At 47.2% G+C, this 144179-nt stretch overlaps 2 protein-coding genes across 9 annotated transcripts; both read right to left on the bottom strand.

Annotated features, from left to right (window-relative positions):
• Positions 1–47816: 47816 nt before the first annotated feature.
• On the bottom strand, positions 47817–105756 carry LOC144174173 (apoptotic protease-activating factor 1-like). 3 transcript variants are annotated; one of them, XM_077702686.1, is made up of 21 exons: positions 105554–105756; positions 93347–93513; positions 91173–91346; positions 89787–90161; positions 88390–88633; positions 80986–81221; positions 80104–80271; positions 78125–78367; positions 77555–77742; positions 75248–75374; positions 74614–74803; positions 73781–73947; positions 73079–73256; positions 70188–70499; positions 69532–69734; positions 65008–65154; positions 63665–63784; positions 62992–63117; positions 56207–56341; positions 55308–55448; positions 47817–54825 (listed from the first exon to the last, which is right to left on the bottom strand). In XM_077702686.1, the coding sequence occupies exons 1-21, from the start codon at positions 105561–105563 to the stop codon at positions 54463–54465; spliced, it is 4014 nt and encodes a 1337-aa protein (XP_077558812.1). In that variant the 5' UTR covers positions 105564–105756; the 3' UTR covers positions 47817–54462. The 3 variants fall into 3 exon arrangements, with proteins under 3 accessions (XP_077558812.1, XP_077558813.1, XP_077558811.1); XM_077702687.1 differs by having other exon boundaries at positions 105445–105564; XM_077702685.1 differs by lacking the exon at positions 105554–105756 and adding an exon at positions 104330–104389.
• A 1852-nt stretch (positions 105757–107608) lies between these two features.
• On the bottom strand, positions 107609–143317 carry Stim (stromal interaction molecule). 6 transcript variants are annotated; one of them, XM_077702678.1, is made up of 14 exons: positions 142977–143317; positions 140319–140446; positions 137623–137737; positions 134908–135019; positions 134052–134167; positions 133774–133945; positions 132147–132225; positions 129353–129619; positions 128034–128134; positions 118641–118822; positions 118091–118168; positions 113209–113424; positions 112175–112427; positions 107609–111397 (listed from the first exon to the last, which is right to left on the bottom strand). In XM_077702678.1, the coding sequence occupies exons 1-14, from the start codon at positions 143131–143133 to the stop codon at positions 110992–110994; spliced, it is 2382 nt and encodes a 793-aa protein (XP_077558804.1). In that variant the 5' UTR covers positions 143134–143317; the 3' UTR covers positions 107609–110991. The 6 variants fall into 6 exon arrangements, with proteins under 6 accessions (XP_077558804.1, XP_077558805.1, XP_077558806.1 ...); XM_077702679.1 differs by having other exon boundaries at positions 112199–112427; XM_077702680.1 differs by having other exon boundaries at positions 118680–118822.
• Positions 143318–144179: the final 862 nt, after the last annotated feature.

The following is a 144179-nucleotide window of genomic DNA, read 5'->3' as shown; positions in this document are numbered from 1 at the left end:
CAAGATAGTACGTATACGGGCGCCCGTATCTGTTGTATCTTGTCTTCATCGAAGCATGTTTTTTTTTTGTTTTTTTTTTTTTGCATCAGCTACAAATTTTGCGGCGGCATATTACCCGCCCAGTCATACGTGCTTCGACTGCGGCATGACCAGCGTCAGGTACGGTCACGCACTGCCTGCTGTTTCACCGAACACGGCTACCACAGAACAGGGAGGATTTCGGCTTCCTCGTAGCTCGTAGACGTGTTAATGCATAGTGAAGAAATCAAATCCCCAAAAACCCCTTACGAATCCAGTTGTCATGCCAAGCCCAAGCCAAAAGTGGGGGTCTTCCCATAAACCCCCACCACGACTTGGATTACCAACCGCCATCCAACCGCAGTTTCCTCTCCAGTATACTTACTAAGAAACTCTATGCTGGTGGGCAACAAAAGGAGCGACAGGGCGCCAATGCCGCTGCTAAAGCGAGCAAACGTGACCAGTGACACTGTTCGAGCGCATGGAAGGCACGTTGTACGAGGGACGGGTGAGAAACGCCGCGTTGCGGACTTCTGAAGCGAACTCGTGGCTCGGCCCAATGCGCACGCATTGCTCCGAGCCACGAGTTCGCGAGTTCTTACGAGGGACGAGGTTCACACGTATGCTTTTAAAGACCCACCAGTGGGTCTTCAATTTCTCCTTTCTTTTTTCGTATTGGAAGTGCGACTGCTCATAGTTATTGAATACGTCATACCTGCTGAGATAAAACTTCCCGCGGCTAGTCGTTTAATCATGTCCAACGTCGTATAATTAGTTTCGGGGCAGTTTCCATAAAGGATGATGAGTAACAGCCATTTTCCGTAACCCCACTCCTCCCGTGTACAAAACTCATGTACTGACAGGAGACGGGAATTCCGAATTGCTTAAAATTCCAGGGTGAACTAGTTATTAAAAATCCCGGGCCATCTTCCACTAACGTGAATCCTGGGGAGGGTCGAAGCATGCAGTGTATAAGTGTATTCTTGGCACCTTGGCGTTTTTGCCGACGGAGATGAAACCGTTGGTGGGTAGAGGTGTACAGCTTTGCTGTAAAAGTCTCTTGTCTTCGAAGCACGAAGCTCTCCAGCGCGAGCCATAAAGGAGTGCCCCGGATTTTTTTGTTTTTAGCGCGCGTTTCGTTCTAGCACGAGGCTTTAGCGAGTTTCCCGGTGTTTTAGTACCATGACTACAAGATATGAATGGTTATTAAGACGACAATGACAGGATACGCTAGCAGCCCCAGCCCCTAAGGGGCTTCACCCCCTAAAAGTAAATGACACTTGGAGGGATTACATCGTCTTAGCACCCTATTTCAGTGTTATTTTTAAATATATATATCTAAGATGCTACAAGTTGGGATTGCCGCAAAGCGGATTTTACTGATGAACAACGACACAAAAAAAACCCTAGAATTGAGCTATATACAGTTTATCTGTAAAATATAGCTCTGATTGAAGCCAGTGTCGATGCCCGTCTTGAAGTATACAGACCTGACCGCAATGACGCGGTGGTGGATGATGACAGAAGAAATATGATCGCGCAGGAGACGATGATAATATCGGTTCAAACTTTAATCGAAAGTTTTTTTTTTTTAGAGATACATCGCGACATTTCGCGCCATCGCGACCGACTCTTCTCTCCTGCCTCCCTTCGCGCTGTTCGTTCAACACCTGATCGCACGTCTCATTGCATTATTCATCACTCTTCTTATCGCTCTCCTTTCATTTTTCCTCTCCTCATTTCTCGACAACCTCCTTGTCAAACTTGTAGCCACTCTTAACGACGCCATAAAACGTCACGACCGTCAACGCAATCCTCGCCCAAATGGCAAAAGCTTTACCATCCCCTCTTTAAGACAGTAGAGAGAAACGCGAAAGCTTTCTCACATAAAAATGCATCAAAAGTGCGTCAAAACCTTCGCTAGAAGGGCGTTCAACCTTCCCTGAAAGTGCGCCCGATCGATCGTCAAACCTTCATACACCTAAATAGCAAACGAAGAACAAACCAATGCGACGATATTTCGCGCACCAAGTTAACCCGTCTACGAACGATCTAAACGCATACCGATACGTACTTTACGAGACAAAAGTATACTATATAGGACTCCTTCGTCATGATCGATGCGTGTATTGTGTCGACTAGAACCTTTCCTTCTTCGCAATCTTCAAGTAACCGTTTTGACACAAAGTAATTCGCCCGGTTTCACGCACGCGCCGTGCCAATGGCCGTGCACGTGCCCAGAGATCTTATCAGAGCTTTTCGGTTGGCCAACTGGTCTATGGGGAAATGCATTAGTTTTTTTACAGGACGCCACCAGTCCCACTAACAAAGCTTCCGCTTTAAAAAGGTTTCATTTATGACCGACTAGAGATGCGTTCTGGGTTTTATTGCTTGTATTAACGCGCAGAGCTCCAGCATCTCATAATTAGCTGCAGTTCCAGCAACTTATAGTTACGATCAGGAAGAACCAAATTGTGTACGTTTAACGGTTTCTTGGCCCACCCCTTTGAAATTGATTGGGAAATAATTAGAACAGTTATAGTCGGCCAACCACTGATAGCGCATGCAGTACATTTACTCGTTACGTCCTTGACCAAAATAACTGCGAAAAAAATGCGCCGATAACTTCTGTATTAAAATTTTATTCACATCTCTTGTTCGGCCCCCCTGGTGAGAAGGTACGTTCTTGGGTTTTCTTATTTGGGAGATGCCCAAACCTTAAGAATAGCTTCTTGGTTCCGATACATCGCAAACTATTGCACTTGGGAACCACCAACAGGCACTGGCAGTCGCCACTCAACCCCTCTCGACCCCCGTTCCTCAGGCGAATTCTTTTAGGCCGCCCACTGCGCCTTATTTTATTCTCGGTCGTGCTTCTCTTTCTACAACTAGCATAGCGCACCTTTCCCTTATTGGCTTCTGTCGCCGCTCTCAATCCCAACCAAGTCCTGTCCAAGTGGCACGGGAAACGCAGCAAACGTCCCCCCTAGACGACCGTAAACAAATTGTATTACAGCGATCGCGGTTCACTGCGGCTACATCGCAAGGGAGGCGACTTCCAGAAAAGGCATTTGTACCTTATACGTTGGTGCCTAAGGAGCCATGCCATGTCGAGGCTCAGCGGCAAACGCTGTCATGCCAAACACTGCTGTCGAGAGCTCCTTTGCTTCACCTCCGCTCTCTTATTGCCGCAGAATTTCGATATTTGTGATCTCACCGGCTTCGCCGAATAGGGCTACGGTGACTGTTTTGTTTACATTTCGGCTTTTCGCTGTAACTTTACCAAAAGATGCTCCTGCCGAGCTGATTTAACTTGTCAAGCTATCGGAACAGCCCCGCGATAACGCGAGTATAGCCTTTAAGGGGCCACCCTGTCACGGAAGTTAGCCAAGTCTGTTTTACTTGCTTTGACACCAGGTGTGACTCAACGCGTCCACCGTTGAGCCGAAGAAAAGAAAACGTTTATCTCTGTAAAACTATTGGCGCTTGGAGTCTCAAATCTGGTACAAAGGTTCTCAGAGCTTTATCAAAGAGGAGTGCGAAAGGATTAGAACTTTAATGGCAGATTTCCTGTCGAAAATTCGCGCAGCTCCATCTAAACACGTCCGCCGGGACGAGAAGCTTCTCGAAGCTACGGTGGCTTTTTTTGTTTACATTTGGGATACTGGCTGTAACTTTACCAAAAAAGTGCCTAACGAGCTGATTTAACTTGTCAAACTATCCGAACAGTCCCGCGATAACGCGAGTATGGCCTTTATGGCCTTTTGCAAATGGCATTTTGCCTGTGCAAAATCGCAGAATAAGCCAGTAATTCACCCGGTGAGGTCTTTAAACAGGTGGAGTAGGCTCAAAAAACCCTTCCGCTGTTTTTTTTTTGTTTTTTTTTTTTAACAAGGAAAGGCCGTATAATAACAGCCCTAGTCGAAACGCGGCATAAACAACCCGCAGTAACCGCAAGTCTAACTGGTGCAGTCAGCGGGGTTTTATTTGAAAAAAAAATTATTTGCTAGGCAAAGGTGAATGATTGTTGGCAAAGCTAAATAAGACATTTCACAGTATCGGACACTAAATTACGAAGATAAAGAACTCTAAATAAGTTTAGCGCTACGCCAGAAACGGCGCGCTCATACCGGGCTAGGAATAGGACGACGGCCTATGATGACATGGGTAGCATCGCTGAAATTTGAACAACTCGACAACCCCTGGGCGCGCAGAAAAGTACAACTTGCCGTGACCGCCCGAGCAAGGGCTACCTAGATATGCAATCGTTTTTTTATGTAGAAAATACGGAAATTATATTTGCACAACTGTCGGGGTCGCAATGTTTCCGGAATTTAGAGAGCACAGAGTTGCCTAACTTTTACGCATCCCGACCAAAGGGTCACCGTTGTTGACGCAGCGCACGATAAACAGTTCTTCGGCTTAGAATAGTATTAAAAAGGAGTGGAAGGACTGTGTAGCAACATCACCGGCCTTTTTGGTCAGCTGAGCTTCAAACTACCCGTTCTTTTTGGTAGCTATACACTTGAGTATGACAGTGGCTTACCTTTCCAACGGCCAAACGTCAATGGATATCACCACTAATCCAGCGTCTCAGCTTGTTCCTTCAGGACCGCGCGTATAAAAAGCGCAACCGACAAAGGCTGGCTCAATATCACTGCAGGCATGCGCGGCAGCATCGCCCGCAGGAAACTCCCCTGGCTTTCTCTCTGTTTTTCGTCTGACTCTCTGTGAGCAGCCCATGCAGAGATGGAGTGCTGCTTGCTCCGTCAGTAACCATCAACCCTAGATACCTAAGGGGCTACACTAGGAACGTTCAACCATGCTAGGAAGGCTCTTAGGGACACAAACAGCACACCCTCACCAGAGAAGGATCTGGCCACTCTGGTGTAGTAGATGGCCGCCACCTCCCATGACGAACCAACTCAACTCTCGGTCCTCAGTCCCCAGAAGCTGTAGAGTACCTGTCCATGGCAGTGGTAAGAGCAGCGATACAGCAGAGGGTGCTGGGAATCTCTGGGTACGGACAGGCCACCATTTCAACTTGACCCTGGCAACGTTCAACGCACGCACCTTAATTGTCCAGTGAGGAAAGAGGAGCTCTCGGGCATTACGTGCGATATTAGGGTTAAGCGAAGTTATAAGGGCAGGAGAAGGCTTCATAGAGATCGCTAACAAGCATATTCTGTGCTACAGTGAACCTGAAGAGAAGAAAGAACACGGGGTGGGATTTTTAATCCACGGAGAAATAGCAGGAAAAGTGGAGGCGTTTTTCAGCATTAGAGAAAGAGAGTCGAGGCTGTTGTGACTAAGCTAAAGAAGCGATGCAGGTTAAAGAAGAAGGCAACAACGCATTTCACGATTGTGATGGGAGACTTAACGCAAAGGTGGTAAGAAGCAAATTGGAGAGAGGCCAGGGAGAAACTTCGGAATAGACAATCACAACCGTCGAAGAGATACGCTGGTAGAATCTGCAGTGAGAAAAAACCTGAGGTTGATGAACACATTCTTCTGCAAACGAAAGAATAGGAAATGGACGTAGAAAAGTCCCGATGGTACAACAAAAAACGAAATTGACTTCATATTAAGTAACAACCCAGGTATCGTGCTAGACGTAGAGGTGCTAAGTAACATTAGGAGCAGCGATCATAGGATGGTTAGATGCACGCTAAGGCTGAATCTCAGAAGAGAAAGAAGAAAACTCCTGAAAACTAAGAAACCCTGCATGGAGTCAGTCAGAGCCAGGTCGCAGGAGTTTAAAATAACTCTTCAAACTGACAGTCTCGCGCTTCTGAACGAGCAGAACGTGGTCAGTGAAGACAGGCTAAATGACAACCTAATATCGGCCTTCAGTGAATCAGTGGCAGATGGGGCAGAAACAGCATGTAGATAACAAACTGGAAAACTAAGAAAACGAAGGAACTAATTGTCAAACGTAAGAACATAAAAGTGTCAAGTACGGCGGACCGGACTGAATTAGTCGAGCTGCTGAAACTGAGTAACAGAAGTAAAACGAACGACATTCGTGCATAAAACATGGCAGTGATCGAGGAAACGCTGCGAACAGGGGGAAGCTTGAAAGCAACTAACAGAAAGCTAGCCGTCGGCAAAGACAGGATGTACGCACTCAGGGACCACCGGGGTAACATTACGCACAACTTAAACGAGATAATAAAGGTAGCACAACGATTCTACACCAGGCTGTATGCCAACGACGTTAGACCAGGGGAAACTACTGAGTACAAGCTCAACTTGCGGTGTCCCACTAGAAACTGTAGAGGAAGTTGAAAAGGCTCTCAAAGGCATGGAGACAGGAAAAGATGCAGGAGACGACGGCATAACCGTGGATAGTTTTACGTAGGGAGGAGATATTGTACTGGAAAAGCTTGCTGTACTATTTTCGGAATGATTGAAGACTCAAATATGGCCCGTAGCCTGGAAAAAACCCTAAAATTATTCTGATTCATAAAAATGAAGACCCCAAGGACCTCAATAACTACATACCCATCTGCCTACTTTCAGTTGTTTACAGGCTGTTTACCAAAGTTACAGTTAGCCGCATAGGGGAAGCCTGAATTCCCAACAACCCAGACAGCAGGCTGCAGGCTTAGGAAAGGGTACTCAACCATGGATCACATCCATGCCATCAATCAAGTGATAGAAAAATCCGCAGAGTACACTAAACCATTTTACGTGGCATGTATAGATTGTGATAAAGCGCCTGATTCCGTACTCGCTGCAGCCGTGATAGAAGCACGAAAAGACCAGGGAATATAGGAATCCTACATAAGGCTTCCAGAAGACATGCAAAAGGAATGCACGGGCAGGATAACCCTCCACAAGCAAAGCAATGACTTTCCGACCAGAAAGGATTATAAGACGGGGCAGCGACAAAACTATTCACAGAATGTCTGGAGGATGTATCTAGAACGTTTGACTGGGAAAACATAGGATTAAGGATAAATGGGAAATGCTTGAGCCATTTTAGATTTGCGGACGACTAGGTATTGCTGAGTGAGACTGCAGAACACAACCAAACAATGCTTGAGGAGCTACAATCAGAAAGCACGGATGTAAGGTTAAAAATAAACGTGAATAAATAAAAAATAATCAGGAATAAGCATGCCAATAACGCTGTGTTCAGTGTAGGAAAATAAACACTACAACGAGTAAAAGAATACAACTACCTCGGACAGATGGTTAGTGCTGACCTCAACCCGGCTTAGCTCGGCTGACATTGTTCTCTCTCTCTCTCTCTCTCTCTCTCTCTCTCTCTCTCTCTCTCTCTCTCTCTCTCTCTCTCTCTCTCTCTCTCTCTCTCTCTCTCTCTCTCTCTCTCTCTCTCTCTGTTCCCAATCACGAAGAGAGAAATCCGGCGCAGAATAGGTATGGGCTGGGGAACACTCGGCAAGCACTTCCAAATAATGAAAAGCAAGCTACCTCTGCCCCTCAAAAGAAGAATCTACAACCAGTGCATATATCTGCCAGTGATAAAGAAAAAGAAATGGACTTGGGCTGGCCATGTATTGAGACGACCCGACAACCGGTGGACAGTTAGGGTGACAAAGTGGATAGGAAGAGATGGGTTCAGAAAAAGGGCAAGGTCGTTAACCCGATGGAGGGATGAAATACGGAACTTCAGGGGTAAACTGTGGACTCGAGCAGCGCAGGGCAGGAGCGGTTGGAGGTCAATGGAGAGGACTTCGCCCTGCAGTGGACCTGAGCAGGCTAATGATAATGATGATGTAATCTCACCGTGTCGTTGCACGAAAAGGGGTGACCAATCGGACTTTGTCCAACTAACCTTCTTCTTTATCATGCATATTTCTCCACGCGACGCCTTGAATTCGTTCTCTCATAATGCTGAACCAATGTCCGGACTTGCTGCATCTGTTGCTGCCGTTATACTGGTCCTTGATCCTTGGATGAGGGCGAAGCCCCTTAGATGATCGGGCTGTCGGCGTTTCCTGTCGTCTCATGCAGTCACGGTACTAAAACACCGGGACACTCGTTTTCCAGCGCCTCGCGCTAGAACGTTTCATCTCCGTGGGCAAAAACGCGTAATAAAAGAACGCACCGGGACCCTCGTTTTCCAACGCCTCGCGCTAGAACGTTTCGTGATTCAATGACGCGAGGCTTTTAAAGCAAAGCTGTATATCTCTACCCCCAACGGTTTCATTCTCGTGAGCAAAAACGCCAAGAATACACCTATACACTACATGCTTCACCCCTCTCCCCAGGTTTCACGTTGGGAGAGATGGCCTGCTTTTTTTTTTTTTTTTTTTGTCCCCTCCGGATCGCCTTCCGCGAGCCCGCCCTCTCTGCCTCGACCGCGTGCCTTTGCGGCTTCCTTTCGCCCCTAGCCGAGCACGCGCGCCCAATTTTCGTTTGGCGGCCGCGATCAATATCGGCGCGGCACGGAGCAGCGGCCCAGCGGAAATGGGCCTCTTCCGATTGTTCGGTAACGCCTCCCGAGAACGCGGAAGACACAAGCGTAGGCGCACCAGCTCCACCCAGCCCCTCATAGATGGCGGGGGCCGCCGGCAAAAGCAAAGACCCTGGACAACGGACACCTGCACTGGCCCACGGTCTCACGTTGCGTCACTTGCCACGTCAGCCGTGTGTCGATTGGACACGTGTGCTATCTCGGAGCGCTAGAGGGAAACGGAGCAGTCTCACATACTTTAATTGCTATAGCGTTTGCAGTGTGTGCGATGGAAAACATATAAGCTCTCTCGCTTATGGCTACGAAGGGGAATAAAGCCGAGTTTATGCGCTACGTAAACAGCGCAGAACAACACAGTGCGTGCTTCCACGGCGGTCGATCAGCACTGTGTGCTAAACCATGCGGAGGTGGACCCCTCAGATCCTGTTCCGAATAATGCAGCCACTGTATGATGTGTGGAAAGATCCCCGCGGTGGTGGTGCGATTAATCATTTCGCAGCGAGAGAGCAGACATTCCTGGCATACGACTTTTCTTCTGGTACGCGTGCATGTATCAGAAGTAGCTGAACGCTGGGTAAATAAAATAAAATTTTGAATGCGAAAGCAATACAGTCCCGCTGTGGCACATGCAATAAACATTTTGGCAGACACGTAAGACTGAGGTAGTGTGAAAGCATTATAGAACTACGGATGAAACATCTCTTCGAATGATGTTTCTTCGTGTATTAAAGTTGTTTGTTTCCGGCCATTGTGGGGTCTGCTACGTTCCTCGGCGCCGAGAGAAGCAGCAACGGCCGAGTGCTGACAGGGAATGAGGCGCGCCGCGCTGAACACCCCGGGTCGCTGGTAACTACTGTGCCGCTGGGTGAAGCAAGCTCTGGAATTCGAATCATGGCTGCAGAAGCCGCCACCGCGTCAGACAGAAACCGCCTGCTGTGCCACGTGGTCTGCGCATGCCAGGCGTCGCCTTGCGACTGAAGCGCGCTCTTTTTAATGCGAAAGCATTAATTAAATGGCCGATTGTGCGAAAAAGCCAGCGTCCTGCGCCGGAGTTGGTGTCTGGGACAGGAAAACGGCTCCTAGAAGAGCGTTTTCTAGCACGGCGCAAGGCGTTCGTCGTAAAACAAAAGCACTTTCTTGATACAGTTAAGGATCGCATTGCTGTAGGCAAAAAAGAATAGTTGGGAAACCGAGAGTTGCAGCTGTGGCTGCGATTGCGGTGTTCGGCAGATTATCAAGAACACACTCCTTGACCTGGCACAGCGGCGCGACAGCCACCATTACTTGCAGCGCAAAACGGGACGGAGCACCCAGCGGTGCTAAAGCGGTCGTTAGATTCTTTTTTTTTTTTGCGAGAAATTGCGAGAAAATATTTTCATAAGTACAAGTTGCACCCGTAACGCGCAAAAAATTCAAGAGGCCGGTGCTGCGGACCCCCACATCCTGCGCTTTAGTGCTTTCGCATCAACAACTCGTAAGAAGTGCTTGGTGCCCTCGGATTTTTTAAAGCGAATGCTTCCTTAGTGAGACGAGAGGCATCCCGTCAAAAAAACTAATGCATTTTCCCAGAGACCGGTTGGCAGACCGAAGAGCTCTGATTAGATCTGCGGACACACGGCGCATGCGTGAAACCGGTCTTCCATTGGGTCAAAACGGTTACAATTGAAAATCGCTAAAAAGGAACGGTTGCAGATAAGACAATACGCGCATCGATAACGAAGAAGGAGCACAATAGCGTACCTTTATCTGATAAACCACGTATCGGCGGAATACATTCAGATCGTTCGTAGACGCGTTTACTGTGTGATCAAAAAATCGCCACATGGGTTCGTTCTTCGTCTGCGATTTGGGTCTTCGAATGTTTGACGACCGATTGGACGCACTTTTAGCGAAGATTTTGACGCACTTTTGACGCAGTGTTGATGTGAGGAGCTTCCGCGCTTCTCTCAGCTTTCTTCCGCAAGCGATGGTAAAGTTTTTTTTCTCTTTCTTTTTCTCTTTTCCGAGTCCCGGCGCGTCCTTGATAACGTACTCTTGCGACCATATTTCGGTTGCAATGTCGCCACTTTCTATCATAATAGGACGTATAAGGCTTTCGTCTTCAAAAACCTAACTTATTAGCGCTCTACAAAAGTGGCTAGCAGAAATGAGCGTCAAGATAGCACGGGATAAAATCGCAATACCCAATATCCTGCATTATCCAACGACATGCTTATCAGAAGTCTGCGACAACCAAGTTAATGTAAGTGGTGGGAAAAACACATTGGTATATGTTTGCGGCCTGTCTGCCGGATTTGTCGACCGACGGATAACTTACTTGCAGCTTACATCACCCTTTAGGCACGTGGCCGTCGCTTGCCCGAGCTTCCGTGGCCGCTTGGTAGCTCGACTCAGACCATTGATCAAGTCCACACACAGTGAGGATTTATCGGCTTCGTTTCGCTTCGTGCAAAAGACCGACGTTGCATGCGCACGGCGGTGCAGCTCTAGTTTCTTCTGCGTTATTTCTACTGACTGGACACTCATTTTCCGTTTCGTAAAGAAAAATGAGTGTCATGCTTGCGGCTTACGGTAGCATTGAGCACTAGGACGCGGGTGTTCGAGATTTCGGCGCACGATAAAGATCCCCAGTTGGTCGAAATATATCCGGAGCCCTTCACCACGGCGCGCCTCATCGCCTGTGAAGCATCGGCGCGTTAAACACCACAATCGATCAATCAATACACTGTCTCCTTCACTTCGACTGTCTGGTCGCAAACCCCTGACTGTTCTATTTTGTATGTATAAATTTCGCGTGATAGAGTTGACCTGTCAACCTACCGCACGTACAGTTATGCCCGCTCAGAAGTAATCGAGCAGCCGTGCAGCGGTGGCTTCGTTTTCTTGAGGCTTTGCGCTTCATGAATCTTCTTAGGGCTGGTTATCTTTCTCATTTGGAGCTTGCTGCAGTACTTGGAAGACATTGACACCGTCCTTGAGAAATTTGCAGCGTCGGATGCAAGGGGATTTCAGCGAAAACAGACAGCAGTAGAATGAAAGCGGGACTAAAGTTGACAACATGTAAAACGCTGACAGTTCGGTTACATTGTTGATGCGTGATAAAGTGACTATTCCTGGAACATCTGCCGACGTCTCCTCCATAAAAATGAAAATCGAATATCTTACGGACATCATGTACGGTCTCGGGAACAGAATAAGGCTGGTGACCTCATCATTGAGGCGTTGCAGAGGCACAGAATAAAATGCGGGATGACAAAGAAAGAACTGAACGCGACATATCTCACTCCTCCAGTTTTCGTTCCGGTGAAGCCGATTTACTCGGCGCCGCTCCGGAGCTCCTCCTCGCCACCACCGACCCTTCTTTCACAAAAGTTATCACAATAGTTATTCTCCTCGCCACCACCGATGCCTCTTTCACAAGTTGCGCCGTTGGCTGACAGCGGCCGTAGCGCCATTATTAGATGATTGGGGAGAATCAACAGCAGCTAGAACTGCCGTAAAAACACCGGAAAGCCGCCGCCAATGCCGCCGCCAAGAATTCAGCCGCGGACGTTGCCGCCTCAAATTCCACCTCGCCCACTAGCTGCAGGTCCCTGCCAGTGGGACGCAATTGGCCCCGTTGGAACGCCGGCTTGAGCACACAATTCTTCTTTAGCTTGAAAGCCATTCCGATCGACATTGTCGCGTCGGCGGCCCTCGTTGACCAGCTTCTTGTAGTTCTTCTGGCTGATAAATAATAATAGATCTTACTCTGGTCGCATGTAAAGTCTTTCTCTCTCCCTTCGCCGGTGTATATCACGCCTATTTATGCTCCCATCCTCGGTTGGCGGTTTAGGCGTGCACGAGTTGGGGTTGGATGGAGGGTACATGCACGCACAGGGCGTAATGCCGCTACCGATGACATACTTGTTGTGGTGTTGGGAGATTTAAAGGAGCCATGAAGAGAGAACACAAGTTTGGTTCATTCGAAAGATTGCCTCGTTAGAACCACAACGACACCACTTATAACGCAAACTTCGCTCAAATAAGCTACATAATTAGGAAAAAAGGAAATGACCATGCGACCCACCAGCTCATTTTCCGCTACAGAACCTATGATGTCACTGGGGAATGCTCTGCGATTGGCGGAGGCCGGCAAAAGCAAACACATGTTAGGCAGGGCTTACAGTTTGCATAGCGAGCTAAATGCCCGTGAAACATACTGCACATTCTTTTTATGACAAAGAACGGTGGAGTAAACGGTTGAAGTTCCGAACGAACACGCAAGCGTGTGCGCCAATGCGTACGAAACTACCGCCTGGCCGAGCTCGACATCTCGCCATCGCGCAGACGAATTTTCGGGTTCGAGGCGCTCTGACCTTGGGGGAAAAATGCCGTAAACACCGCGCATTGACGCTCGTATCTTTCTGGTCGAAGCAGAGAGCTCGCGCGAACGGCTTTCCATACACGACACCGGCCAACTGGCATAAGCGATACTGCTACTGAAGTTGAACTATTATTAACCGTAATAAAAATACGGCACATACGTACCAGTCTGTATTCGTCCGTCGCGACGGGGCTGACGAGGCAGCGGTGCCGACGGCAGGGCGTTCGTCTGTTGTGGCTATCGCGGAATGGTCGCTTTCCCGTCCACCGCGTATCCCACAACTCTTGCCGCTCGTGCACTTAGAAGCATTGAGCGTTCAAGTGGTGTGTGGTTGTTAAATGCAAGCCCTAGCTCCTCGGCGAGAGTTTTGTTCTGCGGATCAGGCGATTCCATGACTAGGGCTGCGGGTGCACTAGGTTTTACAAGTATTTTTAAAATGGCCGCCGTCTCGGTCGACTCCCGCGTGTGGGTGCTATACGGAGTCGACATACTAAGTATCTGTTTCATGGACCGGCCCATGTGACGCTGTTGCTCACGTCACCAAATGTGCAATTTTAGCGGGAGATTTAAAATTTTGGCTTAAATTGCCTTATTTCTCGGTGAATAAAGCATCATTTGCTTCCGGGAAAGCGCTTGGAGTACTATGAAACACCTAATCTTTCGAATAAAACAAACTTTTGTTTTCTCTTCATGGCTCCTTTAAACGTGGGAGTCTCATGGTTCAATGCCGCCCCGTCAGCTGTCCTCCGCAATCGAGCGGTGTGTGTATTGGTTGGTGTGTTGCACAGACAATAAGGTGCCCACGACTCGACTAGGCGGCGAAAGGGACACCCACGTGTGTGTCCTCTAGAATAAAGGTCGAGGCCTACGAGGTGCTAACTCGCTATGGGATGGGCGCATGTCGTTCGCTTAGAGGAAGAAGAGCGTAAACTGACGAAGCGTCAGCCCGAACAGAAGCGTGAATGGGTGCGAAAACAACGAAAAACCGCCACCGCCTCCGTTGGCGCCTCAAGTTCCAGCTGGTCGAGTAGTTGCGAATTCCTCCAGGATGAACAGCAACTGGCCCACTAGGAACGCCGACGTAGGCCAATATCACTTGTTCAGCTTAAAGGGCTTTCAGAGCGACATGTTCGGCAGTTTCTTTCACTTCTAGCACCCGCTCATGACCGGGTGCCGGTTTATTCGTGCACGGGTTATGAGTGGAGGGAGGGGAGGAGGGGCACGCGCAGCTAAAGGTTTCATGACTTTACTGATGACATGTCCGATGTGTTGGTGTGAGGTTTAAATGTGGCCGTCAAACAGCCCAATACGACCGGTCCGGTGTCCTCAGTGGTATAGAGGGGATTGAGTTGGCGTGTTACCCAAACAGTAATATGCCTACGACGCGAGAGGGAAGAAGACAGTTCTACGTTTGTCCGCTAGGATAAAGCTTTGGACTTTCCAAATTTCATTCAGGTAATCGGCTAGGAAGTATGCTCAGTCGTAAATTACAAACAAACGTGTTTTTTTGTGTGCACTCTGTGGAGGGCGCGCAGCTTCGCAGGTCATCCGTTTCGACATAGTGGAAGGGCACTAGTTTTTTCAATGAACTGTACTTGCAGGTCTAAAAATCACTTTCAGTAATAAACATGTTTGCTCTCTCGAAAATGTTAAAGCAGCGCACCGTATCGGACGCCCTAAACAGGGTTTCGGTAGACCAACCACTGTTCATTTTGCGAAGCAAGATACTTTCTTAAATGCCTATGAACTACAAAAGAACGCAAGGGCACAAAAGTATGGCTTGAAGGCGGTTATTTACGAACGGTGCGTGGAATTCAGAGGCAACTGTGGTCCTTCGGTAACGTGTTTCATCATGATGGGAAAAGAGAGTTTAGATTGGTTACCATGAACTTAGCGTATATTAACGTCCGCACTGTTACTTGGTTGCAGCTTTTGTTTGACGGGAAGGCCGAAGCCAATGAGGGGGTGGTTGGGGTTTTCAGGGAATGGGGACATATAAAATAGGATCAGTTTCACTTCTTAGTGTCACTTCGCAGTTTTTCAGTGACTGCGACGGACTATAGCATCGCCGTGCTCGACAACCCGCGCCATAACACTCTTAATTGCAAAGCTAGCGAGCTCTGAAAGAAGCCCACCGCAGTCTATGTAGTCTGCTATTTCAGAGAAGGTAAACGGGGTGTGAGTGTGACATGATAGAAGCTGTGTTCGATGCTCCTGGAAGTACACGCATGGCCAAATAAGATGGTGAGTCAGATTTGACGCCCAGATTGCAATAAGGGCAATGTTCCCGTCCTTCATGTCTGCGGTTCCGTTTCTGAATTATATGGCGAGTGTACGCAGCGTCAGCACAAAAATTAATTATGAATACTCCAGCCGCTCTCGGTTGCGTGCCAACGTTAAAGAGGTAACCTGTCGGGGAGGCCATCCGGTATTCCCGTTGTCTTGCCTTCTTAAGTCGGAGCAGCGGAAGATCTGTAGGACCAAAAGACTCACTCGATTCGTCACCCCACGCAGGATCTCTCTCCCACTTCCAGGGCTCAATAACTGTCCACTCAGCCAAAAAAAAAAACTTTACTATCCCTTCTCCAAGAAAGTTGAGAGAAGCGCGAAAGCTTTCTCACATCGAAAGTGTGTAAAAACATTCACTGAAAGTGCGTTCAACCTTCGCTGAAAGGGCAGCAAACCTGCAAACATCAGATATCGTCAAACCTGCGAAGACCCAAATCGCAAGCGAAAAACGAACCCATGCGACGATTTTTCGCGCACTAAATAAACGCATCTACGAACAATCCAAATATATACCCATGCGTGGTTTATGAGACTAAGGTAGTGCACTGCTCCTTCATGAACTACGCGTGTGTTGTCTTATCTAGAACCGTTCCTTTTTCGCGTTTTTCAGTAACCGCTTTGACACAACGGAAGTGCGGTTCCACGCACCCGCCGTGTTTCCAGAGATCTTATCAGAGCTTTTCGGTCGACCAACCGGTCTTTTTTTTTTTTTTTTACAGGACGCCATCGGCCCCATTAAGAAAGCTTTCGCTTAAAAAAATTGGCCTCGTATTTGCTCCTTTCGTTGAAAATGTCGTCAAAAGACGATAGTCTTTGTAGACATTTGCCAAGGAAATGCCCCTTTTGCTTTCCCGATCACCTCTCATGTTGTTCCTGTACCGCCGCGCTCATCCCAAGGTAAACACACCAAGGGTTTGCTCAAGGCGATTTGAATTTACCGCGTTCCACTGCTACAGGCCGGGTTATTCGATGCCAGCGCTGCAGTACGGCGGTGACGCGCGTAAATCGAGGCGGCCGACTTCAACGTTTATAGAACCGCGTGGCCGTGCTCCACGTGCGTTCCAAGCAGAACGTGGAACCTAGCTAGTGGAACAACCGATTTAGCCCTGGCCAATCCCCCCTTGTGGGTGCGTGCCAAAATCTTTGAGGACATCATCATCAACAGCAGGCGGCGGTTTTTTGGAGTAGATGTAGAATATCATTTGCTATCGGAAAACCAAGCATCAAGGAATTTTTTAATAACGGAACACTGTAAATATCCCTTGTGTTCTAATTTCCTGTCTTATATTTGCGTAATGCATTGTTCTTGTTCAACAAAGTTGACAAGTATGAACATATAAACCGGGCTTAGGCGTTTACCTTTGGCTGTGAGTATATAAGACAATTGCGCAATATCTACTTTGCTTTAGCCGGGAAGCTGAATCGAGTATGAAAACATTCTTTTTTAAGCTTCATTCGGGAACTCTTCTAGTCAAAACATGGATGGCTGAAAAAGGGTTGTTTGTGCCATGGACAACAGTATGTCTTTTGTGTAAAAAACCCGAAACAATAGACCACGTTTTCCTAGACTGCTGGGATGCCGTCTTTTTTTGGGACGTTCTTCAGCGTACCCTGAAAAAAGACTTGCCTGTGACACCACATGGAATCCGTTTCCTTCCCGTAGACAAACATGACAGTGTGCCGTATGACCTGATAATGCTTTTGGGCCTACACGCCATCTGGCTGAGTCGTATGGCGGTGCGCCACTCTGGTGCTGACGCGAAGACTGTCAGCAAGTACTTTGCTCAGAATGTCAGTATGCTGAAGGAAGTCATTAATATGCAGTGCCCGGAGCTTACGTGGCTACCCATTTTGGAGGAATTGTCTTCTTTCGATGTTTATAATAGTTTTCGCCAACCGAAGTTCGGTGAGCGGGTTTTAAACCGACACTGATGCGTTTTAGAACAGCATTGTAGACATTGTAGGGACTGTTTGTTCAATGTGCAATAAAGAAAAAAAAAAAAAAAAAGGAAGCTGAATCGAGTCACAGACAGACAGACCAAAATTTCTGGATTTAAGTAGCCCAAGGGAGACTATCGATAGACGTAGAGACAGACCAAGATTTTTGGGTTTAAGTAGCCGAAGTATCGTCTTTAAAAAACGTCAACCCCTCCGTCCTTTCCTAATTATTATGCTAATTTTTGCAGTAATGTACCGAAACAGGGCGAGTTTTTGTGCGCTCTTACCACTTGTAAAGGGGATATACCAGTTATGACAGAAACAGCGCCTATGGATGTACGGCCTTCGCTATTATCCTTTTGGTACGAAATGTACAGAATAGACCCCGAAACGCGCGGCGTTGCTGTCCTCATTGCGGTCAAGAAATCAATTCGCTCTTACTGTACTGAAGCAGGGTGGCGAGTTGGGCTAGTTGGTGTACTTGCATCTTGGGGAACAGCGCGAACTAACAGGGACACAAATAAGAAAGAAGTGAACAGGACAGGCGCTGAGTTTCAGCTCGATTTAATGGAATAATAAGTAAGTTGTTTATTTGGAGCGGTAGTCACGGTAAGGTGGTCCAGTGTTAAGAAGGGTACGTTGTCAACAGTGGAGTGTTTTGGTTGTGTTAGTATGTCATTGGCTGGTCTGGGCACGTGGCGTGTGGAAGGAGGATTCTGTATATGTATAAGTAGTTACGACTTATTTCCTGTTTAATCGAGTTGAAAGTCAGCGCCTGTCCTGTTCACTTCTTTCTTATTTGTGTCCCTGTTAGTTTAAGCTGTTCCCCAAGTTACTGTACTGGCGTCCTGTTTTCTACCGAAACCTGTTGGGCCATGGTACGCTGTGCTAGTTCCGTGTCATCTTGTATTTTAATTGTTGTATATTGTCGCCCACTTACCCCTCCGTCGACTTTGTCGATTTTCTGACAGCTCAACTTGAATACATATACTCCCCGCATCCTGGTGCACACGTCGTCTTACAATAAATCATTACAAACGTACCTATTGTTACCATCTGTTTTTTACTGAAACTTTGCACCGCAGTGCTGTTCCACCTATGTAGCCGTTTAAATCGTTGCTGGGTTGCGTTCCGCTGTTCTGCCTGGCTGCACGGAATTGTGCATGGTGCAAATTTCTCATCCTCCATTATCGCGAGTACTGATTTTTTTTTTACTTGTGGGGCGTTATCGCAGACGACGTTATCGTTTATACCGTTCTTTTTCTTGTGTGGATGTTGCAACTACAGGCGGAAGTACCATTGTCACAGGAAAAAACTCGTGCCCCACTTCTGACAAAGGGCGAATGCATGCGTGTGTAGCAACGAAGAACTGACCAGACAGAAGGAGAAAGATTCATTTATCCCTATTTTGCTGCATTTCCCCACTAAATCCCAGGCGCCTTAGCTATCCCATAAATTATTCGTATTTTAGTTTGCCGTCAAAGCCTTTTATTCCTCCTTCGACGGGAATGCTTTGCTGCGGCGGAGAACCAAAAAAAAAGAAAAAGCCTCTCTCTCTCCCTCTCTCTTGTTTTCTTTGAGCTGATTGGCGATTCCTAGTTAGCGCGTCCCATTCGCAAACAGGCGCCTTCGGGAGCCACGTGCTGTCCTCGTTAATTTCCCTCGGAAACACAGCGCGCGAAACTTACTTTTCGCTGCCAGCAGACGGCAGTGCATACAGAGTGACGACCGCAGGCCCGCTTCGAGTGTCTCGCCCGGACGATGCTTATTTGAAGAGCGTTGCGTTTTCGCAGGCGGAACAACGTGGCTCGGGGGCGAGACGGCCACCATCCTTCGCTAACGAGAGAATTGATTGCGAGCGTTTTATTCGGGACAGCAGCGACGTCCTGGTTTTAAACCCCCCCAGGAGGACTGTGTTACTCCAGCGGAGCGTTAATTTGTTCCCTCAAACTGGCTTAGGCTTGACTTGGCTAGGGTTTGACTTAGAGTGGAGTGGAATTCTGAAGTAATTAAATTAGCGAAAACGTTTGTATAGCGTCGCAATGGAGGCGCCTCGAACTTATCTTGCGCATTTCCTCTCAACTACAGAGATACGTAGTAACGGGTACAACTGGCGATGCAAAGAGGAAGAATAGCCATGGCCAGACCGTAGCTTGCTATCAGTGAACGCTAGAGACTAAATAATCATGTTATTAAGGTGAAACATAAAAAAAATCCCCGCATTTCCCTGAGGGGAAGATTGTGAAAGTGCGAATGCACGAGTTGAATTTGCGCGGTTCGGTAATGTTCGCGAAAGAGAGATCACACACACACACACACACACACACAACTACAAAGAAAGAAAGATGCATTTATTCACAGACACCTATTTGTGTTGTCGTTGTACTTGATTACTAGAGCGGATCTCAGCTTTGAAATTTCGTGTCAGTACTCTTTTAAGCGGGTGCATTAGCCCTTCTCACGCCCGATTCTTGGCCAATCCCCCACGTGGGTATGTGCCATGCACAGACACCTATTTGTGTTGTCGTTGTACTTGATTGCTAGAGCGGATCTCAGCTTTGAAATTTCGTGTCAGTACTCCTTTAAGCGGGTGCATTAGCCCTTCTCACGCCCGATTCTTGGCCAATCCCCCACGTGGGTATGTGCCATGCACAGACACCTATTTGTGTTGTCGTTGTACTTGATTGCTAGAGCGGATCTCAGCTTTGAAATTTCGTGTCAGTACTCCTTTAAGCGGGTGCATTAGCCCTTCTCACGCCCGATTCTTGGCCAATCCCCCACGTGGGTATGTGCCATGCACAGACACCTATTTGTGTTGTCGTTGTACTTGATTGCTAGAGCGGATCTCAGCTTTGAAATTTCGTGTCAGTACTCCTTTAAGCGGGTGCATTAGCCCTTCTCACGCCCGATTCCTGGCCAATCCCCAACGTGGGTATGTGCCATGTCAGCGGCCAGGCAGCGCGCGCCCATCTCCCCCCGTTGCCAAGGAAGACGAGGAGATTCCTGGCCAATCCCCCACGTGGGTATGTGCCATCTCCCCCCGTTGCAAAGGAAGACGAGGAGCGCGCGCACCCGCAGCTGTTGCTATGTGGACGGCGGCGGTTAACGGAATTCAGGGTCGCTTATAAAGTGCATTCGCACTTAACAAAAAATGCGCGGGCTCAGCGATGCATAGGCGTCCCAGCGGAACGAATGCGCACCTGCCCAGTCGGGTCCCGCCACTCGCCGCCGTAGCGGTAGCGTACGCTAGCTGCTATGCTAAAACTCTCTATTCTGGCACGGTACCCGGATAGCGCTTCTGTGGTTAGAGCACTTGGGTTTAAGTCCCACAAGAACCAAATTTATTTTAAACAGCAGAGCTGTTGTACAAGCCGTAACTTCACTGTTGCAGGAAAACATACCAAGAAAATGCTGTTGTTTTCCTCGTCTCATGTCGCATAACCACGCGGGTGATTGGCCAGGAATTGGGCATCAAGGGGGCTAATGCGCACACTCACAAGTATAAAACAAACCGTGTGGAGCGCTCGTGAGCGCGTGCCTCGCGGCGAACGCCGAGCGTTCCCGGCACGCGCAGTGGCTTAGCAAAAAATAAAGAAAGTGCCAGAGCTGTCGTCAAGCGCTACCGCGCATGTAATGCTTGGCATGAGGAACCCGACGATATCGATGCGTATGATGATGATGATAATAATAATAATGTTTATTTATTCCGCAAGTGTAGTACATTTGCGGGCCTGCCAAAGCTGCAAGGGATTGAAGGGCATTTTCCGGCAGCAAGCAACACATTATAAACTAAGTACCAACATGTAATTGTCACTTTCACGAGGCAAATCTCTACAGACAAAGAACAAATGGATAAGTATTACAATAAAATGATCTAGAAAAAAATAGTGTTAATATCGTGAGCAGTTATGTTCTGTCACACTGCTTTTAATGATGATGACTACTACTAGCACTGTGCAAAGAAACGACGCAACATGTAAACAATTTCAAACTTGTATAAATGCGTGCTGATGTGTCCTTCAGTGCCCACGTGTAAAATCCTGCAGCTTCGCTTTGGTTCAAGCCTTGCGCGATTCAGTGCAAGCTTCGCCAGTTGAGGTCTACAATGCTGAGGATGACTTTGCATCCACCACTGGCCGCAAAGAAGATGACGGGCTCTTTGATTAATACATGCCGACGATTACTAGCACCGCAACTATGAAAATAAACGACGATACTAAAACTTACCTATGTGCCTGCCAATGCTCACCTACAACAGCTTCGCCGTTAAAGTTTTGCGCGTGAGAGCAAGCTTCCCTGAGTATTGTTACCGTTGCGCCTTAGCAGTCACCCCAGCTGCGGGTAACACCCGCTGCCTCCCATTCAATTAACAAGGCAGCTACTGAGACACCACAAAGAGTGCAAATAACGTGTCATTCAGGGTTTATTGGATAGAGTACGAGGTAGAAAACGAGAAGCGCTGTTTCGGATGGCGCCTTCAGCGGCTCGTACAAGTGTTCCGGTGGTTTGGGTGGTTCTTTGAGGGACCAGGCCAGTGGTTTCAGCGGCTGGGCAAGCGTTTTCGGTGACTGTCGCATTCTTTGTAGTAATGGCTTGCGTGGCTGTTTTTCTATGTGCTGTTCCAGTGGCTTAGGTGGGTGATATTCGAGTTCGCTTGCACCCGGGGCTTGCGTGGCTGTTGTTTGGTCGGCACCTGTTCGCCGTGTCAGTGGCCTGACTGGGAATGCTGGTGTCGCTTGCAATACTTGCGGCTTGAGCGGCTCTGGCGGCCTCGCAGCCGAGGAATCCGCCGGCTCAGCTGGCTCTGGCTCGTCTGGTTCGGCTGGCTCTGGCTCGGCTGGCTCTGCCTGCGAGGACTCCAATGGCTGCGTTCTGTGTCTCATCTGTTCAAGCTCGTCAGGCATCTTGCTGCCAATGGGACCCCAAGTCGTTCCTGCCGGTTGGTTTGGCGATGGGGGGCGTCTGGCAACCCTGGCGAAGCCCGTCTTCAGAGCGTTTGCCAGCTCGAGGTCACCGGCCGTGCCATGGTTGACCAGATTTCTGTAGGCGTCCAAGCCAAAGGACGCGTCCCTGAGCATTAGGGGGACTTTTGGGATCCCACGTGGACGGAGCGTCGCCCTGGCGGTCCTCTCCTGAGGCACGTCGAGCGCTGCGACACGCACCAAAGGCGGTTGCTCGAACCCAGCACAGCCCTCAAGCAACAGTCGAGCGGTGGGCCCAGTGTGAGGATCGGCGTCTGGGTGAGCCTTGGCGCGGTCCCGTGCCCCAGAGCTGAGGAAGGTGCCGGTGAGAGCAGCTTGCTCGCGAAGACTCCCGGCCACGAGGCTCTGCGAAAAGGCGGCAGCCCTCGTGACCGACTCCGTGGCTCTGTTGGCGAAAATCCGAGCCGCAGTTACGTACGGGCGAAGGGAAGGTCCACGGCAGGCACCGGTTGTCCTTTTGGAAAACGGCTGCCCGGTTGGGGCAGCCCAGCCATCGCCTGTCAGCAATTGTACCTGCTCTCCAGCGCTCCCCTTTCCGCCGCGGGTCTTGTCCAGGGAGTCCATCAGGGGGGGGGCGGGAGTCCATCAGGGGGGGGGGGGGGAGGGGGGCCTGACAGGGCCTTTCGCAGAGAGACTGGGACTGGCAGAACGCAGCTCTCACGCCACCGCTTTCGAACGTCCAAACGCGGCTCTGAGCTCACGTGCCTCGCGCTAGCGTGCCTCGTTTTGGTTGGTTGGTCGGTTGGTACACTCAGATGTTGGCACGCACCCATGCGGAGGATTGGCAAACAAGCTGCTCACAAAAATTAGGAAGGGGTGACCTCGACTACTTTTTTATTATACAAAAAAAAATCTCTTCCTTTCTAAAAATCTTTCGCCTCCAGTTTATCGCGGATGCTTTGGAGCTCTCTGTCTACTCTGGGTATGCTGAAAAATCCCGGCCCATCTCCACTAACGTGAAGAAGAAGAAGAAGAAACACATTTATTTATGAGCAGAGTCAACCTTTAGACGCCTTAACCTTCCGCTATCTAGTTCCGAGGTCCTGTCACTAGGCGCTTCCGCCCTAGGAGTCTGCCACAGGGATGTTGTGTCTGCCCTTCATTCTTATGTTGCGGCCACAGGCCGGTTTTCCGCTAGCCAGCTAAACGTTCACACTCATTTTTCTTCCTGAATCTACTTTCATATTATACATATTTACAAAATTCTGTTCGGTATATCCTTTTCTAAATTTTGGGATCTGAAATAATATAGGTCACATCCTCATTAGGTACAAAACTTCTTGGCTAAACCCCCGGCGCGGGTGTGTGCCATGGTCTGAGGCAACCAACCAACCAACCAACCAACCAACCAACCAACCAACCAACCAACCAACCAACCAACCAACCAACACACCAACCAACCAGTCAGTTGGCGGTGGTGGCCGCCGTTATGGCGGCAACCGCGACCGCCCGGTCGACCAGTGAAGCTTGAGCCTCCTGGTCTGGGCAGCGCAACGCCTCCTCTCACTGCTCACATGTGGTTATTTTCGGGTAGGGATGTCTGGGGCATCCCCACATACGGTGCTGAAGGGTGCCGAAGGATTGGCAGGCAGTACAGTCAGGCGAAAGGTATAGGGCTGGCTGAATTAGGTGTAATTTAGCGAGATTGGGAAATGTGTTCGTCTGTAAAAGACGCCATGAGTGTTCTTGCTGGATGGTGAGTTGTGTGTGTGCCGGGGGGTATACACGGCGAGAGAGGTGGTAATGGGTGGTAATTTCGTTGTACGTGAAAATCCGGTCTCTAGCGGATCTGGCGCCATGGCAGGGGAACAAACTGTGCCCGGCTCGGATGGCGAGTTCTCGAGCCATACTGTGGGCGACTTCATTCCCCTCCAGGCCAGCATGCGCCGGAGCCCAGATGATTTCTACGGGGGACGTTGGGGGTGCTTGTTGGAGATTTTTGGGTGACTAAGGCGAAATAAAGCCGGAGGCTAAATTTTTAACTGCCGTTTTAAATCGGTGATGATCGTGGAGGGGGTCGGCTTTTGCGTTAGCGCTAATGCTACCGCCGCCTCTTCCGCTGTGGCTGGGTTGGTGGTGCGGATGGTCAAGAAGTTGCGCTGTACCTAATTGGAATTAAGGGCAATTGGAGACAATTGAGAAGGCACCATGCCACCGATATTCGGGTGCGTCGACGTAATGGACGTCATGTTTGTCGCGGTATTTTTTATGTAATGCTTGTGCGCGTTGCGAACGCCTTTTGGTGTTGAATTGTGGGTGCATGTTTCTGGGAATAGGCTTGATAATTAAATTAGAATGAATGTCGTGAGGGAGTGTGGTTTTGTCTTCTGGGGGTCTATAAAGGGGAGATTCGTAACCTCGGGAGAATATGAGCGCCAGTGGTAGTTTTTGAGAGTCTGGTGATTTGATTGAGGAGATAAGCGTCAATGAGTTCTTCCGCGGTGTTATGCACACCTAGAGCTTCGAATTTGGCAATGGAAGTGCTCAGGGGCAGTTGCAGCGCTGCTTTATAAGCTTTTCTGACTATGACGTTTACTCTATTAAGCTCTGTTTTAGATGGCTTTAGATAGGGAAGGGAGTAGGTCAGGTGGCTAAGGGCAAAGGCTAACGTGAAACCTGGGGAGGGACGAAGCACGCTCTGTATAAATGTATTCTTGGCGCCATGGCGTTTTTGCCCGGGAAACGAAACCGTTGGGGGATAGAGGTGTACAGCTTTGCTGCAAAAGTCTCGTGTCTTTGAAGCACGAAGTGTTCTAGCGCGACGCCTTGGAAAACGAGTGCCCCGGTATTTTAGTACCGTGACTACATGAAACGACGACGACGACAGAAGACGCTGATAGCCCGAGCCCCTATGGAGCTTCGCCCCTAAAAGTAGACAATTGGTTGCATAGCTCCCACAGTGCCGGGCTTCTTTAAGAAGTGAAGCTCATTTCGTTTATTGAGCTGAGTGGTGATTTCGTACAGGAATAAAAAATCCCGGGCCCTGTCCACTAATCAATCCACAAAAAGTTCAGAGGTGTTCACAGAAAGAGTTCGGAAACTAGGTGAAACTCAACACGGTACAATAGTTATGCTCAGGACTGGACTGGGCTGGAAATGACTTTGTTTCAATAAAACCTGCACTGGGCTGGAGTCTGTTACGACACCCGCCCCGATGTGGCCCGCCGTCGCATCTTCTCTGCGGCCCTACTAAGCGCTAGCCCCTTTGCGGAGCCCGTGCCTTTCGAGAGCAATGACGACCTGCTGGATGGCCCATGCTTGTTGGTTGACTCGATGGCTCTTTGAAGTTCCGCCGGGTATTCTTCGAAACTTGCGCCGTCTGGGTCGGAGGCACAATCCCACATGATGTGCCACCGGTTGGCCGGCCCTTTCTTACACACGCTGCATTGGGCATTGGGGTATTCGTCGGGATACATGTGGTGTAGCGCTGCTGGTGACGCGACCGACGCCGTCTGTAGCCTTCTGAGATACGTTGCCTCTTCGCGACCCAGCGCCCGGTGGGGCGGCGGATACGCTCTTCTGATCAGCCGCATGTTCTTGAGTGTTTCGCCGTAACCCCTGGGTCTGTCTTTAGTCTCCACCCACCATGCCCACTCGGGACGCCTCCCCACACGGAGCCGGTGTGTTATTGCGCGCGCCTCCTTGTGGGCCGTCTCGTTGTGGTTCGGTGCGTATGGGGAGCATTCGCCCGCGTGGACCGGGATCCATCTGATTTCTACTCTTCTTTCTTCTTGGACACCCGTTTTTGTGATGATCTTGGCTGCATTGCCGCTCACTCAGCCGTTCGCCAGGTTGCGGACGGCCTCTTGGGGGTTGCTCAAGGTCGTGTCGCAAGTGGCTTCGGACATCGCCAGGGCTATGGCGATCTCTTCTGCCTCGGTGGCGTTCTCGCACTTTGCGCTCGCTGACTTGGCCACCCTTCCCGTTCTTGCGTTTATGGTTACCATCACATACCTGCCTTGGCCATAGTCTGCCGCATCGACGTACAGTGTTCGCGGGTGGTTACTGTACTGCTCGATTATGTATTTCGCCATTGCACGTCTTCGTTCTTGATTGCGTTCTGGGTGCATGTTCTTCGGAATGGGACTCACCGCACGTTATCCCGCACCTTTTCGTCTAGGTCTTGGAGTTGTCTCCCCGTAATCTGGTAGCCGTAGCCCAGGGTCTCGAGTGTGGATCTTGTTCCTGACCACTATGAAGCGCTTTGACCAGTGCCGGATTATTCGCCTAGAGCTGCCAACTCATTTTCTAAGTGACTCCGAAGGATCGACCGCACGCGCCACGGCAGTGGAAACATCTCCCGTTGCGGTCGGGCGCGAATACTCGCGGCACCACGATTTCACCACCATACAAAAGCACCAGCACACATCAGGAAGTTCACCAACACGTGATTTGAACGTGTGCTCATTTTAAGTGTGAGACCAAGCAACCTGCTTAATACAGTCCAAAATGTTGCCGCTACACGACACTGTAACAAGGCATGTTCAAATGTTTCAGTGTGCCCGTGCGGGCATCGTGAGGAACGCACAATGCCGAATCGCGCCAGACGGTCACACGTCGGAAGGACTTCCCAGCCACGCAACCATCCGAAATCCCGAACATCAGACGGAAGTGCCACCGAAGTCAGCTGATGCCAACGGATTCCGCGTGATCTTGCTATCTGTTGATTGTCTAACTGGTTTATTGCCAATTTTTCGCACAATTCGCTTGCCGTACTTTCCCTAAGATTTAGGCTTGGCAAGGTAGACTGGAGGTTTCTCAGCGTTTTGACAGCACAGGCATAAAATGGAGGTGACTGCTCGGCAGAGGGACCGGCAATGCGTTCGTCATAAAACATTGAGCGGGAAGTTCCCAGAAAGTATTGCAGCAGCGCCCCCCCCCCCCCCCCCCCCCTCGGGTGCTCAGTTGAGTCTACAAGGTCGAACACTGCGCGCACGGCCAGCACGCTACACATGGTTTTCAAACAAGGCAGACTGAAGCCACCCATTGACTTGGACAGTCTCAACAGCGCACGCGACACTGTTTCTGTCTTGCCCGCCCAAAAGAACGACCCAAACTTCGTGGCGAGCTGACGGGTGAAATGGCGCGGTGGTTTCGCTACGCGTGCTACATATAAAAGCGCCGCCGAGACAGACGACTTAATTATGTAGCTTCGCTCTGCGAGGGAAATTCTGAACTTTGATGCAATCGGAAGACGCTGCTAAGCTGTCTCAAGGAGGCACTTCCACGTACTGCTTCACCCGAGGAATTGAAAACCACACCAAGTACTCGAGCACACGTAACTCATTCTACGTCGCCCGCCAGGCCAGACGTAAATGTGCCGAAGCGCACCGCCATACTTTTGAACATTGCGAGGAGTCAGAAAGAAAATTTATTAATAGCCGATGCAAAGACACGGGTCGCCTAAACTATACACACTGCATGTATCACTTCAAACTCTATCACACCACTCACTACACACACAGTTCACTCTACAGTTGTCGGTGATCAACGAAACCCCAGCGCCAGAGAAGTGTGCTTTTTCTTGCTTCGACCGACCACCCGACCCTATCAGGCCTAGCGTCAAGAGCCGCTGAATATTTGAGTGTAACACAAATTACAACCGGTTTGCAAACAGCTTCTGCATGTGCTTGACGGTTGTTGAGGCGGACAGTGAGCGTTCCACGAATCTTTAAATCATGTTAGTTTATTTTGAACCGATCTTATCTATTATACCCTTTTCTTTTAGTGCGCGTTACGTTCTAACGCGAGACGTTAGAAAAACGAGTGTCCCGGCATTTTAGTACCGTGACTACATGAAACTACCACGACAGGAGACGCCGATAGCCCAAGCCTCTCAGGCGCTTCGCCTTTAAAAAATCCCAGGCCATCTCCACTAACGTGAAACCTGGGGAGGTGCGAAGCGTGCAGTGTACAAGTACGTATATTCAAATATTGTAAGTATCTCTCTTTCCACACGGCGCACTCTGATTTGTCGCCGGAGAAGCGCCGGTGGAAGGAGCAATCGCGGGCTTGCTTCGGCGGTGGCGCTCTCTCTTTGTTGAACCGGATTTAAGCAATTAAATGAGACAGGCTGACCATCCGTAAGTTGTCTTCGTGTCACACGCCGCAGCATGCTAAAAAGTATGCCTTACAGGAGAAAGCCTGGCGTTTAGAACCAATTTTGCGACGGAATACGAGACGGAATTTCGAGACGGAGGGTATGAAATGTTTCTCGTCATCTCGGCAGGCTTGCGGCTTCTTGCGCTCGGCTAGGGTCACTAGATCCTGCCTAGCCTTCAAAGATAATCTGTAAACATAATCCTTACCAGAAACACAAAGGGGGGGGGGTCCAATTGTTCACAAGCGCCTTATCATCCGCAATGCGGTTTCGATGCTGAGCGCTCGGCGTCTTAAGCCTTGGTGCCTTGGCGTTTTTACCCACGGAGATAAAACCGTTGGGGGGTAGAGGTACACAGCCTTGCTGTAAAAATATCGTGTCTTTGACGCACGAAGCGTTCTAGCGCGAGGCGTTGAAAAAATGAGTATCCCGGTGTGTTTTTTAGAACGCGTCTTTGCCCACGGAGCTAAAACATTCTAGCGCGAGGCGTTGTAAAACGAGTGTCCCGGTGTTTTAGCACTGTGACGGCATGGGACGACGACAGAAGACGTCAGAGCCCCTAAAGTGCCTCGTCCCTAAAAGTTCCAGAAAAAGTGTTGCTATAGATGCACGATGTTGCCGAGTTTGAGTGAAAATGCGCCAGTGCCAGTGTTTGAAAGGGTCTGAGTATTGACCAGATCTTGAGAGGCATCTGTCGGCGTTTTTTTCTTCGATCGCTGTTGCGATGATGGCTCATGTAGCTGTCCCTCTTTACTGTCCACATTTCGTCAGTTCCGCCCACTGCTGGAGAGCACGCCGGAATCACGAATGTGCGCCTGTAACACTTTCGGGTAACATTGAACGCCCCGAGCACCACTTCGCTCATTTCCCGCAGCAGCTGCAGTCCTTGCACGGCGCAGGTCAAGCCTTGTAAACTCATTACTGCTCGCTGCTTTAAGTCCTGGTTTACTGCTGTGCACAGTATCGTTTTGGGACTACCACGAAGCGAAAAATCCCGAGAAGGCATTGATCAAGACACCTCTTAGGGTATGTCCCACTCTTGTGGGTATGAAACTCTGTGGGAGTTTTTTTTTTTTTTTTTCGCGTTTACGGACGACGAAAAACCCCACAAGCTAAAGACGATGTTGTAGTGGCGCGTCTGTTTTCCTTCCTTTGATCAAACTACTGGAATGATCGCATGGGTTCAACACTCTGATTACTTGGTACCTCACAAATGACTCCACTGCTGACGTTAAGTATGGGGGTAATTTTAAAGTTCGTCAATATTACATGATTTCTTTCTCTTCTTTTTTTAAACAATGTCCTCCGTGGCCGGAATTGAGTTCAGCGAGTTAGCCAGGGCATGGTTCTCACAAGTAAACAAAGATACAATTCAAACAAACGTACGCAGCAACAGCTAAGTAAATCTTCTTCGGGCAAGCATGCGCCTTTGCTTTGTGGCTGCGAGCACGACCAACCTGATTTCAAATTACTTAACCCACCTCTAGCGCCTTTTTTGTTTTGTTCGATTCCTTGCCATTCTGTCTGTTCCCTTTAAAGTGTATTTGGCGGGCGTTAGTATACTAACACCCGCCAAATACGTTTTATGATGATGGCTCGCAACGCCGTCTTACCTTGAAGTAGTGGAGACTCTTACACTCCAAGTGTGGGATTATTGAAATTCCGAAGGGCAATCTCTTTACGTATTCACGAGATGAAAGAGGGCTGAACTCCTTCTGTCGGCCACGTAGTTGACTTTTGAGTTGCTGTTGCGTGGTATTATCTTACGGGCTTTTTTTTTTTCTCTTTTGAATCAGGGGTGGTATGGCTTCGCTTTTTCTTTTTTGATTGAAGAAGGTTGAGGAGCTTAGACAGCCCCTGAAAGGTGAGGCGTCCTATTTTTTTTTTCGGATACCCTCAACGCAAATTCATTGAAGATGGGAATTGGTTAAGATAATAACGGGGGGATTGGTTAAGGAAATAAGAACACTTCTTGATTTAGAGCACACAAGGCTTAACATATTATAGGAAAACAACGGCAAAGAGGTAAATGCAGCGTTAATTTTGTAGTTCTGGGGTAAAAAAGTGCTGCGAAGTTATGCATGTTGAATTTGTATTATACGTCTGTGCTGCTACTTTACGTCAGAAATAAAATAGCATTTGTCAGCGAACAAAGGATTTTACTATTTGATGACCGGCACTTGATGTAACCGGTTTTAAACACGAATTGGTGTCGCGTATTCAACTGTATCGCATCTTTTCTTCCTTCTGGCAAGTCTTATCGCGTATTGAATCCGCGTTTTATGTTCAATGCCGCGTCAACAATTTTACATTTCTAACTCTAATAATTTTGGACCTGTCTGTTGGGACGTTCTATTCGTGAAAACGTTGAATTTGTAGGGTCTATTTACTTTCACTTTCATCTGTTTCTTTTTTTGTTGTAGACGAAAGGCGGACAGGGCACACGACTAACCGTGCGTTGCGACCAATCTCCGCTAAAACTAATTCTTTCCAGCACACCTTTCTCACTCAAATAATCGCTGATTGTAATTCACTGCGTGAATTAATCATAAATTCAAAGGGTTTTACTAAGACTGTGGAGGAACACTTAATTAAATAGTTTGCTACATTTTGCTGCTTCCTTGGCTGTTTGGCAGTTTCATATTTTATTTGAAGGTTAAGAGTTATGCGCTCATTTTTCGATTGCTGTATCCGTTGTTTCGAAGGTTTTGTCTAACTTTTGTTTTGTTGCTATGCTTGAGATTGCAAATTTATGTATATTTTTCCTCTTTTTTGGGCCATAATCTGGTCTGGCCTGGGGTATTTTTTTAATAAATAAATAAATAAATAAATAAATAAATAAATAAATAAATAAATAAATAAATAAATAAATAAATAAACAAGCAGCATTTTTGTCCCGTCGCTGCCTACATGTGCGGATTTTAGGTCAGCCAAGTTTTGCCTGCTCACACTTTCCCTCCTATTGATTTGGTTGTAGGGTTTAACGCGCCGACGCGACGCAGGCGATGAGGCGCGCTGTAGTGGAGGGCTACAGATTAATTTTGAACACCTGGGGATCTGTAACGTGCACCGAAATGTCGTACACACGGGCGTTTTGCTTTTCGCCTCCATCAGAAAAGCGGCCGCCGCGGTCGGGAATCGGACCCGCGACCTCGCGCTCCACCTTCTCCCCTAAATACCCTCCATAAAATTGCTTTAAATTGTAATGGAAATAAAGTCATTTCTTTATTTCTCTAGCCCTTACGAGTTTCCTTTTCTGTCGTGGCACTTGGGACAAACTCTTCCTTCTCCACTCACAACATCCTTTCGATCCGTTCTCCACCCCTTCACTCACCCTGAGTCTACGCAGTATCTCCTCATCTCCCTCCACGCTGTCCTCCATTTCCTCCTGACATTTTTTTTTTTTGTCAAACAAATCTTCCCCCATCTCCTAAAATTTTTCTTAATTTCTTCTACTTCATCCACTTCACCCTCTTTCCATTCTTTAAATATATCCCTATATTTTTATTATCCCCGATGTCGTGTTCCTTCCCCGGTACTTCTCTCCCTCAAATATTCCTCGTCCTTCTCTCGTCGGTGCCCAGGAACGCACAGTGGGATAAGAAGGGCCAGCAGCAGATAAAGATCTCCCGTCTCCTACTTTTCAGGCTCGGCTGCTCTCTGTCCGGGCCATCTTCGCACGCGCCTCGTTGCGTGGCACCATCTGCTCGTCGCCGTCTCTCGCTTTCTCTCCTCCTTGCGCCCAGGCGCGACACTAACGGCAGTCGTCGATCACACTCCCCGGCAGGACACGATGTGGGCAACACGTACGTACGCGCACGCTGCGTGCAAAGTCCGGCGCAGGCTTTATCTGCCATACTCATAAAGGTGTGATCCCAAACCCTACTTCCTCTAGACAAAACAAAGTAGCGGGAAAGACGGGTCATCCATTATCGCCAAGTTCTCAAGGAAATGAATTCGTATGATTGAGAGAATAAAACGACGAGGCCGCCAGTGGCGTGCGCATTATTTCGTTCCTCTGGAGGGGGAGCCACACAGAGGGAAAAAAAAGAGAGGTGGGGAAGAATATGATAAGGAGGGGAAAAAGGGAAAAAAAGGGGGGCGGAAACAGTAAGTTAATTTAAAATAAAAAACGTCTTTGGCACGCAACGGGCGCACCCTACTCTTTCCATCCAGTAACATTGCAAAATGGTTGATTATTATTGTACGAGCTCCCTTCAAAGCCACGTAAGCCTCATCAGCGCATCACTACTGGCAGAAAAAATAATTATCGGTAGCCATTATTTGATGGCAGTCACAATCAGTGGCCTCGACCGTTCCACCTCCACCCCATCAATCCACATGCGTTCTGGAAAACGAATACACATGCAAGAGATTTAACTGGTCAGCAGAAAAAATGAGTCATCTAAAGGAAATATACTAATCAATGCCGAGGAAACTAACACAAGTATGAGGCCGCTGAACTAAAGGGTGGGTTTGAATGGAATAAAAACCAGCGGAAAACACAGGACACAGAAGAGAACGACGCGGGACAAGCTGTGTCCTGTGTCTTCTGTGACTTCTGTGTCTTCTGTGTCCTGTGTTTTCCGCTGGTTTTTATTCCATTCAAACATGTACCAACTAGCCCAGTCCAACGCCTCGGTATCTCTAAATGCTGGGTTACAGTGGAACGAGGCGAAACAGATCAGCGTAAAATAAGGGTTCCCGCTAGCATCAGATTATGTACGAGGCATGGGTTCCGGAGAGCAATTTCATTGACACAAGATTGTAACGCGGGCCAAAAATAAGAGAAATTAGTTGTAGGGTTCCTTTGACATGCTTTCATCCCCCCCCCCCCCCCCCCAAAAAAAAAAAAAATGAGGACTCGAAATGTGCTTAGCATTGCAGGTCATTCGTGCCTTTTCCGGGCGCAGCCAACTTGCTGACGGGATTGAGATGCCGTTTCGCATCCATATTCTTATTTCATCTCTCAGTTCAGCCGCACACGCACACACACTTTAGCCACCATACCTTAAGAATCAGTTGGCTATAGACATGTTCTTTACATGTGCCCTTCAGTCACGAAGACTCACCCATCGAAGAGCCACATGATGTGTACTTTTTGGAGACGCATCCTGCATGAGAGGCGGAAAGTCTAATGAAAATATTTGTTTCAGTTAACGACTGGCCTAGAAAGTACACGTCGCATATTTGCAACCAATGTAAAGGCGCCAGAGCGTGGTATTGTTGATGCTTCTTGTACCAGTGCGAGGCCGACAAAGTGGCCTCACCTGCGCGAGGCCTACGTTTTCTCGCGAGGAACGATGCGGCAACTCTAGCATCCTCAAATGTCTGTTACACGCAGCTGTCTATCGAAGGTGGTGCAAGAGAGCAGTATACGCGCCCCTTCAGTTGGCTGACCGCAAATGCACTCTCAGGACGTACCCCGGGCTAAGCAAACAGCTAGGAGGAAGCCATCTCGCATCGATTGCGGTTGAGTGTGCCTTTCCAGAGGTATTTCGACATTCGTCAGGTCTCTTCACTACCTTGTGATACACGCAAGGAAATTGAGTATATATGTCGTATGACGCGCAAACAGTAATTACGTCTTTATCTAAGGTATAAGCTTGTGCGTGTTGGTACAGCATTCTCGGAACAGCGCAAAGCGACGAGGACGAGGCGTAGACGGGACACAGCGCAGACTAACAACAGATGTTTATTGCACAAAATTACTTTAATACAGAATTCTGTCGCAACAAATGAGAGCAAGAGGGAAGATTAAAGAAACACAGAAAATCTTCCCTCTTTCTCTCATTTGTTGCGACAGAATTCTCTATTTAAGTAATTTTGTGCAATAAACACCACTGTTGTTAGTCTGCGCTGTGTCCCGTCTACGCCTCGTCCTCGTCCCTTTGCGCTGTTTGCTTTGCTTTGACATCTAGGCGCAGATTGTAAAGATTGTGGTTGTTATCCTGACCTCAGAAAATGCTCCATAATTTATAAAGGTAACAATCAAACGACACGGGAGATCGTTGAAGTGTACGAGATATATTCTAACAAAGACAAGTGTGTCAGCTACCCTTCGGTGTTGTTAACCGACAAAGAAATTGCCTTTTTATCTGGTGACAGCACGTGAGCTGCAGTGATGGCTTGAAATTTTCTGCGTTTCTTTCATCTTCCCTCTTTCTCTCATTTGTTGCGACAGAATTCTGTATTTAAGTAATTTTGTGCATTAAACATCTGTTGTTACTGCGCTGCGTCCCGTCTGCGCCTCGTCCTCGTCCCTTTGCGCTGTTCGGAGAATACATCATTAATTCAGAAACATGGGACATGTCATGAGGGCTGTTTGTGGCCTTTTGCCGTGTACGGGACAGGCCGCATGGGCTAGGAACAGTGTTGCGAGACCGTCCCCCACCCCCCCCCCCCCCCCCTCCCCTCTCATAACGCGTAGCAAGCTGGGCGCAATGGGTTGGTTAGCATCGCCTTTTCCGTTAAGCCTGTGCTATTACTCTCCAACAGTCTTGTCGTCCTTGTTTTAAAGCAAAGCCTTCTACTTTAATTACCAGCCAACGGATCCTTCGCGGCGTGCAGGACAAGAAACTCCTAACGCGGCTGAAGAGGAGGAGGGCGGTTTTCACTCACGGAGCACAGTGTAGATGGCGCGGCGAACGCGCTATTACCCAGTGTTCCCTGTGCGCCGGCGGGCGCGACAGCGGGAACCATTCCGTCGGCTTTGTCGTCTGCTTTAGCAACGGTTGTTTGGGGCCTGTTTCGGCGCAGCTCGCGTCCTTTGCGCGCTTCCTTCGCACGGCTTGATTAACTTGTTCGACAGCACCTCCTAGGTAACCCGCACCCAACAGAATTAAGTGGTCGTACGGCAAAGATACACTAAGGATTGGTTTGCAGGGCGGGAAAACAAAATGTAGAGACCACGTACGGACATCTGGCCGCTAGAGAAACGCTACCTTTTGCGCACCGCTTGCCACGAATGGGACTCCGTTTTCTAAATTGGTGAATACCAATTCGATTGTGTTTTAAGAGGTATTGCAAAAGGCGAGAGCAGCAACAGGTTCTTATAAATAGCGATTATAAGAGTTTCCTCAGCTTTGTCGCAATTCTCAAACTTGCTAAACTAACTAGTTTAAATCGGTATATACGGGAATCACTAAGCTCACATGCCGAATTGTTTCGGTGTATGCGTTTGCGCGCGGTGGTGTAGCCCCGAGCTAGCACAATGGCTAGGATCTGCTGTCTTACCCTTCGAAAGACGCTCCTCTCCGTTGTCTTTCTGCCGACCCACGGCTGGGCTACAGCGACAGCGTCCGCCGCTCTAGCCCGGCCGTGGTCGACGCTGCTGCTTTCGGGACGCCGCCCCCGCGAATTCCAGGTAACGGCTGGCCGAATCTCGGGTTTCGCTCTTTGTAGAGCCACGTGGGTGAATTCAAGTGACGTCGCGTGGGCAATTGTGGGTGTCCGTTTAACGCTTTGCTTTCCAACCACCTTCACAGCGTGAATTGGAGCCATTTTTTTGTTGTTGTCGTAAAGTGGTTCATTGATGAAGTTGGAGACTGTGGGTATTGGGTGTCCGTGTCCCTGAAGAGTGATCACGCAGGCGCGTGCACATCACACGGAGTGTGGACCACACGCAGAATGTGAGCCATAGCATTTGAAGGAATTTTTTTTTTGTCTTTTTAATATTTGAAGGAGATACGTAAGCTGGATGCACAGATATATATCATTAAGAAGGGCGACAATGAGTGTCTAATGGTATAGTGTGTTTCACTATCGCTAACCGGCCGCCGCTTTCCGGGCGGTAAACTCGCTAAATGAACGCCGCGGCAAACGGCTATAGCCGGTATTCGATGGCGTGGAATGCATGCAGGCAACCAAGTATGCGCCGCCATATCTGTGGCCAAGCGTCTGTTGCTAGGCGACGTTGTGCGCACGGCCCGCAGTTCAGGCACCCCTCTTCTCCTCCACGAAACTGTGCGAGTGCGCCGTCACTCGTTACGTCGGGCTCCGCGGGATGGCGGTACTTGTACATGCTAAGCACGACTGTGAAACACATGACTGTTTCACGTTACGAATTCTACCTCACCGAACGCAAAGTATTGCCTCGAGTTCAATGTGAGTGCGATTAATAACATCTCTGTTGACTCCACCGTTTAGAATCGGATTAGAACGGAGCAGATGACGCACGCCGGTGTTTTTTTTTTTTTAATCTTCGTCGTGCGGCCGCAGTGGCCTAAGCCGCGCCGTGTCTGTGGCGCATCGGCCATGTTTGTGGCCGTTTCCAGCGTTGCCAAGCGAATAAATTGACCGCTAAACTTTTCAACGAATACCGCCTATAGGTGGCAATAACAAGACGTCAAAATAAAACCGACCACGTGTCACTGTACTATGTGCCAGTTCGGCTTAACCGTAGTTTATCGTGGCCAACTGTGCGCCCAAGATGGGCGTATCCCACCCCAGAAATGGGCTTATACCAACTAGGTCGCTTATATTTCGTAACACCCGCAATGTTTCTTTTTTTTTTTTTTTTGCAAGACGATGTCATGCTTTGCTGCACGCAAACTTTACTCATAGAAAGGAAATGTGCTTCCGCGAAATTTGTGTCGTAACCCTCCAAATAATTAAAATAAAACTAGTGTGCAGATATACATGTAGCGTGAAAAAAAATGCTTGCACATAGCCCTGCAGGCAAGACAACTTTTTTAACCGATAACCACTTTTCGGCACCTGCAGCAAAAAAAAAAATGAAAGGAAAAGAAAGAAAGAAAGAAAGAAAGAAAGAAAGAAAGAAAGAAAGAAAGAAAGAAAGAAAGAAAGAAAGAAAGAAAGAAAGAAAGGAAATTTATCCACCGGTTACTTCAGATATAAACATTAAATGAACCCTCAGTTACGCATGCTATCGTCTGCGGCATCGTAAGGGAAGAGAACTGCGAGAGCGGGGTCAGAGTGTGGTTAAGCAACGGGGCGGGAACCGGAGCTTCCTGAAATGCGATAGAAAAAAAAATTTTCCCTGTAGTGAAAGCCTTTCGCGGCGCGTAAAACGCGGTCGATATTCGGGTGACCGTAATCGTTTTTTGATAAGGCGATGCGCTAGGCGCTCTTTTCATGCGGCTGGCGTCATGGGGAGCCGACGACAACGCCGGAATCCCACTAGGGTGTCGTCTTCGGCCGATGCAAATCGGGCCGATCTCCCGTGGGCTCGCTTCACTCGACGCATTAAGCTCGACACTGCGGGTTCTAACGCCTGGTCGCTCATCTTAAGGGTATCGTGCCTCGGGTATCACGATACCAAGGTCTCGCCAAACTGCGGCGAAAGGCTTGACTGCGTGCAGGCGATAGGCGTACATGAAGGCAAAAAAAGAGAGAAAAGGGTAAAGAAACAGAAGACAGAAATGTGAAGAAACAAGCAGAAAGGAATTAAAAAGGAGGGGAAGGAAGCAGAAAAAAAACACGAGGAAGAAAATTGTATAGAAGTAGGGATGGATAAAAATGCGGATTACAAAAGTAAACGAAAAGGAAAGAAGAGAAAAAACAATAACTTGACTCAAGAAAAGAGAGACATGGACGACGGAAAGAAAGCAAGTTACGCACAAAAGGAAAAAGCTAAGGAAAGAAAGGAGAAATTTAAGATGCAAGGAAGAATGCAGTAAAATGAGGAACGTAAAATGACTATATAAAAACAAAAAAAGAGAAGCTAGGAAAGAAGGAGAAAAGAAATGCAGATGCTTCACAGAATAAACGCGATATTAAAACGTGGAATGATGTGGGACTCTCACGGTATGCTTGCGTTACTTTTTTCACTCGTGTCAGTTTAAACAATCACTGGCATCCAATATTTTATGATTCGTCTTGAAACAGTAGTTTTTGAGAAAAATGTTGGAATCACGCTACTACTTGCCCTGGAGTGCGGTGACAGTCGCGGTGTCACCCTGATCCAAGCGTTCTGTTGTCCTTCATCAATCGAAAACTTTAAAACGTGACGTTTGGGTCCACATTTGTAATTGCTCCGGCAACTGGGCAATGCACACAGCACTTGTCGGGCATATCCTGGCATGAGCGTAATAAACATTCCGTTCCAATAAAGGCAGAAACATATAGATGCTATTCGTTGAAAAGTTTAGCGGTCAATTTCTTCGTTTGGCAACACTGGAAACGGCCACAGACATGGCCGATGCGCCACGGACATGGACAAGTACCGCCATCCCGCGGAGCCCGACGTAACGAGTGACGGCGCACTCACACGGTTGCATGAGCAGAAGAGGGGTGCCTGATCTGGGGGCCGTGCGCACAACGTCGCCTAGCAGCAGACGCTTGGCCACAGATATGGCGGCGCACTCGCATGGTTGCCTGCATGCATTCCACGCCATTGAATACCGGCCGTATGTCACCGGAAACACAATCGCAACCACGAAGCACAACCCATGATACGCTGACAATTAACGCCCCGAAAGAAAAAAAAATTTACACCATCTTCCCGCGAGGGGAACCATGGGGTAGATGCGACGCATCGGGGGTTGCCGTTGCGTTTCCGTTATGTTAGCGATGTCAGCGTGTGGATTGCTGTTGTTGTGTATCCTATTTACGCAGCATGTTCATCCCCGATGCGTCGCATCTACCCCATGGTTCCCCTCGCGGGAAGATGGTGTAAATTTTTAACCGAGCGCAAGCTGCGCGCTAACGCACAGCTGGCACGGCGACGGGAGCGAGCGCAGCCGAGCGCAAGCTGCGCGCTGACCGCGCTGACACACAGATGGCGCTGCGGTGATAGCGGCGGAGCGCGCAGCTGCCGCGGCGAGGAGAATGGGGGAGGGATGCGGACTACGCCGCGACAACGCGGGACAAGGCGAGTTAAAGAGATGCGTCGCATCTAAAAACTGTTCGGAAGCGTGGATATGCGCACATATTTCACTGGTTGTCACGTCTGTTCATCAACCGAGGTTATCAAGGCAGTTCTGTCGTGATAAATTGAAATACGAACAACGGAGCGCGTGGCTTTCAGTACATTCCGCGCATCCTGGCGAAGGACCGCGCATGCGCAGTGCGAACAACTTACGAGAGTTTGTTTCCAACATTGATATGGAAACCCCGTCGTTCGGCGTGGGAGCGTTTTGGTTTGTCTTCCCACCGCGTTCAGCGTCCCGCTCACGCAAGCGTTATCTAACTTTGTTGCAGCGATGAGTGAAAACGGCGCACGCAGCTATATTCCTTCATTTTAACGCGAAGGTGTTTTATTCCTGGACACACAAAGATTTCTCTGACGTCATATACGCGTCCCGTAAGTGACGCCAGTACAGTCGAGCCCGCTTACAACGAACCTGAGCGTCACGCGGCCTCCATTCGTTATATTTCGAAGTTCGTAGTAAATGGACCAGAATAAAACAATGTCAAAACACAATTTATTTTTTCGCAAACAAGCCCGTGGTGGCTGTTTGTTTCTGGAGTGCCGACTTGATTAGGGCGGCCTCCAGTTTATTTAGAGCAGCCGCGTGATCTTCGCCGAGGTCCTTGGCGTAAACAAGTTGTTTAAGGTCCTCTATGTAGCCCATTGAAACGGGCGCGCTTATAGGCGCAGGCTCAGAAGTTTCGTCGTCGTTCGCGTCCGATTCCTCCGCATCGCTTCATTAACGATTAACATTAACGATTCCTCCGCACTTTATTACTTATACCCTCGTCCGTGCACGGTTCCGCAGTGTCCGCACCTTCATCGGCACAAACGAAATTGTCCCCGACAAGGTCATGGCCACCATGTCGGAGTCGATGTCTCGCTGCCACAAATCGCCGCCGGACTGACCATCCGAAGCGTCAGGCTCGGCTTCAGGTTGTGTGCGGACGCAACCGTCCTTGCGGAAACAATTTCGCACGCAAGTGGCTGTCACCTCCGACCAGGCAGCCTTCACCATCTACAGCTGAATACAGCGAACCTCGAAGCGGCAAGTTGGCTGCCGGGCGGTCAACAGCTATGACCAAGCGCTCCACAACGCGGGGCCTATACGATGCCTTAAAGGCACGTATTATTCCCAAATCAAGCGGCTGCACCACTGGGCTGCACTTTCGAAGTGGTATTGGGTGGCAGGATTAGCAGGGTCACTGCCGTCAGGGAAGTTTGCACGTGGTGCGCAGAGCAGTTATCCATTTCAAGCAGCACGCGCCTGCCTTGCCTGTGCATGTCACGGTCGAACTCGCTCAGCCTATCCGCGAATAAATGGTGCATCATCCAAGCCTTACCGTTGTGCCTGTAGCGCACGGAAACATAGCTCCTAAATCAACGCGGCTTCTTCCACTTTCCTATGACGAAGGGCACGCGGCGGTCGCTGCCATCCACAATAGTGCACAGAAGAGCTCTGACGCGCACTTTGCTGTGCTTCACGGCAGTGCATGTGTCGCCTTTCATAGCGTGCGTTTTATCCGGCAACATATGGTAAAATAACGCAGTTTCATCTGCGTTGTAGACGCCACGCTCCGCCTAGCTTGAAATAACTGCTCCGTTTTTTTTTTAGATGCAGAGCATCTTATAGCGGCGGCCTGTCACGCGTCGTCGGCGCGCGTCGTCCGTCCGCACCCGCCAGCTGTGCGATAGCGCGCGCTCGTACCCTCCTCTCCCCTTCTCCTCTCCGCGCCGTCTGTGCGCCGACGCGCTTCTCCCTCCGGGTCTTCACCCCGCCAGCTGTGTGATAGCGCGCATGCGCGCCTCTCTCTCCTCCTCCTCTCCACGGCAGATGCTACCGCGCGCTTGTACCCTCCTTTCCCCTCCTCCTCTCCACGCTGTCTGTGCGCTACGCGCTTTCCCTCCGCGTCTCATCCGCAAGCTGTGCGATAAGCGCGCATGCGCGACTCTCTCTCATCCTCCTCTCCACGGCAGTTGCTTTATATACCCCGTGCGTGCGCTGCTGGATCAGTTGCTTCTTCGGTTGATTTGCGCAGCGCCGTCTCGATGTGCTGAATGGACGCCAACGAATCTGCCAACGAACTGTCTGGCGCACCTTCAAACAGCGCCAGTCAGTCCGTTATGCTCTGCATCCTCACAATCCCCCTCGGGGAGGTGCGGGTATTTTTTTTTTTCCAAGCCACGCTGCAACGTCTTGGTCACTTGCGGGCGCCTCCTAACCGACAATCAACTTAAAAACAATGCCGTGCCGCACCTTGAAGCGATGTAGCGAGCAATTGCCTGGGCAGAAGTCGGGAAAATCCAGATTTGCCCGTTTTGCCTGCGAGGAGGTTCGGGAAAGCGACCTGCGCCGGCAGAGCTGGGCAGAGGCCGTCATTTCAACCCACATCGCGGCGCCGGCCGTTCGCTGTATCGTTGTACGTGGGATTTTATGCCATTGAAATAACGTATATTTTGACGGTCACGCGCGTTTTGTTGGTTATAAGCGAAAGTTCGTTTTAAGTGGGGCTGCTATATGCGGGCTCGACTTACAACGAAGCAAGCGGCCTGTAAAGGGTGCACCCCTGCACAGAGGTACTTCTTGCGGGGAAGCAACCTTTAATACTAAAGAGTACGTTATGCTTAGGGTTGTTCGTTTTCGGGTTTTTTATTTTAACACGAAAGTGTTTTATGGCGGGATGCACCAAGATTTCACTAACGTCATATCCGTCACGGAAATGACGGCAGTACACCTTTGCCGAAGCGACCCGCCAGCCCCCGAGGGCGTCGCTCGCCAAGCACACCCACAAGACAGCCGACGACCCGCAAATCATGCTCAGCTGCAGATTTCGCTGCACATTCCACTTTCGTGTTTCACCGATGCCTATGACAGAAAAATCAACCAGTTTTTTTTAATCTATTCTCGTGCTGAGCGTCCAGCGTACGATGGAAATACGATGTTATATCCGTATCAAGGTTGGTCACGAACTCTCGTAACTTGTTCGCACTGCGCATACGCGGCCCGTAGCCAGGAGGCGCGGCATGTACTGAAAGCCACGCGCTCCGTTGTTCGTATTTCAATTTATCACGACAGTACAGCCAGCACAAAGCTGTTAGAAAGTATGCGCAGGCCCGAGCCCTGCGGCTTTGTCTTACCTTCCGAAGACGACTTCTACGCTGGAGACCATACGAGAGTCTAGGCGTTTCTCACCCAGCATCTGCGACTGGCGACCAAGGCTCCTGGACACCCGTTGAGTTCTAGCACAAGACACTCAACAACCCTTGTGTGAGAAGTACCGTGGTGATCTCGCTAAGGGTGAACACGGGAGCGCGTGGCCGCCGGTACTATCAGAGCAGCCTACCGTGCCCAGCGCGAAACATCACGCATGCGCTGTGCGTGCCGAGCGAGACTATGCTTTCAGAGCGCGCACTGCGTCACAGGAGCGTCTGCGTGTCGTCTGCTATGTTTATCGTGCGTGTAGCGGTGGAGCTATCAGCCACTGTATGAATGAGTGGAAACTACAATCCACATGAAAAATGTTTCCGTGTGAGCGGTAATTCGTTCTTTAGCTCGAATACAATGGTTTCGGCACAACAGCGTAACTCGCCCACTTGTTTCAAACAGACTCAATCAAAAGATCACGTAAATTTAAACAGCACTTTATTTTTGCAAGCGCTTATAAAAAGTATTTTCAATGCACATAGAAGCACGCAATTCAAGGCTTCGAAGGTGGTCACTCAAAGGGGGCGCAGGCGCTACGACCTTCATTCAATATACGGGAGAAACAATCATTCTTTACCTTTTTATATTTGGGCGTTTTCATGCAAGAATCCAGGAATCGCGGATCAAAGCAAGGTACCCTTAGCAGACGAGCCGCAACATAGCAGACGACGAGCAGACGCTCCGATGACGCGATGCGCGCGCTGAAAGCAAAATATCGCTCGGCCCGCACAGCGCATGCGTGATGGTTCGCGCTGGGCACGCTAGGCTGCTCTGATAAAGTACCGGCGGCCACGCTCTCCGGTGTTCACCCTTAGCGAGATCACCACTGTACCCTGCGCCGCTTCGTCTCCCGCCGCGGATGTACACCCCCTGGCGAATTTTCACTACAATACCGAACATCAGCAGCAAATCCAGGTTGCAGATTCCAGCAAGTACTTTATTCTAGAGCACATTTGGAATTGCTATCATAACCACTAGCATATTCACACCGGCGCATCGGTGACGGCAACCTCATCTACGGTGAGAATCTGGGTTCCATCGACGAGAACCACAATTGTGACCAGGTTAAGGCACAAAACAACGTCGACGACCTCCACACTTCCTGCTTTGCGCTCTGCTTTGCAGTACGTCCTTGGGCAAGAAGCTTCTGTGTGGGTGATTTTCACAGATTCACGGGCGGCGCTTCAACAACTGGCATCATTTCCACGCGAACAACTGACCCACGAAATACACACCCTGCAAACACAGGCTGCCAGCTTGCTTCACGACGTAGTGCTAGAGTGGCTACCTGAACATTGTGGGGTGATTGGAAATGTGGAGGCCGACGAAAAAGCTTGCGCGATTATCATCCCAATTCCCTTCTCTAACGTGACGCCACGACGCATGCGTACTCTGTGGAGCGGCAGTTACATGCAACTATCAATATGGACGAACAGATAAAAAAAATTATCAGTCATTGTAGAGAATTGATTCCGCTTGCACCTTCCGTATGACGTGTGGCCTAGGAAAGCGCAACGAAGCAATTGTTCACCGCATTCGCCTCAACATCGCTTTTACCAGCCGCTACTTGCACAACATGCGCCGAGTTGCCTCCCCTCACTGTCACGCTTGCAGTGTTCGTAAGGACATAGGACATGCACTGTGTTTGAGTCCCCGTTTTGACACTCCACGGCTAACCACGAAGACAACTTTGGGACCGCACCTGCTGATGCACGACTAAAACTAAATTTGCGACGTCATTGGTCCATATTTGCACTCAACCGCCGTGCCAACACGGATTACAAGGGCCTTGGAGTAATTTCTCCGTGACTCCGGACTGAATAAAATGCTGTGAACATTTCCGTAACTTTATTGATCTGCGTGTGCTGCGTGTGCGTTCCTGCTTCTGTCATTTTCTGTGTGCTTATCTGCGTTTGCTAGTGTTTGTGTGAGGTTTTGTGTCTTCGCTTAATGCTTACGCATAAAGCATTACGGTGAAGTAGCGCACACGTATGCACTCGTGACATTTTATTATTGCGTGAGCAATTGGATGGGAATGTCGGCAAAATTTTCTCATTGCTCCGCAGAGGCGCGCGTCGATCTGTCAACACAGCGAGAGACAGAAAAGCACAGACCGATAAAGTAGAGAGAGCTGTCTTGGCAACAGTGCCGACGTCACCACGTTGACGTCAAGTCGACGCGCGGCGCGCCACCTGCCTCTACTCTGTCTCAATGGGTCCTGTTACCCTCGCCGCCGCTTGCACGCCGTGTAGAACAAAGTGAGCAGTCAGCATTCAGGGCGGCAAAACGAAGCCAGAGCAAGTTGGGTGCGTCGGGGCAAGCCTCAACTTCGAGAGATGCTCGTGCATTTTTAAAGATCCACCAGTGTTTCGTTGTGACCAGTGATCAACTGTTCGTTGTTTCATTTACTATGGGTTGTTGTCTTGTTTGAATCTGGCGCGCCCTTCCACATTTGTCGACTTTCCGCCGCACCTGCTACGTACGGTGTTATGTTAAACGCGTTTAACGTGGTAGAACGTTAAAACCAGCGAAAAATCCCAGATAACGCAAAACGTCCTGAGGACGTCCTCAAATGGTCCAAGCGCCCTGGATCCTATTCTGGGCTTCCGGGGGACATCCACAGGATTAGAAATTGTAAATAATCCCTCAATGGTCCATCCTAGAGCTTATTTTGGATCACAATGGATTGCGAATGATCCCTAAATGATCCGTTGTATTACTTCTTTTGGATCCCAATCCATATGGCCGTCTGACGCTGCTGTAACCGTGGAGGCTATTACAGTTATAAATTATGCTAATTTATTACCAGTGAGGTACAAAATGTCTCCAAAGTTGGAGGTCTCTTCACCTTTTTTCATATTTGGCGGTCCTTTCTTACACCCTTTTTTAGGCCCCTTTTCTTAGTTTCGAACACCCTAATTTGTAGCTTACACCCTTCTGGGAAAAAGGTGTTGAAATAATGAACACCCTTTTTGAAGGGTGTTGAGGTGGCGGGAAAGATTTGTTTGAATTTAATAAAATTATACAAGTTATAGAACACAAAAACTACCTCGTGATAAAAAAGTTTGTGCAAATCCACGTGTTAATTTGAAAAATTCTCATAAATTCTCATAGTAAAATCCATATTATCAAAATTAGTGCTAAAATATCTGTTTTTTTTGCGACAAGCCCACCGACTCAATCGGGGGACTTTCCTCTGCTGGATATAAAAGCAAGAACAGCACATGTATTACTAGTGCACTCCCTGTTCCGCTTGCATCCCCATGGTTTTTTTTGCTTAATTCATTTGTTTCCCAAGTGTAACTTGTGTTTATTGACTGCTAGTGTTGATTGCTGCGTGCTCCGCCGATTCACATTGCCACGCGTAGCTACTCCCTGGCCACACCCTTATTTTACGGTGTTAAGCAACCTTACACCCTTTTTTAGGCTGTTCACACGAACACCCTTTTTTCATCTATACACCTTTTTTTTCGCCAAAACACGTTTTAAAGTTGTTCGCCATGGAATAAGGTTTTTACACCCTTTTCGGTCAAAAAGCTAGGGTACAAGAAAGTTTAGTGTGTAGTGAGGCCTGTTGCCTTAGCTTGTAGGTAACTTCAGACTAAGAAAAAAAAAAACATTAGTTTGTATCCTGAAAGTGTGCGAAAATTGTACAGCGGCATCATTTTGACGACGTTCTGAGGATGTACGCTGGACGGACAAACGGACCCCGATTGGACTGGCTGAGGATAAGATCTGGACAACCTGAGGATGCTGAAATGTCCAGAGTCGGACATCCTGAGGATGTACCCAGATTTGTTTTGCGTTACCTGGGACGCGGCAAACCCTTTGGGGGTGTGGGAATGCATAGGGGGAACACGCCTTCCCACGTCACGCAAAAGACCCTGGTTTTTGCACCTCCTCCTCCCGTGGTCTACGTCACGCTGCAGAGGCCTGCATAGAAGTTCCCTGCAGCCCGGCGTGGTGCTGCGGAGCGAAGCGCTCTAAGGCTATTAGCAGCGAGTGGGGACGATGACGACGGTAATACGATAAAATCCGGAAACACCTTGTACTGCCAATGAAGTGGAAGGACAGGAGTGCTTCGTCTGGCCTTCTCTCCCACGTTTTGCACGCGCGCTGTACACAAGTTTTAAACCTTGTAGGGGGAGGAGGGATGCCTTTTTTGATGAAGAGAAGTCAGCCTGGCAGCAAGCTCGGCTCACTACTCTGCATGAACATGAGAGAAGGAAAATGAGCGAATGAATTATTAAACGAGTCCTTTCAGAAATCTGCCCATCTGTATATTCGTAATGCGTGACACGATGTGATGCAGTGTAAGGGTGTTTATTCAATAAAAGTCTTTTTAGAAAGGTTCTATATATGACATTCAAATTACACGTACATATGTGCGGAGGTAATCCCCTGGAAACAATGCTTACACACAATCTGATCCACTCGCGAGTTTCAATAATTGTAAATGCCCGAGTATTTCTATGCAAACACGCCTGTACGTCTGCGACGCTTGACCTGCCACACTTGGCTGCATACGAAAATGATACTAAGAAAAGGCCTTACCACCTTATTTTTATATAAAACCGCTTGTTCCACCCCCCCCCCCCCCTCAAAAAACAAAACTGTCTTCCCAGCAATGCCTTCTTGTATGGCAGTGACGCCGACTTGAAAGGGTCTCTCTGCACAGCACTCCCTACGTTTACATGCGGTCTTGGGAGGGATTTGATAAAAGGCCCACAGGCCTTCATACTTTGACACCAGACTCGCGATGGTGCTAACTCAAAAATATTTTTCCAGCAATGCATGTGTATAGAAGTAGTGAAGATGGCTTTAAAGGATCCAGCTGAATAGCACTTGATAGTGATGTCTGGTCTTACGGAAAGAAGTATTTAATGACAGACCCTTGGCCCATCATGCGTTGATATCAGACTTCTTAAATTGTTCTGAAAAAAGCATCTCTCTAGCAATGAGTCTGCGTACAGTTCTGAAGCCGACTTTAATTTGGCTCAATGTATAGCAGCGCGGCTTGGACATTCCTTCGGAAATTCTCACTTGAGAGTTTCTGACCTTTTTCATTCCCACTTGACATTGGTCATGCGTGAATTCGCGCTTATGGAAGTTGATTTACCTTGTGTCAATTGAGGCTTTGACAACGGCTCTACAAAAGCAGCATTGAGAGCAGGAACAAGCTTGTTTAAAGATGTGGTCTTTGCCGGTTTGAAGTCCAAAATTAACAAATGAGCAGGCAGCTACAGCAAAAGGCACACAGCTTGAAAATAACCCAGTATAATCTCGTACTCAGCAGCAAGAGGGTTGCTGCCACACTCGCCTTCCCACGGCCACTTCGCATGCACAGTCTCACATTAATCTTGCTATAACGAGGGATTACTGTACCTGTATCAAGGGTCCAATTTATATTATCAGGAAACCTTAATAACTGCAATGCCATTGTCTGCCTCCTCTTCTAAAATAATACTCAGATGAATTGCGGTGCTTGGTTGCATGCCATTTGCATGCAACAAGTAGGCTGAAAATTTTCTAAACACCACAGCTTTCCAACAAATGTGGCCCATATGATGACTTCAAAAAACCTTTCTGACCAAAAGCAGCCATTTTGCCCCAAAAATGGGATTTCTTTATTGAAAAGAAGGCCACGAAATTTCGCAAAAGCTACATGCTGGCCTTGAGCAACTATACAAATGTATATATGTACATGGACAAATGTCATGTAGGCCTCTAAAGAGTCCAGGCAAGAGCACAAAATTTCAGTTCCCATCCATACACAAAAGTCACGCACAACTGACATACATTCCTAAGGCACACGGCAGTTTGATGACAGGTGGCCATTCTGAATGTTTGCCTCTGCCTAAACACCAAGCATCTAACCAAGCCAAGAAACGCATATTCCCAGAGAATAGCAGCATTGAGGAAATACGGCCAGCAAATCAGAAAGCACAGGAGTTTTCCACACACTTCCAACAAACATTGGGAACCTTGCATCCTTGCCAGACTCATCTGTGACATCAAAGCGAGGCCCCTTGTCCCAGAGGGACCACAAAAACAAATTACAACATCTTTAATTTGAAAGAATTAGCCCTCGGTAGCCCAATCAGCTCCACTGAACCCACAGAAGGTGCTCTTCTAAAAAAAAAAAAAAAGCAAGAAATATGTGAAAGATTTCAGATTTTACACTATACCCCGTAAGCAGTGATGCAATAGAGGGAACCATAAAAACGTAGTTATCGGTCTGTTAACTGCACCTTAACATTTAAAGGGGCCATGCAGACAAAATACAAGTTTGTTTTGTTCGGAAGATTTTGTATTTTTATAGCACCCTCAGAGCTTGTCCAGCAGCAAACAATGCCGTATTCACTGAGAAATTAATCAAATTAGATCAAAATTTTCATTCTCTCGTGAAATCGTATGTTTTCGTGACGTCTGCCATGAAGTCACAGGGGTGCGTATGCAAATGAACTTCCAGTGTGGCATTAGGCTCTGCAGCCTTGCTCACCATCAGCTCTCCTAGATGGCGCTATCATACTGAGCTGCTGACTGTTGTCCGACGTTGCTTTTTTTTTAATCATATTTGCACCTGGCTTGGTTTTGTTATGGTAGAAAGTGATCGTTTAGTGAAACATGGGTTATGCTCGACAAACGGGGTCACGTAAGACAATGTCGTTTACGCCAATCGGCCAGTGTCGTGTAAGACAACTCCAAAGTGACGGACTGCTGTGCAGCTAAAACAAGCATAGTGCACCCAGTACCAACAGCAGAGTGCATTGATACTTCTATGTGTACGTGTATTTTCATAACTATCATTGTTTACCCCACCATTCTTACTGCTATAAAAAGAATGTGCCCTAAATTTAAGTGCAAACAGCTCGTTCGGCAAGCTTATAAGCCCTGCTTAACTTGTGTTTGCTTTTGCCAGGCTCAGCCAATCGCAGAGCTGGCACATATGACATCATAGGTTCTACTGCGGGAAATGAGCTAGTGAGTCGCATGGCCGTTCCATTTTTTCCCCCTAATTATATAGCTTATATGAGTGAAGTGTACGTTAAAAGGGGTGTCAGTATGATTCTAACGAGGCTATCTTTCGAATGAACCAAATTTGTGTATTGTCTGCATGGCCACTTAAAGTGATATGCTCAAACACAATTAGAGGTTCCCCTACGAATTCCCAGTCACGTTTCTGGGAGGATTTGGTCGATGGCTGCCAATCAAGCAAATAAGACCCTGTGGTGTCATAAAAACCTGGTGCGAAAGTGACCGGTGAGCCGTCACTGCCTCATCTGTATTTCTGAATATCTAGATTATTTGTTTAAGTTTGTGATACGGTTGGTATCGTTGTCATCGTGACAAAAGAGCCTCTTTGATAAACCGAATGTGTAATTTGTCTTCATGGCCCCTTTAAGAACCGAAACCAAACACAAACGTGATAACAGATAATTCAGAACGCATCGGCACATGACACATTTAGAGCTGTAGTCATTAAAGCTCACACCATTTGTTCGTAAAATAACACATCGGCCAAAAATGGGGCATCTGAATGAAGCCCCCCAGTTCTGAATCAAACAAAATACCTTGGCGAAAAATAAGAACTGCGCAAACTGAATACCAGTGACGACATCTGTGAGACACTCTTGCACTGTAACATGGTACTGGAAATGCAAGGGCTACACATACAGGGTGTTGCAACAATAAATGAGCCACTTCAAACAATTTTCTTTAACAACCCACAACTCCCTTTCACTGAAGTTTTGCATGAAGGTCCCAATTTTCGAGTCTAGCATTTTGTTTGAAAATAACGTTGACTAAAGCAGTATGTTGGTGCTTTTTTTAAATCGAATAAAAGCCTGTTTTGGCTGCTGGGGGCCAAATCTTGCAAATTAATTTTTTCCTGTGCACTTGCATGTAAAGAGAAAAAAGCTTTCAACCTGCACCCAAACACGAACATAGGTTTTTTTAAACTGGTTGAAAAAAAAGAAAAGAAAAGAAAAGAAATGTCTAAAGACACCAAAGCGTTTCGTATGGGTTGTGAATGCGAAAGCACGAATGCCCAGTTTAATGCCTAAACCATCTCGCTTTTGCCTCACGTTGTCGAAGGGCTTTGTAGTCTTGCCACTGGAGACGCTTTGCTTTGCAGTCAGCCTTAATGCTTTCGAATGGCTTTGAAACGTTCTTACGCGTTGCACTACTGCCTGTTCCTGCCACCGTGTTATGGGAGAGATGACGACAATGGTGGATTGTGCTGCCTGTCTGATCTCTCGTTCTTCCGTTCCTTTCATCCGTGGTGTACTGCGAGGACAGCCACCTCCCTACTGCAAAGTTTAAGCTCGTGAAGAGCCACTTTGCTGCCCCAGACGCTGGCACTGACCTTTTGCTGGTGTCAACGAAAAAAAGGTTTTAAAATGTGGCCTTAATCAAACAGTTCGAATGCAATTATGCCAAATATTTCTCAAAAAAGAAGAAAAAGAAAAAAGAAACTTTGGGGTGGGTGATTTAATGCTACAATGCCCGAGATATGTAAAAAAAAATCAATTAGTAAAAGTAATTCAGAAATCCACTTAAGCATGAAAGTATTCACTGTGGCCAAATGTTCTGGCTATAGCAACAACGGCAAAATGGCCAAACCGATAATGTCTTCGGTAAAAAAAAGAAAGCACAAGTACTTAACACCTTCGCATGCATTCTCGAACACCTGCCAAGGTCACAATGATAGCAGACAGAGAAAGAAACCTATTTTCGCTTAATGAGGTGAATGCATTCCACGTGGCAACAAACCACAAGCCAGGAAAAAAAAGGCCAGAAAGTAGTTCTCGCACCATTCCTTCCTTTCTTGCTTAGCTTGTAGAATACAAAAAAGAGCAGCAGTCTATCAGCACCTTGAATTAGCTCATCTCAACAACACTTCTGGAATATAAATTACCGCAATAAAAATTATGACGTCAACAATTAAACTCACCGAGGCAGTCTAAAAAAGATATCTAGGCCTTACACTCAAGCTCTTAAATCTGCTAAGCATAATGTTGCCAGAACATCCAAAACGTGTGTTTTGTGCAAAAGTGCTGGCTACCTCGTTCAAAAGCACAATCTATGATGAAAATTTCGGCAATACTGTCTTGCAGCCCGAAACCAATGTACTGAAACTTTTTTTTCTTATCGCAAGCAACAAACCCTTACCTGACTGCAACATTGCTGTTTTCTTAAAACTTACAAAAAAGAATTTCTCTGGCTGCTTGTGACCGAACGTCAACGGCATCATTTTTTGCATCTCAAAGCTACAACGAAAATTGCCAGATGTAGCCACAGCCACAAAGTTATAGGGAACACATTCAGTCTGTGAAACTGGCCATTCGCATGCAAACATTTACATACAGTAACAAAATGTGGGCCTGCTGTTGAAGAGACAGGGCGCATCAAAATAGCAACCCACTTTGTAAAAACCATGTGTGACAAGCTCTCACGGTTGCATCACGTCATTACACTTTGCCCATCGAACAAACGTCCCATGGTGACACATAATGTGACATTGTCAAGTACTATCACTAGAGTCAAACACTCCTGAATAATTTCTACCCATAAAAAATGGTACAAAATCTTTCGTCGATTGAGCAGAGGTTGAGCAAGGGTTTAGACATCCGCACAAGTGTCACAACTCCGATACGAGAGCCTGTATGACCAAAAACCTTGTGCGATACAACCTGGGCATTAAGGAGAAAAAAAAATTGTGAACTGCTTAGATAGAGCACTTACTCAAGAGATCTTGGAAAACAGGACACTTTGGCGTAGTCTATGACGAAGTGTTTGTAGATCAGAAAAAATAAAAAAAAAAATAAAAGAGGAAAATATGAAATCTTCATCGCTGCTTTGAAGGCCTGCTCACACTTACAAAGTATTGCGGCGAACACCAACCTGTTTCACTGGAGTTTAGGTCAGCACTTCAAACAGAACAAAAGTGAGCGAATGGGAATAAAATGGAGAAAGTTGTCAAAAAGATTAGCAAACAGGCAACATGTGGACATACTTCCAGGTCTGAGGAAGGCACACTTAAGCACAGAAAACCTGCCGCTATTCTGTCATGGCAGTGTAGAACAATTACCATGCTTACCTGATTCTAACGCGCACTTTTTTTCCGAAAAAATAGGCCGAGAAATCGCATGCGTGTTAGAATTGGATATGAAACCGAAACTGCCGAAACAGCGGAAATTTCGTCCCACCCATCGTTATCGCCATCTCAAGAAGGCGCCAAAGCTTTTAGCAATGATTTTTCGGACGCTGGAAGCCTAGGCGCCTAGGCTTTTCTATCGGCGTTCACACAAATCGTCAAATCGTTCCACTTGCACGCTTGATAACAGCAATGGCAGCAGCGGCAACGAAGGTGCGCCGCTTCCACGAGTGGCTTACAAGCGGCTCTCACGCATTCAAAACGAGCAGTCGGCTGAAGCATGCACCGCTGGACAAGCTCGCGGGCCACGATCCCATTGACCATGGTTGAACGTTCGATCAGAAGTGTGGCATCGCGAACGCGCTTGACGGTACCGGTGACGAGATGTTGCAGTCCGCGGAAAGCGACAAGAAGCCCTTGGAGAGCAACGAGGAGTGAGTTGAGTGAAATTACTTTGGGAAATAAATCGCCCGTTTCTCTTGCATTCGTTTTTCTGGGTCACAAAGTTCCGTGTGTGTTACAATCGGAGGTGCAAGTTTTTTCGTTTTTTTTTTTTTTGTGCCAGGAAAATTGGGGGCGCGTTAGAATTGGGGGTGTGTTAGAATCGGGTAAGTACGGTATGCAAAACCATAATTTTCTCTAGGACGTAGCAATGATTATAAACGCTAGCTTTCTGTACAGGCACAATGTAAAAACTTCCCCCATTCACTGCTAAAAGGTGTCCATTAGTTACAGTGAAATATGAGAGGCACAGAATGGCACAAATTAAATTATGCAGTAACACAATCTGGTTTCACACATTTGTTCAGACTAACTGAGGAAATACTTGGTAAACAGAGCAGCAATCTGAATTCAAATTCCCACACATACACACACAAAAAAGTATATACAAATAACAAATCACTGCTGCACACAATGTTGACAAATCTTATTAATTTTAAAGATGCTCAATCAATCAATAAAAGCCACGAAGGGAGTGGCAAAGTATCCTTTCAAAAGCAAAAAAGAAGCCACAGCAGATGCCTTAATCTCTAAAGTTGTTTTAGCAAACAATGACATTTGCAAGAGCAAAGGGGGTGGGGTGGGGGAAGCACCAAAGCAAGCAAAGTGTCTGCTTTTTTTCAGCTACAAAACTTTTAAAAGCTTTTTGCCATATAAAAAAAAAATATAAAAGATTAGGCGATAAAGCCACTAGCAAACAGAAAAAGAAAAGCCAAATGGCATGAAAGGATGACTCCATGAGTAGCAACTTGGTTGAAACCTCTGCCATCTATTGCACCTGTCACCGCTAACCCAAAGGCCCTATTTGGCACGTCATGCACAATGGCTGCATTAATGCACTACTGACTCTGTCCTTTAGCGACTATCACGAGTTTTTAACAGCCGCTCACTGTACCCCAGGCCTTGCAGCCAACAATACTACGTCGTTCCGTGAGCAAATATTGCTGTTTTGTACTGTTGTGTAAAAAGGGGCCCACTCCCATGTAGCTTAAAAAAATCACTCCCATTGCTAAAAAGGTCATTGCTAAAGAGCCTTCCTGGCTCTTTAGCAATGACCTAATGACCTTTTTAGCAATGACCCCACTCTGTCATTAAAAGAAAACCCCTACCCACAAAAACGAAAAAAAAAAATATGGCAATGATGGTCGATGTAAGTGGGGCCACCACTTTAAAATTTTATGGCCAGAGCCACAGGAGCCTGAAGTGGTATTTACTACATTGGGAAGTATGATTCCAGTGAGCTGTTATCCTGTCCCAGTGAATTTCACAGTGGCATTGCCTGTATCACACAGCAAAGTCACATCCACCACATGTAGGTAGCAAGCCTGTACATGCAACTTCTTCAGTGAAGTTTTGAGACCATGCATATTAGTTGGCACTAGTTAACAGGACTGACCAACTGATCCCTACAGTGCATTGCCTGAATAACTGCAGCCAAAAACCAGGGTCCAGTAGTGCCAAATTATAGAGCAATGCATACAGCCTTGGGCAGGCATAGAAAGGACCAGTACACAACAGCCCTTACCACCTCACCCACCGTCCTTCTCTCTTTGCACTATAATTCAGCGAGAAATGAATGGACCAACTAGCCTTCTTCCTCGGCAACCACTTTGTTCAGCACATACAGGATGCCAGAGTCATCTGCAGTGACAAACGTGTCAAAGTCAGGTGACACAAAGAGAGCAGCAGCTCGAGAACTCTGCAGCTGGAATCTGCGCAGCAACCGATGGGAGCGACGGCCTGGCTGCGAATCCACTGATGGGATGCTCCCGCCATCTTCAGGCAAGTATGCGGCCCATTCAGACTCCAAGTCCAGGGACCACCAACAGATGGACTCCGAGAGCGACGCCAACTGGCGGCCGTCGGGCGAAAAGGCCAGGTCCAAGACCCAGGAATTGAGATTGTGCTGCCCAACTCTCTGCCAGCTTTTTTCATCTAAGGAGCAGACCTGAAAGCATTACAAAGAGCGCATGAACAGTTATCGTGGCTCCTAAAGTAAGTGAGAGGTGGAAAAGTCCAGACCCTCACGAGAGACCAGGCACAGACAGCACAGGCAGGCATTTATAATATGTACACGCAGTTCAACCTCGATTTTAATGCAATTCCGTGCGTGCAACTTTTGTGCCAATTGGACATAACGAGACTTTGGCAGATAACAAGTGCTTCGATGCAAAAGAACAGCATTTGAGCCATGCAGTGTGCCTCCTTCAAGGCAGCAAAAAACGCCCATGTGTTCGAGATTTCGGCGCACGTTAAATATCCCCAGGTTGTCAGAATTAATCTGGAGCCCTCCCCTACGGCATGCCTCAGTGTCTGTGCAGCGTCGGCACATTAAACCCTTCAATCAATCAATGAATCAATGAATGAATCAATCAATCCTTAAGCTGTATGCGCGAGAGAATGCTATGAGGTGAACAACCTCGCACTTACATAGACAGATCCTTTGTCAGTGCCAGCAGCTGCAATTGTGCCCCTGGAGGTTGAACCAAAGCGACAGCAACGAACACAGGCGTCGAGGGCCTCGCTTGCATCCAAGTTCCACAGCTGGTCACTGTTTACACTCTTCCACAGCTGCCACAGCAAACAGGCACTTGTTAAAGCTCACAACTCATTTCCATTCAGTTTAATTATTTTATTTCGAGCCTACAATCCTGCAATTGTCAACTTGGACACACTTGTGCCATCTTTGACGAAAATTCGCCGCTAGACACTACAACAACGGCTTGCCACATATTCACTTTGTAGGAAAAGAGGCAGAGGAATAAAGAGGAAGAAGAAGTGGCAGCTCTTCGGAACAATTGGCGGCCTTTCTCTGTCAAGGGGTCAGGGCAAAGAGAAGAGAGGCGGAGGGCTGCCGATCACCCCAAGAAGCGGCTACTTGTTTCTCCTTTTTCTAGCCCCCGTGCGGGTATTCATGACCATTGCTTACAAAATATACAAAACAAATTTTTTTCAAGAACACACTTTTGTTTCCACAAATTAATGCACTTATCGGTAGGCTAAGTAATGTGATACCCCCACCTATTAGCCATATTTCTAAAAAAAAAATAAAAAATAAAACTGTTTATAAATGTATTGTTTAGGTAAATTGGAAAATAGCTTTACGCCACTGTAAATATTTTCATTTGATACACTGCAGAAGATACAACAGAAGTAACTTAAATCTTACAATCAAGTGACCTGACTTGCAATACGAGGATCCAGCTATCAGAGCAATGCCAGCAATGAAGGCATGCAGGATAAGCCAACAGAACTGCACTAAAATACAACAGAACCGAAATAGCACTGACATTCTAACAAAGCACAATTGACCTCCCCTCAAAGCTTACCTGAACAGATTTATCAGCAGATCCAGAAAGAATAAATTGTCCATCAGGAGAGGCATCACAGCACAAGACTGCGCTGTCATTGGAGGAGGCCCCAATCCTAGCCAAAAGCTTATACGGAGATGCCCAGTTCCACACCTGGAAGAAAGTTTTATACAAAATTAGAAGGAGGCAAGCCAGTGCGTTTAAAACACACTGGTGCACTTCGGAGTTCAGCAACCATCTGGTCGGAGAACAGCGGTACTATACAGGTCAGGCTTGGGCCTGCGGAGAATCATATTCAAGTCCAAATTGAGCTCAAAGTGAACACTAATTTCAGTTGAACGACTCTGAAGTGAATCATTGCGCACTCTTGTCCACGACCTATACACAAGGACACACAACATATGAGACACATTCAAATTAAACCCACGTATTTACAGTAATTAGCCTCTTTAGTAGAAGACTGTAATTACGGGTTTAATATGTCATACAAGTTATACAGGTACCATAGTTTTTACGTCTTAAAAACGACAAGTGTTTACATTTTAGTCACTCATAATAACCACTGTTTTGGTGCTCTTTGCCCCAGTTGCACCATTAACATCCAACCAACATCAAGTACCATAATTACTCCCATAATTGCCCCTTTTGTCATGGAAATAAATAAATATAATGGCGATATTCATTGTGCACGCAAGTCACTGCACCATTTCTACAACCTCACACTGTACATGTGAGGACCATAGATAGAGTTTACTTAAGTTTTGCTATGTCTGGAACATTTTAAGGCACCTTCTATTCAAAATCTGCCAGAAGTCTTTCAGTAAAGATGGTATGTTCGAATTTGCATGAAACAAATATCATTGTCCAAAGAGGTCATTCAACCTCTGCACGTCACCCTCTGATTGTAGCTTAGAGGATGCTCTATGAAGTGCAACTTATGGCCAAGTTTTTGCAATCAAAATTGAGAGTATTCGTCAATCAATCTGGTCATAGGTCGTGGACAATATGCAGGATCCACAGATGTTGCTGGAAATGTTGCCAGAACTGAGACACAAACTTGAGTTTTCGACTTTTCTTGATGACACTGACAGCACCTAGACAGCAGCGATGGTCATCATTTTGTGGCAAGGAGCTTTAGAAATCCGAGCTGGAGTGCTTGGGAAAATAAAATATTCGGCCCCTTCGAATGTCCATTGTTGAGTGAGAGTGAGCATTCGATGGAGAAGTAATCAATACCACTCAATATTCGCCCGTTCCTATAAAATATTGCACGAACATTTAAATGAAACCACTCATATTTAAAAGCAAGATTAACTAAATTTGAACTCTGAGTGAGCCTCGGTTAGCTGCCTTGAAGCAGGTAGTTCTGTCCACTGAAGTTTTGGCCACGCTTTTTTGAGGCTCAAAATAGCGCACACGCATACCGTATTTACACAATTGTAAGTCGACTCGAATGTAGGTCGACCCCCCTAAAATTGCATCTCTAAAAAAAAAAAAAAGCCCAGAAAGCAGCCTGTTTGAACGCTGAACATTGTATCACAAAGAGAAGCTCTTCTCTCAACTACATATACCCCCCTACGCCGGCTCTTCCATCAATGATCGATGCTCCCACAAGGGCCGTACACTCGTGGTGCACGCAGTAGATGTTAAAAAAGAAAAGCTTTTGTATAAGCACGCGGAATAACCATGCATTGTGGGTTGAGCGGGAAACCATTCCCAATCATGAGAACACATTCACTGCAAGATAACAGCCATCGAAGTTACCGGAAGCGCCACTGCCATGCAATATTAAAACAAACATTGCAGCTGACAGAAGTGGCCGCTCGCGATTTCCTTTGATTCGTGAGCATGTTACTTGCATTCAAGAAGCATTTCGTTCGTCTCTAATAAACAAAATGAGTATTACTGAATCCCTTGAATCAATGCACGGCGCTGACGTAGGCACAATCATATCACATTCAGTACACTTCTGAATGCGCTGTAGGAAGGTTAGCTGCTCTAGGTACGGTGGACAAAGGGCACAGATTGTGAGCACCAACTTTCAAAGTCGGCATCACGTTTACCGTATTTACTCGCGTAATCCTCGCACCCCTAATGTGAGCCACCAAAACTTGGATTTTTTGGTTCCTCGCATAATCCTCGCACCCCCAACTTTGCAGCCGCGAAAGTTGCCTGCTCGTGAAACCCGCATGGTGCATGCGCTCTCCAACGCGCGCCCTCCCCCGCAGCCTCTCCGTTTGGCGGAGAGCGCTGTGTATCCAAGGCCATCCAGGCGCCCTAACAACCTGCATGGCAACTCCCTAACAGGCGCCCTAACACGCTACTCACACTGTCCTTGAGCCGATTTCGCGTGCGCGCAACTAGACAGTGTTCGCGCAGCCCGCTGTCGTGTCGTCGTGTCGCCGTCGTGGTCCCGTCGTTGAGCGGCAGCAGTCAGTGAGTCACTCGCGTCAGTGGTGGATAGCTCGCTGCCATTTTGAGAACATTTTGATCTCTTGGTTTTGCGCTTGGTGCCGATCTCTTTGTTTTGTGCTTGGTGCCGCTTCGCCATGGGGAAGAATGCCAGCTACACTGCCGCTTTCAAACTGAAAGCGATAGAGTACGCGATCCAACACAGCAACCGTGCCGCAGGCAGGCACTTCCGCGTCACCGACTTCAACGTGCGTTACTGGAGTAGGGCAAGCACTTGACGACGACCAGATAGGGCGCGCGCCAGAAAGCAAAGGCGGCAATTTCATGATCGCTGATCGACGGGAGACTGTTTATGTTGTAAATAATAAAATAAAAAGAAATAGCTGCTGTTGGCAACACTGAGCTTCATATACAAAAAATGACCACTACATTTAGCGGGATTGGCATAAGGCAAATTGGCAACACTGTGCACCGGATTTTTTTTCCTCGCATAATTCTCGCACCCCTAACTTTGCATCGACTTTTCCGAAAAAAAAAGTGAGAGGATTATGCGAGTAAATACGGTATTGACGCCAGAATGTATGCAATGGCAAATGCTATGCTTCGACCGTAACCATAGAAACGAGGGTGTTATGCTTTCCCCAGCTCGTAGCACCCCTGATTTCTCTTGCTGTTACAAGTGGCACAAAGTTTGATTTCAATTCTAAGTCGACCTCCCAACATTGGATTGTCAAACTTGAAAAAAAAAAAAAAAAAGGGTCGACCTACAATTGTGTAAAATACTAGGGGTGTGCGAATATTCGAAACTTCGAATATTCGATTCGAATTTTTTGGTATTCGATTCGATTCGAACGACACTTTTATTGTTCGAAATATTCGAACCACCCAAAACTAAAAAAAAAAAAAAAATCAGAGCGTGTCTGTATCGGTGTTATTTACAGTGGACTCTCGTTGATACGATTCTGGGGGTGCGAATTTCGGGACGATACGAATTTCCGAAAAGTCCCGGCGAAATTGCATCGTTTGCAATGGGAAAAATTTCGGCTGTTACGAACGGACCTGCGCGGCCCGGCGGAAGGTACGAACGAGCCGGCGAGGCACCCGACTGCTGAACGAGCAAGTGACGGCTCTCGCTCCCCTGTTTGTCACTCTTTCTCCAGAAACGGCCGGGCTGTTGTTTTCTGCTCGCGAAAACGCTCTGCGCACGCCCAACGCGCTGACACCGCCGCGAAACCACCCCCACGCTGCGCGCGGCGCGGCCCAACGTTACTAGATTATTTTCAGTTGTAAAACTGGGCGGCGCTGCCCGGAACCACCACCGATCCTTCTCTCTGTGGCGCTGCAGTCGCAACCGGCTCGGTAGACGGGGCGCTCGCAGGCGGTTTCGCTTATGCTTCTCCCTTCGCGTTCCTAGTTCAGCGCTCGGCGCATACTTTTCTCGTGCGTGCGCGGGCGCGTGGGTGGGCGCACACATCTGGTAATTATTTACATTCTCGGAAGCAAATAGCTACAATAAACAGCAGACACAATGACATTTTTTTCGCCCCTTGTGTGGTTCTTCCGGGTCCTTTTTTTGCCGAAGAGCAGTACTCGCAGTAGCCGGCGCATTCAGTGCTCCGGTCTCCGGCGTTTCTTGTTCGCGCGGTCGTTCTCCGTAGTGTTGAATGCGCGATGCCGCTCGAGTGGCACGTTTAGTGATTTGCCAGCGACTGTATTCCATTGATGTAGGCCCCTGCATGTGAGGCTGAGGCAGACAATGCCGACCTGCCACATTCCCGGGTGTACCAGCAGCAACAATTAAGAGCAATACGGACAGGCACTTCTTCTCGGCTCCCAAAGATGCGACGCTTCGCTCGCTACGGCATAAGGTCATCCCGCGTGCGGATAAGGAGCTTTCGACAAAGTCCAAAGTGTGCGACTGCCATTTTCACGTACAGGACATCGACAAATGGTACGTACACAAAATGACGTTCACTCTGAGGAATTCTCTGCCCGCGTCATCAAATCGTATTTGGTGACGCGCATGCATTTCTATTCCAGATTCCTTCAGTGAGAACGTCCCTTGAATGTGCAGGTTAATTAAGTCGGCGCGCAAACGCGCTAAGCTACTGTAAGCACGCTGGCAAAGTTGGAGTTTGTTGTAAATGAAAAAAAAAAACTTGCATATGCATGTATCTATTCATTACTTTTTTCTGTTAACATGCTTTGGTATTTTGTAGCCATATTCACCGTAAGCAAAAAAGATGTGGAGTTGATTTTTAAATAAAAATGCTTGCATGTTTCTATTCATTACTTACTTTGTTTCTCTTAACGTGCTTTGGTGTATTGTAGCCATGTTCACCTTAAGCAAAAAAGATGTGGAGTTGATTGCAAAAAAAAAAAAAAACGTTGGATATATTTTTCTACTTTGTGTCTGCCGTAAAGTGTGTACTGTGAAAACCAATGAATTGCTGAAAAGAACTTTATGCTTATTGAAGCTGGTTTAACTTCGCCAGTTAATTGGCTAAATAATTCTTTCAGTTAGAGATATATTTCGCCTTTTGCAGAAATGTCGCTTCTTAGTGACGTTTGGTAAAGCTAACTGTTGTCAGGGCAAAACATGGAAAAGATACTATTCTGAAAAGGACGTCGAGAAAATTAGGAAGTTTCGTCTTCGAGTGGCCTGAATTACTAGAGCCACTAAGTGACGTAGCTCCAATGCTGACCTTGCTTCTTTGGCTGGAAACAAAATGAGCGGTTTCATGATTTTTTATAAAATTCGGAAGAGTCAATCAAACTAAGCTTTAACGGAGGCTTATTCTATGCTACCAGCTCGCTGCAGACCGTTCACGCTCGTGGTTGACTGCCAGCGAGCAGCCGACGCAAGCGCGCGCAAACTACGATGCGCTTCGGCTGACCTGTTGAAAAAAGCAAAGCAATGAGCCGTAACGAACGGCTTTTATGCCCCAAATTAGCGATCCTGAGCAGCTACTGGAAAGTACTCTGGCCTAGATGTAGTCTGGACGCGGACAACTTGGCGGGTAGCGGGTAGTCTTTAATATTATCGCGCGCTAACGTCATGAGAAGGCCGAAGAGGCGTTGGGAGAGGCGCCGTTGCACGCGACGAGCAGCGGCCGGGTAGAGCAAAATGCGGCGGTCCCGCCCTCTCGCGGCACGCCGAGAAACGGAGACGCCGGCGATGCACGGCGCATGGGGAGAGTTTTACAACTGAACCTATCTAGTAACGTTGGCGCGGCCGGCGACGTCAACATGGCGTCGGCTCCGGCCGCGATTTGGCGCAGGCGCTCGAGCGACCGCTTCTAACCGCTCTTTAAAATGCGGCTCAAGGGAGACACGAAGTTGCTTGTGCGGTAAAGGAGCTGATAATTCATGCGATAACGGTACTATAAAACATCATCCGCGCCGCTAGTGAAAGCGCCCATAAAATATTTGCCGGGGTGCTAAGCCTAACCGTCTCTGGCGGAGCCAAGCCGGCTTTCTCGATCTCATCGCAAGTAGTCAGGCTCCTCCATTCTGCCGCGCGCGTACTGCGTCATTTTCTGACCGAGGTAGGCGCTACCGCGGGCGCAAAAACGTCGATGTGGGCGTGAAAATACAGCGCTCGCAGAGCCGAGGCGAGCGAATCGCGTGCAAAACCGCACCATGCGGTTCACGCTTGGCTGTTGCGGCGTGTAGCGAGCTTGGGCACACCGAGTGAGGAGACGAGCGCGAAGCTTTACGTGCTCCAGAAAGGACTGCTTTGCGACACGGGGGTTAAAAAAAGCAGAAAAATCACGAATTTCATCACGCAAAAGTAGGAAAAGAAATAAACGAAAACTTTTTTCAGCGCTAAATTTTTTGTTCTGTGTTGGTTCATACGAATTTCAGATGATACGAATATTTTTCGCAGTCCCGCGAGATTAGTATAATCAAGATTTTACTGTATCAGCGCGCGGCAATGTGCACGGGCTCGGGCATGCCAGCTACTAGTGTCTCAAGTAAGCGGCTGTTTTCGATATCTGGTAAAGTGGTGACGAGCAGGAGGTTGTCACTGCTCCCCGAACATGTCGAGCAGTTAACCTTTCTCCATGTTAACATTTAAGTGAGTGCAGACCTTAATCTGTTGAGTGCAATGGTATTGTGTAATTCCTAATTTTACTTTGTGCGATTTGTTGTGCAATAAAGTTGCAGTTTTTGTGTCTCTAGATGGTGAAAATATTAATTTTACAAACAACCATAAGTATTCGTATTCGAAAAATATTCGAAAAATATCGATTCAATTCGAACTTTGTTTTTATTATTCGAATTCGCTTCGAAATTAAAAAATTGATATTTGCACACCCCTAGTAAATACGGTACATTCGATGCGCGCTGCTTTGAGCTTTCTTCCATCTAACTAAGGCATCACTCACCAGTAGTTCACCCTTATTTGAAGAAGACAGAAGCCTGCTGCTACCATCCCCGAACAGGCGACATGGCGCTGTGATCTGGCCCTGGTGGCCACTGAGAGTGCGGTGGGTGCCGTCCTTATGCCACATCTGCAAGGGTGCAACCGCCACTGTTGATTCATGCCAGTTCTTGTCCTATGAACTCAAGCTGAGTGAAAATAACATTCCATTTCGCGCTTGGCTTACAATCCTTGCCAGTTATTTTGCGTGTGAATAGATAGCAAGCAAAAGTGGTCAAACGCCCTTTTATTCGTTTTTTTTTTAAATAAGCTAACGTAATGGCATACATTGCTGGCCTGTCTGCCAATATGGGAAGCTCTCAGAGCTAAACGTCAGACCAATGAAGTTTAACAGCCAGTTGGTACTGCAGCTTCCTTCTCTAGTTGAACAGCTTGAACACAAGAACAGAGGCTGAACACACAAAGCATGTAAGCCCCCTTTTGGGAACAATTTACAAAAACCAAGCCAGAATTGAGCAAGCTTTTCGGTGACAGCATATGGAACATGGAAATAACTTGCTCCATTTTTACTTTTCTTTCCCCTGTGAGTAGCAGATGGCAAAAAAAATGCGCACTTTTTTGCAATAAGGTTTTAAAGGTTTTTCTCCTGCCTCTGCACTAAAGGAATCCCCGCTCACCTTCACTGTTGCATCCAGTGAGGCCGAGATTGCCAGACCTTCTGGCCATGCGAGAATCGAAGTCACACAGTCATTGTGGCTACCCAGGGCCAAGCACTCCTTGGTGCCCAACTTGAAAAGCTGCACAGTGACAGGGAGTATGGAATTATCACGTCAACTAGATGGCTGGGATGAGTTGCTGCACAGCAAGACTCGAAGCACAAAGAAGGCTTCGACTGTTATGTCTGAAGAAATATTGGATCACCACTTGTGCCACGCCAACCCAGAGTGCATATAGCTGCACTATAGAGGTGTCAATCACACTGCACATCACAACTAGGTGATGTCTGGTGATGCCAACTTGGTTGCGATGAAGCCCACAACCGAACAAGACAAAGAAGGTGGATTAGTTGGTACAAGACTCTAGGGGGAAAATATCGGCATAGACATAGCTAAGACATATATTGGAATCTTATTTGGTAAGCAAAATGTGACACTTCCGGCTTGACATGTTGGCACCCTCTCCCAGTGGGCGGGGTTTCTTCTGTTTATTGGTTATCCTTGTTGTTTCTGCGTCTTTTCGCATAATGCAGTAAAGCCAACAGCTGTAAGTCGACTCACTTTGGATTTTCATCTTGTTCTCGCCTCAACATTTTCGTGCAATAAGGTGACAAAACAAAAGAGCACGAACATACTTAAAAGAGTACTAACACAAAATTTTTGTGTTACATATTTTTGCTGCTATGAGTGCATACCGGCCCAGTAATCATAGTATGGCACATTAAGATGGTCGATCGCAGCATAAATAATTATTTACAGCCTCGTTTATTCATGTCAGTTTCGGTTTCAACGAAACCAACACCAGCCGCCATGACAGGAATGCGCTCATGACGTCACTGTCCTCATTGCACAAAGGCTTGTCTGGACACGTCCGAGCGCGTGTCCAGACCGGCTGTGGCTGAGCGCACTTGGCCAGCATGACGTCAGTCCCAGAGCTGTGATGGGAGGCACAAAGTTGAGCAGCACATTACAACAGCAGCCAGCGCCTTGGCTACGTCACGAGAGCCCAGACGTCGGCAGCTTGGGCCACAGCACCCAATGTGTCATGCTGATGCCGATGACAAAAGGGTATCCACTCTGAGCTTTCTCGTGCATGCAAAGATCAAAACTGATTTAAAATATATTATACTGAATGGTTACGGTTGAAAATCCTGGGAGATATCTCGACATACAAAGGAAGCTATTTGCATAGTTATTTCAGCCTTGAAATTTCGTGTCAGTAATCCTTAAAACCCTAAAAGGGATATATCTGGCAAGAGCCGTGGCACGATCGTGCCACGTGACTATTGGCCGCGGTCACTTACACTGACGTGGCCGCTCTTGGTGCCCAGGACGAGAGCCTCCCGGTCGTGTGTGAAGCAGCAGCACGACACCTCTTCACACCTGTTGTTGTTCTCACTGCCATCTAAGGCGTGCTTGGCCTCCAGCTTCGTGTTCAGTCCCGAAGAGATCTGCTCAACAAAACATTGGCTTCAGTCACCTCCTCCTCCTCCTCCTCCTCACAGAGAGAGAGAGAGAGAGAGAGAGAGAGAGAGAGAGAGAGAGAGAGAGAGAGAGAGAGAGAGAGAGAGAGAGAGAGAGAGAGAGAGAGAGAGAGAGAGAGAGAGAGAGAGAGAGAGAGAGAGAGAGAGAGAGAGAGAGAGAGAGAGAGATTATTGAAAAGGAGAAGAGGCCGGCCTGAGAAAGCTATCTTGGGCCTGCTACTTCCCACTGGGGGGAGGGAACTGAGGACGAAAAGAGAAAGGAGTGAATATGGAAGGTATGAAAAATGACAAATGAACTATGTACAAGCAATAAAACCAATAAATGCCTCACATACAATGGGACGCTGAATCATATGACTACAGTCCACTTTTCAGCACAAGATTGTCAACCGTAAAAAAAAAAAAAGAGACGTTATTTTGCAGTTTGTTAAATTTTGTCACGACCTAGACCCGAGAGTTCAGAGAAGAGTCTTCCCTCTTTGTTGTCTTCCCTATATGTATTTGCCCCCCCCTTATGTAATGCCTTCGGGCCCTTAAGGAACTAATAAATGAAATGAAATACAGTGGAACCTCGGTGATACAAATTCGGTTGATACGAATTTCGTTGCGATACGAACTTTCACAATTGCCCCGCTAAAATGCATTGTATGCAATGTAAAAAAATTCGGATGATCCGTTCACATTTATCACCTGCTGCGGGTGATATGAACACTCGAATTACGAGCACACGACTGCGGCATGGACGGGAGGCGGGAGTGTTTGTGCGGCCATGTGGCCTTGGTTGCGCACGGGCACAAAAGCATTAAGCGTTAACCGCATGGAGCGTTTTCTGCTCACGAAAATGCGCCGCGCACGCCACAGGCGCGCTGACGCCACCGCGAATACCACCCGCATGCTGCACGCGGCGCGGTAAGCAACGGCAACATGGCGCCGTCAACGGGCGCGAAGTAGGGCAGGTAGCCCAACGGACCGGTTCTGACCGCTCTTTAAGATGCCACTTAAGGAACAAATGAAGTTGCTTATACAGTAAGGGAGCTGATGATGTGTCTGAAAACGACACTATAAAGCATCGTCCGCGCGGCTAGGGAAAGCGCCAATCAAATACCCGCCACCGTGGTAAGACTAAACATTTCCGGCGGAGCCAGCGGGCTGTCCGGAACGCTTTCAAACTGCCACCACGAAGAGCGCGCCTCTCCATTGGCGCAAGTCGGCAGGCTCCTCCCACTGCCACGTGCTTCGTGCGTAATTTTACGAGTGAGGTAGAATTTGACGTCGGGGCGAATCGTCGACGCGGGCGTCAAAAGAACGCGTGCGCAAACGCCGACGCGCCCGAACCGCACGCGGTTCACGCTTGAGTTCGCGTGTGCGCGTCGCGTAAGCGATGAGCGCGCGTTCTTTTGACGCCAACTTTGACGATTCAGCCCGGCACCCCGGCGCCAGACTCTGCCTCGGTTACCGCTAACGGCATTGGGAGGAGCCTCAGGACTTCCGCCAATGGGGAGACACGTGCCTCATTGCGGCAATTTTGAAGCGCTCACAGTAGCTGGCTGGGCCACCTACGCGGCGGATATTTGGCGTGGATGATATTAGTGCTTCTCCCCCACTGTCAGCTCCTTTCCCGCATGAGCAATTTAGTTTACACCTTGAGCTAGTTTTAACAAAAGGTCAGAAGCGATCACTGAAGCAACCTGCACCTCTTCACGGCAAGAGCCGACACCATGTTGACACCGCCTGTCGCATGCGTGGCACATTTCCATTTTTTCTCGTTTTCTGATGATACGAATTTTCGGGTGATACGAATATTTTTGCCACCCCTTGAGATTCATATGACCGAGATTCCACTGTAGAATGAAGAGTCACTAAGACATATAAGCAGGGCTTTAACGGCTAGGCTTTGTTTCCTGTTGTCAGCCCACATGCCCGAAATCTTCTGTTCAGTCAGAGGGCAAGTGTCCAAGCGTAGTAATGCTGCCTCAAGGTGCAACCAAGAAGACTGGAGCATTCAGATGGCAGGAAACGGCACCCCCCCACCTCCCCCCCTGTGACTTGTCATTTGACATTTTTCCGTAAGTATACACAACACAGTTTGGCTACCATGGGATTTTTCAACCTCCCAGTCTAATAATTAAGGTCACCTCAGTTTAAACCATTCCTTCCAGTGAAATTTTGTTATTCTTTTATGGCTGAGCCGCAAGTGAACTAAGTACAGTCTAATCCCGCTACAACGAAGTCCGCTTCAACGAACTTTCCGCTTCAACGAAATATTTCCAATTCCCCGTCAGCTAGCCATAGAAGTCAATGCAACAAAGTCCTCGCCACAACGAACCATTTGTCGGCTAGCTTTCGCTTCAACGAAATTTTCGATGATTTGGGCTGGGTTTGAACAATTGTTTAACAATAAAATAAGCATGGTGCCAGCTATCTGTAACTTTTTTATATATTAAGGATGCTTAGTTTCACCGAAAACATGCGCTGTGCGCCCACACGTGGCCCGCACTGCCACCCAAAACAAAAACAAACTCGTAGGTGGGCGCCATTGTGTGATGGTGATAACGATGCGGCGGGCCGTCTTTACATGAGGCGCAAGCCAGGTTCGCCAAGCCAGAGCTATAGCCAATCCGTATCCGGTTGAAATCGCGCGAATTTTGTATGTGTTATGAGCAGCTGTCCTTGCAGTTTTCCGCCTACAATTTTGCAAATTCAAAAGCGTAAATAATGTTTTCGTGTTTAGTTTTGAACCTGTGTCATCCTATCTTAGTCGCAAGCGCGATCGCAATAAACGCAAGGCGCGCAGCTTGCCTGCCAAGGTCAGTTGCTGCCGTGCCTAGTCAGCCTAGTCAGCCTAGTCAGAGGATAAGATAACCGCGCTGTTCCTGCCACAAGCGAGAGGGGGGGCTTCCAATCGCCTAGCAGCTATCTGCAAATAATCAGCTCGGTGGAAAGGCCTTGTTGTACAGCAATAAGCTTTGCGCCTGCATTTCTTCATTTCTTCACCTCTCCCCCTCCCCCTTCTCAGTATCGCGCTCTTTGCGTGATGGTAAAAAAACAGATAACCATTGGTATGTTTGTTATCTGAATAAACACGACGTTACTGCGCATCACTCTTGTTTCTAAACATTGTATTATTCTGCCAATGATGCGGAAATATCCGGGGCTATTTTTCTTGCCCTTCCGTGCTGTGTTGGGGTAGATTTCGCGTCAACGAATTTTCGCTTCAACGAAATTTTTTGCACGTCCCATCAATTTCGTTGTAGCGGGATTCGACTGTAGCACTTTTGAATTTATTCATACTTTCCTGCCTTGTTATCTTTACACCATGCTGTGCTCCCATCAGAAGGAAAACTGATTAGTTGTTGACTTTATGTGGGAGGAGACCAAACTATCTGTTGTTACCATTTGTTTCACTCGTACTGTCATCTGTATTCCACTCCTGAATGTTTACTAAAACACTCGCTTGAGAGTGCCATTTTTGATCCTTTACATGCTTTAGCAAAGGTGCAGTTGATTTGTCATGTTTTTCTCTTTTATTTTGATTGTTTCGGGTTTCCTGTCTTTCTGTGTACAATCGAACCTTGTTATTTCGCATAATTCAAACTAACGAATAATTCGAACTTGTCTATCAATCCCGGCAAAGTGACGTGTATTTGAATGGGGATGGGGGAAACTCTCGCTAATTCGAACCTGAAACACGTGCCACGGTTAATTCAAACAACATTACCCATTCGCACAGACTACTTTTCATAAAATTCCAAGCCCAAGGTCAGAGTTCAATGTGTCACTAGCCTCTGCAGCTTCCCAAACCCATAACCGCGTGCTTGCTCCGTGCACACTGAAGCAGCTGGCATAAACCACACGACCGTCGCATTATGGATCATAGCCCGGAAGTGTGCGCCCGCTTCTTCGAGTTTGCATCTTGAACTAGCCACGGCGTATGCCGTACTGTCGTAGCACGTAATTATTGAAAGTGCAATCCGAAGGACCTGCAATACCGTCTACTTTATTGTGCATGCGTTTCTAACACCAATAGCGTGTGCTGTACCACCAATCAAAGGGACCCCTGCTAATGAACTCCTAACAGATTTTGCTCGAACGGGTTGTTCTGCACAAATTGCGCAGCATAACGCAATTTGAATGAATTGTAAGGCTTCGGCGCAGCTTGGCTCACAAATATAAAATTGCATTTTAAAATGGTGCAATTGGTGCAGCTGTTGCCCCCCTGAGCATTATATAACGTTCCAATGCGGTAACACAACCTCACACCCTTTTGCACTTGAGTTGTCAAGTCAAGGCATGCTACAAGTAGGTACGCACACGGTGCGAGAAGACACACTGTAACAGGCCCACCTGAAGGATGCCGGCCTCATCGACAGAGGCCACCAGGGGGCCCCTTTCATCAAAGACAACGTCCAGTACGGGCATGAGTGCTGCCCGTGAGCACCTCCGGTACTCAGCAACGTCCCAGACCACCACTGTGCCATCCGATGATGCAGACACCAGCTGGGTGCCATCGTGTGAGAAGCGGACAGACTTCACATCCTCCGCGTCTCCTGCAGGCAGAGGGGAGAAACTGACCCTTTCAAAAAGAGGAACTATCCGCAAATTTGTACACCACAAACCCTTTGGAAAATCCTTTGGCTGCAATGTACATCAAGGCAAAGCACACAACTGGAATTAAAACTGAAGCTATGCCGAAAGTGGGGCAGCCCGTTTGCTTGCAAGCTGGAGTCTGGGCTTGTTTAGAACGCGTGCTCAACGCTATACTGATATTTTCAGAAAAGCATTCAGGTATGCTTCCATTGAACACCACATTTTGTGGTATGGGAGAGTGCCGATACCCAACTTAACACCGGTCAGTCTCTGCCTCTTCACCACCACTGCCAAGATTAGCATAATTGTACTCTTGGCACTATAACACACCAATACATGCCAACTTGCTTTTTACCCTTTCAACCAACAGGATGTTCACAACTTCAACCAGCGTCAACGTGACCAAGCCTTACCCTTGAAGCTGCCCAGTGCTGCACCCGTGTCGGCATTCCACAGCAGGATGGCGCGCAGTGACGTCCCAGCTGCAATGAGGCCTCCGTCGGGCGAGACCGCGCAGCACGTCAGGTTGTAGCTCATCCAGAAGCCATTGTAGCGCTTGGCACTGCCCTGCGATGGATCCTGCAGGTCCCAGGTCCACACATGCTGGCCGGCGGCCGATATGAGTTGCTGCCTGGCGGTGGAGACCAGTCGCTGACTGTGCGAGAGGCAACAGTCCGCAACCGCACAGTCCTCGTGACTGAGGATCTGCGGCGGCCTGGGTTCGGCTGCAGCAATAGAGTATAGAAAAGCAGCAATATAGAAAAGAGTATAGAGTGCAGAAAAGCAGCAATAAGTATAGAAGCCATAAACTTGGAACATTTATTAGCCCGAACACCCAAGCCCTTTGCAATACATGCAGCGCACGGTGAAATGTTATGCATCAATTTCAAAAACTTGCTCAATGCAAAACACATCCAACCCCTTGAGATCAGTTTTGTCACTCTTTCAATGTTAGCAAGTGAAAACTACTCAAATTATGCAAGCTGTCCACTGAATCAAGATATTACAAAAAAATTAGGGATGGGCGAATATTTGGTATTGTCGAATATTCGATCGAATAGCTCTCTATTCGTTATTCGCTTCGATCCGAATGCAGGTTTTCGATATTTTCGAATTATTCGATGCTCCCGAATAGGCAGCTAAAAGCCAAGCTTTTCGGTCAAGCTTTCCGAGAGTTACCCCAGGCTTGGCTCAAGACCCACCGACGCGGACATTTCTATTATCAGTGCCAGCACTGCCGAGTTGCTGCCTTGCCTAGAGGTTCTACGAAGCTCTCAGCCGCCAGCACACGTAATTTAAAAACAAAAGGCGACACTGAAACGACACCGCTCCGAACATAGCGGCACCAAGCCAGCAGACTTGTACAGGCCGCCATTTTGAATAGGCATGCCGCCATTTTGAATAGGCATGCCGCCATTTTGAATAGGCATGCCGCCATTTTGAACAGGCTCGCACAGCGCGGCAGTACGCCGCACTAAGCGAGCCTATTCAAAATGGCGGTCAGCCGGTTCAAAATGGCGGTTGCGCTTTGCTTGGCTACGGCCGAGAATACTAGTGGCTACAATACTTCTTTTTTTAGCGGAGCTTCTAGGCGGCGCTTAACTCTGCGAGTTTCTAGGCGGCGCTTAAACTTGTGAATGAGCAGCCGGCGGAAACTGCTGCACCTAGAGCATGTGGCACAACAGGCATTTCTTCATGAAAACTTGTGAATACAGCAAAGGAAAGCTGTGTGTAAGATTTTTCAATAAATGTTCAACTGGTAATAGTTTTACACAATGCTGTGCCTACGTGAGTTCTAATTATTAGAAAAACATGTATACATTAGTCAGGTCACAAGTTGCTCATTTGTCTTTGTGATTTGCAATGTGTACTATTCGAACTATTCGATTCGAAATTATTCGACCAAATCACTATTCGCTTCAAATTCGCTTCGAACCTCAAAATCTATATTCGCCCATCCCTAAAAAAAATAGATTATGAAAGCAACACAAAGAGACAGGACAAGGGGTAAAAGACGCACACATGCACGCAAGCGCTACACTTGCAATGGAATTTCTGAGTCCCGTCTTTCTGTGCTACTTATGAAGTGCCACCAACACCCGCAACTGTCTTTCTGTCCCACTTAAGGAATGATGGTCAAGTGAAGTCTACTATCATTTGATCACAGAATCACAACACTTCAATGGGTGAATGAGGAGGGGAGGACAGTGCCAGTCACCACTTACTCCTCACCAGCACCACTGCTCCTCTCTTTCTGAAGAGAGGAGTCAAAACCCCTCCCCTCAAGACAGACACGACACCATGTTCCTTGCCCCAAACTTATGAAAGGACGAGTGACAGACTTAGGAGAGCCCACTTAAACTTATTTCTGACTGGTGGGGCGGATATGTTGCAGCATAGCCACAAAGGGAAAGGAAGGTTACAATACAGTGCTGGCTTGGTAATGCTAGTTTCTGGGACACTTAGAAAGAGAGGAGGTGGCAGTCAAGGAGATTAAGGGGCAGCTACAGTAAGGAGTTTTTTAAAGACGATATTCTTTCTTGGGCTACTTAAACATAGAAATTTTGGTCAGTCTGCATGTCTGTCTGTGACAGCCGGCCAAAGTGAAACACAAGCTGCACAATAGGTTTATATACCCACAGCCAAACCTGAACATCTGTCTGGTGGCAATGTTCACACTTGTCAACAGTGTTGAACAAGACATCACGCAAATATGAGGCAAAATCAATACGTAAGTGATATTTTCAGTCTTCCTTTATAAAAAATTCATGGATGCTTGGTTTTTGCGATATCATATTCTACATCCACTGCAAAAAAAAAAAAAAAAAATCACCCCGTCGCCTGCTGTCGCCCGCGCCACTGTAGCGTCTAGCGGCATTTTAAGAAATCAAATGGCAACAGTTACAAAAGGTTCCTATAGATAGGTTCCACATTCCGCTTGGAACGCACGAGGGAGAAGGGAAACGTGGTTCTATAAACGTTGAAGTAGGGCGCTTCAATTCACATACGTCTCTGCCATACAGCAGGGCTGGCATCACGGCACCCGGCCTGGAGAAGGGCAACGGGGTAAATTTAAACTGACTTGAGCAAACCTCTAGCGTGTTTAGCTTGGGAGGAGCATGATAGGAGAGGAATGGCATGAGAGCTGAGCGGGAAAGCGAAGGGAGGCATTTAACTGACAAATGTCGACAAAAGACGATATGCAACGAAAGGAGTAGATACGCGGCCAATTTTGTTTTTTCGTAATCTCGAATGGGAATGAAAGTACAGGCTTTCAAGGCCCTATCACGGCTGATCCACTTACCCGCCTGGGCCCCTCCACTTGCAAGGAAGAGCTCCCAGATGAGCACCTCGTGACCTCCCAGGGTGAGGACCAGACGACGGGAGTCCCGCGTGAAGCAGCAGCTGCGGACGGCTCGGCTCTGCTGCGGCACAGCGCTCTCCACTTCTTGCAGCTCCTCCAACTTGACAATGCGGTGAAGCTGCGAGAGGGAAGCAGCATAATGCGAAATGTGCCTGTCATGCTTTCATTGTCATGCTATTTATACGGCCCCAAATGTGACGACAGCATGAACATTACATACAGCAAAAATGAAATGGGGAAGGCAAATTTGTACACTGTTGGTTGTACGACGACTATGTGGAAGATTAATGGGGGAAAAAAAAAAAAAAAAAAAAAGTAGACTATGAAGTCCCACACTGCCCTGACCGTAGGTTTCTGTTCGTTTTCCATTTACTGGCTGCCAGGTTGTGAAATTGCTTGCCTACGATGCATGCTACAAATGGGGGAACCGATCAGTGGCAGCATACGACAAGGAGGAACGCAATTTACTATAAAGACAGTCATAGAGTTTACAGCATGAGTACAATGCAATGTAGCACATGCGCACAAATGGGAAGAAAAGCTAATACAACAGCTCTCTGCTGCCCATGTTTTTTTTTTTTTTTTTCCTAAGGAAGCCTCACAAACAATTATTAAAATGAGGGGGGAGGGACGGCACGTTACCTTGACACAGCCTCGCTCATCTCCTGACGCCAAGAGCTTGCCGTCAGCAGAAAAGGCACAACACAGAACAGGAGCTGAGTGCTGCACTTCAGCGAAAGTAGAGCAGGCGGAGCTTTTGCGCGAGTCGGTACGTCTTGCCGGCCTTGACGACACGATCATGGGGGAAGCTGCGAAGTCAAGAACAAAATTTTCCCAAACTGAAATCTTTCCCCTTGTGCTGTACAATTTTGTAACACAGAACATTCGTTTTCCTTGCTTCTAGTTTTCCAGTAAACACTGCCACAGGTAAATAATTCAAGGCAACGTGGCTTCTATTGTCTTGTGTGGCTTTTTTGCTGCAAGAACACACTTTGCCGTGTCCACAAACAAACATATGTAATAAAACGATCAGTAGTTGCATCCACATTACGACTCTGCAAGGGGGGAATATATAAAAGTGCAGAAGATAATAACAAAGACAGGAAAAGTTGACATCCACCTGCAATGCAAACATACAGCTGTACTAAAAATCTAGCAGTTGAAAAATTTGCCCCAGTTGAGTATTTGAACCCGGGACAATGCCTAACTAGGGCAGTTGCTCCACCTACTAAGCCAACCAGGAGGCTTGCCAGAACGAATTTTTCTTCAACTCTGAAGTTCCCGAAAAGCTGTAGAGCTTTTTCATTTGTAGCTGCATGGCTGCATTTCTTACTTAACTTACTTACTTACTTATTTAGAAACTTACTTCACCTTGGGTGTCCCCCAAAACTAGGAGCCTTGAAAAAATAACAAAAGAAAAGAAAAATAGGCAGGCTCCCCCCCTTTTAGTTCCCCTTACAAGACAGGAGACTTGCCTGGTGCACTCTTGATGCCTGCCGTAATGTTCCACAGGTAAACTTTGCAGTCAGACGATGCTGACGCAAGGTGTTTACCATCAGGGCTGAAGGCGCAGAAGTTGACGGACGGAACATCGCCGTCTGATGCGTCACCAGGCTGGTTCAAACGTAACACTTGCAGCTCGTTGCCGGACTGACTCTGCCAGAGCTACAAGAAAAGGGCGACATTGAAGACCAAGATTGCAATTAAAACAAATAAAAACAGTTGGACTCAATACTAACTTGAAGAAAGGAAGTGGTGTTTTGGGAATAACATAAACCAAATAAGTGATTATGGGCAGTGCTGCAGACATTATGCACAATTTGAACAAAAATAGAAATGCTTGTTTGTGTAGGTGCTACGCATCAGGAAATGTCAGTTCTGCTCCTTTCTAAGTTTCAATCCACACACTGTGTTTCTCTGTATCAGTGAAACGCGAGAACCACCTCCTACAAGGGTTGCTGAATATGTTTTAAACATTTCAGAACCTCAGTATTTGGCTAACTTTCTATGGTCTAAGATATTCCAATTGAACGCAGTTAAAATAGTGGAGATGCTGGTTTGTCTCTCTTGTAACAAGAGAGTGATTAATCTTCGCAAATGGTTCCTCACCCGGACAGAGCCGTCCTCTCCAGCCGAGGCAATCAGGCTGTCGTCTGGGCTGAACTCTGCATGGTTCACGCCCCCTTTCTCGTGTTTCATTCGCACTGCTGCCTGGGAACGAGTGTCAGGCATGTTCCTGCAGAAAAGAAGACTGGCAGCTGACTGGCCATCGGCCACTGACCAATGGCCAGTCCTTCACTGAGAAAAAGCAATAAACTAAACCTGCAAACAGTAAAAGCCATCCCTGGCAGCCAATAGTATTTATTTCGTAACTGCACACTTTTCTTTCTGAAGCACACGTTTCTAGCTGCTTGCTTTTATTTACCCCAATGACTTCCTTGTATGCAATATAAATAGAATAGTTAATTACTTCACATAACAAAGCAAGAACTGAATTGCAAGATACAAATGTTCTAAAACTACTACTGCTATTACATTTTTACAACAAGCTTCAGGCAAAACCTTGCCAAATATCGCTCCATGGGCATTTGTACGTATTAACCCTTTGAGGGTTTTTGCCGTACGTGTACTGCGGCGGTTTTCCGTCCCGCAAGGTCTTTGCCGTACGGGTACGATTTCGAGCATCCGTTTGAAATTTCGCGCCATATTCACGATGCATGCTCCCTGAGAGGTGCTGCCACCTCTTGGGACTTACAAGAAGTGTTTGAAATTTGATTTTGCTACCTTCTTGCGGTGAAAAACATAACTCTCTGGCTTCGGCGCGTTACGGCGTCTGTACGTCTCAACGCGTTTCGTGATTTCAGTTTCGCCACGTGATCGCATCGGAGGCGCGCGAAACTTGATCGGCGCTCGCTATCAGGGGCGGCGGAAGTTGATTTTGATCTATATTGGCGCTGCTCTTATCTTGTTTATTACCCACGCTCACTATGTATTCTTGCCCTCCTTGCTTGGAACTGAAGTAACCTAATCGGAGACTCTGTTGCGGGGGCGGCGGAAGTTGATTTCTATCTATATTGGCGCTGCTATTAGCTTGTTTATCACCGGCGCGCATGAGTTATTCTCGCTCTCCTCGTTTACTGGGTTGCCTTCGAGTTCTTCAGATGCATGGCAAAGCGGCGATATGGCCCAACGAACTGCCTGCTCTGATGACACCGACCGCGATGACTCTTCTGACTCTGAGTTTGCTCCTTTCACCGAGTCTGAATCGGAAGACAGTCTTTCTTCGGAAGAAGACAGCTCATTTTCGGACATGCGCTTTATGCGTGCAGACTGCGATAAGGCACTGTGCGTAGACCCGTGTTTCAAGGAATACCATACTCTGAAATACTATTGAACATTTTTCAGCTCTAAGTGATGCTGACCCCAAAATAGTGTTCCTGATAATTTTTCACCATTTAATCCTGACTTTAGACATTTTGTACATTCCAAATCCGCAATAAACTAATTTGACCACCAGGGAAAGTTTTTTTCAAAAAAATTCGACCCTCAAAGGGTTAAACATAGCAAAACAATTTTGGGGCCTACATTAAAGACCCACCTGTTCTACGTTAGAGTCAACCAAACAAGTCAGCTCTGCCTGCTACATGAATGACTAATCTCACTGAGCTTCTTGTTGCGCAGAAACAGCCCTGCAAAGCAAGCATTCCAAGAATGCTGAACTGACCAATCTTGGCTACAAACTATTATTAATGTGATTAAATGCCAACCTGAAAATTTCGTTCCACTCAACAATGCCACATCCTTTTCTGAGGACAAAGCACTTTGTTCAAAGTACCGTATTCGCGCGATTCTAACGCGCACCTTTTTTTGCTAAAAGTGACCATAAAATTTGTGTGCGCGTTACAATCGGGCCCAAAGCCGAAATCGGCTTCAAAGAGGCCAGCAGAATTTCCATGCACACGAACGCCTCCAAAAATATAATTCAATCAATACAAAGCAAACATTTTGCTCGAAACTTTTAAATAAAACTTTCCTGCGCGTCACAATCGGGGGCGCATTAGAACCGTGCAAATACGGTAGCGCATCAGTTACTGAATGAAAATGTTCCAGTGCTGCCATGTGGTTAGAGTTGAATCGTTCGAATATCTGTTTTACTGTGTACCACCCGCATCGGTCAAGTATTACAGAAATGGCAGACCTTGAAGGACCCCATCACAGTGCTAGACTTTCGGATTGTTGTATGTTCGTTATTACACATCGAATGGTTCTTTACAGAACTATAAACATTAATTTACCTTGACTGTCCTACTGCAATGACCAGCAGTTTGCCAGTGAGCAATTTACTAGGGGAAAAAATGGCTACAGGTTTTAACAAAGCAACCAAGCCGGAGTAACGGAGTGTTCTGAGAGCCTTACGTCCACACAAAGTAAGGTGCCTCGTGATTCGAACTGACTCGCTTCCGGGCAAGCTGCATGGCCTTCGCGTGCACGCTTGAGCTTCGGGGCTCCCTCAATGCCAGCTGAATCACGTCCGCATCCCGGCCCGAGAGGAAGTGAACATTTGGCTGCAGGAATCGCTGCATGTCCTGCCTTTCCTTGGCAACCTGCACAAAAGAACCACCAGAGTTCCCCATTCCACCGTTAAAGCTAGGTCACACCTGACATACCTCAGTCGTTATGAACTTTTGCATGCATGCTCTTGCTGGGCACCAGGCCTAAACCAAAGCTGGTTTGACACCGCTTATGGGTGCTGCGAATTTCAGAACCAGCTGAAGTTAATACTGACTGAAATTCTTGATTGATTGGCTTATTGATTGTAACTTTTCAATGATTTATTTGCTTGATTGTTCCATCAACCCCCCCCTTTATTCCCCACATGTGTGCATATAAGGACACAATGAGTGTTCCAAATTGAATGTATGCAGCCTCTATGCATGGAAATGCACCAAAGGAACAAAACAAAACAGAGAGTGGGGTGGTGCATGCCTGCGGGTCGGAGCGGAACTGGTGCTCGTAGCGGTGCAAGTCGCTCACGAGGTCGGTGGGGCCGATGCACTGGACCTTGCGCTCGACGAAGCGCAGGTCGAGGAAGATGTCGCGCAGTTCCTGGCCCATCCCGGCCGCATCCAGGTGGTAGCCCAGGTAGCAGTAGAAGTAGTTGCGCCGACACGGCATTTCCCACGGCTTCCACCGCTTCAAGAGCTTCTCCACAAACTGGCGGTGAAGGTCCTGCATCGAGGAAACCTGCTTCGTTGGCTGAGAGTGCAAAAACAATCGCACACAACACTTAAAGAGAAGGCCAAAGACTATAGAAATTCTCCAATTTAAAAACTGCACTGTAAGACAAAGGACGAAAGAAGAATTTCACAGATGCAGCAAGCCTGTCAAAATCTTTCATCTTCTCAATTTTTCAAGGGCAGTTTTTCAATTCAATAATGTACTATAACTGCCCAGTTTGCGCTATACTACAAGTTCTGCAATTGAAGAAGCCTTAGCTTCAACCAACTCCCACCTCCTGAAGAACCGTGGGCAGTGTAACTTGTTTTGCAGTTCCCATTATGGCACACCTTATTGTGTCCAAATGTAGCTTTGGCCCATTCACATCGATTCGCAATTCTATACCCTATAATAAGATGCATAACCCTGTCAAGCCAAAAGCTCTCAGTGCTTACCGAAGCAATTTGAATAAAATTAAATTGTCAGATAGGCTAGGCTCCAAAGTAACTGTATTAATTTTGACAATATGAAAGTGAGAACGACCACTGAGTTCAAACGAACGTGGAACAGAAGTTCTACAAGATAAATTGTGGAACAAAACTGTTGTGTCAGGCTACTGCAAAGTTCACTGTTTAAAGCCCTTAGGATGGGCAAAATTATTAACTTAAGTTACTTTTCTCTTCAGCTATGACAGTCTGACTGCATTCATGCAAGCCTCACGCAAATGAAAAACCCCACACATTGCTGCAACACAATATTTAGACCGTTCCAAGTGCTATAATCAATTTGCTTGCAACATTAGCATTGGGAAATTAGCGTTCACAGTTACAAAACTTCAGAATTTTATGCGGACTGGAAAGAAATTGGGTGGTGAGAGCGTTTTGAAACAGTTACTAAATTGTAGCTTTTTTCTCTCTAACAAAAAAAAAAGTTCACTGGCTAACCTGAATTTGTGTTAGTGCTATGCAAGCAGTGGCTAATGCTTGAGGCTTCCCCTGAGCAAGTAACATAACACAATGAAGCTTACACGTACACTTGATTGATTGCAGGGTTTAACGCGCCGACGCAACGCAGGCGATGAGGCGCGCCGTAGTGGAGGGCTCCGGATTAATTTTGACCACCTGGGGATCTTTAACGTGCGCCGAAATCTTGTACGCACGGGCGTTCTTGCTGTTTGCCTCCATCAGAAAAGCGGCCGCCGCGGCCGGGAATCGAACCCGCGACCTCGTGCTCAGCAGCGCAACGCCTTAGCCACTGAGCCACCGCGGCGGGTTTACACGTACACTTGAGAAGTAGCCTGACAAATCTGCCTCCCTATGAGGTTATGTACAAGGGACGACTGAACAAAAGCACTATACAATGCACTGAAGGAGGGGAGAGCATCAAAAAACCACACAAGTTTTGTCTTTTTGATGCTGGTGACCTGCTAAGTTTCACTCCCAGTCTCTCCCGGTAGCTCCTGGACTCCACTCAATGGTTGCTGCCATCACACAAACCTTTCAAGTTCCCCATCTACCAGCACAGGCTACTTCAACAGTCTTAAAACTGACATAAAATTCAAACTCCCTGCGAAGATGAGCAACTTCCTGATAAAAAACAACACAAAAGAAAGCAAGAGATGACTTAGATTGTTCTAGCTTCTCTGGTATTTGCAACCACCTTTACTGGCATCCTGATATGCCACCACCACCAACATCCCACCAGTACTGATTCCTGATAAACTGGACATAAAACCAATGGACATGCACCTTGAGTGATTCAGAGGACCTCCTCTTGAGGAAGCTGAGGTAGAGGTCGTGGATTCCGTAGGTGTACGAGTCGTGCACGGGCTCCTTGCGCACCAGAGACTTCTTGACCAGGACGTCCATGATGTGCTCCACGCTGGCAGAGTCCATGCCCCACAGCACTTCGAACACCTGCGTCGCGTCAGGGCAAGCTATCCAAGCCCTGCTGATAGACAAAAACTGCACAAAGGCTGCTTGTCTCGTCCAACTGTCGCTCTTAACCGGCCAACTTTTGCGTGGCAAGAAAAAATATCTCCAAATTTTGGGGGGTTTTGCATGGCAAAGCTGCACTCGTATTTTTACTCATGCTTAATCTCCTGTGAGAACCTTTCTTGTTCACTGTAATGCGAGAACTGAATTTATTTATGTTGTGGCTCTTATTGAATCTTTTATGATCCAGTCTCCTACCCCCTCATGTAGGTTAGCGGTCATACACAAATAAAACTGGACAAATAGCATGCTACATTTAGGCCATGCAACAGAAATTACTAGTATACCTCACTACAGACCCAAAAGTACTATTCACAGAAGAAACATACCAGGTATTAAACCAAGTTGACTCAACAACTATTAAAGCCCCTAGCAATTCCTCAATACAGCAGGCCAACATTAGGAATAGCTAAGATTTGTATCAGCCTCCTCACCCCCACCAAACACTTTCCCAGCCAATGATCGTGCTGTGGCTTTGCTGAACTGTGGCTTTGCTGAACCCCTTACATACCTGAGGATTCATGAAGCCAAGCTGACAAGCCCTGGGGATACTAACAGCATAAAAAAAAAATCCAACAATTTTAAGAGAAACGCACGCACGGTACTGGGGCCAGCCCAACTCTAGTCGCTTCTCACCAAGCTCGGGATGTCGATGTCCTCCAGGAAGAGGGCGAAGCTCTCGAAATAGCCTCGGTCATCCTCGTCCAGGCTTGCGAGGATGAGTTCCAGGTACGAGTCGTAGCTGCTGCCAGAGCCGTGCCGCACCCGCTGGCCGGTGCGTGCCTGCTGTTGTATGTAAGGCTCCCACTTCTCGGGACAGTTTGCGTACGGCTGCAAAACGGCTGCCATGTTGGCCATCAGCAGCGGCAGCCCTGGAAGGCAAGATCATACCATCCCATCCGACATTAGCAACATGCTTACACTGCTGTCACACAGTGCAGTTGTCACACCGCTGTAGTCCTGACACTGCTGCCACAATGGAGATGACGTCTCAATTAAACAAGTTTTACAGACTGTATTGCGAGTACTGGTAGACTGCACTGCTCAGTTCCGAACTGGACATCCATCTCCGTGCCGTCCAAAAGACCAAAATCGCTGAATGAGACCAAAGGACTCTTGGCTGTTGTCTCAAAAGGGAGAAGCCGTTTTTTCGCCCTTTTGAGCTGATAGTTTGTCACCGCGCCTGGCAAAACTATTTTTTTATGCCACTTTGCGACGCTTTTCAGCGGAAAAACTTTGCAGACGCACAGAATAGGAAACATAGAAGCCGAATATGTGGCTTTCAAAAAAACGATGTTTTTGTCATTTTTCTGAAGTTGAAAGCCGCGCCCCCCCTTGAAGGGACACTGAAGTGAATTTGTCAAGCTCCCGTTTTTGCTTGCACTGCGTAGACTGGCTCAAATTAGCACACTTTTCATCGTTTATCCGGTTGACAAATCGGTAATTATTTTACAAAGCGCGAAAAAAGAAAAACTACCATGCGCGGTTTGCGGCGGCCGCACCAACTAAGGCTGTGACGTTGAGAGGAGGGGCGCCGTGATTGGACGATGCCCAAGGTTAGCAATCACACAAGTTTCGGTTTCGGTTTCGGTTCTGTAAAACATAACCAATGGCTTTGTTGGATGGGCATTCTCAATATCTCAGTAATCATCGTACCGCGCTTCTGCCATATTGTCGGCTGTAAAATGCACAAGATAAGCCTCCCAGGACGGCTTGTAGTCGTAGCATTCACTAGCCGAGACCTACGCAGTGCATGAACGCCCTCCGCGTACCCGCAGACGCCCAAATGTCATGCGCTTTTCCCCCATATTTGGAGCTTGCCTCCCTCATGCCTGTATCGTAAAAAGCGTGTTCGCACCAGGCCAAGGGTCTGTTCATTCTGGACTGTGCCCACTGCCTGCAAGCAGTCGGTGCTTATGGCAACAGCACGCCAACGAGAACTCGCTAGCGCGCCAGTGCCAGCCTGCGCGCGTTTTGTGAACTAGTTCGTGTAGCCATGAACGTTGCGGCCCCAAAAAAGGTGAACTCAATATAGAAAACATCGGCGGAAAACAAAAAAGTTAACTTACAAAAAAAAAAAAAAAAAAAAAAGCACGTACCCGCGGGGATTCGAACTCGTGACTCGCAAAACATTTGCAATGAATTCCTAGCGCCTCAGACTGCTAGGCTACGGAGCAGGACGCGAAGGTCTTGCTAATATAGGGTATATATTGTACAACCGGTTTACACTTTTATTTAGTTTTGGCATTTCAAGCCGCTTAGGTGACTATTTGTTGTACTGCGACCGTGCAGTAAGCGTCGCCCGAGTTTCCACAGTAGCTCACGTCTAGCAATTGCATTTTGTAGACGGAAAAGCGTTCGCAGATGCGTAGTCGTGCTGCTGACCGCTGTGCTTGTTCGCCCAGCGCAAAAAAGTGCTTCCCGCGCCCTAGTTTTACGCTGTACGGTAAAAATATCAGTTGATTTTATTTGCTTAGTACCTATATTGACTTCGCTGACTCTTCTCCCGCCTTCAAGAGGCCTTATATTTTCCTACTGGCGTACCAGTCAGCGAAGCGTCGCATGTGCAGCGCTTGTGTGAAGCGACCTTGACTTGGAGCTAGATACAGTGTACAAACAAACCAAGTAAGGAAAGGCACATTCTTCCATTCACAAACGTGTCCTGGCTTCGTTTCAACTAAGCGAACGAATTGCGACCAAGCAATTTTTTTTAACCTCCTTGATTGCGACGACCCGCCGGCGGCCGGCGGACGAAACGCTGGGCCGACTGACTCTGTCGGCCGGGGAGCCGTGCAATAGCGCAGCCGTGGCGCAGCCAATTGCCAGCTCATCCCCTCCTGACGTCACACGAAAACGCCACAGAAAATGGGCGAGCGTAAAGAGAGGAGGACAGCGTTTTCGAATTAGTTTTTCTACTAAATAAAATCGCGTAAACGCGCCTAGAGTGGTCGAAACATGGCCTGGGGACTCCGGACTACAATTTGCGCTAGTAATCCCGCAATGTTTACATATCACTTCAGTGTCCCTTTAAGGCTTCAAGGTTAGCGTGATGGGCGATTCCATAGCGATGATTGCGATTTCAACAAAAAAAGGGAAGTGCAGAAAATATATCCCATTGTCATATCTCTTGGCGGTGGCTTTATGAATAGTCGCTAGGACAACATAATGTCTGGGCCAGTGGTGCCACTGATGAACGGTGATTTGGAGCAATTTTTGTATCAGCAAATTATTAATTTTGGAGCAATTTGGAGCACCTAAATGCCAGTTTTGGAGCACCTTGGAGCAACTAAACATCAACTGCTAGATGTGTCCACAGCATCTCTCAACACTAAAAATTGACCAGTATCGTCCAGTAATTGATGTGGAGGTCGTCATGGAATGCGCTTCAAGGTGCTTTTCCCACATGCGATCACAAATGGACGGCACAGCTGAAGAATTATGCCCTTCTTGTCCTTACTAGGGGAAGTCTTTTTCAAGGAGTCACTGAAAACGCTTCATAGTTGGCAGGCTCGAACATGCATTAAAAATAGCTTTCACAGTCAGCTCTCCAAATAGCCCAAGAATAGCGAAAAAGCCAATAAAGAAAAGTTCTACAACCACAAGAAAAAGTAGCCATATTTGGCTCTTTATAGCCGAACCTGTCATTCCTGGGGCAATGGGATTTTTTTCCCACTTATTTCGAAACAGTCGCTAGAAGTCGCCAGAAGTTTGATGCAATTAAATCCCCTAAGTATCCACGCAATAGCAAAAATGCAATAAAACATAATTTGCAAGGTATTTAGTTCCTTTCTGGTGTGGATAAAAGACAACATGCAACACGATAATGAATATTGAAAGGCTTCGACAAACCTGCCTAGCAAAAAAACCAACGCGCCTCTCGCGCCTCTTTTCTAGTTTATTAATTGTTAAAGCAAGCCCTCGTGTTTTACTTTTTCGTTTTATTAGATGCAGGCACTTGCTATCAGTCCTCGTGCGCATTTCCAAGCTAGCTGGAAATGTGCACGAGAAATGCGCATGGAGCACTTTTGCATGCGAATCGCGCGCGTCGGCGTTGCGCGTGCGATTTTTTCACGCCCGCACGAGGCAGTTTCTACCACGCTCAAAAAATGACGCACGCGCGTCGCGCGCGGCAGTGGGAGGAGCCTGGCGACTTGCGCCAATGGGGAGGCGCGTGCCTCATGGCGGCGGTTTTGAAGCGCTCGAGACAGCTCGGTCACGGCAGGTCACGGCCGGCTGGCTCCGTCGGCGGTTTTTAGGCTTACCACCCCGGCAGGTATTGCGCGGACGTTTTCACTGCGACGCGGATGATGTTTTATAGTACCGATTTCGCCCACATTATAAGCTCCTTTACCACACAAGCAACCTCGTGCGCGCCTTGAGCGGTGTTTTAGAGAGCGCTTAAAAGTGGTCGCTCGAGCTCCCCACACCACTTCGCGGCCGAAGCCGCCGCCATGTTGCCGCGCCGCGCGCGGCGTACGGGTGCTTACGCGGCGCGTTTTCGCAAGCAGAAAACGCTCCATGAGGTTCGTGCTTTAGAGAGACTGGCTGTTTTTCACGACCCGCTTCACTTGTGGCGGTCCCCTCCGCGAGCCCAACAAGCGAAGCGAGAGCTTGCAGCCGACCGCGTCACGCATGCCGCGAAACGGCGCTCCCGCTGGCTCTTGGAGCGGAGAGGGCCGGCAATAAACGCCACCTAAAACTACCTATTGTTTACAGCAGGAATTATTGGAAACTACAACAAGAAGGAAAGCTTTTAACCGCGGTACGCCAGCGCTGCAATGACTTGCTAGACGAAAACACTGTATCGGCGGTACAGTGACGGCACCAACCAAAACTCACCGCGGAAAACACGATTACGGGTGCAAGGGAGTTCAAGTTATCAACCCGATTTAGTTATACATGTCTAGAGACCACTGCGAAGTAGTGCTTGTAACAGGCTGCAGGCGATTGGCGCGACACAGATTTTGGCGCACTTTTGGCGCACTTGCTTGCAAAATCGTGGTTTTTTATCAGGATGGCGCAGGATACCTCATTTGGCGCAAATTGGCGCATTTGGCGCAGGAGTGGCAGCACTGCTGGGCGAGAAAGTAGGTGGCAAATTGTCGCCACTTCATCTGTTTTTCTAATATCTCGTAATTGTTTAAAGTTTGCTTTGCAATTGCACCACTGCCCTTGGGGAACAGCAGCATTTTGAATTTTTGTTTGTATTTTGATTTGACTGTCGTTTTAAACTACAAAATATTTTTTTCTCATTTCAATGATAATCCAACTAATCGAACCGGTTCGCAAACCGGTTCAAGCTCTCGAACTGCTTCACGAACCAGTTCGGTATGTGATTTTGTCGAACCCGAACTGAACCGGAACGAAATGATTTCGCCTGAACTGGAACCATAACTGAACCGGTATTTTTTTCGGTTCGACACACTGGTATATGTACATGCACACATCATCAACAAAGGTTGTTGTTGGACAGCCTAGAGCTTCGGCTTGCATGCTTATGCTGATCTGATGGCAGCCGTCAGCCGTTATACTACAATCACCACTTGACCAGCCCCTTCCGAAGCTTGTTTTACCCCCTCGCCATCGCCAGGAGCCTCCTGTTCACCCCTGCCGGTACCTTCAACTCTCAAGGAAGCTCCTATTGCATGTGCAGCGGCAGCCTACCATCCTCCGGCACTGTTGTTTTTCATTACAGTACGTGCTCCCCACCTCGTGCTTGTATTTTCTGTATGTCACGGTTTTCGGTACCTCACATCACATTCCATGAAGCGCAGAGACCCAATGCTTTCACCTTAAAATAGGAACAGTGGCAGGTGCCTTTCGCAATAAGCTTACGAACTACTGCGGTGGCACCTCAAAGGTTTGCAATATCATTCAATGCTGTCTCAGTCTTTTCAATTCCCATGTTGCCTTAATTTTGTGAGCCTATTCGTATCCAGGTCCCATTTGTGTTCGGCCCACATGCTCATAATCTGTTAAATAGACAGACAACCGATTTTTCTGGAGTGCACGTCTACTCGCTCATACGAAATCCAGTGGTTTATTACTAAATAAACCACCGAATAAATAAATAAATAAATAAATATTTTTTTAAATTTCTAAATAAACAGGCTGAAATTATTTTAATTTTGCTCAAAAATTTAGGAAGTCTGAAAGGTGGCTTCATTAGGCACAGTTTTTTCCATTCCTCTACCATGCGGCAGGCAGTACGTCGAACGGTCAGGCCGTTGCTTAAACGATCGGCTTAGAGAACATAGGAATGATGTAGATAAGACAATTAAAGGACATCTGGGCATACACTGCAGAGACTGCAGAGATTGTAAGTGTAGGCCACTTTTCGATAAGACTAGGATTGTAGCCCGACACGAGGACCAGTTGACACGAGAAATCATCGAGGCCTACAAGATAGTTTCCTTAAAAGACAACTGCGTTAGCACAGCTTCTTTAGCATTGACAAAGAAAGAACTGCAATTCTTATCCAATCATTAGATTTTACCGTGCAAAAGTGCCTTTGTAACGCGATCGTTTTAAATGTCATCCTTCACCTTTTTGTTTTTTGTACTTGCTTATGCTCCTCCCCCTTTCTTCCTTTTTTTCATTAGCTGTGTATCTTCCCATATAAAATCGGACATCACATTGAAAATAAAACAAGTTGATAGTAGCACCGTGTCCCGTTCACTTCATTCGTCCTTGTTCATTTCACGCTTACTTACACAATGAATGACCAACTCGCCCAAGAAACCACTCTGATGTAGCCATAGAAGTCAATGCAACAAAGTCCTCGCCATAACGAACCATTTGTCCGGCTTGCTTTCGCTTCAACGAAATTTTCGATGATTTTGGCTGGGTTTGAGCAATTATTTTACAATAAAATAAGCATAGCGCCAGCTGTCTGTAACATTTTATACATTCAGGGCGCTTAGTTTCACCAAAAACATGAGCCCACACTGCCATCCAAAACAAAAACAAACTCATAGGTGGACCATTGTTTGATGGTGATAACGATGTGGCGGGCCGTCTTTACATGAGGCGCAAGCCAGGTTCGCCAAGCTGGAGCTATAGCCGATCCGTATCCAGTTGAAATCGCGCGAATGTGCTCTGTTGCTGGCGCAGCGCCATCATGTATGTGTTCTAAGCAGCTGTCCTTGCTGTTTTCCTTCTACAATTCTTCAAAGTCAAAAGCATAAATAATGTTTTCATGTTTATTAGTCTTGAACCCACATCATCCTATCTTAGTCGCGAGCGCGCTGCCTGGCGTGCCAAGGTCAGTTGTTTCAGTGCCTAGTCAGAGGATAAGATAACGGCGCGTCCTGCCACAAGCGAGGGGGGCTTCCAACCGCCTAGCAGCTATCTGCAAGTAATCAGCTCAATAGAAACGCCTTGTTGTACAGCAATACGCTTTGCGCCTGCATTTCTTCATTCCTTCACCTCTCCCCTTCTCAGTATCGCGTTCTTTGCGTGCTGGCAAACAAACAGATAACCATTGATATGTTTGTTGTCTGAATAAACACAACACTACTGCGCGTCACTCCTTTTTCTAAACGTTGTATTATGCTGCCAATGATGCGGAAATATACGGGGCTATTTTTCTTGCCCTTCCGTACTGTGCTGGGGCAGATTTCACCTCAACGAATTTTCGCTTTAACGAAATTTTCTGCACGTCCCGTCAATTTCGTTGTAACGAGATTTGACTGTATCAGCAAACCCGTTTCGGGTTAAGGTGCTTAAGCGATGCCTTTCCATTTGAAAAAGAGGAAATATACTCGACGAAAATCGGTTGTCTGTCCGTTTAACTGCTGCGTGGTGGAGACTTGCCACCGTCGTCACAACCAACATCACCGAATCTTGGTAAAAGGATGGCAAAAAGAAAACAGCACTTCCCAGCACACCTTGCTTGCGAAAAAAAGATGCAACAACTGGTAGTGAAGGGTTAGGGAATTAGTCACACTCCAGAAATTTACCAAGCAAGGCAGCTACACTGCGTAACCACCTCGATTTGGTGCCACATCCCCCAGTTACGTGTACTCTGTGGTCACTCACCACGATGAGCCTGGTGGATGTCAGCCACTTGGGGAGGCACCATATCTGGGGCCACTTCAAAGACGCTAGCAAAAAGCTGCTTTGTCTCGTCAATGGACAGCCCCTCTTGCACTTCCACGGAGATCTTGTGCATCTTGACGAGGTCCACAACAGAGGTGTCCCGGGTGGTGACCAGCAGCGGGCAGCCGACGTTGAAGGCAGAGATCACTTTGGCAGACCACACGTCGTCAAGCACCAGCAGCGCCTGAGGAGATCGCACAAATGGACTGAGTTGAACTTCCATCAGCTGTAATTACAACAAAAGCAAGGCAGGCTTGGGAGTTGAACCCAAGCAACACGATGCTTTATCCATTATGCTATCACAGAAGGTATGGTAGAAGCACGACTGAATTGTGGTGGGGCGATTTCCTGACGTACACCCATATTTTGGCAGGAGTCAGACATGCACAACATCTTGTTTAAAAAAGAAAACAATGTAAAATGACTGTAAGAGAGTTAGGCCACCTTCATTCTACTATAATCACGCACAGTGCAGCAACCCACTTTTGTGCAAAATCACATGGAACAAAAGCCAAGAAGAGGTAACTAACAAAAGATGCTTAGCTAAATGGTTTAATGAAAGAAAGAGAATATCCCAACTAAGACAAAGACATGGAAAGATGATGACACTGATACTACCATATTTTCTGGTCTATAAGTCGCACTTTTGTATAAGTCGCACCGCCCTCAAAACGAGTTTTTCCGAGAAAAAAAAACATACATAAGACGCACCGGGGTACAAAACACACTTGTTAATCAGGTAAACTCATTGAGGATCAGTTCATTAGAAAGTGCGGCGAAAGTACATGGTTGCGGCAGCCGCCGCCTCTGAACGCATCCCCCGATAAGCAGTGCTAGACACGTGCATCTACCATTTAAAGTCTAGACAAACTAACTTCTCAAAAATGGTTTATTGATGCACACAGATGGCACGTACTCACGGACGGCATTTAGGCAAAACCATCGAAGCCTTCTTCCTTTGACTCGCTAACAAATAATTGATTCATTTAGACCATAGAGCTGTGTCTCTTAACGTGTGCTGACACCACGCAGCACACAGGCACCTTTTCGAGCGCAAACCACGCGCGGCCGCCACGTACCGGATTTATTCTATAATACGTTGCACCGGTGGATAAGACGCACGAACGAAAATTTCAGAAAAAAAGCCGCGACTTATACACCGGAAAATACGGTAGTTTATGCCTAAATTTATGTGTAATGTAAGCCTGAATTTAAGCATAATCGCAGCTTATCTCTTTAGTAAACAGTTCTTTTTGAGCACATCTGTCCCCGCTGTGTGGTGCTTTCTCACTGCTGTAAGTGCTGGAGCTTTGAAAACTGGAGGTCTTGACACTGACCCTGGCGTTAAGGCACCATCGCTTGAGGCGGCAAGAGGCCATCTCCACGGTCAGGACGTCCTTGTGCGAGCCAACTTCCAGGGAGTCCAGCTGAATGTGCATCTTGAGCAGCAAATCGTTCTGCTCGCGCAGCTTGCCAATGGGGATCCAGTAGACCCCGTCGGGGAAGCACTCTTGCAGAAGCTGGGGGCTCCTCAGGGCCTCTGCGGCGAGGACCGACTTGCCACAACCCATCATGCCGTGCACCACAACGGCACCATTGTGGCAGTGGTTGCTCGTGCAAAGGCCCCGCAGGGCATCGCGAATTTTCATCACGAGCTCCGGGCGACTCACCAGGTGCACGAGAGAAAACGGGACACCCCCATTCTGAAGAACCTGCAGGAAAATATGAAAGCGAGATGATGTTTCAATGACTCCAGAAAAAAACCTCGTGAAGCTGACAACACACTGCCCAAGATGCATTCCTCCATAAGTGTCACCTAGAAGGAACATACAAAGGTCTTTAAATGGAGTGAATTTAAAGGGGCCACAAAAACAAAATACAAATTCATTCTATTTGAAAGAACAAGTCTTTGGTAAATAGATCAGCTCTATTCCTGCTATAAAAGACTTTTTTGAACCGAAAAGAAAAAACAATAAATCTCGAAAAACAAAGTTCACCCTACAGTGAGGTAATATAGGCCAGCACAAAAAACGTAGTTATCAGCACATTAATGGCACGTTGGCATTCAAGTTCTGTGATAAAATGATACTACAGGCCCTACTGCAATCATCCAGTCATATTTTTGGCGGTAGCTCTGGTCAGTGACCTCCAATCACACAAACAAGATTGTGTGATTTCATGGGAAAATCACCAGAAAGTGGCTGGCAATTCAGCACTGTTTCATCTGTTGTCCTTAATATCTACATTATTGTTGAGGTTTGCGAAAAAATTGCAACCATTGTTATTGGGACAAAGCAGTTTTTTAATAAACCAAACTTGTATTTTGTCGTTTCCATGGCTCCTTTTACAGGACACCTGCATGCATGCCACCAGTAAGACCAAGCTTTTCAATCCCAATGCCTAGGCGTTCTTTTTCTCATAAAAAAATTCGCACAAATCAGCCAGACAGAACTCAACACATGTACCTGGGCAAACTTTACTTTAGCCCTATAAAGTCCCCAGGCAAATTAGGTAACCTCTCTTCAGTGCTGACAAAGAAAAGCTCGGCATAAAGATGTAGGACAAAAGACGGGGCAACTCTCTTCATTATCAGAATAAGAGATTAACAGATTATTTTGCTCATTTTCTTCTGTGTCTCTACAACGACGATGCGCCCACCGATGAAGTTGTCTTACAAAGGTACAAAACTGAGCAAGGCCACAAGTGCAGAAAAGTAACCTCACCTTGTGCATAAAGACAATCTCCTGCTTGATTCTCTCATGCATCATGTTCAGCTTCTTCGCAATCCATCCGTAGTTTCCGTCATCTTCCAGGGCCCTGATAAACACTGTATAGCCATTTGAACCCTTGGTGCACAGGATGTCGAGAAGACGTCTGACCTTGTTCTCGACAGTGTCCTGAAAATGACAATGCATATCCTCTTGGGTGACTTGAATCACATTGCTTGTTTCCCACATGACTTTTATGCAACCTGACGTAGTCACAACTGTTTCTATTCTGACAATTGCCTCAGTAGTCTGCAGCAGCAACTGCTCTGACTGTACACGACAGCGGTCAATGTAGTAGCAGTCCGCAGGCAGACTCCAGACTGCACAGTTTAATGTGCTTTACATTCCGTTATTACAGTGCTTCCTACTAGTTTCTTGGCACTTCAGAAGCTTGGATTCTTGAGCTTTTCGTAAAAAATGATCGCAGCAGTTCACAGTTTCATGGCTTACTATTTACAGGCAGTGTTACTACAAACAAACTTTGAGCAATGTTTTTCTTCATCTTGGTTTTCCTGATTTACTTCTCTTCAATAAATAGACATCTAATTGAGTGCAGTTTCTGAAGTTTTCAGACACTTTTCCTTTTCTCTCTTTTGTAAACTCCTGCCCAAGAAAAACTAAAATACATCTTCGGCGCACATAGCCCGACTTAAACAGCATTTCGTAACAGCATTGTTTGAAATACTATACCACAAAATTACAATCTCCACACATTATATTATATCTGCATAACAGTGCGAGAATTGGACAAGGCAAAGAAAGAGCAGGTTGAAATGTGCGCTGTCCTAAATTTATAAAACAATACGTGCACCCAAAGTAGAGGGAGAATACTGGTAGAACAGTAAAAACGGTAAAAAAGAGGCAGTGGATATTTCATGCCATATCTAAAAATCCGCTGGGCAGAAGACACATGTAACAGACTGTTTGCTAGGCTTCAACAATCTCTCCTGTTCAAACATCATTGCAAAGCAACAAAACTTGAGGGTGCTCGTAGTTTGAAGTGCAAAGCAAATTCAGAAATGTGCAGATAAGTGTTCCCTCCCCTGTCTGCACGGCTACAGAGCGAAGTACAAAAGCCTCATGAAATAGCGTCCTGTACTGTTCACTTGGATCTGTGATCTAAATTGACAATGGCAGCCTTCACAGTTGTCACCTACACTAAAAACCACCTAGAAACATGTTGCTGTCAAGCCGACGCCAATGCGGTACCCTCTTTAAAGCTCCCACTAAAGGATTCAAGAGGAATAAAGTGTACCTGATTTAGGGTACCACAGTACCACATTTGTGCCTAACATAAACACACTCTTACATTGTAAACAATTTGAAGACAATAGTTCTTTTTGGCCTAGGTAAACATGAAAATGCTGGTCTGTCTGTCTGTCGTCCCAATCAGCTATGAAAAACAAAACTGACACCTACTACGTAGTAGCGGTGGCTCTGCCACTACAGTCTTTTGACAGCACTGGTGCAAAGCAAGCAATATACGTGGTCAATTTCTTAGTATATATTTTTTTACCTCCGCCTAATAAGCAGAACTCAATTTTTCTATTTTCACAAATATAACTTAAAGCAGTGCTTTATGAAATTCCAGTAGAATGTTGATTACTAGCGGCCAGCCGCCAGGTAGCAAAAATCTTTCTTTCCCCTTATCAGCTGATGCACAGCACCTGTTATCTAATGGCCTTCGACACTTTGCAAGCATACTTGTACATATGATAGGATAACCTAACACACGAGGACATGGTTTGAAACGGAAAGCCCCGCTGCCCCATAAGATTCCAAACGCCCTCCACTTTGTTCCCAATCATGGTGCATCTACACTGCAACGAGAATCTCGTAACCGTGTTCACACGCGAGCGTTAGCCATGGCATTTACACAACTTCGTTTAGTGAGAAAAGTAAGAGGTTTGCCCAGTTTCACAGGCAGTGGTAAGACTGAGCAGCAGAGTGCCGGTTGCCCAGGGCAAAACAGGTATTTCCAAAGAAGAAATGGAAAGGTACGACTTTGAGACGGGATGCCTGGCTGGCAGCAATTTCTTCCTTTCTTCAAAAGACAGGGGATAGTAAACAGGTAGTTGACTAGAAACATTTTTTTTTTAAAAAGGAACAGAGGTTAGACACACACTTGCCTGTCTCAGAACATCTTTGGACTCCTCCTCTGAAAAGATGCCCTCTTGCACAAGGTAGGGCAACACGAACTTTGGTTCCAGGTCTGCAACGATGTCGTCTCGAAGCTTGGTGAGACATATTCTCTCTGCCGTGTTAAGCTCGTGCATAATGCTGGCAAGAACTAAGCCTAGTGCAAGAGAGAGAGAGAAAGAAACAATAGTTGGTCACATACATTTACAAAAAAATTTTTTAAAAGGAAGGTAGAAGTTCCACAAGCATGACATAAAAATCAAAGAAAAAAATTCCAAATCATTAAAACGAGGTCAGAGAGTATAACTGCCTTCTTGCTTTATCATTGAAAATAACAGTACATTCTGTGTAGGGGTGTGAATGAACAATTTTTTCATTCTGGCATTTCTATTCACATATTCTATTCACACCACGATCACATATAGGTAGAAACACACTGAGTGATGAGATAAAAATTCACACGTACAGTAGTACAGTAATACTTGCAGTTAGTTCAATGGTGATGTACAAAATGCCCGTAATGTTTACACTAACAGTGGAAAGAAACCAAGAATGCTTACAGGCATGAAATCAGTTTGCTAGACAACCCATCAAGTAGCTAGAAACGAACCACCCTCCTACCCTGCTTCTTGAGTTTCTTGACCTGCATTTACTGTGTAATTTGTCTACGCTGACTGTGATTAAACCCTACCTGCCTTCAACCAGAGTGCAACGGTATGGCATTTTGATGCAAAATGGTAATCATCCACGTTTCATTGCCTTTGAGGGCCTTAAATCTAATTTCTTACGGCAGACAAGAACAATAGTGTTTTGCTGTAAAATCTTTTGCGAATTGGAAAATCTTCTTAAACACCTTTATGGATAAGAATGACAAGAACAATGAGGTAACATGGCAAGGGGTAGCAACTACAGTTACATTTGTTGCCACCCCCCCTTATGTAATGCCCTTGGGCCTTTAAGGATGCAATAAATGAAATGAAATGAAATAACCTTGCAGGTGAGAATCGAGAAGCATCACCACTTCACAAGGGCTGCTTTTAGCATCCATGCCTTGCTTAATTTAGGTCAAAGTAACCAACAGTTAAGCTCATGGTATTTAATTTATAAGCACTCCCATTCACTACTAAATGACTTTGCCTACATATGTGCATGAAAAACATGCTTACAGTGAATGACTCATTTTTTTTCTTCTTAATCCTGCAAACTTTGTCTTCTTGTCAGTTTGTTAAAAACTTGTCCCATTATTTTCACCTAGGCCCAAACACCTTAAGGGGGCAACTGCATTACAGACAACCATAGAAAAAAGTGGGGAATAACAATACCCGCATATTTCAAAGTAATGTGGAATATTTCGGTTCAGTATTTTCAATGCACACGAACATAAAATACAGACAACTGAAACACGCTGATTTTGTGAAACCTTAAATTTGTGTGATGCTATGAGGTTTCCGTGATCAACACCCAAGGCCTATTTTACAGCAAAACCAGCAATGTTTGCTGATCTTGCATCAGAAAGAGCCCCACGGAGGAAACGCGGGGGAGCAACGGAGAGTAGAGCACGTTTCACGTGACGTGCTGACATCACGCGACCTTTGAGCAATCGCCTCTCCAAGTGCAGAGCAAGGTGTTGCATCACACAACCTTGAGCACTGGCTCCCGTATCTGACACGGAGCTTTCCGAAAAGGGCACACAGCACAGCATGTGTTTACATTTGCCTATAGTGATTTGTGTATGACTAACAATATGCCTAGCAAGCCACTTTGTCACATCATCGCCTGTCAGTTGCCATCACATTTTGCGTAAGAGAAGATATCTCACAGGTGCGCATGCGAGAGAAGATAGAAAAAATGATAATGGTACAATGAACTCGCTTTGATTAAATGATATGGAAGGTGGAAGCGATATCTGTGCTTACAACCTTCTCACATGTCTGCTTCCCTCCAACCTCCCCCCTGCATCAAAATCTGAAATGCCATTGCAATTAGTGTGATTGGTTTCAATTCTCTGGTCTATTCTGCATTGTTGCTTTTCTGAGCCACGGCAGGAAAACAAGCTGTGGAGATTTCAGAGTATGACGGCATAGTCAAGCTCACTGCAGGGGAGTGTACAAAAAATGTCAAATATGCTGACGGTATGGATTCCTTGGTATGACGGCATGATTGTTATGGGTTGATGGACTAGTACGGATATGGATCGGTACGGGTTCCTGGCGGTATGGATTGGTTAAGGGGCAAACAGCCAAGCGCACCTACTGAGCAGCAGAGGAAGCACTCACGAGCTGTGAAAAGGATGGAATACCACTGCTACTGAATCACACATGCACAAATTGTGCTCACTTCCACATGAGAGGCAAACTTTGTTTACTTGATATGCAATTGTGTTTCCCAGTCTCTGATGTATTGGCTATGCCTGTGTCGGGTAAAGCGCATGACCCATAACATCAGTGCAGCAAAGCATTATGCCTGGACAGCCAACTGGCCATTAGAGCCGCTGATTGCACTATTAGTTTAAAGTGACCACATTCCTCAGACCACAAACCACAAAGCGGGTAGGGAAGGGGGGGAGAATGTGGAGGAGGAGGAGGAGGAATAAACGTGTATCTGAAGCTGTCAGCCCTGGGGAAGAGTCCTCATTCCAGGACCCCTTGAGTCCGTCCGGCTTCTTGGGCTCGCTGCACCAGCCAAAGCTGGTCGTCAGGGTCCGAGCTGGACAGTGCTCTCTCCCAGTGCTCAGGGGAGGGGAAAGGCAGGGGGGGTAGGTGGGGGTTCTTATCACAGCCCCAAATGATATGGTAGAGGGTGCCCGGAGCCTCGCAGAAGCGGCATTGCGAGGAGTACAGGGTGGGGGCCAGAATGTGGGCTCTAGTTGGGTGGGGAAATGTGTTTGTCTGAATGCCTCGGAGGTGGCGCTCTTGTTCTTTGGTGAGGCTTTTGTGCGCAGGAGGATATAGCATTCGTTCCAGACGGTAATGCTGAGTGACTTCGTGGAACGACAAGAGAGGGGAGACCTGCCGCTGCTCGCCGAACTCCTGGCTTGCCCGGTGGGTCAACTCTCGGGCATGCTGATGGGCAGCTTCGTTGCCAGACATGGCGGAGTGGGCTGGAGCCCAAATAATCCGTACGGGATGTCGAGGAGGATGCTCGAGTAGAATTTTTCGGGCAGGTCGGGATATGAAACCGCTGGAGAAGGTTCTACAGGCTTGTTGGCTGTCTGTGATGATTATTTCTGCCGAAGTTTGTGCAATCGCTAGGGAGATGGCCGCTTCCTCCGCCTGCAGAGAGTGGATGGTGGGAATTGATACGCATGTAACGAGGTTTTCGGTAGTAGAAACCACAGCGGTCATAGCTCTTCGCCCGGGATATGAAGCGGCGTCTGTATAGACTGTGGCAGAGTTTCGGCCGTATTGATTAAGAATAGCTTTCGCTCTGGCTTCCCTACGAGCCTCGTGATGTGTCGGATGCATGTTGCGTGGTAGTGGGGCCACATCAATGAACTTGCGAACCTCATCGGGAAGCTGAGTCGAATCCGCCTGCGGGTGTTGCAGAGGAGAGCGCAGGTGTAGTTGAGATAGAATGGCTCTACCGGTAGGGGTAGAGCTCAGGCGTAAGAGTTGGCTCAAATTCTGGGCTTCCAATAATTCATCTAAGGTATTGTGGACTCCCAACCGCAAAAGTTTCTGCGTTGAGGTGGTAACAGGCAGTCCTAATGCTAGTTTGTACGCCTTGCGTATCAGGGCTTCCACCTTGTCCTTTTCGGTCTTGGAGAGTATGGCGTAGGGGAGGGAGTAAGTGACCCTAGACACGACGAAGGCTTGAACCAGCCTGAGTATATCCTCCTCTCGCATACCCCTCGTCTTGGTACTAATCCTGCGGATCATGTGCGATACTTGCTCTGTGGTGTTCTTAAGTCTATTGAGCAGTTGGGTGTTCGAGCGATCCGCTTGGAAAAGCATGCCTAAAATTCTGACCTGTGGAGTCGGAGCAATTACATGGCCGTCCATGTGCAGGGAGATGGTTGGCGACCCAGGAGAGAATTTCTTCTTTCCTGAGACGATCAGCAGCTCCGATTTCTGCGGCGAGCATTCTAGGCCACACTGCCGTGCATATTGAATGACTATGTCAGCCGCCTGCTGTAGATTGTTCTCCATGTCCCCTACTGATCCATTAATGGTCCATATGGTAATATCGTCCGCATATAATCCATGGCGTATGCCTGGTACGGCAGCCAGGAGCGGAGGGAGACCAATCAGGGCTATGTTAAATAGCAAGGGGGACAGAACGGCACCCTGTGGTGTGCCCTTGTTGCCGAGGAAAACGGGATCTGATTTCAGGTCACCCACCTTGAGAATAGCTTTTCGGCCTTCGAGGAAGTCTCGAACGTAGGTGTAGGTACGTTGCCCGCAGTTTAGGCCGTTTAGCTGTTTCAGTATGGCTGTGTGGCTGACATTATCGAATGCCCCTTTTAAATCTAGGGCTAGTATGGCTTTTGGGTGGTCCCGGGAGGCTTTAAGCATGACCTCTTCCTTGAGTTGAAGAAGTATGTCCTGGGTACAGAAGTGACTGCGAAATCCACACATGGTGTGAGGGAACATGTTGTGCTGTTCGAGATAGTTCTGTAGCCTTTTGTGGATGATGTGTTCCAATAGCTTCCCCAAACACGAGGTTAGGGAGATGGGGCGTAGATTATCTGTGCTCGGTGGTCTTCCAGGCTTTGGGATAAGGCGCACTTCTGCCATCTTCCATTCTTCCGGGAGTCGACCTGACCTCCACACCGTGTTGAGATGGCCCGTGAGCTCAATAATAGACTCGTTATCTAAGTTAGCCAGCAGCTTATTTGTTATGCCGTCCCCTCCTGGAGCCGTGTTGCGCCTGATGATCTGAAGGGCTGCTTTGACTTCGTGGATGTAAATGTCCTCATCCAGTTTAACATTGGGCTGCCCTGTATATGGAGGTAGTGGTGTTTTGGGATAGACCGGGAGGTATTTATCCTGGAGAGACTTCATGAGGTGAGCGGAATCCCCTGGGTGGGTGTGAATCACCTTTCGCATGATGTGATTGGATTCCGTTTTGCATTTGGAAGGGTCGATTAGATATCGGAGCAGTCTCCAGGTTTTTGATGTAGTTAGTGTTCCCTGTAGACTGTCACAGAGGGACAACCAACTTTCTTTGCATAAGTGAGCCGCATAGCGGGCTGCTTCCTCCGTCAGCAGAGCTATCCTTTTTTTCAGACGACGATTAAGGCGCTGACGTTTCCACCGTTTGATTAGGCTCCTTCTTGCTTCCCATAAGTGGAGAAGGTGTGGATCTACACAGGGGGCCATCGTGGTAAGCTGAATATTGTCTGTAACGCGATTCATGTCTTTGCGAATCTGGGCGGTCCACTCCTTTAGCGTGACGGGCTGGGTGGCTGCACCGTCAAGTCTGGCTTGCTCCCTTTGTTTGCGAAATTTCGGCCAGTCCGTTAACTTGGCTGCACCTAGCGGGGCAGCGTATATATTTCCATGTATTGTGGTGGAAAGGACGAAGTGGTCGCTTCCCAGGGTTTCCCCCGTGTGAGACCACATAGCCTTGACGTTCCCTGTGGTAATCGTGAGATCCGGGGACGTGTCTTTGGAGACACTATTGCCTAAACGCGTGGGAGCATGCGGTTCCGATAGCAGAATCAAGTTTTCTTCCTGGAGGAGGGAGTGCAAGGTGGTTCCTCTTTTGTTTGTGTAGCTGTATCCCCATAAGGGATGTGCAGCGTTAAAATCTCCCATGATAACCAGTGGGTTAGAGGATGCAATGTGCTTTGCTTGTTTGATTACATGAGAAAGGTTACTTTCTTGGCCTCTGGGGCGACAATAAATGTTTAACACGTATAAGCTCTCTGCCACTTTAACCTTACTCGGTACGATTTCAGTGAGTATTCCTATCTTCTCGGATTGCTGGAGTGGATGCTGTATAGCTGTGAGTCGTTTGTTTATTAGCGTGGAGAGAGAGCTCGTGGGTCCATCTTCATAGGTGACGAAGCCCGAAAGTTTCGCAGGGTAGTTTGTTTCCTGAAGTGTAATGATATCGGGTGGATCCTCAGTGGTGGCAATGTACTGAGCTAGTGAGCTTGACTTGTTCTTGTAGCCCCTACAGTTCCATTGCCATATGGTAAGCTTTGATTCCTGCTGAGAATTGCGCCTATTCTTGGGAGGTGCCATCTTGCGAGGTGGCGTCGTCTGTCAGGGCTGATGGCCTGCTGTAAGGCTTGAGCTCTCGGCGAGAGTGACGAGCAGTAACTGCCGGCCCCTGTCCTTCTAATTTATCTAACCGTTGCGTGATTTGTTTTAACATGACCATCATTTCCTGTACGGTTTCGGCGATTTGGGATTCTCTTGCGCCAGCGGGAATTCTGTCGTACGGGGAGGTGAGGAAGTTGAACTGGAAGGGGGTGTTTGTGCGGGCTCTGGTGTGGAGGGGTCAGTAAGGCTCAGTGCAATTTGTTTTAATTGAAAGATCAAACATTTTGTAGTTCTCTCAGCCTTTGTTCGACGAGCGACGATGTGTGATTTGCTGAATAAGTAAATAAGTGCTAAAGTACGTCCACCCCCCGTTCATCAAATGCAGAAGTGTGCACTGAACGGTTTGTTGGTACATTGTAACTTCAAGAAAACAGCTCAGACATTGGGACTAAGCAAGAAATACACAACAGTTTCTTGCTTAGTCCCGTCATGTGCGCTATTTTCTTGAAGTTCCTCAAACGGTTTCTTTTGGCTCTGTCATTCCTTCAGCTTTTCATTAGTGACACTAAGCTTGATACTCGTTTTGCTTATTTCCGGCCGAAGGCGGGACGAAACACAGTCCCACAAGCGGGCTGCGGGATAGCGAGACCACAGCCGCAAAACAGAGACGTGTCCCGCCTAAATCGGAACATCTGGTCACTTTATATTAGTTGCATAGCAATAAGAAGCCACATTTCTTGTTTAGTTTTTGTCCACAAATTCTTGCAGTGTGCAACTGGTTTTAAGGATTTCAAAATTAAAATTTTGGGGGCAGATTCAGGATAAGCCTGGGGTATCAGGGAGCTCATTGTGGAGAGCCACAGACTAATTTAGGCCACCTGGGACCTATAACGTTTGCCGAAATCTTGACACCCCGGCCTTTTTGTTCAGTTCAAACAATTAGCTACTAGAAAAGACAACACCATTTTTTACCTCGTGCAGTTTTTATCCAAATTAGGCACTTGCCCTTCAGCTCATGCTGACAATAGGGCAGACAACATGAGCCTATTCTGTTTTTAGCTGTGTTACTAGTTTCGGTGCAAATGGGTTTCAGTTTCAGGATGTGGCGTTACAGATCAAAACATGTCACAACAAAGTCACTTTGGTTACTCAATGGTGCTACTTTTTACACAAAGCTGTCTAAAAAATAGGGCATACAGCCAACACTTTCCAGTTATTCTTGGGGGGAAAAGGTGGGGGGGGGGGGGGGGGGGGGGGGGGAGATTGTAAAAATAGCGCACAGTAGTGCAGCTGTCTACGCTAGGTAAAAAGCTATTTCCCCACTTTGATAAACTCTAAGCCCAGAAGACAAAAAAAAGAAATTAAAGCTTTGTAAGTGGCAATTGTTTTATGTGTGGTGGGTGTTAGTGTTTTGCCATTTTTTACATTCAAAGAGCCCCGGCCTTGTAACTCAGTCACATGAGACAAATTAAATGCTGCTTTAATTACAAAGGGTTCCCTAATAATTTAAATTTTAAGATTTTTTCCTTTACAGTTATCCTTAAGAAAAAGTTTGCCCTCCCTCCCTCAGAAGTGCATTCTTTTTTCTTTCTTTTTTTTTTTTTTTTTTTCGTGTGTGGTTGCTGGACTGGGTATTGCTATATTGACTATAGGGATGGCATCTGAGGAAGAGGGGGGGGGGGGGGGGGCTGAGGGTATCAGTAGGAACAGAATGGACTATTTCACATGCCTTTTTAATTCAGTTACAACACAGCAGGGACCGACCTGTGTCTTCCAAACTACTAGCGACCGACACTACTGGTAACTTGCTAAACTTTCAACGTGGCTGACATTGCCCTTCTCAGGAATTCCCTGGAATACAGCCGAGAGTAACAATGTTTGCCCCTGCAACACTTTGCCATAAGAATGTGAGCGAGGGTTGTCAGACATGGACGCTCAGAACTGGGAGCAATTCTTTTTCTATGCTGAACTGCCTCTTGCACTTAGCGTTGCTCCGGTACTGGCCGGTTCAACTTCTGGAATGGCCGACTATGCTTCTCAAGCTCTCAACTAATAACGATGTCACTTTGTGCAGGATTTGATGGATTTTCAGGCAGCTCCTGCGCATTACGGCCAGACTTAAAGAAAGATTTGGCAAAACACTGGCTCGTTTCTGGGAGATTTTTGTTCTCTTCAGGCAGTGGTACAAATCCATACAAATTCGGGAGTCTCCCCGATAATTCTAGAAACCTGGCAGGTATGCTATGTGGCAGCAACACAGCTGATGCCTTAGTACCAAAATTCTCTCTGAAAGGCAGTGAGTTGAATGTGTGAAACAAGGCACTCAACGCTAGCTAAACGAACAGCTGGTAGTGGCAACAAAGTGTGCTCAATCCCTGAACAAGCCTAGCAACTGCCATAGCACACCATTTATCACTGCCACAGCATATTTACCTTTTTTAACAAATATGTAAAGAAAATGTCAGGGCAGAAACACATTATCAGAATGCAGCTATGTCAGAGCGATACAAGGGTATGATTCAAAAAGCTATTTTAATGTAAAGCAAAGTCCAGCTAGCATGATTACGATATCTAGCCACAGCTCACTTTGTACTTTATTTTAACGCAGCACAAATTACATCTTATTTGGCTTTGATATGAAAATCTAATGCACATGCATTCAAAGATATCAACTCATCTGATAACATCATACTGGTGCACAGTGACTAATCTATGAGTGCACCCATCGGTGTGCTTGTTTTAATACAGGAATGCACACGATTACAAAAACAAAGTATGTACAAAATTGCATTCACAAATGGGACCAAAATGTGACTTGTTGCCTTTACAACTCTACAATAAACTGTTAAGGTCTTAATACAGTTACTGTTTAGCTTGCTATGGTTCATGATAGAAATGTGGTGTTTTTAACACTGATGACACCTGTCTTTTCATGTACTGCATGGCCATTTTTTGCTTTACTGCAAGACGAGTTCGTTATCAAGCTCTTCGAATTGCATCGGCCCACCTTGATTTACCCGAAATGTTTATCATATGGACACCGGCCCATTTATCACTGGAAGGGAATGAGGCGGCTCATGCCACAGCCCGAGTTCATACACACCGGCCTCCTGCTGGGATGTCGGGCAGTCCTTCCATAAGCCCAACACGAGAAATAATCCCCAGAAATAATCCCCAGTAAAAACACTCACTAATCATACTTGTCATCAAGGTTTAGAAAAACAATTCATCAAGCCTGAACCCTCTGTGCTGGATGCATTACCAGAAAAAATGGCTTCCAGAGCGATACAAAACCTAGCACGCACTCTCAGTGGCTATCATTTACCTTTGTGTACACGAGACCCCACACTATGCATCTCAAACAATGCATATCAACACTCTCCAGCTCAGTGCACCGTGCGTCACTGGCAACTAGTTGGCACGTCACTAGCACAAACTGTAACGCGTGAATATACAGCTCCATCCAGAGCTTCCTTCAAAACTGAACAGCAGCACTTAACATTAAGTCATAACTTCAACTATCATAAAATAATCACCAACAGAATCAGATAAGATTCTGTACTACCCTGTACACTCTTCGAAATTGTTAGGAAGCCCATCTCAATAATTTAAATGACATTTCTACAACTATCAAGCATTACAAACTTTATGCAGACGGGAACCATGCCTTGAGAACTATCTGTTTGGTTTCCAGCGCGTGGCTGCGACCGGCTATCTTATCCTGTGTGCCAAGAGGAGAGCCCGTTTTTTCCTTCTGTTATGCCATGCCCGACGTCTCGTTTAACAGGGAAAGGGGTGTCACCCACTTATCCACAAGCTAGACTGTTATGGTTTGTTTAACCGTGTTCTTGACCTGGAGGGATGTTTTCGGACAGGACTGCACTCAGAGATAAATGCACATTGACACAATACCACATCATTCAATTTGCTGCTGTTTGGCTGTGCACATCACTGCTTCTTCAATGTCGGTGACTCTCTTAGTTTATTGTAAAGCACTAGTCCCTCCAATAGACATTACTACTACAAATCGAGTCGTTCTTGACTGTGTGGCAATATGACTACTTGGACCATCAGGGACCTCCAGCTCAATAACAATGGTATAAAACCAACTAGCACACTAAGATAACACATGAGAAATACCAGTCTCAAAGCCACCTTTCCAAGTTAAAAATACCAGTGATCTTGAATGCCCAGAAACGTTTTAAGAATGCATAAAAACTATCCAAACCCCCAAATGACATACAAGTGCCCCTTCAAAGACCCTGCCAAAGTCCAAAGGATCATGCTCTAACACAGCATAAAATCAAGCAAGTACAATGCTTCACTAGCTGAATATTGAAAAAGCATAGTGGAATAATGTGCACAGCGTTGGAACACAAGCAGCTAATTCCCACTTCAACAACCTTGTCCAAAACCCGAGACCGTCCCCAACCATAATCATTATCTGCTCGCAAAGAGTGTGTACAAAAAGATGCAAACCGACAATGAACAGCCACATCCAATCAAATACCCCGGTCACTCACATAGAGCAGGCTGGTGTGGACCTTTGGTAAGACAGGAAATGCACAGGCAGATGCAAGCACCCTGCAGACGGGATCTGTCTTTCCCTCCTTGGCCAAGCTAACGTCAGCCCCAGTTCATTTGCACCACACAAGTTCAAGTATTTAGAGAGACACCACTTCAAAAATCAATGCCTCCTAAGGCAAATCTTAAGCCCATATACTGAAAGGCGTTAATATTCGCTCAAAAAAAAAAACATACCAGAATACCCAGCTCTAAATATTCTGCCGCAGACCGCAGACGTCCCTCGTGCGTGCCATTTTGTGCGTACACTGGAATCGCTCCTATGTTCATGGCCCACCCGCCGCGGTGGCTCAGTGGCTAAGGCGTTGCGCTGCGGGCTAAGGCGTCGCGGGTTCGATTCCCGGCCGCGGCGGCTGCTTTTCTTATGGAGGCGAAAAGCAAGAATACCCGTGTGTACGAGATTTCGGAGCACGTTAAAGATGCCCAGGTGGTCAAAACTGATCCGGAGCCCTCCACTACGGCGCGCCTCATCGCCTGCGCTGCGTCGGCGCATTAAAGCCTACAATCAATCAATCAATCAAATCAATTCATGGCCTTTTCTGGAACGGCTGGGTGACATGGCCCTAGTATTGAAGGTAGAACGGATCCCTTTCTGCCTTCAAGACAAGGGCCATGCTGCTTGTTCAGCTTTTTGTAAGGGCCTCGTGAGAGAGCGCGCGTGCAAAGTGAAAGCAACTAACGTTTCTGTGTTTTTGCGTCTACATGAACACTATTTTAGTTGCTTGCAAGATATTACTATGAACCCCGGCATTCTCTCAGAAATCTCTATTTCATGAAGAAAACATAAAAAGTTAAACGATCGTTGGTCGTAGGCTTGCAATAATTTCTCCAGACTGTAATTTCTCAGTTACAAAATTTCTGAAGAAAAAACCAAAATTGCTTGCAAGGAATTACGGCTAACCTAACGCAGCAATCCACTTCTGGCAGAACTGAGACCCTCATGATCGATGATCGTCACACACCATCAAAATGATCAGTTCGAATGCGTGGCAACTGGCATTCCGCAAACTTTGGCTAAAAACGAAAACCAAACGTTAGAATGCTGCGTACGTCGTTATGCGTACCTATAGTTGAATACACTTGTGTTCGATTCCGCGATCAACTTTCGGGCCGTTATCTACCGAGTCGCTCAGCTGAAGCTACCAAGGGCAGCTCGAGAGCACCATGATTCATCGCCCAAAAGCGCGATACTGTAGCAAAGGTGTTTTACCCAAGGCAATACATAACACTATATAGTAACACCGACTGAAACTTTCTTCTGCGCACGCTGTTAAACCTCAGTAACTTCTCACCTTTTCCCCCAAACACGTTTCCAACTTCTAAATAGTTTCAGTTCAAATTTGTTTGGCAGCGCGGCAGAGTCCTGCCATTACAGCTCCGGAAGTTCATTGGTTCACTCACCGATCGTCATAGACTAACTGCGGAGGAGAAGCGAAACACAACAGTTCGAGGAAAATTCATAACTTTCTCACTTCCTTCGCAAACTACGAACAAAGGGCATGTATAGACGTGCGCGCACGGAAAGACCAGGCGTTGACCCGTCGCCCGTACACTGATCTGCTTCACGCAATCGACGCAATCACGTAACGCGCGTAACAGGTGTAGAACAAATGTAGAACAACGCTCTGGCGGCCACTGGTACGCGCTCCATACGATGCATTTCCTTCATGGGTGAACCCGTGTCGCCCTCGCGCGCGTACGGCCTGTCCGCGGTCACAGAGCAACACGTGTAATCTGGTCGCGTGAAACCGCAGTAACACATCATATTTCAGATTATTTTAGTACAGAACAAAATAATTTATAAAATGCGATAACATCAACAGCATGAAACTGGTCATTCTCGAAGTTATCCAGCGCGCAATTTTTGAACGATCCTCCGCACGGTTTTCGAGTCAGACTCCTTCACTGTCGCTAGGCGTTCAATGCGTAAGTTACTTGCCTAAAATTATATTTTGTGAAACGGTGTTCACGGGTGTATCAGAGATGCTGTCAGCAGGGTGTTTGGTTGACGCCACGGAAATTCATTCCGCTGGAGGATTTGGATTGCATGCAAGCTGCGGAGGGCGGAGCGCCGGCGTGGGCCGCGTAGGCGATATCAGTCGCTTTCGCTGTTTCGCAAAGCGTTGCCCAAGGGCGTGCTCGCGTGCAATTCAAAAAAAAAAAAAAAAAAAAACACCGGCTACAAACGAATGTAGTGCGCAACGCAATCTTTGTGCGCCACTTGGGTACGAACGATCCATCAGGCTGTTCCGACACTATTTTTATAATGTTCATAGTGTTGGACATAATATTGTTTAAAGTACTTATATCCCTGTGCTATTTCTTTCAAGAAACTAAATGAAAAACGAATTCTACCCTGGACAAGACCAGGTGGGACTGATTACAAGGACCTTGCTGATTACCCCGAGAATTGATCAGCAAAGCACAAGGAATTCAAACTAAAAGCTTTTTTTTGCGTTAACATTATAAATTTTTGCTCTCTGTAGCAAATATCAAACTAAAAGCTTTTTTTGCGTTAACATTATAAATTTTTGCTCTCTGTAGCACATATCTAACCCCCATCTACACCATAAAAATTTGTTGAATGACACTTAACTCGATGGAGGGTAGAAATAATTCAAGGGCAAAGAATGGACTCAAGCAGCACAGCACACGAGCGGTTCGAGGTCAATAGGAGAGACCTTCGTCCTGCAGTGTACCAAAGTAGGCTCTTGATGATGATGATTTATAGAAAACGTTCTACTGGAGTTTCTATATTTCGTCCCCCTCACGAATTCATCCACCGTAAATAGGAACTGAACTGCTACCTTGTTGCAGGTGGGAGAGCACTCTGGTCAGTGCACAGCAGCAACAGTTGGATCGGGCACGGCAGAGTTGAATCAGCTATGCTGCCCATGGTCATAGCTCCAACAGCACAACAGGCCTTAACCATGCTCAGCCAGAATAAAGCAGCGTCTAAGCCGCATATTTCGTTCTTTCATGGTCATGCACGCCGTTTTCTTACATATGTGCAGGTGGGCATAGCGTACCCATATGTCTTCCTATACTTGTCCCTGCCAAAAATTACGAAATGTGGGAAGGCATCAGTGGCCCAATGTTAGGGTAGGAGCAGGGAAATTGTTCATACCTTCTACGGTGCCATAAAGCAAATCGAGTACCTTAAACACAACGGTAAAACTTGAACGCACAATCAAAGTAGACACAAAACCTATTCTGCTACAAGGCAACCTTTTGTTCTTATGGGCAGCATCATGATGGCCAGAAAACAGTGGCGTAAGAAACAAATTACTAGTAGACCTTAACAACTCAAATTGGGGCTTTATCTTGGCTACGAATTAATTTAAATCACCTGGGACTGTGTGCTGAAATTTTGCACAAGTGGCCATTCACATCGCAACAAGCTCTGAAACAGTGTAGTCACGCAAAGAGAAATGCACAAATAAAAAAAGGCTGGACTAAAAAGACGAAGGATTCACTTTATTCCGCAGTGGCACAGTGTGCGATTCCACCATTCATTCTCCATTCAGCGACAAAAAACAGCATGCCATATAAACACAGATAAAAGTGTATGCAGTAAGCGCTTCTTTTCCCACCTGCACCCTGCAATTGCTTTGGACAGAATGGCAACAAGATTTTCCCAGTTCGAACAGCTTCTACACTAAACAGAGACACCACACCATACACACCAAAGGGAAGACTAAGGCTTTCGCTGTAGAAGAACACACAGCCACACAAATTGATTATTGACATGACAAGCGGGTTGCAGGCTAGCAAACTAGTCCATGACAAACCCTGCACTTTTGTATACCAGAAAACTGGGCTTGTCAAACTTATTTTGTTCAAAGTTGGTGCCATGAGTAAGCAACAGGCTGTGCTTAAAATTTCTAGGTGCACATTCTCCACAAGGAGCCTCCTTATGCCACATAGAGACAAGCAGCGTCCAGTTGGCAATTAGTGGAGACAGCCTCGAATCTGAGGTGACATTGCAGCAGCTTGAATAAAAATCTAGCCGTGGTAGCCAGGTGCAAGGTGCTTGTAGGATTGCTTTATTCAACCAACAAGATGTTATCCCAGTTCTGTTTCTTTGTCCTCCAAAGTAAAGGCTACAGAGCAGCTACTACATAACAAACTTATTATTACGAAGGCGATATAATTTAAAGTGACACGTTAGAAATATACAGCGTAAGAGCAGAAATACGTAAATGCAAATCAACAGATCTTTCTCGCAAAAAAAAACTTTAGCACAACATCTAGCTCGAAATGCATACCTATCGATTGTGCGAAGTGCCTACCAAAAAATGGTGCTCACCGAACTCGTAGCCATACTCTACGAGGACACTCGCAAGTGGTGTCGAATAAATGCAGACACCCACATTGCGAGCCTGCGCTTTAGCGTCAAATTCTGTCTTGTGCAGTGCAACAGTGCACTCAAAAATCACAGGGTAGCTACGTGCAAGTCTGAAATGCAGATTCCAAGCCGAGCGGCCCGAAGAATACTTTGCGGCAAGCCAGGGTTTCCGTGAAAGCGGGGCAGACGAGAGAAGTACCACTCTCTGCGAGGAGCAGCAGCAGTTCAGGCATTCATGAACCACACCGCAGCAGTATTGCGCATGACACAACAAAAGCTCCTAGCAAGAGATCCCTCAGCCGATATCACAGATCGCGCGAAGCAGTGCGCCGTGCACCACACCGGCAGGTGCGCAATTGCTCATCGTTCCAAAACCTACCAAGCACAGTTTCCATTCAACAGGATCAAAACCAGGGAAAGAAAAGAGTGGCATCACACGTACTAGCAATACATGGAAGGTACGGGCCAATGCGGCCGGTGGTGGACAACACTCAAAGTCGTAAAAATAAAACTCTCCAAGGAAATACGCACGGTGGAACTGCAGCGAGAATCGGCGTACAATACGGAATTAATGGGTCACACTGACGGACAGTCACGACACCAAAGCCTGCAAAAGTTCGGCAACGTCGGGTGTTTCACTCTCGAGCACGAGTCGGCAGCCATGAATGAATCATCCTCCTTCGATCCTCTCGTCTAACTTCGAGTGACACAAACGGGTTACAGACAAGAGGTGGCTGGCCAGGTAATTCATAAGAGTAAAGTGAATCTAGTAGCAACACAGGCGACTCTCGTTAATTCCACTCATCATATAATTCCGCCAGATATCGTAGTGGTCCCCTCAGGATACAGAGTTACAGACTTCAACTCTGGTTAATCAAATTTTCTGCAAATTTCGACAAAGTCTAAGAACTAACAGGGTAGAACTGACAAGAGTCAAACTGCGGTTGAAAAATCACAAACGATTCAGGACAAGCTTGATAGTCGTGGACTCTCACACAGTGAGGCCAATCTTCTGCTGCAAAGTGCAGAAAAAATTAGGCATTTGAAGAAGTTTCTCACATTAAACCATCCTGGCTTTGCTGGAAAACATGGTTAAGCCTAGCTCAACTTACAAATGAGGTTGCAACTGCTGCCTGCAAGTTGTTTTCATTATGTATTTTTCCCAAGTCCTTGCATTCGAAAGCAACTTGAATATCTACACTTGTGTCTAACAGTGGGCGTGCTTGGTGTTCAGTTTATCCTTAATACTTATTTCATAAACTGCAATGGCATGCCAAACTCTATCCTGACAAGAAGTTGAGGCTTAATATAATGCAAAGTTATAGTGCAAACAATGATAAAAACTGAGTGCCAAAGCTGGTTCTGATTACCTGTCTGATTACCTGATTGCCTGCTCTGGCTGCAAAAGGGTTCATGCTCTTGTTCAATGCATGCGAGAAATGGTGGAAAAAGGGCACTGGATAAAATGCACCAACAAAAATGCTCTCAAATGCTTGCAACTTAGCGAGTTCCCTCTTTTTAAACACCAAGGGCAAGTGTAAAATAATAAAAAAAAGAGAAAATATGACCAACATAGTCCTCGCAAGACAAATTCTGTAGGTAGTACACTGTCCAGGCAACCGTAATGAGCCAAGGCTGGAGCAACTGTACAAAATACGACAAAAAGAAAAGGGATAGCAAAACAAAACATGAAAATTGCATGCCGTCTTGACGGCTTCCAGCAAAAAACGTACAGTCCATGCGCCGCATCAAAAAATATAAGTTAGAAAAATATCGTTTTCCCTGCGGCAGACCATGGTTGCATATTTCTCCCCAACTATTAAAAAAAAAAAAAACTTGCCACACAAAAGCATGCTTTCCAGAAAATGTCGACGTATAGAATGACAAGAAAGATGGCTTCGAAATGGCAGGTAAAAAAAAAATAAAGGAAGAGGGAAATGAGGGACAGTCACAAGGGTATGTGCAATCTCAGAATGACTAATAATGACCACTGTAACAAGAAAAGAGTGATAACAGTCCTTCTTCGCCCCCCCCCCACTGTGCCTTGCACAGGGTGTTCCATCAATGCCTGGGAAAATAAAAATTGAGAGGGTGCTCACAGACTGTAACCTCATTAATGACTGCTTTTTCAAAAACGTGGGTACCGAAGCATTCACCTCCCCCAATGCAGCTCTGTTGTGTGAAGTCACCCGGCCACAAAGAAAGAATTGGGAAGCCCTAGCAACTGCAGAAGCCTGCCACCCTGTGAAACCAGTCAACAAACAGGAGCGTGAAAACTGCATCGGTGAAAACAGATCGAACAAGCAGGGCAGAGCTAACAAACCCTTTGCTGACCCCACTCTGCTCAGGGCCACACGAGGCGAGGGGAAAGAACAATGAACGAACACCCGCAGACAGGACCCCGGTCGCCTGTAACAGGGGCGGAGGTGCCCTGTGGGAGGGCAACACAAGAAACGAGGAAGAGGTTTCCGCGCAGTCCCACACAGAAGAGTCACGATGCCTTCGGCTTCTTCTTCTTGAACAAGATGGAGGAGGCCTTGTTCTTCTTTTTCTCCTTCAGGCTGTCGTCATCCGCCGTCGAGTTTGAGTCTGTCGAGTTTTCCTCGTCGACGGCTGGCGCACCAGAGAAGTTGCGATTCAGTGCGGCCACCAGGATGTTGCCAGGTTTCTTGCGTCGTTCTATAGAAGGCACCGACGCTAACGGCGGCCGTGGAAGGAGCAGCGGTTCGGCAGCAGCGGCAGCGGCGCTCTCCGGAGTGGCTGGCGAAGGCGGCTCCGTTTGGACCAAGAGCTCCGTCGACGTCAGGATCCTCCGGGGCGGCACGTCCTCGGCGCTGGCAGCCTTGCTGAGCAGCTGGCTGCTTCTTGGCCGCACCAGCTGGGGGGGCTCGGACGGGCTGCCAGGGGGAGAGGAGAGAGAAGAGAAATTTATCATGTACAGGCGGTTTCGTTTTTACACACAATCTTTGCAGACCAAGTGCACATAAGACAGGACAACAAAGGACGACACAGCATGAGTGCAGAGTAGCAACTCCCTTACAGCTACCCTTTTTTTTTGCAAGAACATCAGCGCATGCATTTGCCCCCAAAGCTTACCTTGTGAAAGACATCAATCGTTTTAAGACCGTGATACAAGGTATGCCTGTGCCTTTACCATAAGATTAGTTGAAGCACCGACAAAAATGGCATCTTTTCAGAGGATCGCATGCATTTCAACCAGTTCCAAATTCACATGTTAAAAAAGGTGTCACTGTTGTGGTGTGCTCAAAGGCCAACACGCACTCACAGGCCAAGAAGTATAGAATTAGGTTGCTTCCTGGCCCCAGGTAGAGGGAACAGCCATTCTCTCTTAGGCGATTGTTAACAAGCCTATCAATCTGCAGTTAGCAAGTTGACGCTGCTATTGCCTGGCAAGGCAGGTGCCTTTGTTTTGCAAACCTCTAATTGTGTCGTAAAGCATGCCAAACAAAACCACCATCAAAACCGCAGTTCTGGATCTACACCTGTATGCCACGGCTTTTCTGAATGTCCCAGACTTAACTTTCCATAGCCAATCAAAAATCAATCAACACACATTATGAATGGTGCCAATGCCCAACACAAATGGTTCCAGTGACTCAAAGGGAGAGTTTAATAAGGGAAGGAAGGGGTACAGTGCACGACTGTGGGGTTACCTTGCAGCAAACAGCATTGCTAACCTGCTGTCCCCCACCATGAAGGACACGCTACTGGGCGCAGACGTTCCGCCGGAAGCCGTTGTCGGCAGAGAGGAGTCGGCGAACTCGTCGGCGTCATCGTCCGTCTCGTCAAGGAGTGCCAGCTTCTGCGAGGAGGCCCCGTTGGACTTGACCAAGCCAATGGGCAGCGTGCTGGGCCGCTCGGGGATGCACCGCAGGCTTAGCAGCGACGCCACACTCGACACGGACCCTGCACGCAGGCAAGGGGCACGTCTCAACATTCTCACACACAAAACAGCCGCATCACTAGGGTGTCGTTAGAAATTTCTCTAGTCCATGCAAATAGCTCGCTGCAAGGGAAACGAATCCCTCGGATGAATGGCACACTGACTGCTAGCAATGTCCCCTCGCTAAACGAGTGCACCCACTGTTAAGGCCCACCTGCTGCTACCAGGCTAAGGGGAAATGCAGTGGAAGCTTGCTGCAGGATATCGCTTCCCAAATGTCCCGCTCCGTGAGACTACGCCTCGGAGCGTTTCACATTTGCTGTGCACATGCAGGTGACGTGAACATCCCATGTGCCCCCCAAGCCGTTAGAGTTAGGAACCTCGTGCCTTGGAAGCAGGGTAGCACTAGCACAGGCCGATTTTGATGAGCGAGAGGACGATTCTCATTTCTTATTACTGCTGTTTACAAGCGCAAGCCACGTAGCTGACTTTGAGCACTTGGTCAGCTTCCATCTCCCAAGGTTCACTTTAAATCAGGTATTCCCAGATGGCCTGTTGCATGTTTTCAGCCAAAGTGCTGAGCTGAACCAAAAATTTCGCATACAGCCACCCCAAAGTCATGCACAAAGCTTAGTTATTATCTTGCCAAGTTTTAACTTTTCAGTGCGCTCACCAGGCAAGCACTGTGCCTGCCCCCAGAGTTAGTGCATCTCACCGAGGCTGCAGGCCCGGAAGAACCAACTGCGAGCCAGGAAGAAGCAAGAGGAGAGAAGGGAGATAGCGGCAGGCCCCAGGCACACTCACCGTTGTGGCATCCCATGGTCGGAGGGACAGCGGTGGCAGTAGCAGTGGCGGCAGTGTGAGGAGGAGGAGGAGGCAGGTTAGAGCTGTTAAGAGGCACGACACGGAAAGGGGGGAAGCCAGCGGCCGCCGCGGTGGCAAGGGTGCACTTGCCAAAGTCGCAAGCTGGAGGCACGGAGGCCAGAAGAAGAGCGGCCGAATTATGCACAAGCTGCTGGACTAGGGGAGGAGGAGGAGGAGGTGGGAGGCAGGAAAGGAGGAGAGAAAAGGGGGTGCAATTAGAGCCCGAGAGGGGCGACGTTGTTGTTGAAACGCACAAAAGTGGCTGCGCGGTCAGTACTGTGGGTGCGAGAGGTAGCGTGCCGTGGGGAAAACAATGCACGGAGAGAGGGAAGCACAAACACGGCACGCTACAGACAGTGAAATGGGTGCAAAAGACGCAAAGTTATAAAAGATGAGCAGCGTGTTAATGTTGCCGAGAAGAGAGGGGCTGAACCACCAAAAAAATGACGAGGTCATCTAAGAGCTTCTTATGAAGTAGTGAATAAATAGGCGAATGTGTTCGCTCGATAGGAACATCATCCTTTCCCCTTTGCACCTTTTCCTCCCTCTCCATGGGCACCTTCGTATCCCATCTCTCTCCTTTGCCCACTTAGGCTATACTTTTCGCAATCAAGTGTATTCCATTCAATGCTCCCCCGTTTGCGCTCCTCGCACACCAGCTATTAAAATAGCGCATGTCATTTTCTTTATCTTTTATGTTGAGCTCGAAGCAGCTGCAGCCAACATCGTCTGTTTTTGTTTTTTTCTTTTCTACCATCCCTCTTCGACGCCCTTTTCAACACTTTTTTTTATTTACTATCATGAAAAATCAGTCGAGGCTTTCTTTGCGCTGAACCATGTGGACTTGCACGATCCATGCCAGCAGTTTTAGTAGACTATAAGCGCGTTTACATGGATGCAACAGTAGCGTATCGCATTGGAATTGTCGCATTACCATACCGCATCGCATCGCATGTAAGCAGGACAATTTGCTAAGAAGACACGTCGCATCTGATGCGCTAAACCAGGGTAGATTGAGAACACAAATGCGACTTCCCGAACGCATGTAGTGGCAGTCACATCGCATTTCTCGGCTCAGCTCGGGTGTTGGGAACTTTAGGCTTAGCATCGTGGCGGATATTTGATTGCCGCTGTCTGTACGACTGCAGATGACGACCCTTAACACAACTTTTCGCCTCATTACCATCCCCCTTCTTGTATGTGGAACTTCATTTCCGCGATAATCGCCGTTTGCGCGACCGGTGTCCAAGACATCTGCCGTGGCTCGTCTTGATTCTTCCGCGCAGGTAGCGCCATCTTTCGGCCGCTCGGCGCACTGCCGGGTCTCGAACCTCCGCGCCCGTTCAGCACAGGCCAAGCATCGCGGAAGATATCTGATCTTCGCTTTTAAAATCAGTGCTGATAATCCCGAGCTAAATTTTTCACCACACTAGCATCTACTTTCTCCCAATGTGGAACTTCTTTTTCGCGATCAGGTTGATTTGGAAGAGTGGCGACAAGCTGTTGCTACAGTGGTCTGCGCCGGTTCGAGCCACTTTGTCGGCCGTGCAGGCAGGCGCAGCCGGCGTGTGCGCGGACTGCTACCGAGGGTGAGTAAACGCTTCGCGATTGCCTGCTGTATCCATTTCCTGGGAACGACGCGCGGAATGTACACATTTAGCTCAGTGATCGTCGTAATTGATCGGGTGGACCGGGGAACAGCCCGCAGGTTTCGCTTCAGCCGCGATAGACGCCAAAACGAACACAAACAACTTGCCGGCTACCGGGAAGTGGTAATGCCGGAAATGCGACCCTACAACTCCCAGATATGACACAGGGCGGCGCTAGTCTCCAATGCGCATGCATGTAAACGCAAACGCGTCGAATTCGCCCGATTCGACGAACCAATGCGATACGCTACTGCCGTATTCATGTAAATGCGCTTTAAAACAGCCTCACTATTCAAGCACTCTTTTACCTGTATTCTATTCTTTGAGCTGTCGGCCATTCTGTGTGCCATCTGGGAGCCAGAGGTGCCACATTTGACCTACCGATTTAACTAATGTTATCTATCGCATTAAAAGAAGCTTAGTGCAGTTGGACTCGGTCATAACAAACTCTATCGTCACACTAAATTCGTTCGTTAGATCAGCAGTTCATAGTAAAGTGTAATGAGCATTTTCTGCGCGCGAAAATGCGGCACGCAGACAGGTGCACTGACGCAGCTGCATTTTGAGCAAGTGATGGCACAGCCATCAGTAACTGTCTGCACCCTTTTCCTATCATCTCTCTTATCTTGCGATCTTGCGTCTATCTTCTATCTCCCCTCTACTGACACCTGCTTTCTGGGTACAGCAGCGGGGGAAGTGGGGGGAGCAACGACATAATAGAACCTATGACGACGTGACGTTGCTTGTTTCTTTTTTCTTCCCCCCCCCCCCCCCCCCGTTTACATTTTCTTTTACCCTTGTTGCTTTCTTTTGCTAGCTGATATCTATTCTGACAAGAATAAAAAGACAGGGTGATCCTGTGCAGTGGTGCATCGGACACTTTTCAAGCGCAGACAGCCAATCGATGTAACACCTAGTACAGTCAGGTGATGGTCACTTGTTCGCTGTACCCAAGCTGCACGCTCGGGCACATTTGTTGTAACTGAACCTTGATGCCATTGCCTTGGTGCATACTGTGACGGTCATGCCACGTTTGTTTGCTATAATCACATGTTCGTTATAACTTCGGCTGTTATAAGTGGGCTAGACTGCACCACAAATTGGGACAAGGCACTACTTAAATGTTCCAAGAACAAAACTGTGCCTTATTCAAAAATTTTGCTCTGTCACGGTTTGGCTGACATAACAGTGCAAATATATACCGTATTTACTAGCACAATGCTCGCACTCACGTAATTCTTGCACCCAAAACATGAGCTGCCAAAACTTGGATTTTTTTGTTTCCTCATGTAATTCTCGCACCCCTGAAATAGCAACTGCAAAAGTCTGCTTGCAAAACTCGCTGATGCATGCACTCGCCACCACTTTGTTCCCATTCAGCGGAGAGCGCGGTGCACACAGGCGCGCCAGGCACATGGCAGCCTAGCGCCATCTCTCAAAACCTACTCACACTTTCGTTCGCCCGGTTTCGTGTGCACGCTACTAGGTGGTGTTCGCACAGCCCACAGTCGTTCTTTCGTTAGACGGGCAGCATTATGTACAAGCAGTTGTCAAAAGCTCGCTTTCCACCGTTTTGAGAAGTTTTTCATCGCTTTGTTCTGTGCTGGTTTCATGCCACTTCACTATGGGGTGGCATCGAATACGCTACAGAGCATGGCAACCGCACCGCAAGCACGCAGTGCGGCGTTAACGAGTTCCGCATGTGCTACTGGAGACGGCAGCACGAGGAACTGAAAGCGATCAACAACAAGCGCGAAGTTAAAGGAGCTGCGCACTGAGCTGGCTGTCATTCCAGGTGGCCTAACGTCCATACTGCAGCCTTTGGACATGTCTTTGGAACAAGCTGTTCGAAGATAACCTTCAACGGCTGTGCGCAGAGTGGATGGCCAAAGGCCAGCATGCTCTGACACCGGCCAGCAAGATAAGGAGACCGTCGGCGGAGATGCCGTGCAGCTGGATGTCAAAAGCGTGGGGAATGATTGCCGCAGACATCGTCACCAAGAGCTTCAAGGGGGGCATATCGAATGCCCTGGGTGCAGCTGAAGATCACTTTACTGTTCCCACTTGGGTCCCCCACTACCAAACGCGGGATGGTGAAGTTTGGCGGAAGCTGGCATCAACGAATAAATTTTTGTGTTTTGTGCCTATGTTGGCCTTGTACTTTTATTACGAAGGTAAGTCCTGCTCGGAAATGTCTTGGTTATGTAACATACCTATTCAAATCTTACTTAAGCTTATTTTTACCATTCGAACTTTGTCCCTCTGCATAATTATCACACCCCCTAATATCACACCAATTTTTCCGGAAAAAAGGTGCGACGATTATGCGAGTAAATACGGTAGTCAACAGATTTGACAGCCACGTGAGAAACCTGGAAGGTGTTCATTTTCCTCACTCAGCCGTTACAAGCTTGTATGATAGCCATTTAAAAAAAGAAAAAGAAAAGAAAACGTAAGACTAAAAGATTACAGCACAAAAAAAAAAAAAAAAAAAAAAAAAAAAAAAAAAAAGCAGGCACGCACACATCATACACACCAGCTCCAAGACTCCAAGCTGAGAGGCAGAGCTCAGAGAGGCCAAACTCAACGCTGCTACAATAAATCTGCGTGAGAGCACCCATCGTTGGCCAGAAGCAAAATGGACAGGAATTTGCCAGGTGGCTGCAAGAGCTACAGCTGAGCACACCTAGCACATGTGCAAGTTTTCTAAACTGCGAAAGAAAGTCAAGTGAAAGAGAAATGATCAATAAGCTTTCCATGTCAAGAAAGCCATTTGACCATTGCAACTTTTACAGAAACAAAGGAAGATGTCATTTTCTTCTTTCTTTGAGAATATTTTTTACTGAGAGCTCTTAATGGCCCCTTATTGCTTCCATTTCTTTTGCTGGAGAATTCGTAGTGTGCCATCGACCTGCTAATCAAAATAAGCATTAGATGTGATGAGCAGCAAGCTTCCTTTGTTCCTGGTTTTAAAACTGCTTTACGTTTCCCCCTGACAATGAAGCACCAACAGTAGTTTCAGAGGTGACGTCGTGTGGGAGAATGTTAAGATAGGTGCTAGAGAAAGCAAAAAAACTTGAGGAGTATACCTACGAACACCATCAGCACCTCTTTTTTCACAATGCGCGTGAGGGATTCCTGTATCTATATGCGCCAGGATGCTGACAACTCACCAGCACTGATCCCTGCTCCATAGGGAGTTTCATCTTCAATCAAAGTCCCCTCACTGCCTGATCGGTTCATTGTTTTACCTAAAAGAAGAAAAAATCTGTCAGTAAGTCAGACATAGTTTTCTGTCAAGGAAGTAAGAATCACCAAAAGAAATTAAGGGAAGATTCGTTGGTTGACCATTAGAAATGCAAGAGAATCTCCTTCCTTCCGTTGTTTGGCAATTAATGGCATACTGTCGCCGTCAAACACATTCTGCATTCTTTCAACATGGAGCGCGTTATAGGAAACTGCCTAAGCGAAGTGCACGCGGGAAAGCTAGTGAGCGGGGAAAGGCAAGAAAGAGCAACAGGATCGAGAAATAAATTACCTTAACAAAATTTCTAAACCACTGTTCATGCAACGAAACGCTGCCATTTTACTGAGACCACAGTTGCTGAGCCCCTTCCAGCAATAATTCAGCTTGCACATGGCGTAAGGCAGCTACAGGCACAACAATGGGTTTGGTCCCCACAAACCACCCTCCGGCAAACGCCTAAAATGAGAGCAACGCACCAATGGAAAGGGAACGGGGCAAGGACGACGCAGCACTACCATTGAGGAATGATCCTCTCAGCATGGCCTCTAGCGAGCCCAACCCCTGATTGTTGACGATGGAGAAGCCACACAGCCGCTCAATCTGCTTCCAGCGTTGAAGGCGCTCCTGCAGGTCTTTGGTGACTTCTGAAAGCGCAGCCCTGCACAAAAGAAACCACGCATGTACTATCACAATCACATTTAGAGGTAACACAGAAGCGCACGGCGCGAGCTACCAACAAAGCTTCTTAATGACGTCGAGCGGAAACTCGTGCGTGCACCTAAGGGCAGATACGGAGAGTGCCAAGCTCATCACGCACATCGGATCAGCTCGTAATCTGCTACTTGTCTGCTTCCGGCACTAAGCAAGCCGCCAACAATGCCAGTGGCCGTGAACCGCAATAATAAATACTGTGCCACTGAAAAAGTTTAGTGCTCTTTTTCTGCAGAGACGCAACAATTTGATACTCGAAATCAAGAACACATCGCGGTCTTTTCTTCGATGCAACCTGCGACGCACGAAGCTCTGAACAGTACGGCTGCGCTATTGGTGGGCCCATTAAATGCTGTAGCCAATCAACGTTCCCGGCTCTGGGGAAACACGGTAGCGTGTGGCGCTCCTGCACTGGCGGCACGGCGTATTCATCCTGCACCGGTGGCACAGACAAATGTAGATCGTCGCCATCCGTTACACGAGCTTAGCTGAGTTTGTAGATATAGCGCGTCGTTTAGAAGGTATGAATAACGCTGAAAAACACGGAGTGTCTCTGGGGGCACAAACGCCCGCTACACGCGCGACCACGGCAAGCATCTGCCTGCACAGTCGACAAGCAGCCCACTGTGCGGTGGTGTATGCACGATACGGCATACACCGCAGCAGCTAAAACTTGTCACCGCCCGCCAGAGCAGGACTATTCCTGAAAATCAGTTTGCAAATACGTGAAAGGGGGTGATAGTGCAGTGAAAGATAGCGCGGGGGATCGTAGTCATCGCGGCCTCGCAAAGCAGTGTCTGGATAACTGCAGCGATGCTAAGCCTTTTCCCAGACTTCGGTGGGACCAATTCACCGTCACAGCGCCGCATGCCGAAACGCTCGCGAGTCGCTATAGTCGCCGGTGGCAATCTTCAATTATTGTCGTTAGCGAGCATGTTGTGTTTGGAAGCCCCCTATGTGGCCTTCAAACGCTCGTTTCCGCTATTATAAAACTGACGCGCCGACGTGGGCACTGCCGGCGCAAAGAGCCGTTCGATGCGGGCCGGCCACCGACCGACCCCGCTGAGAGGTAGCGGATGTAGTAGGCGGAGCTTGGCCGTCGTCTGCTAAAAAAAAGAAGCGTGACGTACCGCCGAGCGGACCCAATGGCTGCACACATCTCGAACCAAACCTGTTTCTCTAGGTGGTCTAGCGCCTCGTCAGTGACGTCTCCGCTTCCACAGTGCTTTGGAGGCACGGCGAAAGAGGAAATGCGCCAGGCCTGGTTGCGGGCCCTTTTTAATGAACAATAACTCGGCTAATACTGAACGCTTTTAAACTATTTTTGCTGCAGGACGTTCTTTGAATAGTACCGTATTTACTTGCGTAATGAACCCACTCGCGTAATGAACCCTCCCCCTTCCCCTCCTGAGAATTTACTTTTTTGTCACTTTTAATAAAAAATGCAGCGGGAATATGCATGGTTGCTGATCCCTTAGACCATCTTAGTAACTTGATATCACGCTACCGTACGCGCAGAAATGCTAAAAACGCATTCCAACAAAAAGAAATCTCAACAGTAGCAAGAGAAGTGAGCGCGCATGCCGTGGCTCACAATTTAAAAATTGCGTGCTTGCGGAGCGCCACCTTCTGAACGCAAAACGAACCTTCTTGCGCCGTAAAAACGTTCCTGCATGCGAACAAAGCACAAAACGTACTCCGCACTCCCCTGCTCTTGCTGTTCCGCGACTTCGCCATCACGCTCGTGTTTTTGTTGTTCAGCTGTGTTCCGACCTTTTTTTGTGCTCCTAGTGCGCGCCGTACGATGGGCCAGTACATGAGCTTTAGAGCCGGATTTAAACTGAAGCTGGTGGAGCGTGCGTTGATGCACATGGAAACCGCGCGGCTGGGCGGCACTTCATGTACGCTACGGGCGAAAACGAGGTTTTTGGGCGGGGAACAGGGATCGCCGTGTGTTTCGTGGGTCCAAAGGGAAGTTTTTGGAGTGTTTTTGGAGTGCCTTGGAGTGCCTTTTTGGAGTGCCTTGGAGAGTTTTGGAGTGCCTTGATAGCCCGCAAGACGGTGCGCTGTGGGCCGACAACAAATGTGAGGCGGCAAGCGGCTTTACTACGGAGGATAGCTCCATGGTGAGTAGGGACCCACAAGCATGTTGCGAATAAAAAAGAAATTTGATTACATAATTACCTACGTGTTTTCACGAAAATGGCAAGGCTCTGACAGTGCTTCTTTCAGCAACTTTATTGTTGAAATTTTAACCTTTATAACTGCTGCAATTTTTTCCCGCATAATGAACCCTCCCCCCAAATTCATGCCGAATTTACTGGAAAAAAAGTGGGTTCATTACGCGAGTAAATACGGTACTCCAACTATTGCGCACGTAAAATCGCAACCTTTGGAACCCTGTTTAGGGCCCCTTTAAGGTCTTGCTCATGATATTAGTGTTGATTATAATGGTATTTAGTGCCAGCAGGTGAAGTTGCAAACTGATAAAAAAAATCTGCAGACCGCGTGGTGCAAATCTGCACCCGTGATACGGGATATATATTGCACGCACGGACACCTTGTGCAGGCATTGCATTAAATGAACAGTTTAATGTGATTACTTGCTTTATTTCAACGTGTGTGGTATGATAAATGTGACATCCACAATAAAATGACGTAGGCTGTAAGCATTAGACTTTATTTGTTTACTTGCTGTTGTCCAAAATGCAGAAGAAAATGTTTTGCTTAAAGCCTTCTACACCCGTACAGCAGCTTCCAGTGTAAGGCCAATGGAGCTCAGCCTGTGCTGTCTACATCAAATCTATGCAATGACGTTATGTGCAGCGCAGGTCTTGTCGTAAAAAACGAGAGGCTATGAGTTATGGATACAAGAAGAGTTATATATCACCAGCAATAATTTCAGTAAATACCAACCCTACACACACAGACATCACGCAGAAGAACTGCACTGTTAATGGCAAAAATTACACGAACATGGCAGGATAAGCCCTCACGCAAAGCGGAATAATTCAGCTAACTGTATTTGCCAAGACATGCCAGTTGAAATTTCTGCTTCTGTTTCGAGTCTGTAACGGCGTCCATCTCGTAGCTTCTATCAGGCCTTTGGGCGGGCATGAGAAGCTGGTGCTTTGTAACAACGTCAATCTGGTTAACATTTCGGTACAACCCAAATGTCGAGTCTGCTGTAAGGAACTCCACCTTGGTGTTCTGAAATGGTCGCATTATTCTGTCAAGTTTACAATGCTTCGTGCATGAATGTCCTTAGTCTGCCTGAAGCCGTGTACTATATCCAGTAACTTCCCTGGGGCGGCCACCCCCTTTATGTGGACGTACCACTCCTAGATTAGGTACAGCAGGTCACAGCAAAGTAATTTTAAATTTAGCAAGACAAAATAACAACGATAAGACGGAGTTGTCTGACCATACTCTTGCGGTCAGGCATGTTCTCAGCAAGTTGAGCAAAATCTTGCTGCGTTTGGAATTTTGTCGTGAGATCTGAGGAAAGAATAATAATGAGGTCTTACCATTCTGGTTTCCAACATTAATGAAAGGACATACGTTTTAGCGGACGCGTGCGCTGCCGTTGTTCAGCTGAGTACACACTGCCGGTTTTAAAGCTAAGCGATAAAACAGCATGGGCGGGACTGCATAGGACGCATAGGAATTTTGTAGTTTTCATTGGCGACTCGGGAAATGGAAATCATGTTGGGAAGCTTCTTGGTCCCCCAAAAAAACAGAGAGCACTGGGAAGTTGTACAGGGAAGTTGTACATGACCTTCCGTCTTAAGTCGATGGTCGAAACGAGTAAGCATTTTGTTGCCCGCAGTGCGCCAAGAGAACTTGCATAATGGCATGCCCCGCTTACATAAATGATACCGACTACAGTGTTTCAGCATGAAACGGACAGTAATGGTACAGTTAAGGTACTCACTTGGTTGATAGCGACCGTGATGTTCAAACTGAAGCATGGTTTCAGGCTACGAGATAATAGATTGGCAAGAAATTGCAGAGTTGTTTACAATGATATTTCCTCGGTCATTTTGGTTACTTAAGTAATGCTGACTATAGCTCGAAATTCCCTTCGTGCGACATTTTAGGAGTAGTGGATCCAGGCAGAATCACAGCAGCGTGCACCCGTATGTTAAAGCGGAGGGGGGGGAGCGCGGAAGTGTGCTTGTGTTTTTGAGAGGGCCTGTTGTCTTTAGAATGTTTTTTTTTAAATTACGACATTAGTCTGTCATGCCAAATCGATTAAGCATTGACAGAACGATACTCTTGAGCCCACAAAACTTCAAAAAAGAAAAGGCCAGAAAAAGGTGAAGGAAAACTCTACTAGAAAGGCACATTCGTTTGTTCGCCACCAGTACGAAGGTCCTTCGCTTGCGCACACTGCTATGGTGATTTTAAAATTGGGTGTAGCAGATGGATGCACGCGTCGGTATGGAACGGGGTAACAAAAGTCGCGATAACGGGCACACCATGCGGCAGCGGCTACCTCACATGGAGTTGCGGGCCTGTAAATGAAGCACACTACTAAAACTACAGTGAGAACAAATATGTTTGAACTGTTCATGTACTCCCCAGATCGCAGTAACTCTTCATGTACTTAACGCTGTCTTGATACACTATGAGTAACCCTCGCCAGCTTTGTGCATCATAGGATATTTAGGCGTTTATACGAGTTGAATTTACATTTTCCCTTATTCAAAGTTACCTATCCGCTACATATTGGGCGCTCCTTTCAACAACCAATTCAAATGCAAATATTGCACTAGAAATAAAACGAGGTAAAAAATTTTGGCTCGCAGACATAAAGGTACTGAGACATAATGTAAATATTATGAAGCGATTATTTAAATATTAAAAGAGATCACTGATCACGCAAGGATAAATCAGTGGTCATGGGAAGAAAATGACTTACAATTGAGGCCTCTTTTGCGTGTTGACACTACGAGTGTGAGCTTCCCAAAGCCAGGACGCTTCTATCCTTGCACCGTTCTGTCATGTCGCCGTTGTTGTGACTCAGGCCCCTGAATATACACTGCTCGGGGAAGCCGCCGGTGACGCAATGGAGGGGCTTCAGTTGTGACTGAGGTCGAAGATGGCCATCGGGTATTTGTTACTGTCGCAGTCGCCGCTGTTGCTTCTCCTGCCGTACAGGCACATCTTTCGCACGGCGCCCTTTTCCGCGTGCATAGCCCTTGCGGTTGCCGCCCCAAATTCGATCTCATGCTCTCTAAATAAACTCTAAACCAAACACTCCTCTCCTTTCATTTCCTTCTGTCCCTCTTTCAATCCACCTCCCCCCTCCCCCTTGGGCCTGATGAGATGTCGACACCGCAATGTCAGACAGTTTCAGGCCCCTTTCCCTCTCTCCTCCTTCAAAACCTCAAAAAGAAAAGAAAAAAAAGTGACCGCTATCTGCCTATGGCAGGGCTGGTGACCGTCGTGCCTTCATGTTTAGGATAAAGTCTGGAACTCGCTCGGCGAGCCGCAGCGTGCCCTTTTTGTCAACTCGCCGTTCCCCAGTTTCCTAGGTTAGCGAAAAATACAGCCGAACGAATCTGACTAATCGCGGAGGAGAAAATGACTGTATGCAACACCACTTTCAAAAGGGGACACGCAGTGCGCGCAAGCTGAGCCCATGCAGTTATCCCACGACAAAAAGAAGGAAGGGGTGACGCGCGGGAGCGGGGCATTCGTTGCTGTGCGCCTCACCCACAAAGGCCCTCTGCCCACCCACGACATTCATCCAGCTAAAGCACACGTTTCGCCCAATGCGCAGACCCATCGTTTTCTTCAGTTAACTTGGAGGAAATTGTCTGCCACCATCGCTTGCACGTGGTTCTGCTTACACATAGTACAAAGATCGTCTTTTCCGTTTCGGCCCTTCATCGTACCAGTCTTGACCCATCATTGGCCGGTGTTCCCCCTTTTTTTTCTGCCACAAGTTAGTGCAGACTAGAGCCACTAGAGAAGGTTTCAGAGTATCGGCACTCTTTTCTGTCATTGTTGTACGCCGCCGACAGTGGCCATTGGTCGAACCGCGTCACGACATTTGTTTACCCCGAGAAGACCCATGGGCGCTGACAATTTGGTGCCTCTGTGTTGCCGCGCGCACACTCTTCGATAAGTCGTGATTTTCGGAGCACAGTGCCGCTGTATGACATGTTGAGAGTGAGTTTTTAAGCCTCCAGACAGAGTAGCGATGTCGTGCTGCCCTGTACTGGGCTGTTTCGACCGGCGCGAAAGTGGGAAACACCAGCATCGTTCCTTGCTGGAAAAGAATGACAGTAGCCTGGCGCAACTTAAAGCCACTTAAAAAGCGTAGCTTAATTAGTGGCTCCAGCGTAACCTAGAGCCACTAAATGAGCTACGCTAGCGTAACCGAGCCTGACCCCATCGCACGGCGCGGTCTCTAAATCTTCAAAAAGTAAACACAGCTGCCATGGTTGCCAAGCAGTGCCCGGACCAATTCCGCCCATCAATGTCCGCCGCAGTAGGGCGCACAGAGCTGGCCACCCTGGCGTCAGGCACCAAAATGGCTGCCACCGTGCATCAGTGTCGTTACTGTAGCTTATTTAGTGGTAGCTTATTTAGTGGCTCTAGTGCGGACCATTCCTTGCTTCCCCGGCCATACCGTGACGAGTCAATCTCCTCTTGAATGAAACCAGGCGCAAACGTAACAGGACGCAGAAAGGAGTACACAGGACAAGGAGTACACAAGAGTACACAGGAGTACACAGGAGTACACAGGAGTACACAGGACACAGGAAAGGACACAAGACAATCTCCTCTGCTGAGAGTGACTCAGCCGACCAATTATTATCTGTCTGGCGACATGACACACGCAAAGGGACACAACGCACGCCTTTGCTCCCATGCACTGAGCGTACCAGAAGGCTGCCATTGCTTTTGGAGCTGCACCCCTCCGATGCAATTACAGTTAAACCTCGATGTAACGAACTTCAATGTAACGAAACCCTCGATGTAACGAACCACGGAATTTTTTGTAACTTCAAGTGTATGCACACCATGTATTTTCACCCTCTGTGTAACGAAGTCCTGTTTGCCGGAATTTCAATGTAACGAAGTTTCATGGAGAACGAGGCACGATATTTAAGTTGTAGAAGTAGATTTTGGGAGACACAAGCGCCGGAATGGGGTCCCAATAAAACGTGAACAGCGACACGGGTCGCCCAATGCCGCGGATGCAGCCAGCCACGGAGTCTTTGATTAAGTCCCTTGCCTACAAACTGCGTGGCGTGCATACACGGCTGGCGCACTGTTTCTGTCGGAGCTTAATGGTCTACGGCTTAATCGGCATCAGCGTGAACCGCACGCAGCGTTTTCTCCCTGCAAAAACGCAAAACGCGCCCCGCAAGCCACAGGCGCGCTGACGCAGCCGCGGAGACCACCTGCGCGATGCGGGTAGCTCCTCCAGCGACCGCTTCTAACCTCTCGCTGAAACGCAACTCGAGGGGAATATGAGAGGGGCGTGCGAGAAAAAAAGCGGATAACGTGGGCGAAATTTTCATTGTAAAACGTGACACGCGCCGCTTACGAAAGCGCCCATCAAATATCCTCTGCGGTGGTAAGCCTAAGTCACCCGCGTTGCCGCCGCCGCCGCAAGCCGCCGCTTAGCACTTCGTTCGAGTTCGCTCATGCTTGTTGGGTTTCGTCGTCCCAGCAAGCATTCGTGAATCTTTATGAGCCCTGCACGCGCGTTTTTTTTTTTTTTTTTTTTTTTTTTTTCACACCGGCGTCCGCGATTGCGTGCCGGCGGCGGGAAGTGACTCGCGCTGCGCCACGCTGCGCGCAACAGTGGGAGGAGCCTGACCAGTTTCGCCAATGGGGAGGCGCGCACCCTATGGCGGGAGCTTCAAAGCGCTCGGGGATGCTGGCTGGCTAGACGATAAGGCCGCCGCGAAGGATATTTGATGGGCGCTCTCGTAGGCGGCGCGTATGACGTTTTACAGTGAAAATTTCGCCCACGTTATCCGCTTTTTTTCTCGCAAACCCCTCTCGTTTGCCCCTCGAGTTGCGTTTGAGGGAGCGGTTAGAATCGGTCGCTGGAGCTACCCGCATCGCGCGGGTGGTCTCCGCGGCTGCGTCAGCGCGCCTGTGGCTTCCGGGGCGCGTTTTTTTCGGGAAGAAAACGCTCCATGCGGATCACGCTGATGCCCGCGTAGACGATTAAGCACCGATAGAAACAGAAACAGTGCGCCGGCCGTGTATGCGCGCCACGTTTTCTTTTTCAGGAAACGCTTCACGGGATGAACACTTTATTATAACCGCGAATTTCAATGTAGCGAAATTTCAATGTAACGAAGTAAATTACAAATTTTACCGACTTCGTTACATCGAGGTTTAACTGTATCATGACCCGGGCGCTTCATTTTGTGTAAGCACCAATGCGTTAGAACAGGCATTAAGTCGTGAATGCTTTTATTAGCGGCACGTCCGAAGGATATGCGCCTTTGTTCACAGGCAGCGCACCAGGCATAACAGGCAGCACGGCGCCGGCCAGAAAAATTTCGCGGGGGGGGGGGGCTGAAGCTTGGTCAGCCCCCCCTGGCTACGCCACTGGCGCCGGCAGCAGGCAAGTAGCAGAGGATGCGCTGCCGCCCAACGCATTGCGCGCGATGAGCTCTGCACTCTCACGGCGTACCCTTCCCCCTACGTGCATGTGCGCAGTTTCTGCTCGGCGGGTTAGGAAGCTTTGGTAGTAGCTCCCACCCCGCGCTCTCGTGTTCCCCCTAATTGCGATGGCCATAGAACCAACCACCTCAACTCCCTCACACTTGGCCACCCTTGGCAAAGATGGCAGCAAATGTCATCAGTTCAGCCCCTGCTTGAGCTGAAATGCAACCTGAGAATATCACTTTGCGTTCAATACTAGAGTGTCTGCCAATTGGGAAGGACTGGAAATCCTCCGGCAATTTGAAGAATGAGAAAAGCTCAAGAAAAGTTTATGAAATATTTGCCCTTTTGAGGAAAAGTAAGCTATAATTTCATAAGGCTGGCTCCAGTAAAGTGAAATTCTGAGACACAAGGAAAATGCACTTCATCTTCCAGTTACGTAGCACATCGAAGTATTACTACTGCTGGACAATCTGGTACTCTCAGCAAAGGATAGGAAAAACAAGACTTACTTTGCCTGAAGAATTCGGCTGTCAATGTCATCAATGGAACTGCCATGAGCAATTCGAAATGACCCCATGAAGCTTCCACGTTTTTTGCGAAGTTTTTCACACTGGATAAAGAAAGAAGACACAGAAAACCAAATAAAATACAAGAGAAGTGTTAAACCAGCTTCTGTTCACTCATAACAAAATCAAAATGCCCAAGTGTTGCACACCGACGTTACTTGTAGCAGCCTAGTGACTACAGCAGTGATGAATGTGATGGTTAAGCATAGGAAAAAGCTTGCTGTCACAGCAGAGGTATTCTCATAGATAAAAACTACATCGCTCCACTCACATCAGGCCTATCTGTGAGTACAACTAGCAACAATCGTTATTGCTTTCACCTTGTTATCAGCAAAGCCTAGAATGGAGGCTTCAAAAATAACGCTTGTTAAGTACATAACCTGCCATAAAAGGGTAGAGTTAACATCCTCGCAGTATTATCATTTAAATACCAGCTTGGGTAGAAGGTCACACACTAAGCGTGACTGTACAGCAATGTACAACTGCTGCAGTCTTGATTGAGGGGGCAGGTTTGTCTTTGGGGCCGAAAAATGGTCAAAAAATTTTCTGAAAAATGGCATTTTTGGCATCCATGGCCATTTTTTTTATCAGTGCAAATTTTCTCATCAAAAGGCACCATATTTTAAGGCGAGGAGCATTTTAAAGTGCACTCTACAGCCCAGTTTGTACAGAATTCAATGGTAATAAGGCACTATTCTTGCAACACGTAGCTGGTAACTGCCGGCAGATATCTCAGTACGCAGAGCAGGTATGACTAATTTTTATTTTCTTCCGATACCTAAATGTGCGGAGAATACAATGATGCAAACAAATTTTCAAGTGGAGGCTTTGGAAAATTATTGTGTTCAATTGACACCACCTGTGAGCCATTTCTGGCAGAGCACGGGAGGAGTGAAGTTTAGTGTGTTGTAAAACGACCAAAAATAGCTAAATCAAAGAAGTTCTTCCAACATTGTGTTCTTTAGTCATTTGTCTGCCTAGCCCCATAGTAATTGCCACTCTGTATGGACAGGTTATTTTGTAATTGTGGCCCAAAATAATGGCAATTAATTATTAACCATCTAAAAGAATAACCAACTCGCAAACAATCTAATTGCAGCTTTGAAATCAGCACGAGAAACTCCATAATGCTGTGCAGGTTCATTGAAATTGTTTAGTAAGTAAATATAATAGCTCTAAGACCGGTCTCAGCGAGCACAGTGTCTAAGTGAGAGCCCGCACACGCATCCCAGACAACCACAACGGTGGGCGAGAGCACGCACCCCCTCCTTGGCGGCCATGAGCTGCTTTTCTGCGGCCGCCTTCTTGGTGTTGTAGTGGCGCAGCTCGAGCTCGTGGGTGAGCTGCAGCCAGTGCTGCAGGGAGGGCGGGGGCAGCCACGAGGTGGCGCCCCCCGACCGCATGGCCGAGCTGAGGGCCGCCTGCGCCGTGCCCAGCTGCTCCCGCAGCACGCGCACCTCCTCCTGCAGCCGCTCCACCACGCTGCGCGTCTGCTCCGGGTCCGCCGAGCTCCACAGCTCACGCTCTTGCTGCGCGCGTTGCAACAACGGAGAGGGGGGGGGGATCAAAGAACTGCCACCTCGGCACTTTCAAGGTAGGCCTGTGCTCTCTGGCACATTGCTCGGGTTCTCCTTGAAAGAAGTGGGAGTTAGTTCCGTCGTCACTCTCTTGCCCCAACCTGTTAGATTACTGACAGACATGGGGAGGGCTTTCGGGGAAGCACTCAACGTCACGAGGATGGTGCCGCCTTCCCTTTACACGTCAGGCGCAACACCAAAACACTGCACCCCAGAGAAGGAGGGAGGGAGAAATCCTTTCGAGCAAAAGCAAAGGTAAAAAAATTCCTCAGACACTTGCTTAAGCCTGCTTATATGGTTTGGAGGCAAAAGTCTAATGACTATCAAAGACTTCCTCACTTCTACATCGTGTTTGCGTCTCTTCCTTCTTTCGTTTTTTTTCGTCTTTTGGCACGAAATCACTTCGCCGGGCCGAACGGTCGCAGCTCGTCCTACTCCAATCAACCTCTCCACAACCAATTAGATTACTGAGAAACATGGGGAAGGGCTCGAGGGGAAGCACTGTCCCTTGAATCTCAGTGTACAAGATTGGGGAATGCTGCTGCTCAGGGTCGCTGCCACGTCTGTGTAGTTGGTCACATTGTGGAATGCCCTTTAAATGGTATGCAAAGGGAAGCCCGCATATCAAACTTCAGGTATTTTGTATCGAGACTTCTTCGCTAGAAAGTGCTATACTTGCAAAACCCTCCTCACATTAATTCTGCTTCATACTCTGGGGTGCTTATTATGTCTGCTTCGACAAAATCAAGGAGCTACAGTGTCTGTTTCATCATATTGCATGAATTCTTCTATACCATGGTGCCCAATCATATAGCGTAATGCCCAAGACCTTAGCTAAAATTTCACCCAACAGACTCAAGCCGTAAGCTTAATGATACTCAATACCACAGAGTTTCCTAGTAAGTATACTAGAGAGGAAACTGCGCCTTGTAAGCCATGTCGTCGTGGGGGTTCATGGGAAGACCCCTTTGTTTGGCTTGGGCTTGGCATGACAATTGGATTCCTAAGTGGTTTTGGGGATTTCCTTTTTTCACTATGCATTTACACGTTTACGAGCTACAAGGAAGCCGAAATCCTCCCTGTTCTGTGGTAGCCGTGTTCGGCGAAACAGCGGGCAGTGCGTGATCGCACCCGACGTTGGTCATGCCGCAGTCGAGGGACGTATGACTGAGCGGGTAATATGCCGCCGCGAAATTTGTAGCCGACGAAAAGAAGAAACAAAACTTACTTCGAACAGACATGATACGACCACGGGCACTTGTATGCGTCCTATCTTGTCATCGTGCACGACGGTTTAACGCCACGTTTTCTTTTTTCTTGTTAAACTAGTTGGCGGTCGGTGCACCGGTTCACCACGAAGGCAACGTCTTAATAGGCACACTCAAAAAAAAAACTTTCCAAACTCTTCAAGCAACTTATTATTTGCAATAATGGTAAAATTAATAAAATCAGTCTCTAATGAGTTTTCCCCCCCAAATATTAACCTTGTTCGTAACTACAACCTTGGCCTGCGGACCGTTCCGGCAAAAAATACGCGTTACTTGCTTTTTCCTTAGTTTTAAAACAGCCTGTTTTTATTTTCCCCTTACATAATTGCACACTATGCTTTGCGTTTTTGTGGCACTTTGTTTATATTTGCGGTCACTAACCCGTTTCAATCCAAGACAATGATGAAACTGATGAAACTAAGGCGAACGCGATGTATAATGGCGGCCCATGACGGCACAGACGGCCTTAATGTGAGCCGCATAGACGCTAGCGCCAGATTCCTCTCCAGTGTATATTGTAAAAAACTCTATGCTCAGTACAGCTGAATATGGCCTCCTCACCTTAGCCATGTGCTGCAGACACATGCAGGATCATGCTTCTTTCATGCAGTGCTCAGGAGAGCTGTTCCATAGCGGCCATTAAAAAAATGCCTCTACCATTATCCTTGTGCTAGGTGCATAATGCATCCGGCACAACAATGCTGCACCTTGTATACAGCAGTACCTGTGGTCATGATATTGCAGAAAACAAACGATGATTTATACATAACAGGCAACTTCAAACAAATTAACACCTCTTTCATGCCCGTATTCTCTCTCCAGTCTGTTTATTCGCAGAAAAAGTGAACACACATGGATGTGTGTTGTGTGGCACTAACCTTCTCATCTCAAAGGGCCGAATTTAGGCCATCTTTTACTTTCATAGAGAGACAACCTATAAAGCCAATACTTGCAATGAAGCATAGTGTGCACAAAACTAAGAATAAATGCAGTACTTGCGGCCTTGTTCCCAGAAAATAGTAAAGCACAATTTGCTGTGGATAATGTAATTGGACACAAGACAAAACCAAACTTGCGTATCGAAATGTGAAATCAAAAGCTTGCACCGAGAAAAGGCAACCGTCATGGGCCGGCTCGACAGCTAACATGCCACTACTCCAAAGTCCATCTGACGTCTGATTAGAAGCCAGTTTGTAGCACTGTAAATGTACCTTGGCAGCCAAGATTTCATCCTCCAGCCTCTGCTTCAATATGACTGCAGTTTCTTGCTCCATCTTCGCCTTATCCAGCCTGCAAGGTACATAAAAGACGGGAGTTATACGAGTACAGTGGAACGGATATTACACTCAATAACCATAAAAGTAGGCATGTAACAGCACGAGTTCTGCTGCTAAGCGCAGTTATACCTGACCAATGTGTAATCTTTTTGTTCCTATGCAAATTGAACGCTTTCCGGTGAGGATTAAGATGAAGGATTCTTGAGATGGCATTCATTCAAGAACACGCCCATCCTGCCTTTTCTATGCTCTTCAAATTCGCAAAGCTTTGTCATTTGAAGGCCACTACCAGCATTTTTAGAAGCAAAAATTTATGGCTTGTACAACAGACATAAGCTGGGGAGCACTTTTGTGTTTACATGAGCAGTAGCGTTTGTGATAATACCAGCACCCCAGCCGCATTCACCATTCACATACCTGTTACCTTTTCCAAACACTAAAAGGTTATGAGAAAATCAAGTCTCTTGCCTCTCCGTAAAGCACGTTTTTTTCAAAGCTATCATTATCATGAAACAAACAAGTCCAATATATATATAGACCGAACGTAATTACTTATAGTGCAAGACTGGATATCATGTGGGTTCTTGCTACTGCCAGTTCACCTACAGTAGATGACAATGCTTAAGTGTGCCGCTCCAAATGATGCCACCCAAAGCATTATGACATCTAAAGTGTGGTTTCTTTGCGGCCCCGACGATCAACCGAAGCTACTGGTGTGTCACTTCAGGGTTGAAAAGGAAGGAGAAAAAAAAAAAAAAAAAAGAAAGCGGAACTCATATTTGATGCAGCACGCACTTTTTTCCTCTCCACTTAAGTGTGGAAAAAGAAATAATAAGGCACCCTCTCGTTCGTGCATTCTGTTTCAGTCACGTGATAACCACTACTGCTCTTTTCCTTGGCACACTTCTTGAGATAGTGAACCTCTGCACTTCAAGTTGCTTCTACCAAAACACTGGGACAATAAGCAACCATCATTTCCCTTATCACACCACAGGAGGCAGCAAGCCACCCCACCAAGAGTTGTCTCTACTGGAAAGTTATACCGATAAGCAGCTGCCTTCTGCATTGCCAGCAAACAAGATAGAATGCAAAAGACAGAAAAGCAAAAAAGGCTTGCGATTTGATCCCGTTTTGATCACATATTGCCAAGCTTCTGTCTCTTTGGCCTTTGTTCTTCCAAATGCCAAGAAATGGCAAACGTACCCCACCCCTCCTCCCCCCCCCCCCCCCCCCCCCCCAAAAAAATTATAATAATGAATTTAAAACCACACCTAGAATTTTGAAAAACCCCACAGAAGCAGTTGATGTGAAGCAAAGACTTCGCATAAATCTCATGCCTGTGTCTTCCTTTAGGTGGAATGTTTCAACAAATAAAAAACTTGAAATGCAGGTTGCTGTGCGGATTTCACAGCTCCTGTGACATACGTTGTCAACGGTCTGCACTACGTACCTTGGGCTCAATGCCTCAACCCCGCCCACGGGCTTCACATTTCTCGTGTATGACGGAACAAGTGGGGTCTACCTCGGACATGCAGAGAGACAAGAAAGAGCCAGTACGCACTCCTTCTGGAGGTCGGAGAGCTGCTCCTCGGCCCTCTGCAGGCTGTCCATGTCCTTCATCATCTTCTTGAGGTGCAGCTGGGAGTAATTGTGCTGCACGTAGGCAAACCAGCAGCCCCCAATGGCTATGACCAGCGACAGCACCAGCAGCACGTCCTTCACGTAGTTGTGGTCTGCAAGGGGGTTTTCCGGGCAAAAGAGTGCAGGGGCTAAGCCTGACAGCACACTACCACCACACTAACACTCGCACATTCCCTGGGAAAAGCAGGGTGCACTGACGTTTGGGCGGTCCGAAGAGCACCACGTCCATGGCCTTGAGGGTGAGCTTCTGCTTGTGGATAACATCCTTGATGCCCAGCACGCTACTCAGGAAGTTGTTGTTGGCCACGGCCATCCTGCATTGGGAACCCACAGGGCGTGTGCACTACTAGCAAGCGATAGGTACTACTGTGCATAAAAGCACGGATTCTCTGTATCATGCAAACAGTTAAGTTTAGCACAGCACATTTTTCTAAGCCTAAGCCCATTAAACAGAAAAACTTCAAGTGAACATCATTTCAATTAAGGCCCCTTAAATTAGGATCGCAAAAGTGCAGAAACATTAGTAACACGAGGAAGAGAAGCTATTGTGGAGTGCACGCTAGCGAGTGCTTGACATGACAATTTGGAACTTCCTAATTCATACATATTTCACCACGACAGAACCAGTACGTACAGCGATGCCTTTCCCAACCACTTTTAGCTTACACCGTGTGACAACAGTCAGTGTCACAATAACACAACAGTTTCGTAACAACTTTCAAGTGGAACTGAATCAACATCATTCAACTGCGCTGCAGGTCAGTTCAAAACTGACATTAGCATGTTATCATAGAACTGACACGCCTCAAGAGGTGGAGAGTTTCCACCCATCTCCTCTGCTCCTCTGCATCTACCATGTTTGTTGGCATTTCAAGACTGTCAAACAGCTCATTTTTCTTTGTACAAACAAACGTCCATAACAATGAAGTGAAAAAAGCTTGGAGTGGTGATTTTATATTCCCCTTTAGACAGATGCCTGAAACTACGCTTCTGTTGCTCCAAGCCATTTTTAACATAGAAAAGCAGGACTGGACGCTCTTCAGCACAACCTTACCTGGGCAGGCTCGAGCCATCCACCGCATTTTCCTCGAAGGCCTTTGCATACTGGGGCAGCTCAACGCACGAAACCAGCCACTCAATGGTCTCTTCCACCGTCCAGTTATGAACTGCAGAGTGGCACACAAACACAATCAGCCTTCACATTCTACCTCCCCAGGAGTCCCTGGGCATTACCACCTCTGCCCACATGTCCAACTAATGCCTAGCCACAAACTAGAATGCCACGCTAATGTGACAAAACATCACTTAGGCGACGTTTTGAGATTGTAACTGCACAAGTGTGGCATAAGCAATGCTACAGGACGTTTTTGTGCACAAGAAAAAAATTTCAGGGTGTGGTTCAAAGCACTTACTTAGCATAATTTATTGCAGCTAAACGAAAAAAATACTGCAAAGCCTTCCCACTACTAATCCGAACACAGAGCTGAAATTAGTTCATCTCCACTGATGTTACACAACCTGTCCAAGGGAAGTACACTTGCACAACTATATACATTAGTTGATTATAGTCGATTCTGTCATAATGAACTTGACTGCTACAAATTGCTGTTTATGCTGAACAGCCTAAATAACCCCCTACCATTTTTGTTTACATAGTTTATAATTTTTTATATTGAATTGCGAATACATATATCGAATCATTTCAATACATTTGCGTTCAACTGCACACTGAAACTGTATTCTTAATTTTGAATAGCTCTTCAAAAAGCTTCAGCTTCTGGCAACTGAAACACGCATTTACAAGTTGCTTTACTTCTTAGTCGGAACTGAGCCACACAATTGTGAATGAAAAAATAAAAAGCCACTATTGCTGTACAAAGCACACATCGTAAAGCTGCAAAAGCCACATGAAGCACCCAACCTGACACAATTACATAAAAGTACAATGCCTTTAATGGTAATAGCGAGGTTGGCTGAGATACTGCGCTCAGCTTGCTACGCCATATAAACAAAGAATGCAGAACTAAAGAGAGAATGGAGATTTACACAGGTGCAATAAAAAAAGGTCTTCTTGTAGCAAGAAAAGCCAAGGAAACAGCAGTCGCAAACAAAGGATACAGAAAATAAAATGTTCTGACTATTCACTTCTACTCTCCACAGCTCACAGAACTGACACTGTTGTTCAGAGCTGGGCACTACAGATTAGACTGTGCATCTAATCTCCCTCCTCTGCCACGCCCACCTTTCCTTGTAGTAGAGTACGGGATCAGGCTAGTTGGTATAGGTGATCCATACCTTTAAAGTTGCAGATCCCTCTTTGTTAACACTTTCCTGCCCACAAAAAAAAAAAGCAGTGATATTAGGTAGTCTAGCAAATAATTTTTTCCCGGTCCCAGAAAATATGTAACAATAAGTGTATGGTATAGAATTGAAAAAGGGTAAATTTCTTTTGCAATGGTAATTGTTTCAAGTAAGAATATTTACGTGGAAAAAAAAATAAGCTGTACAGAAAAATTCTGCGATAAACACAAAAAATCAGCAAAAATGTTGCTGTCACTCTACACAGAACAAGAAAAAACGAAGATATGCATATTGTACACATAGTAGCAGTGCAGAACTTTTGCAAATATAAAATGCCTAAGTGAAAATTTCTTGACTTAACAAAAAAGAGGAAACAGTTAGCCATAGTGGGTTTCGTTTCACTCTTTGTTCGTAGCACAATTTACAGTTTCGATACTTTTGCATTTTCTGGGGCTCATGTTTCTATCAGGTTTTCCATCAGTTTTGAAATTCTATCAGGTTTTTGGCGGGTTTTACACACTTTTAAAATCCGATGAATAAAAGTTGTCCTCAGAGTCAGTGCCATCCAAAAATCCGCGTGTAGGATTGTACCCGCCACGGTGGCTCAGTGGCTAAGGTGTTGTGCTGATGAGCACGAGGATGCTGGCTCGATTCCCAGCCGCGACGGCCACTTTTCTAATGGGGGTGAAAAGCAAAAACGCCCGTGTGTACGAGATTTCGGCGCACGTTAAATATCCCCAGGTGGTCAAAATGAATCTGGAGCCCTCCACTACGGCGCGCCTCACCGCCTGCGTAGCGTCGGCGCGTTAAACCCTACAATCAATCGTGTAGGCTCGTTCAAATCGCTAGAAATGCAAATGCTGCGCTTCCGTGGCGCAGTCACGTGCAATGTCGACACCATCGCCATATCTTTAGAGTGCCCGTCCCATGACTACAACAGCTCTTTAAAAAATCGGCGCCGCGCAAGAAAACAAAATCAAAGAGGATGCAAGTGTCTCTACTTGCTCTCAGCGAGCACTTGGAAAGAGCCAAATTTGAACTTGGAAGCGTCAATAAACTATCAATTTGAATAACCGTGGGCAGGAAAGTGTTAACTAACAGTGTAGCCCAATTCCCACTCATTGCGTGCAGAAAAAAAATACCTGGCTTCTTGGGATCGTATCATTTTGTTTTCTAACTACACATAAGAGTGCAATAGGCTTGAGTATAACTGAACATAAGTTCAGACTACATTGCAAAACTAAATGCCCTCTAAGGCAATCGTGCTTTAAGTGAAGGGCACACACTGTGCTTCTCCTTGCTGCTGGTACTGATACTACCTTTGGCAAAGCCAACAGTGGCTTACATTTAACGCATTGCTTAAGAAACCAGCACTAGACATACCACTATACTGACAGAATTAGCTGAAAAAAGAAAAGGGGGTGCCCAGAGGTCAACAGGCTGGTTGCAAGGAGAGCGCATTACTAACCTTCGGAGACCTGCCAAGACTGCCACAATTCCTCAAGGGAAATGTACTTGTCGTTGCCGTGAAACTTCTTCTGGCGCTCATAGCCATTCTCGTACTGCAACTCATCCCTGAGGAACTGGACACACAAGCACGGCACACAGTGGTCAGCTGCCAGTCACGCAAGGTGCTGCTGCACGCCCATACCCTTACCACCACCATTCCTTCCTTCCCAATTTCCTTTGCACTGCTAAAAGGGGTGATGCCTTGGGTTCCACCAGCAGTATTGTTATTAGCCCGTACTTTAGTGTGAAGACCTCTTCTACGTCTTTTGAACCGCTCCTTCTTTGAGTTGTCCAAATCCGCACTCAGCCTTTGAGTTACACCCACGGCCAGACAACGCATGTGTGCATCTCAGTGTCAATCACCAATGACTGAACGCAGCAGCAGAGTGCCCAATTCTAGTGACTACCGCACAGTTATAAGTTCCACAACAATAAGCAACACCGCATACATTCTACTCTATGACAACACAGCACAAATAAAAGCGCCAACCAAGCTATTTCGTGCGGGTTGCACACAACACTGCACAACTGTGGGAAAAGTAGCACTTACTAATATGCTATGCATCTTGGAATTAGGTTTAAAACAGCATGGGAACAGGACCACCCTTACTTGGTTTGCAATGTAATTTTACTGAAAACAGCCTAGGTACAAAAAAAGAACAACCAGAATACACACTCAGACGGGACACATTATGCACTCCCTATCTGTCTGCAGATCTGAACTATCTTCTGCAATCCCCAATGACCTTTGCTGACTGGCAGAGATGAAAGAGAATAAGCCACTTGATATTTCACACCAATGTTGTTTTGTTTACAAACATATAAGCTTCAATTTTTCCTACATGCATTTCTTACTTATGTGCTTATGTATTTCTGTATGAATGCATGTGATTACACTATGCCGATTTTCTACAGAGGTTTGCATCAAAGAAATATCTACAGGCTCTTTTTTATAACTATATAGTAATTCTTAAAGATCGTAGCTAAGTGCTAGTAAAAATCTTTTGTGCTACAATTCTGGCTTTCACAATCTCTTAATAGCTGTTTCCTTATGGGACACTCTATACATGTAGGCAACAAGAGTAATTATTCGATTCTCGCTACTACACCATATGTAAACACTTTTTCTGCTTCTCATATTTCAGAGGCAACAAGAACACCTCACTGCATTCAACCCCCACCAACCGACGCCGAATTATTTTTTTGTGGACTGTGAAAGTGCTGGGGCCAACACGGCACAGTTGACAATCCATATTCTGGACTACAATATCCCAACATATGTAACTAAACCTCTTAAAAATGTGCATTCACGTGGGCTTGCAGACATACGACTAGAAATAAAAATTTCACAAATTCTATCTCTTGCTCATTTATGTACAAATACACTAATGTGACACTCACTATAAACAGCTTGTAGTTAATGCCGTGATTGTACGAAACTTCCGTACGACTTACAATGATCTTGAAGTTATTAAATGTACAAGCGGTAGTACCAGGTGTTGCCCAGGTGCGTGCGCGTTAATATACCGACAGGTCTATGTGGCCTAATACACATTAATGTAATGCATGTGTGTTTATAAATCAAGAAAATGTACTCAGGTTGCTATAATCTGCAAATGCAACCAGTGCATTGTTCTGGACATACGACTATTCATTATAATATTTTCACTGCAATCTTTCCTGCCTGCTTCTGCCATTTTCGTATAAAAATTAATCATCAATATTGTGTACTGAGTGTTTATCTTACCTGTTGCCAATTTGACATCTTCATATGAATTAAAGCAGCTTTGTCATCCTAGGTAATGTTGGTGCTTACGCTTGAGTTACAACCTGTGTCTCCTGTGACCTGTTCGCTAATGCTGTAGAATTTCTCAACATCTTTTTGCAAATCAAGAACCCTACCCAAAAGCTCTTCCTTTTTCAACGCACTCAGTATCACAGAATGCACCGGCTTTACAACACCTTGAAAGCCCTCATCTGTTCTAATCGTGCTTGACCCTTACATAGACCACTTGAAGTCAAGGGACTGCCCTCGCTCAGAAAACTTTTGGTGCTATATATTGCCAAATTTAAATATCAATGCTGGCCTGTCCAGACAGAGATTCTTAGTCCCCTCTGCAGTATGGCTGGTCTGACTGCCATCTAGGTCAGGTGCTTTAAAGCTGCTGGAGACTTAAGGCCTCGAATTTTGTCTTCGGTTCGTTGGGAGCCTGAACATTGAAATGGAAGTACAAATGCCATTGTGCAGAGTCTTTAGCATTATGCAGCATCTTTCTCTCTCGGGAACTTGTAACCAAATTCAAGTGTCAAATAAACAAGTGCATTTGTTCTTTGGGTTTTCAACGTTCAGATGTTCAAACCATTTTTCAGTCCCCAGCATGTGCAAAAATTAATGCCCCAATTGCATCAACCAAAAACAATGCATCAAAATTTAGGGAATGTTTAAGGCATAACTGTGACAGAGTAGTTTAGCTAAATAATAACTTCCTTCTAAACGCTGTAGTGTGTGTGGGGTGCACAGTCACACACTGCAGGACAACTTGTATGTAATATGATGCGACACAGCATTCGCACTGCCATTTTCCGCACCAGAAGTTGATATAAGAGTATGATATAACGTTTTTAGCTGTAGAAAAGGCACGGGACAAGGCACACCTCATCAGTTTCAGCGATGTCCACACTGCCATTGTCATCGTCATCCAGTTGTTGATGGAGTGCTCGGATGGCTTCATAGCCGAGCAGGTCGTCGCACGCATTCACTTTCTCGCATTGTGGTGGGGCCCCTAAAATCACAATCAAGCTGGTAAAGCATTGCATTCGCATGACAAAAAGTGGAGGAAATAAAACAAATCCTACAAGGACATTTAAGTGCTTCTTAAGAACTGTGATTGCAAAAGCATTAAAGGGACCCTTCAACAGTTACCATGGACTGCTAGGAATGCATTTTGGGGTAAAATCTATTGTCCAGCAATCTCCTCCCGCAAGAATTATGAAAATGCATTCACTATCAGCGAAACTATGCGCGATATGAAATCGTGCATAATCATTCCCTCTCAATTCGACTGCGGACAACGCGACGAAAGCTGCGCGCTCTTTCCCGGAGAGGGGGGCGGCTCGCGGCGTTCTGTTCGGCGGCCTTCGATATATCACAGGCCGGGGAGTTTTCTCCTTTTCTCCGCAATGTGGAGGCGCCTATTTCCGGTCTAGTGCCACAAAAAAGCAGGCATGGGTGCCTGCTCGCAAGCGCGTGCTCGGGCTGGTAGGGTGTTTTTGAAGCAAGAAACATTTGTAGTCTAGTGGTCCCGTTAACATCTTTCACAGCGATTTGCGCGTTCACCGCTTCACGTGCACGTTTCATATTTGGCTCAGGTATTCCTGGCAGTGTAATCTAAACGTCGCGCAGGGTTACTTGCACTGCTCAAAGTGTGTTGCAGGGTCCCTTTAATGTCTTAATTGAGCACCTGAAGTGCTTCGCATCCACTGCGCATTTTTGAAGGGCTTTGTCCTCTTGCCCCTTGAAACGATTTGTTTTGTGATCCGATTCCACTTTACGCTTTCAAATGGCTTTGATCCGTCTCCTCCCTGTTGCACCCCTGCACGTTTCTGCTGCTACACATTGGAGCAGCTAATGACGATAGTGGACTTCGCTGCCTGTCTTATGAGTCGCTGGCTGCAATTTTCTCTTCCCTGACTTAACTCATGTGGATGAATGCCTTTCACTACTGCTGCACTTAAGCATGTGTTGTGGAACACCTTGCACTATGGAAAGTGCCAAATACAGGGACGAGCAGCTGTCGTTTTTCTGTCCCAGACACCAACACTGGCTTCTTCGCTCAATAGGCCATTTATTCTTGATGTGCTGTGGAAAATGCAAGAAAATACTTCCAAACCGAAGCACGTTTCTGCCGAGACATGGCACCTTGCACAACAAAAGTAGAATTCAATGCTCTCATTTTCGAGTGTTTTGTAATCAGTTCAATATCAGAGCAACCTCTAAAAACTAAACTTACTCCTAAAGGCATTCATTGCGCCACCAGAGTTGCACTAGTTCCATTCCAAGGCCGTCTTCCCTCTTCCCCACAGATCTCCATTCAACCCGAAAACCGAAGCCTTACAACAGCCCAATGCTGCCGCCAGACTGGCCTTCAAAACCTATGAAGGCGGGCTAGAGAAGTTTAGACGAAAGGCCGCCCGCGATGGAGCTCGATGAACGAAAGCTCTCGGGGCTTCGCAACCTCCAATTGCCGTTGTTTTGACAATTGCGACGTCGAGCGACAGACGAATTGGCGGCCACACGGGAATGCGTCGTGCGCGCGTCGTTTTTTGCACTCGCGATTTGTGGCAAAGGCTCCAGAACCACCGCATGTCATATAATCAACGCTACGAGATGGGTTTCAAGGTTACAACGCGCTCATTCCGAAGTGCACTTCTTGACAGATGCCGGAAACAGCGTAGCCTGTCCCCCCCCCCTTTTTTTTCTTTCGTTATCCGCCCGTGCCGTATGTCGCGGAGTACCGCTCACTTACGCTTTCAAACGTTTGGCTGCCGGATATACGCTTTCGTTGACATTCTCTTGCTTATTTTTCAGCCGGCGGACTGACCTGTAGAAGCTGGTGCACAGCCGGAAACAAATTTATACTTGTAAGCTGGTTTTTTACACGGACGGATCACAGGGGGGGTCGTAAGAGCACCAAACGAAAGCGACAGAGTGAGAAATCGCTCCATAAAGAACACTGCCCGTTTGATAGACTGAAGTGTATCCACGACGGTCGCAAACAAAAAGCGCGACTGTGTCTTGCACAAGCAATCCGACATCAACATAACGTACTCGCGCAACGCCCAAACGCGGCCTCCAGCTAAGGTAAACATGCCAGCAAGTGACACGAAAGAGCTGCACGCATAGCGTCGGCAGCTTTGTTCTACCAATGGCTCTATCGCTCTCCAAATCTGCTTTATCAGACACCGACTGCAGCGGCGTCTTACACGGCCACGACGATTGTCACACCTAGCGACGCTGCGCCAGAGACACTTGCGATTCTGCAGTGGTTCGACTGTGCGCCTCGTAGAACAATGCGGTGCGCTGTATCAATATTTATAAAGACTTTCAAGTGCAGCGATTTCGCACAACGGCCGGGTGGGCAGCTAGCAACTGCCGAAACGCTCCAGTGACTGCGCGAGTACGCCAGCCGAGAAGGATGCAGCCAGCCGTCCTTGCACGGGCCTCGGGCCCGCCGACTCGGAGCTCTAAAATGCCCTAGGACAGTTAACGCGAGCAGGCGGCCGAAACGCGCAGGGGTGGACTCTTCCGGTTACCTTTGTCGTCGGCCGTAGGTGCACTGCCTTGCGCAGGGTCCGAAGCATCCTTGTCGCCAGTGAATGCATTCGTAGAGCGGTCTTGCGCGAGTACGCCGCTGAGAATCTCCGAGAATAGGAACACGGCAAATATGTACCGCGGGCGCAGCCAGTTCATGTTTTTATCGGCGTGGACGTCCGGCGGTCGAGACGCGCGCCTGCATAAGCTGGCGTTAACTTTGAACCCGTGCGGCACCGACACATGAGTTATTTTGATGACTAAATTCACTGGGAGCCAACAAAAGCGAATACATTCCAGCCAACACAGTGAAACTTAGCGTCATCCGTATACGGCCCCCGACGTCAGCTCCGCAGAAACAAGTTCAAAAATAATGTAAAACCAATTAATCACTTCCAGACAAATAAAAAATTTTATTTACAAGTTTTAAGTTGTTATAATTATTTCAATTATTTATTAAATAACTTTGACTGCAGAGCGTCAATTTTGATCAGGTGATAACACGCGCGAAATTCAAAGCTGTTTGGAGGTTCGGGCTCGTCTCGTATGTCTCGATCGGCGGTTAAAACAAAACAAGAATAAGCAAAGGGCAGCAAAGCCACAAAACCACAAAAGCAAAACCACAGCAAAGGGCAGGCAGGTATAATATTTTATGCGTTTCAATTATTGTATTTCAGGCATTAAAAATGGGTGCCACGTTATGCGATGTACGCCTGGCTGAAGCAAAAACGTGTGTGTACTAGTCCACACCACCGGCCCTCGCCGGGCTCGGGCCGGGAAGCACGTGTTTTCTCGGGCCCGGGCCGGGCTCGGGCTTGAACAAAACATTTTCTGGCCGTACCGGCCCGGGCAGTGCCTGAGGCCGGGCAGTGGTGTGGCGCAAATTTTGAATTGTTGATAACAAGAAGTTGGCTCATTGATCTTTTAGGTTAAATGAAAACACACACACACAAAGCGAAATGCAGCCACCACGGCGCCGTTCAACAGTATGAAAAAAAACGTGTTGCACTCACAAAGTCTTCGAGTCAATGAAAGAAAACGTATGGGATCCATCAGAGTGGGAGAGAGCGGGTCAGAAACCGCGAGGGACCAGGGCACTCCGGCCAGACAGCGCAACATGATTGTTTTTTTCGTCGGCTTTTCAAACTAAAAAAGAACAAACGTGAACTGTACTTTGCAATTCCTGCAGACCATGCCACCAATGC

Source organism: Haemaphysalis longicornis, unplaced genomic scaffold (genome assembly GCF_048455015.1).
Source record: "Haemaphysalis longicornis isolate Haplotype H1 unplaced genomic scaffold, Haemaphysalis longicornis Haplotype H1 scaffold_3, whole genome shotgun sequence".
NCBI lineage: Eukaryota > Metazoa > Arthropoda > Arachnida > Ixodida > Ixodidae > Haemaphysalis > Haemaphysalis longicornis.
The sequence above is the reverse complement of the archived record's forward strand: the minus strand, read 5'-3'. Positions and strand labels throughout refer to the sequence as shown.

Excerpts from the sequence above, each read along its gene's own strand:
- LOC144174173 (XM_077702686.1), bottom strand. Across the intron at positions 65,155-69,531 it reads ATGAGGCCGGCATCCTTCAG|ATCTCTTCGGGACTGAACAC; the intron begins GTGGGCCTGTTA and ends TTTGTTGAGCAG. Across the intron at positions 54,826-55,307 it reads CTGACAAAGGATCTGTCTAT|GTCTGCTCCTTAGATGAAAA; the intron begins GTAAGTGCGAGG and ends TAATGCTTTCAG.
- Stim (XM_077702678.1), bottom strand. The coding sequence starts at position 143,133 with ATGAACTGGCTGCGCCCGCGGTACATATTTGCCGTGTTCCTATTCTCG. Across the intron at positions 118,169-118,640 it reads GCCCCGTTCCCTTTCCATTG|GTAAAACAATGAACCGATCA; the intron begins GTGCGTTGCTCT and ends TTCTTCTTTTAG. Across the intron at positions 113,425-118,090 it reads TGGAGCAGGGATCAGTGCTG|TCCAGCAGCTTGTGCATAAT; the intron begins GTGAGTTGTCAG and ends CTCCTCCCCTAG.